General features: G+C 50.2%; 1 protein-coding gene across 1 annotated transcript; it reads left to right on the top strand.

Moving 5' to 3' along the window:
- The first annotated feature begins 33,458 nt into the window (after window positions 1-33,458).
- Window positions 33,459-130,538, top strand: LOC146863616 (papilin-like). The gene is made up of 6 exons (XM_085627645.1): window positions 33,459-34,551; window positions 49,944-50,141; window positions 57,331-57,507; window positions 84,081-84,143; window positions 117,231-117,309; window positions 130,255-130,538. Exons 1-6 carry the CDS (start codon window positions 34,482-34,484, stop codon window positions 130,310-130,312), a joined length of 645 nt encoding a protein of 214 aa, XP_085483771.1. The 5' UTR covers window positions 33,459-34,481; the 3' UTR covers window positions 130,313-130,538.
- Window positions 130,539-144,179: the final 13,641 nt, after the last annotated feature.

Here is a 144,179-nt window from a genome sequence, read left to right as displayed (position 1 = left end):
CTGCTGGATATCGCCGTTCTTGTAATACTCTTTTACCACATCCTTGGGGATGTGGACTTTGGCTTCTACGGTGGGAGCGGATGGTAGATTCCCGGAAGGTTGTGACTTTTCGCTTGTAGCCCTCCACTCGATCTCTTTCAGGCTGTGTTCATGTTTCAGCTGGAGGTTTTTTTCGTCGTGCTCTCTTTGGCGTCTCTTTTCCTCGAGTTCCCCTTGTAGCCGTAACTGCTCGACGGCTAACTTTTTCTCGGCCAGTTTTATTTCTCCCTCGATTTTTAGCTTTGCCAGTTCAAGTTCGTGGTTGCGGCTTCTCTCTCGGTCTGCTAGTTCCTCGGGGGACAGGTTCCCCTCTGGCCCGTTGTTTCTCACCGGGATGCTTTGTGGTTCATGGGCAGAGTTTCCTTCCGTTTGGGTCGGGGGCACCCCTGTCTCGACCCAGGTCTTCAATACTTTCTGGAAGTCTTCTTTTGTGCTTAATCCGGTGGTAGCGATGCCAAGGTCTTTGCAAAACTGTTTTAATTCTCTATGCGTGTAATAGTCCAATTGATCCTCTCGGAACGGTGAGCTTATTTCGGTACCTGCGGCACCCAGGGAGGTTTCTCCTTCCATCTCTGTTTGGTAGTGCGTCAGTCGTTCACTGCACGCTCTCTTTCGGTGTCGGCTCGGATCCCGTCGTCTGCCACCAAATGTTGGAAAGGCGTTCGCCGGAGGGGGGTTCGATACACGTCTTGCCCACCCCTTTGACCCACCTCTCCCAAGTAGGCCGAACCAGGCGCGCACACCCTGAGCTTACACTACGAACAGAGTGAAACCACACGTATTCTTTGCAGGACGATAGGTTCTTTTATCGATGGTTTCAAGGGATCTTTATGATCTAAGGTGCAAGCAGTACAGCAGCGGCACAAGGTACTACAATTGGTGGTAGGGGAATGGGGGTAGCGGGACAGTCTTTGAAGGTAGTGTCTCTGCGAAGTACCCTACGGATAGCTCACAATCCTCGAGCTGGAGGGTGTCGTGTCTCTGGGCGATCTCTGGCCGAGTCGTCCTCGAGGGGAGCGCCGCGAGTCACTCAGCAGGCACAGGTAGTCGGAGTTCGGGAGCCGCGATCTCGTCAGCAGGGCTTGGATGGTTCAATGGCTGGGGGCCGCGAGTCACTCAGCAGGCCCAGGTGGTTCGGAGTTCGGTAGCCGCGACCGCGTCAGCAGGGCTCAGATGGTTCAATGGCTGGAGGCCGCGAGTCACTCAGCAGGCCCAGGTGGTTCAGCATTCGGGAGCCGCGACAGCGTCAGCAGGCTCTGATGGTTCAATGGCTGGAGGCCGCGAGTCACTCAGCAGGCCCAGGTGGTTCAGCGTTCGGGAGCCGCGACAGCGTCAGCAGGCTCTGATGGTTCCAGGTCTTCTCTGCCATTCGTTCCTCCGGCACCCCCTATTATACTCCCCCTGCCCTTTGAAGTCCGGAGTCCTCGCAGAGAGGGGCCTTTTGTGACTGCGGGGGTCCGGCGGGATTTCCTGCCGCTCGTTTCTTTGGTCTTTTCAGGTGGGTCTGGGAGGGTCCCCAGACGCTCGGCGGGCGAGGCGCCTGCTCCCCAGGGGCCTGGTGGCCGATCGAGTCCTCCCGGGGGGAAGGCGATCCGAGGTGTGACTGGGCTGGCGCCTCCTGGTCTGGCTCGGGGGTTCCCGCTCCCTCGGTCGGACATGCGTGGTAGGGTGTCGAGTCTGTCGGGGACTCTGGCCGGCCCTCGGGTCTGTGTGGCTGGGGCGGCCGGAGTTGGCGATGCTGTGTCTTGGGGGTGGTTGCAGGTTGGCGGGATGATCGGGAGGCAACGCCATGAGGCCGGTCTCACAGCATGCCCTCATCTTCATGGTAATAATTGAGAGAGCAGAGAGCGACCATACCTCTTGAATTTTGCACTTAAACTTTCTAGTAATGGAAAGGGCTTAACACCTTCTGAAATAAGCATGACCAGAGAGGTGCTGCTCTCCACTGACATTTGACAGGTTAATGGGCAAGGCTAGCGGAAAAGCAAGATGTATTGTCATCATTTAAGGCGGACGTGACCCAGGTATTGGCAAGATAGAGACACTGCCAACTATGAGGATATGAACGAAATCATAACTGGGGCTCACAACAAATTATTTGATAAAATAAGAAGTTTCCTTTCAAGCCACGATGTCGGTGCCACAAATTACCTACAGCACAGCAACACCGGTATAACAAGGACTGTAGGCAAACCTATTAACTCCTTTCAGCAGCAATAAAGTCCAAAAGCTAGCTTCTATTCAACAAGCAAGGAAATTGGGTACGCTGTCCCAGTGGAGAGTAAGAAAATATTGGGACAAACAGCGGGACTAGTATAAGACTCTATCGTCCAATTTAATGTAACTTAATTTGCAAGTAGAAAGGCTAAAACGAGGAGATATTGCTAAGATATGGGTCCGTTTGTAGTAAACAATAGGATAATATGATGTGAAAGGAAGCAAATTTAGATACCCGTGATGTCAGCTTGTGTTTATATACGTAGGTAAGGTGGTTACCTTCACCCTGCTTATTGTGCTGTAGCTGCTGGGAACACTATTCCAAGCCAGGTAGGCACCTAATTTGGCCAATTGAAAAATCTTAATAGGATTGCAGGTCCACAAGCGCCTATTTCACCAACGCCTTGTTACCCATGCCATATTTTCCAGCCTGAGAATCAGATTTAGGTGTTGCTCTTCTCGCCCGGCCTTTCCTTGGAGCCAGGGAGGTGGGAAACGTTCACAGATTTGGGTCCTCGAGCTGAGCGATGTATTCTTCGGCAGCTCAGTCAGTCATATTGGCTTTATCCGGAGTCATGATAAAAGAATACGTCCATTTAGCAGTTACGTTAAAATGTTTTGTCCTGCTAAGAAATCATGCAACCCCCGCAGCAGCAGCAGCTATTCAGGAACCATGACGCTATCTATACATCACCTTTGTAGACAAAGTGGAAATTAAAACCTTCGTGCTAGGATATGAAGGGAATCGATGGATTGACGAATTCAGCTATGGTTCAGTTCTGGCTCCATATGTAGGTGCTAGATCTTACCATAATTACGTTAGGAAGATCTGCAGTGGCATCACTAAGAAAGCTAGGAACACCAGTCACGTCTAAGCTGAACGGCAGTGGGGCCAAAAGACATTCTTTGTTAGTCTGCCCTGGGCTTCTGAGTAATGTTGTAAATTAATGCCGTATATTTACGGGTTACAGAACAGGACCCATAATTTAGCCCACTAAAAGCTGGCTCGCAGGGGCAGGGCACCTATAACAGCGAAGGGAGGAAGGGGGGCTCTGGCAGCGACGGTAGCCTCCCCAGAGCTGTGGCGGAGTTACAGGGCGATCTGGAGGCAGACGGGTACAGTAAGGGTACCTCTGCGACAGGCGGTACAGTAAGGGTGCCCGAGCCAAGGTCCAGGAGCCGAAGGGGGTTCTGGGAAGACCGCGACGGCGCCCCGTTAGTCCTTCGGGCGGTTGGGGGGCCTGATCAACCGGGGGTGTGCCACAACACGCTCCGCCCCTGTCAGACGGGGCGGGAGTAGGAGACAGATCACGTGACCCAGTGGATGATCTGAAAATAAATATGTGCCGCACTGCCGGGCATCGACCCACCGTGCGTGCTGGCTCACCAGGCGGGCGGAGCAGCGAGGGGCTGCTTGCCATGGATCGCCCGTAAGATAACCCATTTATCGTCATACTTATGTTGTATGAAATAAACCTGCAGCAGTTCTTCACCCACAATGAAAGTGTCAGCGTAATCCTTGGGTGACGTCTGTGCATGCGTGTTGAATGAAGCGGATGACGGTGTGGTCACTATGCCGCTGCCCGCGTCCCACGCAGTGGGACATCAGCAGGGCAGCTTTCTAGTGGCCGCCCGTCGCAGTCTTCCCCCTCCTTCTGCCTCGCGCGCGAGGCCGCGCCCAGGGAGGTGATCTCCCAATGAGTGTGCAGGTGGAGGCGGGCCGTTAGGGGGGCGAGGCTAGCCCCCCCCCTACATAGGCGACCCTCTCGCCCAGTTCCTCCTCTGCTTCCTGCGCGCCGCTCCTGCCCGGACACGCGTATTCCCACCCATTCCGCTTACCCTGCGTGGCAGAGTCAGCGCGTTATTGGAATGTTTTAATATTTTTCTTTTGCGTTGCAGGCGGAGTTACAGGGCGATCTGGAGGCAGACGGGTACAGTATGGGTACCTCTGCGACAGGCGGTACAGTAAGGGTACCCCTGTCCGGCACAGTAAGGGTGCCCGAGCCAAGGTCCAGGAGCCGAAGGGGGTTCTGGGAAGACCGCGACGGCGCCCCGTTAGTCCTTCGGGCGGTTGGGGGGCCTGACCAACCGGGGGTGTGCCACAACACGCTCCGCCCCTGTCAGAAGGGGCGGGAGTAGGAGACAGATCACGTGACCCAGTGGATGATCTGAAAATAAATATGTGCCGCACTGCCGGGCATCGACCCACCGTGCGTGCTGGCTCACCAGGCGGGCGGAGCAGCGAGGGGCTGCTTGCCCTGGATCGCCCGTAAGATAACCCATTTATCGTCATACTTATGTTGTATGAAATAAACCTGCAGCAGTTCTTCACCCACAATGAAGTGTCAGCGTAATCCTTGGGTGACGTCTGTGCATGCGTGTTGAATGAAGCGGATGACGGTGTGGTCACTATGTGTCTGGCCGTGTGTGAAGGAGCTGCAGCCATCTCTGTGGGGGTGTAAGAGAAGGGTTTTTGTGACTACTTCCCTCTTACATTTCAAGCATGTTTCACCTGCCCCCCAGTGCTCTGCCTGGTGTCATAAATTACAGGAGGAGGCGTAGTTGAAGAACACCTTAAACATAAGTTACACATGCTGTACTTTACGCCACTTTGGAAATCCACCCGTGTTTTTAGATGCGACTGCTACAATAATAGGTTTTGTGTGGAACGTTAGCATGGGGTATGGAAGTGCGCTCGCCCATTATCAGGTTTATGCAGTAAATTAAGTTAAAAGCAGAAGGGCCTGGATTCAGCATTCCTTACAACGCCGGAAGTGGCGGAATGTGTCACAAGGGACATAGGTCACGTGTTATTTATGGCTGATGAGCTCATCCGGGGGTGGGGGGTGGGGGAGATAGAAGGGAGCGGGAGATTCTCTGGCATTACCCTACAGACAAGTTCAAAAAGTTGGGGAAAGTACAAGTGAGGAATTACAATACAGAGGAGGGCGGGGGCGGGATAAGAGCGAGTCTTCACACAGGTGTGCAGAGTTCAGGTGCTGAGACCAGGAAGTTTAGTTAATGATCAGTAACAAGAGTTAATCCTCTGAAACTAGATAAGCCTGCTGGTTACACATTAACCAGAACCAGAACTGTAGGCGGAGGGTTAATGATTGGAGGGGCTCCAGAAACCGACCCACAGCCAGGGCGATGCGGTGCCAGGGAGGGAGAGATAAGGGGGGCAGGGAGGGTGGGGGCAGATCTGTGGGGCAGACTCCTGGTGAGGCATGGAGGGCAGGCCCGGTTCTAGCGGGTGGGCCGGGCGGGCCAGGCCCACCCAAACATGCACCTGACCCACCCAAACAGGGGCCTTGGCCCTCGCAGTGAGGGCTTGAAGGCAGGCGCGCAACGGTATTGGGCTCAAAGGGTCAGATGGCTTCAGTTAAACTAATTAGACTTAAACACATGATGTCGATAATTTGTATGTGACATGCCTAAAGTTGTAAACGTAGTGCTTAATTGATGGGATGTTGAGGGAGATGACCTCCATATCTCACTGGATCCCCATGTTCCGGCACTCCCAAAGTAAGCGGAAGGTGCCTCTTTTATTTTGTTAGACTCTTTAATTCCAAATGCATTTTACACAATTGCAAGTTATCAGGAAAGTACAGTTGACCTGTCTATTAAACACACCGAGGGGCATATTTACAAGCCAGGCGATAAAATTATTGCCGCTTTAGCGGCAGAAAACTGTCGCTAAAACGGCGATAATGGGCTAGATAATATGCTCTATGGAATTCCAATTGAAGCCAAGGTTAGACGTCCTCCGCATCTAACATGGGTTTCAATTGAAATTCCATAGAGCAAATTATCAAGCCCATTATCGCCATTTTAGCGGCAGTTTTCTGCCGCTAAAGCGGCGATAATTTCATTGCCTGGCTTGTAAATATGCCCCTAAGTATTATTAAGTATTGACATGTATACTTGGATCATAGGTACTTTCAGTACACATTTTTTTCGGACACACACATTTACAGACAGGCCTGCTCTCTCCTTGAGCACAGGGAAGTAAAACACCATATACGGCATAATGACAACATTTGGAAGCAAGAAAGAGGGAAGTTTAAAAAAAAATCAGAGGGTTTTATTTTACTTGCTTTGAATTGGAGGCAATCATAGGGAGGAGACAGTAAAAATAAAGCTGTATGTGGTTTAAAAAATCATGAGTCACGTTGCTGAGACAGGTGTGTTGGCACGTATAACATGGGTAGACATGGAAGTGCATGCAAATATTCATCAAGCGCAGAAACACTTTGGCAATGGGGCCTACATGCTTAGGGGTGCTATCTAGCACTGTAAGAGGGATAAAAAAACTTTTAGAGGGTACTCTAATAAGGCATTGGGAGAGAAGTGTAACTAGGAATATTTTATTAGAGGCCCCACCTTAGTAATACGAAACACCCTGTGTATATGATTATAATACCTTCATCAGCCTTATCCCAATTATTTTCAGGGTGAAAAATGCAAGTACTCCCGAGGCCGGGCTTACATCCACCCCACCCTCCAAAAAAAGTAACAGTGGGGAGCCATGGACAATGACCAAAGGGTCAAGGGAGCCACGGGTTGAAAACGTTTGGGAACCACTGCACTAGGCTGTGACACAAAGTATGACTAATGGAGTAGGTAAGAGAATGTGTGACTATTTATTTTTCTTTTAAAAATCTGCACAGGCCCAGCGGGACACATACTTCTGTGCTTCATTTAAACAGTTTTTATCCTTCTCATGGCCGATGCAGGACAACAATAAGACAATACAGAATGCCCAGATAACGCCGGAGAGCAATCGTTTGTCTGTTAGTAGTTTTTAAATGTAGATGAGCTGTATTTTATGTGGATAGCTCAGTGGGTTACTGCCTTTGTCACAGAGATCCCCGTGTTACTTGCAGTTCAGAAGTTACAATCCTAACATAGGACAGTGGCCAATGAACTGTCATCAAAGAGCTGCATGCAACCCTGAATGGTATAGTTAGAACTTCGCTTTCTTTGTTTTGTGATATAGTTAGAACTTCCCCAGTCTTTCATTATTCTAATGTTGCTAAAATGAGTATGTTTGGGCAGATATACATTTTTATCAGTAAAGCCGACCCCATGGAATACTCTTTAAATCCTAAGGTTGTGTTTCCCCAGATCAAACCCTCTCAAAATATCCGGCCCACCAGTATGGAGGACATGTGATTCCTACACCTTGTAATCCTCATTGGCTTATGTGACATTCCCTGTAGACTGATTTACATACTTGTATTATTCACTGTCTCTGTATAATGTGTGCGTGGTGTAAAGTACTGACACACTACACTGATATGAGTAGCGCTGTACAACAAATGAAATGCATATGATAGAGGGGCTACGGAGCGATGAGGGGCACTGTTGGAGGGTGGCAGTGAGGGAATCTGAGGAGGAGGTAGTGGGAGGGGCTGTGGAGCGATGAGGGGCACTGGTGGAGGGTGACAGCAGGGCTCGAGTCGGGGTACCACGCAGGTGGACGGCGTCCCACCACTTATTTTACCGGGAGCTCGATAACTGGAGCAAATGGAGCCACACATTCACTCTTTGGCCTCTCTGGGGCGAGATCGGAGCTCATTCAGAACGCTGCTCACGCGCTGGCTTCTCTGATGCAATGGCATCTAAGGGGTGAGCGAGGGGAGGCAATGAGTCTGATGGTGCAGGCCACCTTCCGTGACGTCACTTCCTGTCGTGACGTCAGCGTCGCATCACTTATTTTTTTAGGACTTGTGCCCTGGGTGACAGTGAGAGAATCCGAGGAAGAGGTCATTGGGTGGAGGGGGAGCTAGGGAGAGATGAGGGGCACTGGTGGAGGGTGGCAGTGAGGGGGTCTGAGGAGGAGGTCATGAGGGGGAGGGGCTCCAGAGAGATGAGGGGCACTGGTGGAGGGTGCCAGTGAGGGAATCCGAGGAGGAGGTCAATAGAGGGGCCATGGAGGGATGAGGGGCACTGGTGGAAGAGGTTATTAGTGTGGCACCAAAAAAGACTTTCGCATCAGTGCTAAACCCGCCCTGTCATGGCCTTTCTGTTTTTGTTTATTTAATTGGCAGTCGGGTCATTAGGGCAACTGTGGAGCATACTTCAAAGTGTGTGCTAATTATATTTACTGCTATATTCAATGTTTTAAGTTTGAAGGTGATTTTACTAATGTTTTTACCGGGAAAAAGGAAAGTGGAGCCCAATGGTGCCTGATATGGGGCTGGGGCCCAGGGTCAGCTGTGAGATAAGGTGCACTGGAGAGGAGTAGTAGAAAAGTGGATAATCGGACCTGTAAGGGAGTGCGCTGCAGAGTCCGGGGTCAGGTGGAGGTAGTAATGAAGAGGGATTCTCCCTGAAGGCTCGCACAGAGGGAGCCTGTAAGGGAGTGCGTTGCAGAGTCCGGGGTCAGGAGGAGGTAGTAATGAAGAGGGATTCTCCCTGAAGGCTCGCACAGAGGGAGCCTGTAAGGGAGCGCGCTGCAGAGTCTGGGTCAGGTGGAGGTAGTAATGAAGAGGGATTCTCCCTGAAGGCTCGCACAGAGGGAGCCTGTAAGGGAGTACGCTGCAGAGTCCGGGGTCAGGTGGAGGTAGTAATGAAGAGGGAGTCTCCCTGAAGGCTTGCACAGAGGGAGCCTGTAAGGGAGTGCGTTGCAGAGTCCGGGGTCAGGTGGAGGTAGTAATGAAGAGGGATTCTCCCTGAAGGCTCGCACAGAGGGAGCCTGTAAGGGAGCGCGTTGCAGAGTCCGGGGTCCGGTGGAGGTAGTAATGAAGAGGGATTCTCCCGGAAGACTCGCACAGAGGGAGCCCGAGAAGTGTCACTTGCCTGATACTCCCACCTCAGAAGCCTTCTCTTCCCAACAAGGGAACATTACATGGAAAAAACACTTTTTAAGAGTGATAATATTTAAAAAGAGATTTGGAAAAGAGTGCGTTTTACTGGGCCTTGTAAGACTAAGAAGAGATAAAGGAGGGCCCGGAAGCAGGCCCGGCTATACATATAAGAGACAAATCAAGCCCACAGTGGGCCACCCAAATGCACCCTTGGCCCACCCAAATAACAATTCTTGGAGCCGGGCCCGATGGAGGGTGAGGGCAGTCCTATGGGTCAGACTACGGTTGGGACAGGGAGGGCGGGGGCAGTCCTGTGGGCAGGGAGGGCGAGGGCAGTCCTGTGGGTCAGACTCCGGGTGGGGCAGGGAGGGAGGGGCAGTCTCCAGGTGGGGGAGGGAGGGCGGGTACAGCCCTGTGGGGCACACTCTGTGGTCACAGGCCTTCTCCAGCCCTGCGCTCCTATGGACTTGTGCAGGGTGCAGGCGCAGGGACAAAGGCAGGCTGAGCATCAGAGAGAGAACAGATTTCCTGACAGGCCTGAGGGTCTGGGTAGAGTCAGTCTCATGTCACCAATGGCCCATCACAACAAGCATTTGCAATGCAATAGGTCTCGCATTATAAAAGTTTGAGCTATTGGCATTGCTAATAATAATGCGACACCAATAGCTCACACATTCAGTAATGCCAGAACTATTGCATTGCAAATGCTTAGTTTGTCTTTAAATGGATTTAATGAATTTGCGAGATGTGTAAAACTGAACTTGTAGCCTATGTAGGGTTTCTGGAATGTATGCCATTTTTATGTGTGATATGCCTATCTTAAAATAAATAAAGAAATTAAAACAAAAATAAACAAAGTCACAATCCAAAGCAGCACACAATGCTCTAATCGCAAAGGATTTCCAGGAATATGAATAATGAGAGACACCAATTTATCCTTCTCTCTTCTCTGAACAAAAAGGAAGGATTCTTCTGCTATTTCCATGGAACTCGTGAATAGCCCATTTCGTACTGTTGTTTCACACATGCATTCTGGTACGTGTGGACCTGTGTTAACAATGGGAGGCAAATCCAATAACAATAATAATATTACGTACTGATACTGAACATAGTGCCCCTGAGATCTCTGCGCACACACGAAGGCAGGTCCTCGCATGGTGCACACCCTTGGATGTACACACTGCAAGGCGGAAGCAGCGACTGCACTGCGATATGTGATTTTAAATGACATTCTGGGTCTCCACTACCATTATTTCTTAGCGCTGCTATGTGATTGTATACAGCTCATCACAGCCACACAGGGCCATCTTTAGGGCAGTACGACAGGTGCGGCCGCACAGGGCGATGACCTTGGGTGGGGAAAGGGGGGGTGCTGTGTTTAACAAGAACTTATGACTGGGGAGATGAGGGGCACTTTTGCCTGGAGGTAGTGAGAGAGCCCGAGCAGGAGGTCCTGGGTGTGAGGGCACTAGAAATGTCGCACCGGGTGCCTACAACGCTAAAGCTGGCCCTCAGCCACACGCCGGATACTGAATACTTTAGGTGGCGCCTAGAAGGCCTCAAGAATGCACAGAAAAAGACATGGAGGCACAGTGGGTTGTGGTGAGTGGCAGCGCTCCTTCCCTAATTTGCAGGTCAAGGGTTTCCATCTCTGCATTTTATTGTCTTCCATTGTTGCAGCAGGTGCAGTGGCACCAGGCCAAAGACCTGGAGGGCCACGGGCACTGAATATTGCTGTATTTTATCATTTAAACAGCAGCTGGGGAGTGGGGGGAGGGGACATTTCCTTCCTTGCATACTGGACACACTAATGATGATAAACTACCCAGTACTGTTATTAAGGGCTGGTCCGGGCAGGCAGCGGGTCAGGACTCTAAGAGCGCTGCACTGGGACGGGTATGGGGTCAGCCCTTACACAAATACACACACACACACACGTACATCAACGAACCAGATTTAGCGCCCTAAAACTTACCTAAAAGGAGCAGCGCTACGTCCCTCGCTGAGAAGCGCATTGTTGCAGTACGGAGACTGGGGCACAGGGCTTCCACCTGCTTTGGTGCAGATCGAGAGATCACTGTTGATCGCGGGCGGACCCAAGAGGCAACCGCTTCACCCGGTGGCCAGCGCGGGGCGGCCCATGCGCATCGGTGCCGGGCACATCTGGCGAGAGTTTCCAGCCTTCGGTACGATCCCAGGGGATCAAAGTTGTGAAAACGATTTTAAATAATCCATATGAAGATCAACCATTATTGAGCGCTGCAAGCACGGGATGCGAAAGCAACAAGCATGCGAGTTTACACATTTCTAAAGTGCCTGCAATTAAAACAAGTGGCGCGCGCGTCACGCCTGTGTCTGGGCATGATCACAGCTCCTCCCATGGCCTATTGGTGTCTATTACGCACTTGGTGCACGTAATAGACACCAAAAGGCCATGGGAGGAGCTATGCGCGTGCCTGGGGCCAATTGCATGCAGTCTTTTAGAAGAAGACGCATGCAAAGGCCAATGGGGGAGCTGAAAAGGAATTGTATTGTATTGTATTGTATTGTAAAATCACTTGTATAGCGCATGGCTACCCGTAAGCATCCCAGCGCTTTTGGTACAAAGTGAGCCTGGGGTTAAATCACATCACATTGTTTTACCGCATTAAATTCTGGGGAATAGAAATGTTTTAAGTTGCTTCCTAAACTTAAGGAAGGTAGGTTCCAGTCTCAGATAATCCGGGAGGGAGTTCCATTCTTTTGCTGCTTGCAAAGAGAAGAGTCGTCCGCCTGAGCGGGCTCGTTTTATCCTCGGGATAGTTGCCAGATTATGTTCGCTCGATCTAAGCTTACGTTGGGGCCTATAAGGACTTATCATGTTTTCCAATATGGAAGGACCTTCTCTATGTAGGATCTTATGTGTAATGCAGAGCGATTTAAATCGCACCCGCTCCTTCACCGGGAGCCAGTGGAGCGATCTCAAGGCTGGCTTCGCCGACATATATCTACTAGTGCCCGTTAAGATCCTAGCAGCATAATTCTGGGCCACTTGCAAGGTTTTAAGAGTGGAAGTTGGGGCCCCAAGATATATAGCATTCCCGTAATCGATTAGTGATAAGACCAACGCCTGGATAACGGTCTTCCTTGCTGTTTCTGGAAGTTGGGGCAAGATTTTGCGTAGGGATTTCAGTATCCCATGACAGACTGCAGATGTCTTTCTGGCTTGATTCTCAAAAGATAAAACATTATCAAGCCAAAAGCCTAGGCTCTTTATTTCTGTCTTAGGTGATGGTATAGCGCCCATACTGGTAGGCCAGGCAAGATGGTCGGGAATATCCTGTCTGCCTAAGAGCATCAGCTCCGTTTTTCCTCCATTGAGTCTCAATTGAGACAGATTCATCCAATTTACCACCGTCTCCAGACAATTTGCCAGGTTGTTCGGCGGGGACTCTATTTGTTGCAGAGAAAACACCAGCTGGGTGTCGTCAGCATAACTTATTAGCTGGATGCCGAACGGAGCAACCAGTTCTGCTAACGGGCCATGTATACGTTGAACAGTGTGGGGCTGAGGGATGAACCCTGTGGTACCCCACACTGTAATGGTAACAGGCGAGAACAGCTATTGCCCTCAAACACCTGGTAGTATCTATCCTCCAGAAAGGATCTAAGCCACTTCCAGGCTTTTCCGGTTATCCCAAGATTCCGGAGTCGAGTCAGCAGCAGATGGTGGTTAACTGTGTCGAAGGCGGCGCTGAGGTCCAGAAGGATAATGGCAGCGCTGCCACCTGCGTCCAAAATCCTTCTGGCCTCTTCCACCACCTTCAACAGTGCTGTTTCAGTGCCTTGTCCCCTTCTGAATCCTGTCTGGGATGGATGGAGGAGATTATGCTTCTCCAGAAATGCCGCTAATTGGATGTTTGTCAGTTTCTCAATTAACTTCCCCATCCCAGGTAACAAAGATACCGGGCGATAATTCGCTAAGTCTTCGGGGTCGAGGTTCGGTTTTTTAATTAGAGATCTGACCATGGCCACTTTCCATACCTTGGGAACCGTAGCCAAATCCAGAGAGGCATTAACCATCACTAATGGCAGGGAGTGCCTGATTGAGAATTTTCATAGGAGCTGGATCTCGTGGCGATCCACTTTTAATACTCCCCATCAGAGAGGGAAGAAGCTCTTCCGTAAGGGGGGCAAACTCTGAGAGTGTTGGACCTTCCCTTCTTTCCTCCCAAGGAGGAACCGGGTGGCATACAGTAGAATCTACTACCGGAATCGTCTCCAGAATCTTATCTATTTTAGTCTGAAAATAGTTTGCCATGTCCTCACATCTTGTATTCAGCTCACCTGCTATTACAGGAGGATCCGGGATTTTATTAAGGAGCTTCACGATCTTAAACATTTCCCTGGGGGCATTGGCGGCGGATTCAATCTTGTTTGCAAAGAAGGCCGTTTTAGTAGCGATAAGAGCATTTTTATATTTCTTCAGTAAGATTTTATAACTGAGCTTCCTGTCAGTACTAAAGTCCTTCCTCCAATGACGTTCTGCCCTTTTGCATTCTTGTTTTAGCAGCCTTAATTCTGAGGTGAACCATGGGTGTTTCAACTCTCCCTTCCTGATAGTTGAGGGTTTTTTAGGAACAAGTTTGTCCAAGGATTGGGTAATCCATTGATTAAAGTTGTTAGCAGCCACCTCCACATTGGAGTTGTCCAGAGGCTTGCTGCCTTCTAATAGTCCCCTCCAGTTGTCCACATCAAGTTTGGACCACGGTCTTATTAACACTCTATCTGAGGAAGTAGAAGTACTCATTCTGGGTATTTTCCAGTGGAAAGGAATCACCGAGTGATCCGACCAAGGGACACGATAAGGCTCCGAGACCTTTATGGTCTCAACATTAGTGAAAATGGGGTCAAGGGTGTTTCCTGACTTGTGCGTGGAGCTCCGCACCCTCAAATTGAGGTCATAACTCTCTAGGTCATTTTCTAGATCTTTCGCTGATCTATCCTCTGGCTTGTTAAAGTGGACGTTAAGATCTCCCAATAGCAGGAAATTCGTGGCCGTACAGACCCCTCCTATCACTGCCTCCAACAGGCTTTCCTGAAATGAGCCAAGAGGGCCTGGTGGTCGATAGATCAGGAGCCCTGTTAGTGAGCTCTCGTCTGAGGGGTGGAGAGTAAAATGAGTGCTCTCACATCCCTGGATATTCGTATTCTGTAGACGGCAACTTATGTTCTCCCTGTAAATAATTGCGATCCCTCCCCCTATTCTTCCTGGTCGGTCTTTATGCTGTACTCTGTATCCTAAGGGTAGTGCCTCGACCAGATCTGGGGCAGAGTGTTCTCCCAGCCAGGTCTCCACCAGAAACAGGACATCAAGGTCACTAAAAGTAATTAGGAGTGAGATTTCCTCCTTGTGTCCAGGCAGGGATCGGCAGTTAAGTAAAGCCATCCTCAGGTTTTCCGACAGTATATTTTCGTCGGGTACCTGTTCCGACGTGAAGAAAGGACACCGATTACATGCATGGTGGCCTTTCGTCAAGTCTAACGAATGTAAACATCGGGGAAAGGTCGTTCCCTTAGATCGTGTGCGATTCCAGAGTCGATTTCTGGACCCCGGACAAAAGGACTCTTGCCTGCGCGAGCACTGCTGCGCAGTGCAACGCAGGTTGCAAGACCTAAAAACCATCTAGTGTCCCCTGCCTGTTGGCAGCGCCCCTCTATCTTCCCGGGACAGTCCAGGTGTGGTGGGCAGTGTTAGGCAGATTCGAAGCAGATCAAGAATTCTAGTGTCGGACTCATGTGCAGCGCCGAGAGCGGAAGTGGGCACCTATGAGGAACATGGCAAAGTAATCCCACCAAACACTCGATCCCAGAGGTTTTAAAGAAACATCACACACTCTATTAATAGGTTCTGCAACACCAGCATGGTGCGATCATGGGTGGGGTCGAATTTGGCAAATCAGGAACAACAACGTATTAATAATAAAAACGTACCTATCTAGCTCCAACTCATCTCTTAGGGTAAGAGAAACTTCCCTCGCTTCACATCTGCGCTCCAGAGGTGGACGGGTCAATTCGGACATTTCCTGAAGAGCGGCTCAGAGAACTGACACGTCTTCAGTGGCACTTCCAGCAGAAGTCCTTGAAAAGGATATTTTCAGGTGCGTCATGGAAGCCTCATTCACAATTCACTCTTTCTAACAAGATATTATTCAATGCTCGCACACTGACGTCAAGGCTCAACGTGCCGCGGAAACATGGTTCTGCAGCGGATACACATTAGTAGAGGCAATGAGCAGGAGAAGTTGAACAGAACACAATAAACTGCGTCCATTAATAAAAAGAGTACCCCGCAGAAATGTGGCATAACAATCCATAGTTTTATGAAGACTTCAAAATGACCCGGTTAACTCATTTCATGTGCAACTTCACCCGTTCATCGGTTACGACTCTGTACATCATTACTACTAAAACATTAAAAAATAATTTCACATTTTATATGCACATTTTTCATATTTCGAAAAACACTATAAGTTAACAACTGCACATACATTGGCTTCAGTCGCTTACATTTCCAAGGGAACACATGACGTCATCTGCTGCGTGGCCATGAGCAGTTTATCGCGGGTTAGCCATGGCAGCATTTCTAACTGGAGAAAATTCGGGGCATATCAGCAAGGCGAGGCGAGGCGATAAGATTATCGCCGCTTTAGCGTCCCTTTTCGGACGAAAAGCGACGATAATTTTATCGCCCTATCAGCATGGATACGCTAACGCGTGAATCCATGCCTTAGCGCCTGTTTACTGAACGCCCAGCTTTGCATCTCTAATGAGATGCAAAGTGGGCGTGCCTTCCCGAAATAACTGCAGAAATGTCGCTAACCGACATTTCTCCAATTATCAATGGAATCGCTAGGAAGCATAGCGATAGGAAAAGTAGCGATAACCTTGGTTATTGCTACTTTCCTTATGCCTGCTTTAAGTCTAACTTAGCCATGTAATCCAATGGGAGGTGGATATCATGGCTAAATCCACCCTGCCCTTTCAGCAAGGTATCGCCGGTCACAGTGCGATTATCGTTGGATTTCCAGCGATAATCACACTGTTTTCCGGCTAATGCATGCATTTCTATCGCTTTGGAGATAAGCGTTGCTGATAGCACGCTATCTCCGCGATAGAAAGCAGCGATAGCCGGTGATAATTATCCTAGCGCTAAGTGCGCTGAGCGATAATTATCACCGGCCCTTGCTGATAGGCCCCTTAGTTTTAATTTTTTTTTAAAGTGATTGTGATAATGTCCCTCCAACTGGCATTTTTTTAAGAACAAGTCTAATTTTTATAACATTTATTTTTTACTTAAATTAGGGCCATATTCACAAGCAGACAACTCCGATTTATCTCCACCTTAACGCAACAAAAGTGGACATAGATTTAACACCCCATTCACAAGCAGGTGCAAACTGCAGACAACGCCTGTATTCCCGTGATAACTGCCCCAAAAACTAACACCACGGCGGACACAACGAACTAACACTAATGAGATGCAGAGTAGGGGTTCCCATGCAAAAACACACCAAAAACAACAACACCACTTTCACAATGAACTGCCAGAACTGCGAAGCGAACCAAAACCAGGCGATAAGCCGCCGTGGTCGCAGGTATTTAACACCTGCCTCAAGCAGGTGTAAAATCGGACGTCTCCCTGCAGTAAGCAATGGAGCCCCACAAACAGCCACACCCGAAGAACAAACAATGCCATGGAGCTACTCATCATGCAGCTCGGAGCCACAACAGGGCCACGACACCCACCGCCACCACCCCCAGGTCCCGGACCCGCTACCCCCGACCACCACAGAGGCAGCGTAGAGTGTGACAGAGGACCTACCGAAAACGCACCATTCTCACGGACCTAACGCCCCCGGAAGTCATTGGACAAAGGAAATGGGTGTAACCACCCCTCTTTCCAAACCCTCCCATAGGTGGGGCCTTAGAGTATGTCCAACCCCCAAACTTAGTATAAGTATGGGGACCCAGTCCTTGCGATTTTAGATTACCCTGGACGAAACTCTGCAATATATATCCTGGACCTTTCACGTTCTACTTTGCTTAGAAGACTGAAGAAATCTCCCTTGGGGTCAAGGAGTGACTCCCCTGCTTGGCAGGCACCAAAGAAGCAACTGACCGGTCTGCAGCGCTAAAGCTACCGCCGGACGCCGAAGTCTTTGCATCACCAGAGGTGGATTTCCAGACTTCGCAGAGGCTACCCTGAGTCCACAGCAAAGCTGAGGCCCGTGGCTATCGTGGGTGACGTGGAACCGTGACCCCTGGACACAGTGAACTTTTGTAGCAACCTCATCTTCCTCGTCTTCCTCAAAGTTGTGCTTTGGGCTCCGAGTAGCCCCAGACTTGAGCATCTCCTGCACTGAAGATTTCTGGCCTCCACTCCACGAGTGACCCGTGGGCCAGTTTCCAGTGCGACCGCTCGAGGCTCCTTCACGATCGCTAGCCCGTTGGCTAGTAGGTCCCCATGAAGGCAACTCCTCTTCTTTTTGGGTTTTCCTGGTTGCTCCAGAGGTGCTCGACTTACCCTCACTGGGTGAGTCTCCCAGACCTTGCTGATCTGCACTGCCGTCCTTTCTCTGATTCCAAGTGACTTGCCATTGCCAAGGCTTGTTGGGTCCTTTCTGGTCGCCGACACCGCAGCACTCGACAGACTTCGTGGGACAGCTCTCGAGTCAGGACCAAACCCTTTTGGACTTAGGAAGTTCTAGGGCTAACACCCACTGGAGCACTCGTGTTACCTCACCCAGGGAAGCCGGGTACATAGGTGTCTTTTGGTGTCGGGTCGCACCGTCGATTTCAATGGCAGCTGGTGAAGAAGTGCTGCTGCCGTGAAGAGGAGAAGTGTCCGAAGAGATCCAAGTCTGGATCTAGGATGGAAGGAACCCAAAAGCAGAGGGGACAGAGTCTGGGTCACTTACCAGTGACCAAGGGCACGATAGACCAATGCCCACAGATGTCGGGTGCTTCAGGTGAGTTGACGGGTGTCTTGATTCTTCAGCCACGAGGTCCAGGAGGCACCGATGACAACCAGGAGCTGGATTCGAGCTGTTCCACAAAGTCTGTCGAGTGAGATCGTGAAGGAGCCTCGAGCAGTCGCACTTGAAACTGGCCCACAGGTCACTCGTGGAGTGGAGGCCAGAAATCGGGGGCTACTCGGAGCCCAAAGCACAACTTTGAGGAAGTCCATGAAGATAGTGTTGCTGCAAAAGTTCACGGTGTCCAGGGGTCACGGTTCCACCTGACCCACGATAGCCACGGGCATCAGCATTGCTGTGGACTCAGGGTAGCCTCGTGGAAGTCTGGAAATCCACCTCAGGTGATGCAAAGACTTCGGCGTCCGGCGGGAGCTTCAGCGATGCAGACCAGTCAGTTGCTTCTTTGGTGCCTGCCAAGCAGCGGAGTCACTCCTTGACCCCAAGGGAGATTTCTTCCGTGTTCTAGTCGAGATAGAAAGTCAAAGGTCCAGGATATATGTTGCAGAGTTTCGTCCAGGGTAATCTAAAATCGCAAGGACTGGGTTCCCATACTTATACTAAGTTTGGGGGTTGGACATACTCTAGGGACCCACCTATGGGAGGGTTTGGAAAGAGGGGTGGTTACACCCATTTCCTTTGTCCAGTTTCACGCCAGAGCAGGGGCAGGTAGCCCCTGCAACCGGTTTGAACTGGACTATGCACGGGGACACCAAGTGTACCTAATGTACATGCAAACTATTTTACAGAGAAAGCAGCTAGGCTGGGGTCCTGATTACCAGGGCCACAGCCAGACTAAGGTCGAAAAACAGTGAAACACCAGCAAAAAGTGGGGGTACCCATGTGAAGCAGATCCCACTCTCCTACAAGGACCATGTGAATTTCTGGGATAAATTGGAGGACACCATATCAGTCCTTCTAAGCCCGCTGATAACCACGTTATCCTCCATAGAGGAAAGGTTAGTCAATCTGGAAGGGATTGTTAAACGCTCGACAGCTCTACCGCAAGTTCGAGTCTGGTCCTACAGGTAGTAGAGGAGGTCCCGTTTTAAATAATCCACAGGTAAACCTTGTAATGGGAGAGTTGCATCACTTGCAAGCCCTGCCCCCTCGACCTTAGCTAAGTGTTGCGACCTGGGCTGTCAGGTGATACTATCCTGGCTCAACAACAGAATCAACCTGAGCCTCCCGCAGGATGGGAGTAGAGGGGAGGATCGTTCCGATCGCACCTTAAAACAGGTAACTCCAGCCGGGGAGAGTCACAAATCTAACTTGGGGAGGCAGATCCCTAATAGATTAGCTCACTTATACTTGGTGAGGAGTAATCCACCGGAACCCAGACAGTTGAACCTCCCCCCAGAAGCTATACCTTACACAGTGGTTTTAACTAATGTTCCTTTACTCCCTTGCGGTGAACTTGAGCATTGGTCAACCCTGAAAAATAAATCGTTCCACTTTTGAGCACGAAGACAGGTTTAACTAATTTACTGTTGTCTGAGTTTAAGATGGTGCGTTGAATTCCCTGGGTGGGAAGTTCTACCAAGTCGTTGCCCGTGGATTGCGTAGTGATTACATTTAGGTCTCCGAGTTTGGTCAAAAATATATTGGATATGATCGGCCATTCTCCGATTAGTGGCAGGGAGATAAGCGCCGTCCCGCTGGGTTTCTTTTATCAACCTCCCATGGTAATACAGTATTTCCCAAAGGAAGGTAACATCTTGGGTCCATAGCAGCGCAGATCTGATATTCCAGTACACAATTTCTTTGACCCTCTTTACACCTTGGAAGAGGTTGACTGGCTGGTACTCCCTGCTGCAAGGGATGGAGGGTCGGGAGAAGCCAGTGTTGTCAGTCCTTTAGACTCGCCTTCGAACATTGGTGCACACACAACGGAAGAGTCGGCAGGCGTCTTTCCACTGATGTGTACAAAGGAACATGCAGGGAGGGGAGGTCGCCTTGCGAGTCGGACTCCCTTGTTGGAACAACTTGAGCATCCTACGGGACCGCCTGTGCTGTCTAGTTTGGATCCTCCCATTGCCGCCACGCAGACTCCTGGCAGCCTTCTGCCCCTGCCGGCTGCCACTACCTGTTCCGTCATTTCATGGAACATGTCAGGGTGACGTACTAAGTCACAGAACCCAGTCTGGGTCGAATTCATTGGGAACACTGATATTTTATGTCTGCAGTAAACTTGGGCGATTGAACCACTCTACATAAATGGTTTTAAGACCCTCCACACCCAGGCAGTGGAGAGTGTGGGGGGAGACCAAAGGGTGGTACCTGCACCCATATCTCTAATAGGTTGACTATAAACAAAATCAATTTCTATCCGGGGGAATGTTGCTACCATTTACTTGAACTAACATTAAATGCAACCCACCGCATTATACTGACACATTTCTACAATAATGCTCCCCATGATGGTCTTGGATTAGTGGTAAAGACTTTAATGGAGGCTCTGAAGGCCTTATGCGTTGGGGATGCCAAAGACACCATCCAATGCTGGTGGGGGATTGTAACTGTGCTTTGTGCAATTATATTGATAAGAGAACGTGTGGCCTGCCCAACGAAGAAGAGAATAGTGTCCATTTTGCCATAAAAGGGCGGGGGATTTGTTTAATGAGCTTATTTTTACATTAGATCTTGGTGATGCTAATGAATTACTGGCTAACCCATCTTGTCTGCCACACACCTTCAATGGGAGGGGACTTGCAACCACTATTGATTTTATATTAGTTTCACGCACTCATGCATGCATGGTCCTCTCCTCCGGGGTAGGGGACACTAGTAGAAGTGATCACTTCCCCATTTGTTTATCACTCAAGTTACCTACTTGTAGACTTCAGAAGTCTAACTTGCCTACTCAAGTGGTGGGGAATATTGTATTGAATAAAACAAATGGTTTCACCTTAAGGTGGACAAACATGGACCCTGACTTAGTGACCAAAAAACTGATATCGAATTGTAAATCCGCAAATGAAATATGTTTGAGTGATTCAGCGTCTTATGCCGGTATTGAGCACGCTTTTAAAGATATTTTCAGGGAGGTCAAAAACTTGCTGACGGTGCAGTACCGTAATCAATCGAAAACTTCTGGGTGGTTCAACAAGAAATGTACAAGTGCCTATACTAATTAAAAAAAAGAACTGCATAGGCAGCCCAGATCTCCAACCAAAATCAGACAGGCCAGAGCGGAATATAGAGGGGCTGGTAAAGAGAGAAAGTACACTGTCCGAAACGAAGCTTGGGAGGCCTTTCACTGTGCGGCCCAGCAGAAAGATAGCACCGCGTTTGGAAGGTCTTGAGGACTCCCTACCTATCGTCTGGTGATGGCCCCTCTGTTGAAATAGCAATTTCAGAAGAAACGTGGATTAGCCACTTCTCTAAGATATATAGTGATCAAGGAAACCCGGGGTGGCGATTGGCTGATATTTTTACCAAATAATAGTGATCGGGTTGATCTGCAAATGACTTTAGAAGAGGTGAATAGGGCACTGGCACTCAGCTTGGGTGGCGATGCCCCATGACCCGATGGGGTTCCAGTTGATATGTTCAAATTCAATGTTCCTCTGTGGGGGCCTATTTTAACTCAAGTCATTAATGCCAGCATTAAATCAACATTTCCTAAGACCTGGGTGCAATCAACAATTATTCCAATCTTTAAAAAGGGGGATCGTCAGGATCCAGGGTGCTATAGACCGATCTCCTTTCTGGACTCCATGGTCAAAGTGGCAGGGCGGGTCATCCTGAGCGCCTACAAGATTGGGCAGAAGATACCGAGATTTTATCAGACTTACAGTACGGCTTGGCAAAATAGAACAGAGTTTGAATTTGTCCATTCTGGTAGGCAAGCATACTAGAGCAAAAAAAGGGAGTCTTTATCTGGCTTTCGTGGACCTCACCGCGGCCTTTGATTTTGAAAGACACAACAGGCTGAGGGAGGTCCTTGAGGCAGTAGGGGTTGATCCCCAAATTATTGCTTTTTTAAGACAATTGTATAGCGGAGCTTCCGCAAGTGTCCGGTAAGGTCTGGGAGGGAATGTACCCAGGTCTTTCCCATTAGGACAGGTGTCAGACAAGGCTGTGTGCTGGCCCCTTTTCTTTTTAATCTTTATATCAACGGACGAGGAGAAGTGTTAGTATTGAAGGGCAAAGACTTTACCCATGCCGGAGGCCGGAGCATACCTGCACTTCTCTATGTGGATGATGCCGTGCTAATGGCACGCACCAAAACGGCCTCCAGAGAGCAATGGATAGTTTCAGCGATTTTATGAAGGATTTAGGTCTTAACACTAATATCTCTAAGACCTACGTCATGAGATGCAGACAAGGGACACAGAGGACACGAGAAATGTTCATAGACGGGAAGTAGCTACTTTCAACCAGAAGTTTTTCCTACCTAGGTATTTTATTCGATCGAAATGATTCATGGTTTCAAACCATTTCTGTAAATAAACTGGCATTTACTAGATCAACATCGGCCCTAGTAACTTTTGCCAAAAAACTAGGCAGGAAACCACCCCTAGAACTCCTGCAAATATACAAAGCCAAATGTATTACAATGGCAGCCTCTGGGGCAGGGGTGTGGGGTTTTGCAAACACCATTCCGCTACAAGGGGTATAGTCTTTCTGTACCCCCAGTACCTCTTCGTACATCTGTCATGAGGAGCTGGGTCTCCATTGTATAGCCGATCTTATAAGAATAGAGCCAATACTCTTGTGGCATAGAGTTTGGTGTAAAGATATGACTAAGTTATACAGGGAGATCCTGCAAGACACCCCGAGGTTGGAGGGGGCCTTAATGATACCTTGGATTAGATTTGTCCATGACTTCATGAACGATCTGGGTCATCCAGAATATTTTTCAAACCCAACCTCCATGCTGGAGATTCCTAGAAAGACACTAAAAAAAGAGGGCCTCCAGTTACTGGAATCTATCAGAATGGTAGGGGAAATTTCTAAACTTAGTGTGAGGCAACATCAGTTGCTACATACAACACTGGGGGTGGAGCCTTACCTATCTTTCGTACCTGGAACGTTCGACAGATTTCTTTTAACTAGGTTCAGATTGGGAAATGTACATAGACTAGTGTCATTACCGAAAATGAATGATTGGTCCCACGATTTGTTACCGTGTCCCTGTGACAACATCTCTGAACAATCCACTATGCACCTAGTCTTGTTCTGTAAATTTTATACTGAGCCAAGGAAAGTATGGATTATTCAAGTTTTTTTTAAATCAGGGGCTTAGGCAGTGTCGCCCAGCCATGTTTTTACTCCAGCGATTGGAAAATGAGCATATAGCGTACAGATTAGCAATGTTTTTAAAGAAGGTGCTTCAATACAGGAAATGTTGCCTATTTACTGAGTTGTAATTGGAGTATCTCGTATGAGATGAGCTGAGTTTTAACTGTTATACTGCTGTGAATATTATGAAATGATAATGTTTTTTGTTCTGTGCTCTTATGTCTGTTTTAAACAGCAGTTGAATAAAGCTTTCCTTGACTCGGCTTGACTTGACCACTCTAATATAAAAGACCTTCACTCCCCCGACAAATTAGAGGAGAATTCCTTCCAAGCTGAGACGGGGTCCTGCACGCTGAATCTTCGACACGCAGCGGTCTGACATCCCTTGCGGGGTGTCATCCTCGACGCAGAGACGGGGGTCCTTCGTTCTAAACCATCCGGTGAGGTGGCTGGTTCTTCCCTATGGGTTTCTTGGCTACAGATGCACATAGCTATACAAATACACACCTACACATCCCGGCTAGGTACATTTGAGCAAATTACTTAGGGTGCACATTTTAGGAATATGCAAGTCAAACCGTTTTTTTCTGAACTGCTTATGTTCATCTTGTTAGCACTATGTAGAAATGGATCTACTATTTACTATATTGGTACTAGCAATCTCTTTCGTACGCTTCTGTCTCCTGACTGTCGCAGCACATATGTTTTACACAAGACTGTCGCTGGACCAATAAATACTTATTGAAACTTCCTAATCGCCATGCTGTGTGTTTTCTGACAGTAAGCAAGCACGAGTGTCTGAGTGAAAAGTATTGAACTGTTTTACACGATCCCTGAGGAATCAGGCTTGTCATGTTCAGGGGTTGCCAGAGTCTACCTGCACCACTGTAGAATACAGGGGGGTGGTAGTGGCACGGTAGAGCTAGCTGGTCTAGCATTTGACATATCCTGTGGGGGTGTCCGGAAGCGGTTGGGACACCAAGCCCTCAGTTTAGGTCACTCAAAACAGCAGGTCCTGGGGGACTCCTAGGAAGTACACGACAGCGGAAGAGAATTGCCAGGTTGCACACTCTGAAATACAGCAGAAGATGGCGACCCCTTCATGCTCCTCTTGTCTCTGTTTTACAGCGTTCAACTCCCTGGTCTGCTATTCATGTAGGATTTTCACCAAGTTAGAAGCACCGAACGAGTACCTTTTCCAGTTCCCCTGCTGGATTCTTTCTGACACAATTTACGTGTCGTCAGTTCGGCTGAGGTCCGGGGATGGATCGACAAATGATCCCTTCAGCAGAGGTCCTTGGCGGCTGCTCCTGATCCGGAGGCTCGTGACGTGGTCTCTGGTCTCCACCAGAAGCCATCTTATCTACATTTCAGAGCTGAATGCCACACAAAAGCGAAAGAATTCTCAGAAAAGAGGTAGGAATGTGCCCAAGATGTGGATACCCTCCAGTCCAACCACTAATCAGATTATACTACTTCAAAATGCATCAATGCAATCACATCAGCCAATCAGATGTGGTTTTACTGTGAGTCACAGGTACCGCTGTACAACTTTTAGGAATGGCAGTACTGGGACACCTAAAATAAAATGATCCCTTCATAGTAAACAAAACCTGTTTTTTAAATTCCGGGTCCAGTGGGTCTGCCGCAGGATCCTGAACAGGAAGTGAAGGCCTCACAGGAGGGGCGTGGCGCACTATCTTTGGCTCTACCGGTCCTGTAGGATAGAGCAATACCAAGGGGACACAAAAAAACAAAAAAACAAAATGAAAGCAACCCTCTAATTGACCACTCAAGGGGACACTACTAAAATGATAAGCTCTCAAATGAATTTCCGGTAGCCCTTTAGGGTTTCACAGCAGCGGATTGGGGAGCATTTAATAGGAGTCCATCAGGGCCTCAGAGAAAAGTCCACTGCAGCCGCCGCCAACCACGCCGACCACACCACAGTCATCTTTAAGACGCTACAAGCTCCTCGTGGAAACAGGTGCTCCGTAAGGGTGAAAAAATAAAATAAAAGTACTCTATGGGCACCAGCGGTGAGTGGAAGCAGCGGCGGGCTATGCATTCCCACCCCATAGGTTGAGCAGCGTGTGAGGGAACCCAGTGGATGGAGGATAAACAACTCCACCAGAAGTGCATCACCGGCACCAAGAGAAGACCAACGACAAGCAGACACTGTCAATACGTTGTGACTTCTGGGGGAGACCAATAAAAGTTTTTTTTCTAAAGGCTTGGAATGCCATCTAAAAAACGAACGCAAAAATGTTTCCAAAAAAACTAAAAAAAAGTAACGATTTACATCACATAAATATAACAAAAAAATAATTACAAAGTCAAAAATACAGTACTGGAGCAGTGTTATAAAGAAAGGTTTAAAAAACAGGAAAGCTTCAAATCAAAAAACATCTTTTTAAAAACCTTAAACAAACAGCACATAAAATAAAGAAAATAGTTTTGAGGCAAAGCTCTAGTTCCAATCCCCTCTGCACACAACGAGAAGTTGTGTGTCGACTGGTCAGGTTGTACGCTTGGTGAGGGATCCAAGATCTGGACAGAGGCCAGGTCTTGAGCCCAACCCCGCAGTGCCTGGCCTATGCGCAGTGGGGTTGGCCAGCCGCAGAAGGTGCGGCTCATGCTACATTTAGAACATGATCAAAATACCCCAGAAATTCACTGGAAAAAACGAAAATTAAAGTGACGTTACAGTATGGTATGTGAATGTAATGACCATCTTTTACATGATGTTTTCCGAGACGTCTGCCCTGTTGTTTTTGGTGGCTATGGAACTCTGTTCAGTTTTCTCCTGCTAACCTGCTCCTCTTTTAAACATGGTTCAATTGCCATGAACTTAATTGGCATTCTATAAGTCCTTGGTATATGGCACAAGATGTAAATTAACTGTCACTAGTGGACTGCAGCACATGTTATGCCCCCCACTACAGTGGCAGCGCAAAAATGGCCTCAGGCCTATCACCGTATCCTTACTAAAGCAGCTTTTAAAATGCAGTTTGACCTCTCAAAATAAACTCATTTGACAGGCCAGATTATAAGACAGGCCACATTATATGACAGGCCAGATTATATGACAGGACAGATTATATGACAGGACAGATTTGAAAAATGAATAAGTCACTCATAATTAGGCCTTACAGTCCACAAGGTAGAGAGCATTGTATTTAAAAATAGGGCATGTGGAAAGTCAATCTTAAACATGTCCTTACAGTGACTAGCACTCTAAAGCTATTTTTAATGTTGCAAGAATGGCTGTTCAATAGAAAAACACTGGGATTTATTATAGAATGTAATGCTATTATAGGCTAGGAAAAACACATAGAAATATAATTCTTGGACTACTTAATGAAAGCCCAATTAACTGGTGAAGTCTGATGTTTAATAAATATTGAGGAAAAATCACTTTTAGAAAGTTATCTTTTCCCTGCCTAATGTTTCTGGAGTCTAAATTGCCGTGAATGAGGTGTGAAAACCGCCCCCAGCGAAGAAACAAAAATCTGGCTGTGGAGGTGTTTTTTGTTCTGCTGGTAGAATGACCCTTTGGGCTGTGCCCAGGAACGTAATTCACTTCACAGTGGCCTCCTCTGTCACAGGCAGGTGTCAGATGACACAGGGAAAGGCCCTTTCCTTTGTTCCCACGGTCAGGCATGTACCAATCCCAGTGGAGGGGAGCTCTCACCGATTGTTTTGAAGTGACCACCGAGGAGGAGTTGCTCATTTTCCTTTCGACACCTCTGGAGGTGGCACACAGGTTCTTCACAAGGAGAGAAAGGTTTCAACAGCTTGGATTTAGGAAGAAAGGGGCACTGTGGGATTCTTTTGTATGAGGGCATACAAAATCTGCTGCAGAGTGGATAGGGTAACTTTTGCCCTATTTGATAGAGAGGGTACAGGAGTCATGCACACCCACAAGCTGGTGCCAGGCATACATATGGCCTCCTGAGTACTCTCTGCAGAATAATACTGGGTAAGAGAGAGTTAAGAAAATAAATGAACCTGCTGTCTGTGACCTGAGAATAGCCTTTAAGGACTGGCCCTGCTCCCTCTTGTACCCAGGACATTGAAGTGAACTTCGAGGGTCATAAGGCTACTGGGTCACAACAAGCTATAAGAGGCCTTTCCTGAAGGTTTTCAGCTGGTCTGGTTCAAATGGACATGCCTGACTCTGCTGTGGTGACCTCTGCTGAATTAGTTCCTAACCCAAATTCATGTTCCTGTGCTCATAAAATCCATGGCAGGGTCTGGGAGGACATCTCCTACCACCCTGGAAAACGTGAGTCTTAGAAACATTTTAGCTCCAAAGACCTCCAAAGTATGGGGACAACACTGCCAATCCAATCCAACCAAGGTGCGTTGCCGGTGGGTTGAAGATCCAGGTTTCTACTGCTTGGAGCTTTTCCGTAGCAGTATTTCTGGTCCAGTGAACCTTGCTGAGATGGTATCCGGCCTCTTGGAGTCCTCTTCAGCAACAACCTGCAGCCTTTCCCTGTGGAGGAGATCGAGATTGAAAAAAGTGCGAATGAAAAAATCTTGACAAGGAAAAGTATCTGATTTTCCTACCTGCAAGATGCCAATTTCATCTGCGTAGAGCTTTTCCACTAAAAATCAACAGCTTCACCGAGACTTTGTCCGACGGCTATCCGACCGCATGGAGCCCTTCTCACCTACAGTCTGGCCCTGCTGACGATTATGGACTTTTGTCTTTGAATCAATGATCCGGATTGATCATAGGACGGCGTTGCCTTCGTGCCACGCAGGGGGACACAAGGGTAACGCAATCCTTAACTCCCATTTATCAAGCCACCCAAAGCCACCTTGCGTGGCCCTGCATTGCTTCCTAAATCTGGAGTGACGCGAGGCAGTGCAAGTCTCTGCCTTGCGTCGCTGAGTGTCAGAAAGGCGTTACATGGGTGGAGAGTGGATCTTCCCAGGATTCCACCCATGTGTTTCGGCGCTTTCTCAGATTTACAAAGAGAGCTAAACCTAGGAATGCTTTAAAATGTTGCGCCTTCCTGATAGAGGTGCATTAAGGAGAAATATCTGCATTTCAGTTCGCTTTTTCCTTGTTCTAAGTGTGTTGTATTCTGCCACACAATTAGAAAAAGGGAAGCGCCTCTAAGGATTGTGATCCTTCCTACACAAAAACAATCCTGCCTACAACACAAGCCCCCTTGCCCCATGGAGCAGGCCGCCTGTGTTGGCGCCGGGCAGCACACAGTGCACCACTGCACAGAGAGAGCAGGAAGGGGCTCTCTGGTAAACATTCCAGCCCTCTCCGCGACAAAGTCCTGAGCACCAGGGGGTCTGGAAAGCCTATTGCCAGCTCTGATCTGTAGAAAGAAGCTAACAGGGAGATTCCAGGTTTTTGCAGGGCCAGGGGGGTTAAAGCGTCAAGTCCAGTGTGTAAATATTGGAGTGCTGGCTCTCCTTCAACATTAGGGAGGGGCCTTTCTTTGATGGGGAACTGTTTCTTCTTAGAGAGGACGAATGAGATGCGACTACATGAGGGCAGTGCTGAATTTATACAAAAGAATAAGTGCCAGATCTCTCGTCAAGAGGCCGCTGCAGCTGGCACTGCCCACGGCCCCTGCCAGCGCTGCCAATGGCAGTAACAACACAACTGCCAGCGATCACACTCCCACAGGTGCGACAATTCTGACTATCCCAGGCCCCAAAGCGACAAGAATGGCTTGTGCAGCTGGTAATTGTCATTTTTAATGTATATTAAGTTAATCACTGACTGTTGTTAAGGTCCTATCTACATTAGCCAGACAGTGCCACCTTAAGGCAGACTGTCGCAAGCGCCGGTGTTGACAATTAACTGCTAGTGCCGAGCACGGGAAATCACCGGTTCAAATTAAGTACTGCCTGAGGGGGATAGAAATATCTTCTCAGAGGGTTTGCCGGGAGGCATGTGGGTAGGGAAAAAATGGAGAAAATTTTAAGCAGGAGAAAAAGAGAACAGAGAAAGCAGAGAAAGAGAGAAGAAGAAGGAATACATGAGGTGGGTCTTGTCCAAGTTCAGGCAGGAGACACCTTCAAGTAAATGGATTGACAGAAAGGAGGACACATGAATATATTATGCCATAACAATGGGGGGTTCTTGTTATTGTTTAGGGGATCGGGTGGAAGAATGTTTGAGAGGGAGTAAAATAGGGGTGATAGGTCGGGGGAGTAGCAAATGTTAGAATATTGTTTAGGGCATATCAACAAGGAGATCACGTCAGATCTTTGTTGCGCATTAAGAAGAATCGGTGGCCATGGTGGCCGCTTCGGACACTGATTGAGCATTTTCTGGTTGAATTGAGGTCCCTAAGAGTGGGGTCTGCAACTTGTTTTTTAATAAAGTTCTTTACTCTTCCCTAAGGTACCTGACAGATTTCAGAGTCTTCTTGGAAGGATTGTGTGATCTACAGTGACCTCTGGTATTATCTTATACTGATCACTAGATCACCTCTCCGCATCCTCCAGCAGCCAGTGCCTGAAGCTCTCTCTTCTTCTGCCTGAAGCTGGGTCTAGGCCAGGGTTGCCTTTTCTTCCTGGCGTGTTGGATTCGCCGAAGCTGGTTACGCGTCATGCTAGGACTGCTTGCAGTACACTGCTCCAGACTGGTGTCTATGGTACTGGCTGATGGTGGTCACGCTTCCCACAACTATTGAAGGTTTGTGAACAGTGGAGATGGAGCCACTGGTGAAAGACATTGTGTGGCAAGTAACACCAGCGTGGGCATGTCAGAGCAGCCACTGACCACTCTTGATGGCCAGGACTCCCCTGGACAGTGCCCGCTTCTGCAGGAAAGGAGGAATTGGTGCCCTGCCGTAGGTCTGGAGAAGTTTCTTGGTGGTCTGTGTGGTTCTGTGTGTGACGAGTGGCACATCAGGTTTGGATTCATTCCATTCATATGGTTGGTTATATTGAAAGGAAAAGATTGTGTGTCGCTGTTGAGCTCTGTGTGTGATTTGGCTGCCTGCTGATGGGTGGTGGAGTTGACCAAGAGATGCCTGGGGTTCTTCAGGAGTTTCACATGTTTCTTTTTCACAAGAGTCAGTTGGCCAATAAGCTTTGCAAAACTTTTTGCCTATGTAATTTAAATTCTGCATTTTTTATTGCATGTTATGCAGTTGTGTGTAGTGGAGCTTCACAGGCAACCTGCGCTGCCAATGCGTCCCTTTTTTGACGCAAGCCTCCCAATCATGTCTATGGTGCGACGCAAAGTCAACCCGTGTGGGTTCACATGTCCTCATAGATGTGAAGTTAGACAAAGCAGAGAAGGCCTCTGCCTTGCCGTACTCTGCGTCAAGAAGGCGTTCCATGGGTGTTACGGTGGGTGTTCCACACAACACCTCTGGACTTGTATACTGCCCCAGATATACAACATCACATACACCTGGAGCAGCGCCAACACCTGGCTCCTCCCCAGAGCAGGCGTAATGAGGCAGAATGTTTTTATTTCTCCTGGCTTGTTTCTCTTTCCATGTGTGCTGCATTCTGCAGAACACACAGACAGAGCAAAACATCTCTCCAGTTTGTTTTTTGTGCAGGAAGGTGTCCCTTCTGCACAAAAACAATCCTGCCTGCAACTGAGGCACCCATGGTGCAAGGGTGCATACGTTGGTGCTAGGCTGCCAAAACGGCGCCAGCGCGAGGGAAAGGGAGAGGAATGCAGCATACTGGATACATACGGCGCATTCCTTCCCTTTCACTGTGGCGTAGGGCAGCGCAGCAAGAAGACTTGCTGTGCTGCCCTGTGGCAATTCCTCATAAATGAGGCCCTGAGTTTGCCCTGTGCTTGAAATGCTGCAGCTCTCTCTGGGTGTGATGTGGCTGCCTGGAGGTGGGTGGTGGAGGTGGCCTCTCTCTCTGGGAGGTGGCCTCTCTCTCTGGGTGAGATTTGACTGCCAGAAGGTGAGTGGTGGAGGTGGCCTCTCTCTCCGGGAGGTGGCCTCTCTCTCTCTGTGATTTGGCTGCCTGAAGGTGGGTGGTGGAGGTGGCCTCTCTCTCTAGGAGGTGGCCTCTCTCTCTGGGTGTGATTTGGCTGCCTGAAGGTGAGTGGTGGAGGTGACCTCTCTCTTTGGGAGGTGGCCTCTATCTCTTGGTGTGATTTGGCTGCCTGAAGGTGAGTGGTGGAGGTGGCCTCTCTCTCTGGGAGGTGGCCTCTCTCGCTTGGTGTGATTTGGCTGGCAGAAAGTGAGTGGTGGAGATGGCCTCTCTCTACGGGAGGTGGCCTCTCTCTCTCTGCATGATTTGGCTGCCAGAAGGTGGGTGGTGGAGGTGGCCTCTCTCTCCGGGAGGTGGCCTCTCTCTCTGGGTGTGATTTGGCTGCCTGAAGGTGGGTGGTGGAGGTGGCCTCTCTCTCTGGGAGGTGGCCTCTCTCCCTGGGTGTGATTTGGCTGCCTGAAGGTGGGTGGTGGCCAAGAGAGACCTGGAGCTCTTCAGGAATGTCACATGTTTGTTTGGAAGAGTTAGTCGGTGAATAAACTTTGCAACACTTTTGCCTCCTCAGTTGAAGTTCTGCATTTTTGATTGCATGTTCAACAGTTGTGTTTAGTGGAGTTGGAATGTGTACTGTGCTTGAGATGTTTCAGCTCTCTCTGTGGGGCATATTTACAAGTGGTGGAGTGCGGCGTTAGAATCCATGGCTTATAGCCAAGCTCGGCCTCTTTTGAGACCCCATATTTATGCCATCCTTGTAAATTGAGAGCAAAGTCAAAATCAATGGGTGTTGCGACAGAACGCCCACTGCAACACCCGTCGCCCACCCCTTTCACACTAAGTATATCGTGAAAGTGTGCCTTATTCACAAGGCTGAGTTTAGCAACGTTAAGTGGCTTATCTACGCCTTGTGAATGAGGCAAAGCCCCTAACGCCACCACAGCGTCGAGAAAAGTGACTTTGTGGTGGCGATAGGGGCTTGTGAATATGTCCCTGTATGTTTCAAGGATCCTGAGTTCTGCGTGAATCACTGACGAAGGCTGTTGGCTGTTTCTGTGGTTGCGTTTCTGTGGAGAACCCCCCGTTTGTGGCTTTATCAAGTGAGCTGTTCTTTGGTTACCTCACCTCGTCAATGTTGAATGTCTCCTATCTTGTGGGAGCACCTCGGACACTGCGGAGGCTAGTCTGGTGATGTTACGGGGTGCACTTTGTTTGGTCACCTAACATGCCCTACTACAGCCATAAACTGCCCCCTATAGGCGGTGGCTTGCCAGTGCATTCTTTCCTCTGTTGTGTGACTGACAGGCGGAGTTTCACAAGGTTCCATTGCTTGGGTCAAGTCTTGGGGGTGCAGAGATGTTGAGTGGTCTCACCTCAGGGCAGGAGTGTTCTGGTGCGAGGACACACGTCCACCACGGAGGTCATCTTCGACATATGAAATCTAGGGGACTTTGAAACGTAAGTGATTGGGTCTCATATCTCTCATAAAGTGGGGGGATTGGTGGGTTACAGAGAAGGGTACAGTCTCTGACACACACATGTATTGAATAGCAGCAGTGGCGGGGACAGGTGGGGCGGCGACGTTTAAAGCCATGAGCAAAGTGGGCTCTGGCCCAGGCCTTTCAGGGCCCCCCTGAAAGAGCTCACTCCGTCCTGCAGAGTCTTGCTCTGATGACCTTGAATAGTTCTTAAAAAGATTGCTCTAAAAAGCGTTTTCCGCTAATTTATTTTTAAAGTGGGTGATGTGTCAGTGTATTACAGAAAGTTTGTTGACACGTGTTTATGTTTTACGTGTGTCACAGAGATTGTTTGCAGAGATATTTATGAGTGCTGCTGTGTTACGATATTGAAAACACACGTCACTATCCCTGAATATTAGATGTAAACACATTTAGAATTTGGACCAGTGTGTCTGTGCAGTGTCAGTGACCTGCCAGAGAGGGCATGAAAGAGCTGAAACTGGATCATAAACTCAAAGCTGTTCCGAACAGGGGCCCCCAAAATTAGTTTGGCCCAGGGCCCCCAAAATCCTGAAGATGTCCCTGGGTGGGTGTGCGTGCCACATACACACCAATGCACACCAGCGTGTGCTCTGTTTGTGTAGATATTGAGTTATACGAGTGGCAGCAGGCGGACCCTCCCTGCCTCCTGGAGGAAGAGCTCTCTTGATACTCCATGGTTCAGTCACCCGGAGCCTCTGGGACCATGGACTGTCTCCACAGAGCTCCTGGCAGTAAACACCAGGGGGCAAAGTCTAGCAACGCACCCGGTGAATGGCGCCGGCTCTCAGCCTCATAGGGAGTTGCTGGGATATTATCAGCAATTACTTATCAATTGATCCATTTTACTGCATTCCATAAAGCTCTTCCTGTCCCAAAGGTTGTCATCCCCACTCCTCCCTCACAGTTTATAAAATACTCTTTAGCAGCCCAGGGCCAGCTGCTTCGGATCCACACACCATCAACTGTGTCTGCGTGGATCTGTGACCTGGTACCTCCTTCCTCCGTGGCTGAGTCTGCCTGGATCTGTGACCTGGTACCTCCTTCCTCCGTGGTTGAGTCTGCCTGGATCTGTGACCTGGTACCTCCTTCCTCCGTGGCTGAGTCTGCCTGGATCTGTGACCTGGTACCTCCTTCCTCCGTGGTTGAGTCTGCCTGGATCTGTGACCTGGTACCTCCTTCCTCCGTGGTTGAGTCTGCGTGGATCCTCTACCTCTGTGGTTGAGTCTGCGTGGATCCTGTACCTCCGTGGTTGAGTCTCCGTGGATCCTCTACCTCCGTGGTTGAGTCTGCGTGGATCCTTTCCCTTTGTGGTTGAGTCTGCGTGAATCCTCTACCTCTGTAGATGAGCTCCTCATCACCTTCTGAGCCTATCTAAAACTTTACCTCAGGATTGCGACCACCCTACCTGTGGAGTCTTTTTGGAAATTCTACCTCAGTGTGTGAAGTCCACATAAACTCCCCCATTGTGGATGTTCTTGCCTTGAGAGTCTGTGACTGAAGAGCTTGTGTTTGTCCCTACCAGTGGCTACCGGGCTCTTCTAGAACCTCTATTTCTGTGGCTGTGCTCACCGTGACCATCTGAGTCCACGTAAACCCAACCTCCGCGGTCAACGTGTGCGCAAGCTCTTGGGTCTCTGTGGAAGCTTTCCCTTGGTGGACCTGAAGTGTTGGACTCTGCCCCCTCTGCTTAGCTCAGCTGCAGGATGTTGGCTTTGGTGGCCCTGTGGATTCCCCTGCTAGGACTCACCCTGTGCTCTTCTGCAAGCGCCACAGGTAAGTAACAGAGCTCACCGCACACTGCGGGCTCACCAAGGAGGCAGGGTCAGCAGCAGTGTTTACCAATGTTCCTGGTGACCTGGGGTCGTGGGAGTGTGATTAAAGTATTACAAGATGATGCAGCAGTGCCCCTGTGGCAACAACTGTGCCACCTGTAAATGTGATTTTATGGGACAATGTGTGATGGGGTGGGCAGCTACTGAAATATTGACAGCATCAAAGGGAAGGAAACTGACGCACATTCATATACACATGTATGTACACATGTATTCCTTTATTGACACATACATACATGCACACATAGATACATATACACACATTCATATACACAGATGTATACAGACATGTGTACACTCAAAGACATACATATATGCACAGATAGATAAATATACATTCATCCATACACACTTGTATGCATATATGAATACCTTCATAGACACATACATACATGCATACATAAACAAATACATACATCTTCACGCATTCATATGCACATAGTGTGCATTCCAAAGAAAATAGTGTATTTTTTACCATTGTTGAGTGTGGGGAGGGGATATGACTCATGTGATGTGAAACTTTGAGTGACTGATGATGGCCCGCGCCTCCATCTTATACTCTTGGATTGACTGATGATGGCCCGCGCCTCCATCTTATACTCTGAGTGACTGATGATGGCCCGCGCCTCCATCTTATACTCTGAGTGACTGATGATATCCCGCGCCTCCATCTTATACTCTTGGATTGACTGATGATGGCCCGCGCCTCCATCTTATACTCTTGGAGTGACTGATGATGGCCCGCGCCTCCATCTTATACTCTGAGTGACAGATGATGGCCCGCGCCTCCATCTTATACTCTGAGTGACTGATGATGGCCCGCGCCTCCATCTTATACTCTGAGTGACTGATGATGGCCCGCGCCTCCATCTTATACTCTGAGTGACTGATGATGGCCCGCGCCTCCATCTTATACTCTGAGTGACTGATGATGGCCCGCGCCTCCATCTTATACTCTGAGTGACTGATGATGGCCCGCGCCTCCATCTTATACTCTGAGTGACTGATGATGGCCCGCTCCTCCATCTTATACTCTGAGTGACTGATGATGGCCCACGCCTCCATGTTGTACTCTGAGTGACTGATGATGGCCCACGCCTCCATCTTGTACTCTGAGTGACTGATGATGGCCCGCGCCTCCATCTTATACTCTGAGTGACTGATGATGGTCCGCTCCTCCATCTTTTACTCTGAGTGACTGATGATGGCCCGCGCCTCCATCTTATACTCTTGGAGTGACTGATGATGGCCCGCGCCTCCATCTTATACTCTTGGATTGACTGATGATGGCCCGCGCCTCCATCTTATACTCTGAGTGACTGATGATGGTCCGCTCCTCCATCTTATACTCTGAGTGACTGATGATGGCCCGCACCTCCATCTTATACTCTGAGTGACTGATGATGGCCCGCGCCTCCATCTTATACTCTTGGAGTGACTGATGATGGCCCGCGCCTCCATCTTATACTCTGAGTGACTGATGATGGTCCGCTCCTCCATCTTATACTCTGAGTGACTGATGATGGCCCGCACCTCCATCTTATACTCTGAGTGACTGATGATGGCCCGCGCCTCCATCTTATACTCTTGGAGTGACTGATGATGGCCCGCGCCTCCATCTTATACTCTGAGTGACTGATGATGGTCCGCTCCTCCATCTTATACTCTGAGTGACTGATGATGGCCCGCGCCTCCATTTTATACTCTTGGAGTGACTGATGATGGCCCGCGCCTCCATCTTATACTCTTGGAGTGACTGATGATGGCCCGCGCCTCCATCTTATACTCTGAGTGACTGATGATCGTCCGCTCCTCCATCTTATACTCTGAGTGACTGATGATGGCCCGCGCCTCCATCTTATACTCCACACATCCGTGTGCAAGGCTTATGCCACAGCATTTCCACATATGTATTTGTTTTAACAAAAAGTGTTTTAACTAAAGTCAGGAGGCAGGTTGCATTTGTGCATGAATATTAATCCCATTGCAAAGATTGCTTGACTATCAGGAGAGTCGCTTCCCAGTGTAAAGTAACTGATACAGGCATCCGCGAGGCAGCTACAAGGGGGTTTCTCACATTGACTTTGCTCTACTGTGGTACGTGAGTTTCCCCATTGCACTGTCATGATACATGCGTGAAAGCATGTGTATCAGCACAGTTGCTCTAAATAACAACTTATTGGGTCACATTTATTTTCTCTGGCATGGCATAAATCAGCATGTTTATACACACCGAGATAAACAGATCTATCCATCCATACACATACATACACATATATACACATACATACACATATATACACACACACACACACACATATATACACACACACACATATACCAGCATTACTGTTATTATTATGATTATATTCCAATTGTCAAGGGCTGGGAGAAGCAGGGGGAGTGCTGGGCAGTCATCGAAGCTCACATAAAAGCTGCATGGCTGACCTGGAATCTAATCCTTCATGCACGCCTATTCCAACCTTTGGGTACCAGGTGGTGGAAGGAGTGGTGGCCAAGGCAGGCTTCATCACGACAGGCTCATCGAACAGGAGGAGATGTGCTGCTCGGAGGGAGCGGCAGGGGGTGTTAGGCACTGTGGGGGTCTTTAAATGAGATCTCTTTGGGCCTTAGAATTTTCTAAAGATCAGGTCAGAGAACCCTACATTGCCCTCTTTCCCAGTTGTTAACCAGTGGCGCGCCTGCGAGGCCCCTGAACATGGCAACATTAGTGTACATTGCAAATATTCTTCATGGCTAAGTTCTAACTTCACTGCTGTTTATTACTCAAGCAGCCAGAATACCCAAATACAGGCTGCTGGGACGGAAAAGTCCTCCGCATGGTGATGGACGTGCACTGCTGGCCGGAGCTCCCACTGCACTGATGTCTGGACCCTAAGGCTGATTGTAGTGTCAGAGGCAAACACGGATCATGCACGTGTGCCATGACAAAGGCGTGTCCAATGGACTGGCGCCTAAACTGCTAACTTCATAATGGTGGAAGGTTAGTGCCATCACCAGGACTTAAGAGAAATGAGCGCGGCGGAGGCAGCGTACCATGGAGTGCCTGTAGAAGTGAACAGGACCTTTATAACCTGTGTCACAGGAGCGAGGCCTACAGGCTCTTAAACTTCTGCTGCTGTGTGCTTAACTCACCCTTGGCCTACGTTGGTTTGGTGTGTAGTGCTCTGTAGTGCATGAGTAGTGCATCTGCGCTGGGTGTTGTGTTCCTGGGAAGGGTACAATACAGGGATAATGCGGTACTGAGCAGTGTGTGCACGGTGAGTGCGTGTGCTGGTGTATGTGTGCCTATGAGTGGTACACTTCATGGAGGGTACGGTTCTGGCCAGTGCCTGAGTGGTGTATCTGCGCTGGGTGTACGTGTTCCTGGGAAGGGTACAATACAGGGATAATACAGTACTGAGCAGTGCGTGCACGGTGAGTGCATGTGCTGGTGTATGTGTACCTATGAGTGGTACAGTTCATGGAGGGTACGGTTCTGGGCAGTGCCTGAGTGGTGTATCTGTGCTGGGTGTACGTGTTCCTGGGAAGGGTACAATACATTGAGGTCCCTGGCTTCCATTTTGGGAGACCCAGGCCTGCATGGTAAAAGCATCAGGAGGTGGAGGAATCCCCAGAGAAAATGTGTGTGTTGCTGCAGTCCCATATGCTGGATGGAGCTCACACTGAAGAGGGGACAACCATGCTCCACTGTACACTTCAAAGGGCGCTCTTTCATTCAGTGAGAGGTCACAAGAAAGGAGCCTGGACTCATCTCAGGGGTTGATAAGAGAAACATAGAGATGGGCTGTGGCCTTGGGCTAACCTGTTGATGGGCACATCACTGTGGCTGACATCCAGGTGTGAACTTTAGTAACTGCCATGTCCTGTGTTGTGAGGCTGTCAGCGTTGGAGTCACTCCTGCTGTGACAGCGGACGGGAGGGCAGAGACGTGAGCAGTTCAAAAGAGGTGTGAGGAGATGGCTGCTGAATCAATGAGGTGGTTGTCCATGTGCTGGTTAAAGATGGCCGGGGTCGACCGGGACAGAGAATAGGCCGGGCAGAAGAATAAAAGTGCTCCCATTATGAATTAAATATCTTAAAAAGAGGCTCATGTTCCTGCAGTTTTTAACTTGTAAAGAAATGCTGTACAAGTACTTTTCATGCTATGGAAGACTGCGTGAAATTGAGCTTGCAGCAGACAATGCTTGTATTATAAGGGAAAGAAGCAGTAAAAACCAGCCCAGCAGAGCATAAAACATGCCCTCACACAGCTAAAAAACAGTCCACAAACGGTCCTGTCAGAGCAGTCTTTCGGGCACTGCCTGGTTGCCCTATTGCCCAGTCTGAAACTGATGGTGTGGAAATCATAGCGTTGATATATGTGTCGTACGTCATTAGAATCTTAATACTTACTGTTGGAATTGGCACTTTCTGGTTGGTCGAGGTGGTGCCCTAGCCAAGCAGAACCAACCTCTCCCATCAGGGGTGGGTAATTGCTCTCACTGTATAACCTGTGCTCACCCTTGGGTAGCTTGGCACTGTGAAGTCCGGCTTAATTCAGAGGCAATGGGTAAAGTATTGGCACTTCACTCACTCACGATGAATACACTGAGTGTCACCAAAGATATGTCACACGTGGTGTGTGTAAATAAAGATTGTATTCAACAACACAATAATTAACATAACACGAACATTATGTATTTGTGGGTATAAATCACATTTGGAAACATTACTAGCAGTACCAGGCCCCCCGTGTTAAAACGACACTGGTAATATGCACACTTGGGAAGAATCCTACTTTAACCCCAGCACCCTTATGCAAGGCCAAATGTTGTCAGAACGAAGCCCACCCTGGCAATTATTATGAATCCACACCACGCAGTTATAAGGTGCACCGCAGATCACAATGATATCAAAACACTGTATACACAAAGAATTGCTACACTTTTAAGCAGCACCATGGGCTGAGGCCACACGGGTATAACCAATGTCAAACGTAGCGTTCTTTTGGCAAGGAATCAATGTGTGAAGCAACACCAATGGGCGAGTCACTGGCGGCCCAAAGACAGTCACTCCCACACATTCACATTCACATTCACTCAGCACCGATACGTGGTGCAACGCATATCAGGCAGGTCCGTATGGAACGCACACGCACACAGCACCTTAATGGGGTGCACTGATATCCGGCAGGTAACTGATAGCACAATGCAGACCCCGCGCCCAAACCACCCTCCACCCTTCAACTAACCCTGACTACCCTACACCCATGGACTGGAGATAAACAGCCCTCCCCTGATACTAGACCGATCGCAGCCGGAGTCACACTTAGTCAGGGTGCCAGGGAAAAAGGTGGGGATAGGTAGCAGGACTCATTAGGAGCCAGTCGACGAATGAGGGTTTTTCCACCACTGGGGAAGTTCCTACACATGATGTGGAGCAGAAATGGGCTGAGAGTGAAAGTTGTTTACCCAGACGGTTCCACAATATGCCTTCCAGCACCAGCTCAGTTCTGTGAAGCACGCTGGGGGTCACGTAGTCTCTTGACCCACTTTCAATTGCTCTCAAAAGCATTCCTTTGGTCCAGTCATTCACTTTCACTACCCAGGCCCGATCTGGGCGATTCTACAGGGCAACACCAAGTCATCGGGCGGGGTCAGGAGAGGGCGGTTGGTCCAATGCACTGAGGGCACAAAAAGAAAAATTTATGAATTGGGGATGAAGGGGGAGGCCCCTCAGAGGAAGGAGTCACCCTGTCAGACCAACGTTGATCCAAGTAGCATCCAGACACAAAGTCTATTGCACTTTGATATGAGTCGCACCAGACAATTCCCGTACCTCACACGAAGAGTTGTAAACTCCATACCTTCCAGGAAATGAGGCACAACGCCCAGTGTGTGTTGAACTGAGTCGCATCAGACAGCCCTGATCACATGCAATGAAAAGTCGCACTCCACTCTCAGTACCGCCCTTGATATGAGGCACAACATCTGGTGCACGTTGATCTGAGTTGCACCAAATAATTCCAGTCACACACAATGAGGAGATACAAATTACGTACCTTTCTGGAAGTGGAAATAGCTGGTGCGCATTAATACTGGTCACACCAGACAATTCTGGTCACACACACACAGGCGCAAGTTCATGAGGTAGAATGAGGCACTACAACTAGTACGCCCTCACCTCTGAGGGTTGCAATTTGTGAATTGGACACCACTTGCAATAAGCATGCATTCGGCATGTCGTAAGAGAGAAATGCGGTGCGAATGACCAGGCGGGCCACGCTGGATCCAGCAAGATTTGAATCGACTCACAACCAACAATATGCTTATGCGGGTTGAGATCTCCATGGTGCAGGGGCTACACGCCTTTGATGCGTGCCAGACCTGCAGTCTCTGCACAGGGCGATCTGGTCTCCAGGCACAATTCTTAGTTCCATGCTCATGCCGCACTACGATGTTGGGACTTTATTAGGGCAACGCTCTCAAGGTGTCACAAGTATATGGTGTGGATCCCTCGCAAGAGATCCTAAATGTATCTGAGATCCTGAAGAGCAGGGGGACACCTACGTGCCCTTGGAGAGCACACTTGAAGGTGCCGCACAGCAGCAGGTAGTCAGCCCAGGCCACCCACTATTCAGTGAGGTGGCCGGTCCCTTCCAATGGCAGTAATCGTCCTTGTACACAACAGATTCCTCTGGCAGTGTGCACCACGCAGGTCTAGGCTCTCTGGTCCCCCGTCCCCACCATCCCCACAAGTGAATCTGTGCACTGCCGAAGCATGGCACCAATAGTTATACTGTAGTGTGCCTTTGAAGTTGGAGGTGGTTTAGGCGACTTCTCTTTGAAACACAGATGTGTCCCCTAATCTTCAGTCCTATATGCATGAGGCCGTGGAAAGTAAGATCTTAATTTTTAGTGGGGTCATGATCTGGCTCCAGAGGCCAATTGTCAAACTCTCTCGTTCCAAACTAAGCACCCAGGCCCTCAAATAGCAGAGTTCCAGTCGCCTGTCCAATGTTTATGGCTGTTGCTGGGGAATGCCCAGATGTGCTCCCTTAAATTCCAGCATGGACTCAAACTAAAGGGCAGAGAAAGAGTTTTAGAGCAAAGAAATGCCCACTGTCTAGAAGTGAATAAGAAAACCAGGACAACAAGTCTTAGGAGTGTGCACTACTCATGCGTGTCTAGAAGTGGCATTTCTACGCTATTAATGACAAAACCATATTTACCACAAGAGAGGGTTTGTTATTTTGAATCCCATGATAGGAAATGTTCAGAGGCTGCTCCACTGTGAACCATCACTTCAGCTTAAAGTAATCTCAGCCATTCCCCCATGCTTACCCATGGAAAGAGCCAACCTCATCGGTGGTGAAAACACACATGGGCAGTCTTTACTGTCTGGGCAGGGAACACATATGTGTCCCTGCCCTGCGTTTCATCTAAACTTGCTTCACCCCTTAAAGCTTACCCCAGGGGTGCTCTAGTGGTAGTGAAAGGAGCCCTCAGCATTAGATAAGTGAGTTAGAAAGGCCAACCTGAGCATACGTGCAAGTGTGCACAGGCAGGCCGGCAACGGCAGGCTCGACACGTCTAAAACCATCATGGGTGCAAGTGTGCACACACCGGCCTGCAATTGCAAGACTGCTACACTAATAGCCAGTGGCGGGCCTGCCCTGGGTATGTGGTATACCTTTTTACAAGGTAGTCACAGGTACAGCACCTCAACCGAGCAAGTAAGCTCTCCTTCCTAAAGTGTGTAGGAAGGGAGCGCACACTTTCACACTGCATTACAGTGGGAAAGTGCCCAGAGCCCTAAGGCAACCAAAAAGGCAATCAGCAAAAATCAGGAGGAAAAAAAACAAACTATTTTAGGGAAATCCCCTAGGACGGGCCATTTCTAACACTTACGAAGAATATTCTTTTTAGGTGGAGCCTAGAGTCAGTGCGCATGCGCTGCTCTGCGAGACTTTCTGTACTAGAGTATGCAATAAAAGCCCCGTCACTCTCTGCCCATATTTGTCATTGGCTTGTGTAATTTTCCTTCGTAAATGCTGGCTTCCGATTCCTTAAAAGGCTTGTGAGTCCCTCCTTAGTACGGCCAGGTCTTCATTTGTAACCTACTGTGAGAACTGGCCCCTTTACTTAGGTTGTTACACGGTACGCCTTCTTTAGTTTTGTACAAAGCAATGAGCATATGTCTCTTGGACCATCGATGCTTCAATCAATCAATCAATCAGGGTACTTGTAAAGCGCGCTACTTACCCGTGAGGGTCTCAAGGCGCTGAGGGCTGGGGGGGGTGCCGCTACTGCTCGAAGAGCCAGGTCTTGAGGAGTCTTCTGAAGGCGAGTAGATCTTGGGTCTGTCGTAGGCGGGTTGGGAGGGTGTTCCAGGTCTTGACGGCGAGGTAAGAGAAGGATCTGCCGCCGCCGGTCGTACGTTGGATGCGGGGGACATCTGCGAGGGTGAGGCTGGCGTAGCGGAGCTGGCGGGTGGGGGTGTAAAAGCTGAGTCTGCTGTTCAGGTAGGCTGGTCCGGCGTTGTGGAGTGCTTTGTGTGCGTGGGTGAGGAGCTTGAAGGTGATCTTCTTGTCGATGGGGAGCCAGTGCAGGTCTCTCAGGAGGGGGGTGATGTGGCTGCGGCGGGGGGCGTTAATGATCAGTCGGGCGGAGGCGTTTTGGATGCGTTGTAGCCGCCATTGGTGTTTGGCTGGGATTCCTGCGTAGAGTGCGTTGCCGTAGTCCAGTCTGCTGCTGACGAGGGCCTGTGTCACTGTTCTTCTTGTTTCGGTCGTGATCCATTTGTAGATTCGGTGGAGCGTGCGTAGGGTGTTGTAGCAGGAGGAGGAGACGGCGTTGACCTGCTTGGACATGGAGAGGGAGGAGTCGAGGATGAATCCTAGGTTGCGTGCATGGTCGGTTGGTGTCGGTGCTGTCCCCAGAGCAGTTGGCCACCAGGAGTCGTCCTAGGCTGAGGGGGTGGGTCCGAGGATGAGGAACTCCGTCTTGTCCGAGTTCAGTTTCAGACGGCTGCTCCTCATCCAGTCGGCGATGGCCTTCATGCCCTCATGAATGTTGGTTTTGGCGGTGTGAGGGTCCTTGGTGAGGGAGAGGATGAGCTGGGTGTCGTCGGCGTAGGAGATGATGTTGAGGTTGTGTTCGCGGGCCACTTGTGCGAGGGGGGCCATGTAGATGTTGAACAGCGTCGGGCTGAGGGATGAATCCTGGGGGACGCCGCAGATGATGTTAGTGGCTTCTGACCGGAAAGGTGGGAGGCGGACGCTTTGGGTTCTGCCGGAGAGGAAGGACGTGGTCCAGTCAAGGGCCTTCTCTTGGATTCCGGCTTCTTGGAGGCGTGTCTTTAGGGTGCGGTGGCAGACCGTGTAGAATGCGGCTGACAGGTCCAGGAGGATGAGGGCCGTTGTCCAGTTGGCGTCTGATGTCGTCTGTGGCGGCGATGAGGGCTGTCTCGGTGCTGTGGTTTCGTCTGAATCCGGATTGGGACGGGTCCAGGATGTTGTTGTCTTCGAGGTGGCGGGTGAGTTGAATGTTGATGATTTTCTCGATGACCTTTGCCGGGAACGGGAGCAGGGAGATGGGTCGGAAGTTCTTGAGGTCCTTGGGGTCCGCCTTGGGCTTTTTGAGAAGGGCGTTGATATCGGCGTGCTTCCAGCTTTCCGGAAATGTCGCTTTTTCAAAGGAGATGTTGATGACCTTCCGTAGTTGGGGTGCGATGGCCGCGTCTGCTTTGTTGAATACGTGGTGTGGGCATGGGTCTGACGGAGATCCTGAGTGGGTGGAGTTCATGATCTTGCGTGTCTCGTTGTCGTTGGTGTTGGCCCAGGAGGTCAGGAGGTTGGCGCTGTTTGTGATCGCGGGGGGTGGAGTCATGTATCGTTGGTGCGGTCGTGGAGTTGAAGCTGTCGTGGATGTCAGCGATCTTGCGGTGGAAGAAGATGGCCAGTGAGTCGCACAGTTCTTGTGAGGGCGGGATGTCGTTGGCGCTAGCGTTGGGATTGGAGTGTTCTTTCACGATGCGGAAGAGCTCTTTGCTGTTGTGTGCGTTGTTATCCAGGCGGTCTTTGAAGGAGGATCTCTTGGCTAGTCTGATGAGGTGGTGATGTCTGTGGGTGGCGTCCTTGTGGGCTGCGTGGTTTTCTGGCATTCGTTTGTGGAGCCATTTCTTCTCCAGCTTACGACAGGCGCCTTTGGAGGTCAGGAGCTCGTCGGTGAACCAGGTGGCTCTCTTGCTGGCGTGGCTGTTGGATGGTCTCTTGAGTGGGGCGAGGGTGTTGGCGCAGTCGTCGATCTACTGTCTGAGGTTGCGGGCTGCGGCGTCAGGGCAGGTGGGGTTGATCGGGTGGTGGTCAGCTGGTCTTCGGTGACTTTGTTCCAGCAGCGGCGCGACAGTTGTTGGGTGCGATGGTGCGTGGTTGGTTTTTTGAAGGTGAAGTGGATGCAGTGGTGGTCGGTCCAGTGGGGTTCGGAGGTGTGGTCGAAGGCGACGTGGGTGCTTGTGGAGAAGACGGCGTCCAGCGTGTGGCCTGCGGCGTGAGTGGGTGCGGTGACGAGATGCTTAGCTTGTCATTGTATGTAGAGTTTCATGTAAATCGTCTGGAAAAAAATTCTTCTATATGTTTGTATAATTGTTTTTTGTCACTAAAAAGAATAATCAAAAAGATATATTTCTTTTGATAAAATGGATCATGTGTTTTGGTTCCCTAAAACTTGTGCATGTATGATGGCTCTAATTTTTGCGCACTAAACCAAAATGTATTAAATGAAGTTCATTCATTGAAATGCCCCTGCAGGTGAAAAGAGACTCCCTGAGGTACTAAAAGAATATAGTATCGATGATCCAAGAGGCGTGCTCATTGCTTTGTCTAAATCGATTCCAGCCTCCTTGGTCCTTAACAGAATCACTCCCCTTTTTGTAAACTGTTCTTTAGTCTTGTAGGCACTATTTTCTTTACTGAGTTTCTCCTACTTCGAGCATGATGCCGTGCTTCCTTACATTCAGCTCATGCCCGCTTTCACTTTCCAAGCAGCCGGGGCAAGGGCGGCCCGTTGTTTGCAATGCCACAGGTCTGCATTTAAATGCAACACCTATGGCTTTGGAAATATTTTTTGAAATACATTTAGAGACTGAGAATAACCTCCGCGATGGATGATTGATTGATGGCTGAGTTTAGTGTCTATGAGATGAATTCTAAAGGCTTTGGTTCATGCCTTGGTGGGTTGTGTGTGCCTTGTGGCAGCCTGATTGGGTTGTGTGTGCCTCATGGCAGCCTGGGCTCGTGGCAGCCTGGGTGGGTTGTATGTGCCTCGTGGCAGCAGCCTGGGGGGGGTTGTGTGTGTCTCGTGGCAGCCTGGGTGGGTTGTGTGTGCCTCGTGGCAGCAGCCTGGGTGGGTTGTGTGTGCCTCGTGGCAGCCTGCAGTGAATTTTGTGTGCCTTGTGGCAGCCTGCAGTGGGTTGTGTGTGCCTCGTGGCAGCCTGGGTGCGTTTCCTTAGAGTATTTGCCTTTTTGTCCAGATGCGTTTCCGTAGTTTTCTTCATGCAGCATGTTACTCTTCTGTGGCTCATACTTTCAACTGAGTCACTGTTGTGTTGTGGGCCCGGGGCCAACATGCTGCGAATGAATGACATGGACACTCAGCAGTGGGGGTACTGGAACTGGCCACGAGCACGTGCACCCAGGCCATTTTAATAACAGGTTTACGTCACTCGTGACACCTGTGATGGATGCGTGTGGGGTGCATGTGGGCCCACTCCCCCAAGGGAGTGGTTAACAACTCTGTGTCTGCTGAGACACAAGAACGTGTCCAGAAGGACACAACATTCCTCCCAAATTTTAATGAAGACTAAACAATCATAGTCCAACCTGTAGGGGTAAACAACAATTAGCCACACACCACAGGGTCCATCACCTTCTCGTGTCAGGCAGCAGGAACACAACAGGCAAGGACTGGTGACTCTGACGGCAGCAGGACGATTTCGGCGGGCACTCATAATTTAACCTGAGTAGTTCAGGACACGAACGCTGGCTTGGAGACGTCAGCTGCACTCTCGTACCATGCCGGTGGAAACATGTCTTTTGGACTGAGGTGACTCCCCTTCGCTGACGTAGAGGATGGTATGTGGTGGGTACTAACAGTTCATTAAACAGGGTGAGCCGAGAACATGGTTGGAGTCCATGGTGAAAGTTCAAGAAACTGTTGTTGGATTGCCTGAAGTCTCTGTTAGACTATTGTACTGCATCCGGTAACCTGTCAGTGGGGCAATGTCTCGTCCAACTCTCCCGCCTGGGGAGGACCTTTGTCGGGTTTGCCACGGGACTGCTTGTGAGCTGCGCTGGGCTACGTGTGTGCCGACTGGGGGCAGCTGAAAGACCACAGAGGAGCCAGCACCTAGTCGCTCGCACGATCCTCAGGGATGGATGAGTCTTGTGCAAGACATGCTCTCGCTGCCACAGTTCAGGTGTAAGCCAGGTTAGCAGGTGGCCTCTGGGTCTTCTTGTCGGCTGGTTTAACAACGGTGTAGGACTCCAGTCCATTGGTACTCTTGAGATGGTAACATTTGACGCACTTGACAAGGACCGGCGTGACGGCATTGCCAGCCTTGTGGTGAATCTGGACAACAGGTGGTGATGACTTGCCAGGATGGATGCAGGCCTTCGTTCTAGAGTCGATCACCAAGAGTGGGGGTGGCCAGGTGCTTCGATTTCCTTTGGGGAGACACTTACAACCATGCACTTGGACTTTTTGGGCTACTATGACGTTGGTGACAGTGGGGTGATGGACACGCGAAGAAATGCGAGACATGAGACTCTGTTCGCAAAGGCCTTGCGGCTTACTCTCAGTCTCCCGCTGGATAGTCGCCAGTTCGTTCTCTGGTTTTCACCCCTTCACTTGCCGCTGGTGTGTTGGGACTCGCTCTTTTTGCAGCTTGGGTTCTCTTCATCATCCGGCCCGGCCCATCATGACGTCCCCTTCTGAACTTGGTCGTTTGTCCGATTCTTAGTGTGAACCCTCAAGTAACACTTCCACATTTCTTGCTGAATGAGGTGATTTGCACATGGCAACTTCACAGCTACATGTTTCTGCCTTGCTGAGGCTGTTCCTTCACCTCTGGCATCTGCAGTCAGGAGCCGGGATGCCGTCCGACTTCGACTGCCGACGCTCGGGGATGGACGGTCGCACTGGTAAGCGTTGGGGAAAGACGCAGTTCGTGCTTGCTGCAGCTTATGTTTGGTTCTCCCAAGGGGCTGTCTCCAGGGAAGTCGGTCTGCCTTGGTGGCTGTCTGGTGTCTCTGGGTGTGCTCTTGGCTTGTGGTGCTACAAGTACTTGTGCTTCTCTGCATGTTTTCCTTAGCACACCTCTGTCTGTCCAGCTCTACCTGGTGACAGGATGGTCACTCTTCTTTGCAATTCTTTTTCCGAATGCAGTCACATGCACCTTGTTCCAAAAAGGCCAATAGGGCCTATCAACTTCAATGGTCTCTGAACCATGCGGGCAAGACTTCTGTCACTCTTCTCTGCTGGGTGGCGAACAGCCACTTGTCTCGTGTGCTCCTTCTTCAGGCAGCTTCTTTAAGCTCCTACTCTGGGCGTTCCCTCTTCTGGGAATGACTTCCACAGGCAGTAGGGAGTTGTGGTAGTGGCTGGCCACTTGGAGTGTGCGACTCTCCTCTTGCCTGTCTTGGGTCACCGGCGTCTGCGTCTTGAGGCAGGGTGAGGGAGGACACTCTGCAGTCTTCGGCATTGCTTCTTTTCTTTGGAGAGGTCTCTCTCTCCTGGGCATTTACCCGTGCTGACGCGCTTCTGGGTGCATGTGTCATGCACCTCGGACTGCGCATGCTTCGTCTTCTTTTTGGGCGCTGGGTGTTCGGACCGGAGTCCCATGTTGGGGCCTCAGTGAGACTATCCCCAGGGGACAGTTCTGATGACCTCCTGACTTTTGAAACCCACCCTTCACGTGGCACACATATAGGATTGAATGGGCGACCCACAGAAAGCTGAGTTTTTTAAGTGTCTTATATGTATATCACTCACGTTATTTTTCACAGTTTGTTCACTTTTTGATACGTGAGAACTTTTTCACTGTCTACTCACAAGGGTGCAAGATGCACAAAACACAGAGCTACAGTAAGGCTGCGGATTGTTTTAATCCTTTCTTCCCGTCAGATCCTTGTAGATGGCAAAGGAGCAGATCGACTCGGTGCCCTATTCATTTATATGTATATATTTTTTTTATATATCTCTATATTAGTCTGAAAGCAAGGTATCTCGACGACTGAAGGGGGGTAACAGGGAGGAACCCCCTGAGCTCCAGCTGAAAAGCCTTGGGGTAGGGCTTGAAACTAGCTGACCAGAGAAACGTGGGGACATCAGCCCAGAAGTCACTCACCAACCCCATTTTTTAACCATATCGACTAAGGGAACCAATAAACAAAAACTTTCCCACTAGCCAGATATTTAGACTCTTCCTTCAACATATTTTTTCATTCTGGATAGGAATAGATACTACCAGTGCTCCCATGTATCCGTCGGTCGTAGAAGGCCCCTTTCCGTAGCAGGTTATGATGAAGCATGCCACCAAGGGGTAACCCTGGTGGATGAGGGTTATTCTTTTTTTATTTTTTATTTTTTTTAATATATTTTTATTAAAGGCTTTTTATATACATACAGACATTGTCTATCGGGTTCCCCGCCCTTGGGTTACCAAGTGTAGAGAATAGTATAAAAGTACGTTTTCTTTTGGGGGGTCCCCCATTGCTGGCTATATTCTTATGAGGAGAAGAAAGGTCTTAAGGTAGGAGTGTACAGGACAGCTTGGAATAAGTCGAGGAGGATGATAGGACAGAAATAAACTGTATATACTCTCTTGGGTAGGTTCTTCGTTCTAGTTCTTGGATTGTCTCTTGGTCATCGTTATTTCTTATGGTGGGTCATACGGGACGAACGCCATGTCCAGAGCTGCCTATAGATCTCTAGAGGTCACCTTCCACAGGGAGTATTGCATTGCCAGGTTGTGTGCTCCCCTCAGGTAGGTGACCCAGTTTCTTTCCCATTAAGAGGTTGACAAAATATATCTTTGATAAAAGAGTGACTCCTTTCGGCTACTAGCATGTATACGTTTCTAAGGATGAGTCCTCTTTGTTTTCCATCTACTTCCCCTTTTTGATTTTTTCTGATTAGCTGTGCTACACAAATTGATGAATTGATGGTTGATTGATCGCCAGTTCCAGGCCCTCAAGTTCTCTTGATGGAATGTGATCCGCTGAGGTTGTTCTGTCTGTTCTCATCTTCTCTTCATCTCTTCTTCTTGCAGGTCAAGCCTGTAGTGATGCCGTGATTGACACAAGCTCCGGTACAGGCGGTCAGATCCAGTGGTCATACCACAGTGCTGCCGATGTCTGCAAAGCCTTCCTGTACCATGGCAACGAAAAGAGTGCGAATATCTTCCCAACAGAACAGGCATGCATGATGGAGTGTTCTTCCCAATACTTCCGGCTCTACCCAGAAGGAGGTAACTGGTGCCTTGGCACCCTTAAATTACCTATTCTACCAGCATTCAAGTCTTAGAACATTACAGGTTTGTCGAGAACCCCAACTGGGTGACTCCACTCATGAGCCTTCTTCCTACTCACAGCTTAGGGCCTGATTGTGATCTCGGCGGACGGGTTACTCCGTCACAACGGTGATAGATATCCCGTCCAAAGAATTATAAACCCAACAGGATATATTGGGATTTATATTTCCGCGGACGGGATATCTGTCACCGTTTTGACAGAGTAACCCGTCCGCCGTCATCTACATCCGGCCCGTAAGCTGATATATGCCTGTTATTTATCTGGGTTCATTAAGTGCCTCCCTAGCATGGAGTTTGTCAATAAGTTTACTTTTCAAAATGTTATTGTTCGTCTTTCATAGCTTCACAATGTAGACACCACGCTACAGCAATGGCAGCATTGAAGTTCATTGAGCAGAATGGGTTAAACCGTAGCGCAAATTGCTGCGTTGCTTTACTCTACCCTGGGTAGGTGTTCCATGGGCTTTGGATGGGTGATCCACACAACTCCTATGGATTTTGATGTATCCTCATATTTACAACAACTTGTGAACCTGGGGATGCGTCAAACGTTTACACCTTCCCAGGGGAGTCGTAACAAGGAGAAATATCTCGATTTCTCCCCGTTTCATCCTCTTTCTGCAGCACATATAGAAAGGGGAATGTGACTCTCGGGATCCATTATATGTAAAAAGGTGCCCTTTTCTGCACAAAAATAATCCATCATGCGACACAGTCACCCTTGCATGACGGTGCAAGGGTGCCTGCATTGAGACCAGGCTGTTAGAGGGCGCTGGAGCGGATGAAAAGAACAGGAAGACACTGTATTACCTTAAATACGGCACATTCCTGCCCGTTCCCTGTCATGCAGTACAGCGCAGCAAGGGGATTTGCTATGTTGCGCTGTGTGACTTCCTCAGAAATGAAACCCCAGGATTGTACAAAATGTATGCAATTATGCAAAATGTGGGCATAATTATATGAAATTATGTGTAAATATGCAAAAAGAAAATCCATCATTTAGCGCTACATCTTAGTGTAAAATGCATCCTTGCGTCAACCTTCGACGCAAGGCTGCACCAGACAATGCTTCTTGAAATGCCATCCTTTGCGATGGCTCAAGCCACGAGTAATCCTTCTCGCGCTTTGACGCAAGGCTGCACCAGACAATGCTTCTTGAAATGCCATCCTTTACGATGGCTCAAGCCATGAGTAATCCTTCTCCTGCTTTGCACCTCGGTGCAGTATTCTGTTCCACCATCCATTAGCACAACGCCGCAAAGGCTGAAGAGCTTATTTCAGCATCACACCCTCACATGGATGGCCTGTCATCTCCTTGTGGAGCCACTGTTAATATTTTTGTAAATATTATTTTCGTCGTAATTGATAGTCCGTTTTCTCTTCCTCTGTATTTCATATATTATTGCAGGACAGTATTTGAAGGGTTTTCACTCAAACAGTACAATACATTTTGCTGCTATTGTTAAAACCACTTCTATGACAAGCAAACGTGGAGGGACTGCTCTCTCTTCCAGCCCTGTTTAAACCACTCCAGTGAAGTGCACACCCCTCGGTGCCCTTACATGCTTATGTACGGCCACCGAGGGGTGTGCACTGCACTGCACAAGTATGTGCGGCTACCGAGGGGTATCCACTCCAGTGCTTTGCATACCCCTTGGCGCCATTGCATATTTATGTACAGCCACCGAGCTGTGTGCACTGCATTGCACTACACAAGCATGTACAGCCACCAAGGGGTGTGCACTGCATTGCACTGCAAGTATGTACAGCCACTGAGGTGTGTGCACTGCATTGCACTACACAAGTATGTGCGGCTACCGAGGGGTATCCACTCCAGTGCGTTGCATACCCCTTGGCGCCATTGCATATTTATGTACAGCCACCGAGCTGTGTGCACTGCATTGCACTACACAAGTATGTACGGCCACCCAGGGGCGTGCACTGCATTGCACTAAACAAGTATGTACGGCCACCGAGGGGTATCCACTCCACGGAAATGCATACCCCTCGGTGCCCGTACATACTTATGTAACTGAAGTGCAGCACTTAGCCCTCGTTGACCTTACATAAGTATGTAAGGACGTCAAGGGTATGCACTGCAGTGGCGTGGAAACCTGCGTCCCCATACATGCTTATGTATGGCCACCGAGGGGTATGCACTGTACCGCACTATGCAAGTATGTGAGAGCACTGAGGGGTATGCACTGCAGGGGAGTTAATACCCCTATGCCCCCATACATACTTAGGTAACTGCAGTGCAGCGCTTACCACTCATTGACCTTACATAATTATGTAAGGGCACCGAGGAGTATCCGCTGCACTGCGATATTTAAGCATGCAAGGACACTTAGGGGTATGTACTGCAGTGGAGTCGACACCCCTCAGCGCCCTTACGCACTTATGTGACTGGAGTGCAGCACTTATCCCTCGTTGACCTTACACACTTCTATAAGGGCACCAAGGGGTATGTGCTACACCTCACTGGAGTGCATACCCCTGGCACCCTTACATACTTATGTAACCGTAGTGCAGCGCTTTCCCCCTCGTTGACCTCACATAAGTATGTACGACCATGAGGAGTATGCACTGCACCGCACTACACATTATGTAAGGGCACTGAGGGGTAGGCACGGCATTGGAGTGGATACCTCTCGGTGCCCTTACATACATATGTAAGGGCACCGAGGGGTATGTGCTGCACTGCGCTGGAGTGGATACCTCAGGCGTACTTACATTCTCATGTAACTGGAGTGCACCCCCTCGTTGATCTTACATAAGTATGTTAGGGCACAGAGGGGTATGCACTACACCGCACTACACAAGTATGTAAGGGCACAGAGGGGTAGGCACTGCAGTGGAGTGGATACCCCTCGTTCCCTAACATACACATTAAAGGGCACCAAGGGGTGTGCACTGCACTGAACTACACAAGTATGTACAGCCACCGAGGAGTGTGCACTGCACTGAACTACACAAGTATGTACGGCCACTGAGGGGTATCCACTCCATGGCAGTGCATACCCCTCAATGCCCTTGCATACTTATGTGACTGGAGTGGAGCACGTAGCCCTTTTTGACCTTACATAAGTATGTAAGGGCACCAAGCGTATGCACTGCAGTGGAGTGGATACCCCCGGTGCCCTCACATATGCATTAAAGGGCACCAAGGGGTGTGCACTGCACATTGAGGTGCCCACTCTGCCCCTTGCGGACTCATTGAATCACATGGAATTTCAATGTAATTCTGAGGAATTCTGCTGAATGAAACTCCTCCAGTTTCGCCCACCCCTAAAAAATGAGAGTCAACCACTGCCGAGCATGTTAGAGAAACTCAACAGTCAAGGAGGATACAAGGCCAATGGTGTTAACCTGAGACACTTCCACCTTGACTAGATCAAAGAACTAGGCCCAGATTTATCAAGGCTTTGCATCTCCCTTGTGCCATGCAAGGGGACACAGGGCAACGCAAAACCTAGAATGAGATTTACCAAGTCACGCAAGCCCGCCTGGCCCTGCATGGCTTGGTAGATCTGGAGTCACATGCGGTAGCGCGAGGAAGGCATCCCATGGGTGCTCCGTGGGTCTTCCCGCGCATCCACCCATGGATTGTAACGCATTCCTAGATTAATCAGGACTGGTAAACCTGGTAATGTGTCACAATCCTACACCTCCCCATGGGAGGTGCAATGAGGAGAAGTGTCTTTATTTTGTCTTTCCTCTTTCTAAGTGTACATTTTGCAGCTCACTCAGAAAGGGGAGGACGCCCTTGAGAAATAAAGTCAAAGTTAGATCCTAGTTTATGTTTGCAATGGGGTTTATTTGAGTATTTCCAAGGAAGGTTTCATGTGTCGTGTTACTTCTATGTGGGTGGCAAGCCTGTTTCGTGGTGTGCATAACTCGGAAACACTCAATGAGCTCAGTGTGCAGCTCCGTGCTGTAGGAAAGGGCCCCTTTTTTCATGGTACCCCCCATATTTTGCCTGATATCCGATGCACTTTGACCGAGTGTGCCCTGGGACCCTGACAACCGGGTTCCAAGGGCCTGTGTTCTTTCCCAAAACTACACCTTTGTTTCCATAATTGGCATACCTCTGGCTCACCTGCAAGTCCCTTGTAAAAGGTACCACTGGTGCCAAGGGTCTTGTGACCAGAGAGGGCATTTAAGGGCTGCAGCATGTATTGTGCCTCCCTGAGACACCCCTCACCAAACACATACACAGTGCCATTGCAGACGGTGTGTTTTGATGCAGATAAAACCTAAGAGTTGACGTGGCTCACATCCCTGTGTGCCATGTCCACCAGCCCTGCCTGAGGCATAGGTATGTTACCCCTCTAGCAGACCTCACAGCCCTAAGGCAGGGTGCACTATTCTACAGGTGAGGGCATAGCTGCATGAGCAATCTTTCCCTACTGCATCTAAGTCCATTCTTAGACATTGTAAGTGCAGTGAAGCCATATTGAGTACATGGGCTGGGAGGTTGTCATGACGAACTCCCCAGCTCCTTGATGGCTTTACTGAATACTGGGAAGTTTGATACCAAACTTCTCAGCACAATAAACCCACACTGATGCCAGTGTGGGATTTATAGTAACATACACTCAGAGGGCATCTTAGAGATGACCTTGAAAAATGACCACACCCTTGTGTTCAGCCGACTGGTCTGCACCAGCCTGCCACACAGACATGTTTCTGACCCCCTGAGGTGGGAGCCCTTGTGCTCTTGTGGGTCAGGGACAAAGGCTGCTTGGGGTGGAGATGCTGCAGACCTACCCCCATACAGGAACGGCATTGAGGGCAGTGAGCCTCAAAGGCTGCTTGGGGTGGAGATGCTGCAGACCTACCCCCATACAGGAACGGCATTGAGGGCAGTGAGCCTCAAAGGCTGCTTGGGGTGGAGGTGCTGCAGACCTACCCCCATACAGGAACAGCATTGAGGGCAGTGAGCCTCAAAGGCTGCTTGGGGTGGAGGTGCTTCTCACCTACCCCCATACAGGAACAGCATTGAGGGCAGTGAGCCTCAAAGGCTGCTTGGGGTGGAGGTGCTTCTCACCTACCCCCATACAGGAACGGCATTGAGGGCAGTGAGCCTCAAAGGCTGCTTGGGGTGGAGGTGCTGCAGACCTACCCCCATACAGGAACAGCATTGAGGGCAGTGAGCCTCAAAGGCTGCTTGGGGTGGAGATGCTGCAGACCTACCCCCATACAGGAACGGCATTGAGGGCAGTGAGCCTCAAAGGCTGCTTGGGGTGGAGATGCTTCTCACCTACCCCCATACAGGAACAGCATTGAGGGCAGTGAGCCTCAAAGGCTGCTTGGGGTGGAGATGCTGCAGACCTACCCCCATACAGGAACGGCATTGAGGGCAGTGAGCCTCAAAGGCTGCTTGGGGTGGAGGTGCTTCTCACCTACCCCCATACAGGAACGGCATTGAGGGCAGTGAGCCTCAAAGGCTGCTTGGGGTGGAGATGCTTCTCACCTACCCCCATACAGGAACGGCATTGAGGGCAGTGAGCCTCAAAGGCTGCTTGGGGTGGAGGTGCTGCAGACCTACCCCCATACAGGAACGGCATTGAGGGCAGTGAGCCTCAAAGGCTGCTTGGGGTGGAGATGCTGCAGACCTACCCCCATACAGGAACGGCATTGAGGGCAGTGAGCCTCAAAGGCTGCTTGGGGTGGAGGTGCTGCAGACCTACCCCCATACAGGAACGGCATTGAGGGCAGTGAGCCTCAAAGGCTGCTTGGGGTGGAGGTGCTGCAGACCTACCCCCATACAGGAACGGCATTGAGGGCAGTGAGCCTCAAAGGCTGCTTGGGGTGGAGGTGCTTCTCACCTACCCCCATACAGGAACAGCATTGAGGGCAGTGAGCCTCAAAGGCTGCTTGGGGTGGAGGTGCTGCAGACCTACCCCCATACAGGAACGGCATTGAGGGCAGTGAGCCTCAAAGGCTGCTTGGGGTGGAGGTGCTTCTCACCTACCCCCATACAGGAACAGCATTGAGGGCAGTGAGCCTCAAAGGCTTCCTGCCCTAAGATCTGCTAGCCAGGGCCTCGAGCCAGTGAAGACACCTGCCCGCTGGCCCATGCCCTACTTTTGGTGGCAAGTTGGCTGTAAAATTAGTAGTCAGTAAAGGTGAACCTCCTCTCAGCCAGGACCCCCCCTAAGGTGCCCTTTGACCGATGTGACCCCTTTCCTTAGAAAATCCTTCATCTTGAATGGAAGGATTCTACCCAATCAGGTTAGGGGAATGCCCCCTCCCCAAAGGGAGGGGACATTCTAAGGGTGTAGTCACCCTAAAGGCAAGGAGCTCATTAGCTACCATCTGCCAGTGCATGTAATGCCCCTAAATTATAATAACAGTGTCCCCTACCGGCACTCCTGTGGGACGATGTCCCTTTCATTAATATGTTCAATAAACTGTAAACACTTTTCTCTTGTATTTTAATTCATCTTCATTGTTGCATCGCAATGTTTTCATCAAATGTAGTATTTCATCAATGTTCCTTATTGTTTAAAGTTCAATCACATTCGTACGTCTGAAATTCATGTACGACTTGTGAATGGCAATTCTCTATGCATTTCGGGACTGAGCCCTTCATCAGGGGAGTCTTTCAATCGCATTCCGAAAGGAGTTACTCGTGTAGTCTTCAGCTCTCATAAACAATAGTGGTGCATGTTAATATTCATGCTGGTTTAATAAAGGAAATGCAGAGATGGGGGAGTCCACAAGGCCTGTTGGGATCACCGGACCCGAACTAGAGCCCAAACCAGGACTCCATCCAAGACAAGACGCCTCAGATTCTCGCACACTCCCACGGGGCCAGATCCACAAAGCAGTATTTCCTCGAAGAAACTCCTCTAACTCTTGGAAATCCAAGAGTAAGAAACACACGTCAGAAGCAAGATATGATTCTTTATGACTGTAAAGAGTATACCAGTTTTTCCTTATTTGTCTATAGGACGCTGCAGGTCACCATAGCACTCTCCACAGGTGGGCCAAGAGTTAATGTATCGCATGGACCCCAAAAGTTAACAATGTGAATTTTTTTCCTTACAGGAAACTGCTATAGAAACTACAAAGATTTCCGCAAATGTGGAGTGACATGTTTTTCTTTCCCCCCATGCAGCTGAGGTGTGCAGTTTGCCGCTGGATAACGGGCCCTGCATGGCCCTCTTGGTGATGTGGTACTACAACAGCGAGAAGAAGGAGTGTGACAGCTTCTTCTACGGTGGCTGTCAGGGCAACGGAAACCGTTTCAGCAGTAAGAAGAACTGCACGAGCACGTGTGTGAGCTCCAAGAAAGGTACAGGCATCGCAGGGTGCTTCCGGGTTGTTGGAAAGTGGGTTATTGGTAGTGGTAAATATGCATCTACCCCTGGCAATAAGGCCACGGACCCAGTCTACGGCTCAGAACACGTCTCAATAAATTATTCCCACGCTCAGCCCTGGGTAGCTTGGCTGTGAGCAGGGAGGCGTAAATTCAGAGACAGATATGTAAAGCATTTAAAACACAAATTCAGTGACGAATTAAGACACAACACACAATAAAAATCCAACACCAATTTATAAAAATAGGAAATAGTTTTATCTTTCAACTGACACAAAAACAAAAAAAATCCAATATAGGGAACCTGAGATATGAATGTTTAAAGAATAAACACTAAGTTTTTTCCCCCCAAAGTTGCTCCAAACTTTTTGAACCTCTGGAACTTCTTCCTGAAGTTTCTCTTGAGGGTCCAAAGGGTCCAAAACACAATCAAAGGGTCTAGAAGCTCCAAGATGGTCCTAGAAAGTTTAGGACCACAATTCCCACGGTGCATCTGGCCAAAACACTTAAAGGTCCACTGGATGCACTCCAGGCAGGATGTCAGTGTAGTTCATGCAAGTGAGCTCTGTTAACCCACAGCTTGCAGGGAGACCACTCTTTATTCCTCTTGAAGCAAGTCACCTCCACTGCTCTGTAGTTCCAGATAGTGCAGCAGGTGCAGTCAGTCAGAATTCAGGGCCTGATGGTGCAAATCAAGTTTCCAGCTTGGCAATCCTTCTTCTCTCAGTTTCAGGCATCAAAGCTGAGAGGCACTGCCTCTCTAAGATACTTATTCAGCGTCCTCTGGGGTCACGCAGGAGGGCACTCCTGTCCAATGTGGTGCAGGACAACACGCCAGAGCATGACCACTTCCTCCAGTGTGTGGCACAATGGGCTCCCAGAAGAACTATTTCTCCAAAATTCAATATGGCTGAAGTCTCAGCAGAGAGGCAAGAGCTGTCTAAACCAAACTCCAGGATGGGTCATATCCATATTCTGCCTCCCGTGGCATCTGCACATTCCTTCCTTAAGCTGGTCACCTGGCTGGGCTCAGAGACAGTGGGCAACGTTGGACCCGGCTTTCTTTGCCTGCCGCCGTAGCCCTTTGAAGCTTATGGTTTACAACCCCTCCCCCTAGCTCTGGCTTTCCTATGCAGCAGAACTCTCTACTCCGAGAACGGCTCTTCATACCAGGGGCCACTTATCACTTCATCAAAGCAGACTGGCTAATCCACTTAACTCCGACCAATCAGGACAGATCACTGGAAGGCTGAATTTTGGCTTAAAGACAAGACAGTCTTATGGCTTCTTTTCTGTACATTTCAGGATAAATTCAACCACAGAATATTGTTTGATTCATCATTCCTTTTCTCCCAGGTCCTTGAATGATATTTTCGGTTCCTCCTGGCGGTAGTTATCAACTCTTAACTTTTTGCCATGTTAACCTACGGGGCTGGGGATCTAAAATAGGGAAAAAGAACTGGACAATTTCTCCAACACCATGGCTTATAAAAAATATTTTGTAGGTACCCTGCCTATATCTATAGGACCCCCGCCCCTGGGACATCTAGGGGAAGCTTTAGGGGTTCTGAACATGTCAATAAAGTGCAGTTCCTCACTCCACAGTCCCCCTAGCACAAAAGTCAGTTTTGGGAAGGACCTTACAACAATGGGGGGAGTAAAATGTGCAATTTCACTATCCCTAGGGAATGTAAAACCTATTTTATAAGGGTCTTCCTAATAATTACCTGACCCCCCCCCTACCCTTGGGACACCTAGGGGAGACCCTGTTTTGCAGCAGTCCTGCAACCCAGGGCTGCTTTTAAACTGACCCCAGGCCTCAGCAGTGCAGAAAGGGCTTCTGGCCTCTAAACTGCCCTGCCCTAGTATACACTAGGGCCTTTTAGGGCAGGTCATCGCAATCAAAGGGGTACCCTAACCCGTAGTGTACCCTAGTGTATGCACGTGTTTTCACTGTATTCTAAGTGTGTTTTCAGAATCGCACTCGCCCTGCTTAGGCAGAGCCCTGGGAAAGTCAGAGTCGGTTACCACCAGTCGGCAAACCATGGGGGGGACCAGATGGGGGTGTCCAGGGTACAAGGATGACTTTGCAACACAGGTTGTCACCTGCAAGAGCACCTGTGTCAGATCCGAGAAAGGCACAGGCATCTCAGGGTGCTTTAGAGTTGTAAACTCCACCTAGGAAGGCTGTGGGCTGCTCAAACTTGTCATTTCAATACAAATATTAAGGTACAAAAGGACTTTGGGCTACACGTGTGCCTTTGTTGTGGCCGAATGGGTGATGGGACTGGGACAAACAGAGCAAACAGATGACGCACACATGTTACGACGACCCAGAGGGTTGTCGATGTATCGATGGATACGGTCTGAAAGCAAAGGTGGGCAGAATTTCAGGTGCCTGTTGCACCCAGAGATTAATTTGTAAAAAATACGTGCAAGGGCACTCGTCAGGAGCCCACTGCAGCTTCCACCACACACTGCCCCTGCCAGGGCCCGAGGTATGAGAGCACTGCAGCCTGCGCAACCCATGGCCCCTGCCAGGGCCCGAGGTATGAGAGCACTGCAGCCTGCGCAACCCATGGCCCCTGCCAGGGCCCGAGGTAGGAGCCCACTGCAGCCTGCTCCACCCATGACCCCTGCCAGGGCCCGAGGTAGGAGGCCAGTGCAGCCTGCTCCACCCATGGCCCCTGCCAGGGCCCGAGGTAGGAGGGCAGTGCAGCTTGCTCCACCCATGGCCCCTGCCAGGGCCCGAGGTATGAGAGCACTGCAGCCTGCGCAACCCATGGCCCCTGCCAGGGCCCGAGGTAGGAGCCCACTGCAGCCTGCTCCACCCATGACCCCTGCCAGGGCCCGAGGTAGGAGGCCAGTGCAGCCTGCTCCACCCATGGCCCCTGCCAGGGCCCGAGGTAGGAGGGCAGTGCAGCTTGCTCCACCCATGGCCCCTGCCAGGGCCCGAGGTAGGAGCCCACTGCAGCTTGCTCCACCCATGGCCCCTGCCAGGGCCCGAGGTAGGAGCCTACTGCAGCCTGCTCCACCCATGGCCCCTGCCAGGGCCTGAGGTAGGAGAGCACTGCAGCCTGCTCCACCCAGGGCCCCTGCCAGGGCTCGAGGTAGGAGGTCAGTGCACCCTGCTCCACCTATGGCCCCTGCCAGGGCCCGAAGTAGGAGGGCAGTGCAGCCTGCTCCACCCATGGCCCCTGCCAGGACTCGAGGTAGGAGGGCAGTGCAGCTTGCACCACCCATGGCCCCTGCCAGGGCTCGAGGTAGGAGGGCAGTGGAGCTTGCACCACCCATGGTCCCTGCCAGGGCTCGAGGTAGGAGGGCAGTGGAGCTTGCACCACCCATGGCCCCTGCCAGGGCTCGAGGTAGGAGGGCAGTGGAGCTTGCACCACCCATGGCCCCTGCCAGGGCTCGAGGTAGGAGGCCACTGCAGCCTGCTCCACCCATGGCCCCTGCCAGGGCCCGAGGTAGGAGAGCACTGAAGCCTGCTCCACCCATGGCCCCTGCCAGGGCCCGAGGTAGGAGGCCACTGCAGCCTGCTCCACCCATGGCCCCTGCCAGGGCCCGAGGTAGGAGAGCACTGAAGCCTGCTCCACCCATGGCCCCTGCCAGGGCCCGAGGTAGGAGAGCACTGAAGCCTGCTCCACCCATGGCCCCTGCCAGGGCTCGAGGTAGGAGGGCAGTGGAGCTTGCACCACCCATGGCCCCTGCCAGGGCCCGAGGTACGAGAGCACTGAAGCCTGCTCCACCCATGGCCCCTGCCAGGGCCCGAGGTAGGAGAGCACTGCAGCCTGCTCCACCCATGGCCCCTGCCAGGGCCCGAGGTAGGAGGCCACTGCAGCCTGCTCCACCCATGGCCCCTGCCAGGGCCCGAGGTAGGAGGCCACTGCAGCCTGCTCCACACACTGCCCCTGCCAAGGCCCGAGGTAGGAGAGCACTGAAGCCTGCTCCACCCATGGCCCCTGCCAGGGCCCGAGGTAGGAGGCCACTGCAGCCTGCTCCACCCATGGCCCCTGCCAGGGCCCGAGGTAGGAGAGCACTGAAGCCTGCTCCACCCATGGCCCCTGCCAGGGCCCGAGGTAGGAGAGCACTGAAGCCTGCTCCACCCATGGCCCCTGCCAGGGCTCGAGGTAGGAGGGCAGTGGAGCTTGCACCACCCATGGCCCCTGCCAGGGCCCGAGGTACGAGAGCACTGAAGCATGCCCCACCCATGGCCCCTGCCAGGGCCCGAGGTAGGAGAGCACTGCAGCCTGCTCCACCCATGGCCCCTGCCAGGGCCCGAGGTAGGAGGCCACTGCAGCCTGCTCCACCCATGGCCCCTGCCAGGGCCCGAGGTAGGAGGCCACTGCAGCCTGCTCCACACACTGCCCCTGCCAAGGCCCGAGGTAGGAGGGCAGTGCTGCTTGCACCACCCGTGGCCCCAGCCAGGGCCCGAGGTAGGAGGCCAGTGCAGCCTGCTCCACCCTTGGCCCCTGCCAGGGCCCGAGGTAGGAGGCCACTGCAGCCTGCTCCACCCATGGCCCCTGCCAGGGCCCGAGGTAGGAGCCCACTGCAGCCTGCTCCACCCATGGCCCCTGCCAGGGCCCGAGGTAGGAGAGCACTGAAGCCTGCTCCACCCATGGCCCCTGCCAGGGCCCGAGGTAGGAGCCCACTGCAGCTTGCACCACCCATGGCCCCTGCCAGGGCTCGAGGTAGGAGGGCACTGCAGCCTGCTCCACCCATGGCCCCTGCCAGTGCTGCCAATGATACTGACAACACAACGACTAACAATCACACTCCATGAGTGTGACAAGTCGGATTGTTCCAGGCCCCCAAAGCTTTAAGAATGGCTTAGGCGGCAACTGATAGTCATTTTCAATGTATATGAAATTAATAGTTACCTGTTGTTGAGGTCATATCTAAATTAGTTAGACAGCGCCACCATGTGGCAGATTTTTTTTAAGGACCTGTCATGACAATTAAGGTGCACATGCATCAAAATAGGCACTTGCGATTCCTTAATTGCGATTTTGAAAGAATCGTAAAGTTTATGCATGTAGGAATCGCAAAAAAAAATTGCGATGCCTAAACATTCCTTAATTGAGACTCGCAAATTGCGAGTCGCAATGAAGGAATGCTACCCATTCATTTCTATGGGCCTATAGGAATCAATGGAAATTGCATGCGCAATTTGTGAGTACCAAATAGGTCAAAAGGACACCCTGTTGCACCCCTGAAATTACTAAATCACATCAAGTACTCCCCTGATACCTTACTCGTATTCCACTAGATGGATCCTGATCAAACAGAAATGCGAGATCCCTAGATGAATCTACAAACAGTACGCCACTGGGATGATGTATTGTATTGTAATTGCATTTATATAGCGCTTACTACCCCTGACGAGGCGTCGAATCGTTTTTTTTGGTGAGTAGTGTTGAATTAGTATAGTGAAACATGCAAGTACATTGTAAGTGGTGGATAGGTTAGTCAGTTATTTGGATTCGGAAGGATAGCAGAAGGATAGAAGAGTGAAAATAAAAATGGTTTGTATGTATATAGCGCTTGTTACCCCTGATGGGGTGTTGAAGCACGCTACTCCGGAAACCCATAAAGGATTAGTGCTGAATTAGTTTGGTGAAATGTGAAAGTAATTTGAGTGGTGGATATTAGTCAGTTATTTGGAGTGAGAAGGATAGCAGAGGGATAGACGGGGAATAAAGGTTTGCATTCATGTAGCACCTGTTACCCCCGATGGGTGTTGAAGCGCTTTTCTGGACAGTAGGACGCTACTCCGGTACCCATAAAGGATTAGTGTTAAAAATTAGTATAGTGAAGTATGAAGTAATTTGAGTGGTGGATAGGTTAGTCAGTTATTTGGATAGAGAAGGGTAGGTTGCGGGATAGAAGAGGGAAAGAGGTTTGTATTTATATAGCGCTTGCTACCCCTTGATGGGGTTTTGAAGCGCTTTATTGGCGAGTAGCACGCTACTCTGGAACCCATAAGGATTACTGTTGAATTAGTATGATGAAACATGAAAGTAATTTTAGTGGTGGATATGTTAGTCAGTTATTTGGATTGAGAAGGGTCGGGGAGGGGTAGAAAAGGGAAAAGGTTTGCATTTATATAGCGCTGGTAACCCTGATGGAGTGTTGAAACGCTTCATTGGCGAGTAGCACGCTACTCTGGAACCCATAAAAGATTAGTGGTGAATTAATATAGTGGAATGTGGAAATTGACAAGTGAACACGTTAGTCTGTTGTTTTGATTGAAAGGGATCGTGGAGGGACAGAAGAGGGAGATTCTTTTTTTTAGGTCATTGCAGTAGGAGGAGGCTTTTGGGTGAGTAAAAAGGGTTTTTGAGAGGAAGAGTCAGAGAGGAGAGTTTATATAGGTTTGTTTTGTCAGATCGGTATAGTAAAAGAGGTGTCAGATGATGCAAGGAGGGGAAGAGTGGGAGAGAGTCTAGAAAGGGTTATTTTGGGGATCATAGCAGTGGTATGGGGTTTGGGATAAATCAGAGCGTGGATGTAGAGGATATATTGATAGATGTATAGGGTGAGAGATAGGGTAGTGCATTGGAAAGAGTAGTGGAAAGAGGTTTGAGATGAGTCAGAGAGTTGGGCCAGAAGATATATTGAGAGAAGTATGGGGTGAGAGATAGGGTAGTGCATTGGAAATGCCAAATTAGAAGAAAGTGATAAATATATAGATCCATAAGTACATTGAAAGTATATAGATACATAAAGGAGGTACGTATATGTAGATTAAAGATATTGATAGAGGTACAGGATGAGAAATAGGGGAGTGCATAGGATATGCTTTTTTAGGAGAAAGGTAACAAACACACAGATCCAAGTACATGGAAGGTACATAGATGCACAATGGAAGTAAGTACATGTAGACCAAAGATGATTTTTATTTATTTATTTACAAAAACATAATTATTCCACATGTTTATAAAAAGCAATACACAAAGATGGGTCCATATATATAGTGAAAATAAATGCTTATATACAGAGGGATATGCTGTACATTTCTGTATGCGTATGGTGCTTATTTAGGGAAGAGCCAATTCCTGAGTAGCTTTCTGAAGATAAGGTGGTTGTCGGTGGACCTTATGTTGGGGGGTAAAGAGTTCCATAGTTTGGCTGCTTGAACAGAGAAGGATGTGCCACCCGTGTTTTTTTTACTTGTATCTTGGTATTTTGAGGCGAGGTGCCACTCCTTTGTTGAACGTGTTTGGTGATTTAATTCCTGATGAAGAGCGGTCCCATTCCATGTATTGCTTTGTGGGTGATACACAGCAACTTGAACGTGGATCTTCTGGCAACCGGTAACCAATGCAGGGCTTTCAAGGCAGGTGAGATGTGGTCTCACGGTTTGATATACAAGAGTAGTCTGGCAGCCAAGTTCTGAATCTGTTGTAGTCTTTTCATGCTCGTTAAAGGTAATAAGTGGTAGAGGCTATTGGTGTAATCGAGTTTGGACAGAACAAGAGAGACGGTAGCTTGGAACTTGTGTGCAAATCCCAAATGAGGGAAAATTCGTTGCAGCGTTTTTATAGTGACAAAGCTTGATTTTGCTAGTTTGTCCACTTGGGAATTCATCGACAGCTTGGAGTCCATGATTATTCCAAGGTTTCTTACTTCCTTCGATAATTTAGGTGGTGATCCCAGATCATCAGGCCAGGTGGCGAGCGGGTCGTAATGTTTCCAATCGCCACACGTGAGTATTTCCATTTTTGAAGCATTCAATTTGAGGTGGCTCCTAGTCATCCACTGATCCACGGCTCTGAGACAACTGAAAATTGGGGATTTTTCAATGTCTTTGGGGCTTTCCAGTTGAAGGAGTATTTTCGTGTCATCTGCATAGTTATAGCATGTGAGGTGAAATTGATTGATCATTACTGGTAATGACTCCATGTAGATGTTTGAAAGCATGGGCGAGATGATAAGAGCCTTGAGGGAGCCCTGCTTTTGTGGAGTACGGTTTGGATGAGAAAGGTGGGGTATGGATGACATTTGTTCTGTTGTGGAGGTAGGACGCGATCCAGTCTAGAGCAGTTCCCTCTATGCCGGCTTTGTTTCAGAGTGTCATGGTCAACCGTGTCAAAGGCAGCCGAGAGGTCCAAGAGGAGTCGCGCAGCAACCCCGCTGCGGTCAACTGTATTCTTCAGGTCATCCCAGATGGCAAGGAGGGCAGATTCAGTGCCTCTTCCCGGACGGAATCCTGTTTGGAAGTCTGAGAGTATGTCATTCTCTTCAATGAATTGTGACATCTGGGCGAACGCTGCTCTTTCTATCAGTTTGCCCAGGAAAGATCTATTTGTAATGGGTCTGTAGATGTCAGGGTTCAGCGGGTCCAAGTTTGTTTTCTTCAGTAAAGGGCGGATGTGTGATTTTTTTAGTTCTTCTGGAAATATTCCGGTAGTTAAGGAATCGTTGATGATTCTTCTTACTGGAGTGGCAGCAGAGGTTGTTAAATGAGTTGTCTTGAAAGTTTGTGGTGGACACGGGTCAGAAGGGCAGCCGGCAGGCCTGCTTGCTTTGACCAGGTCCATAAATTAATCGTGTGTGATGTGTCGGAAGGAACGGAGAGGCTGGGTTAGAGTTTTCTTGGATTGTTGTTTTGTACAGGGGTTAGTGCTGGTGCTTTGTTTCTGTTTTAAGTATGAGTCCAACGTGTCTGTTTTGTCCGTGTAATGATTTGCCAGTTTGTCTGTGAAATCTTGAGTAACAGGATGAGTTCCTTCTCGGCAATTTGGTTTGCAAAAGTATTTTATAGAATTCTTTCTTTGCACATTTAGCATTTTGAATTCTGTCTGAATAGTACCTTTTCTTAGCTTTTATCATAGCCGACTTGTATAATCTGTTAATTGTTTGTAGGTGAAGTTTGTCTTGTTTGGTGTTTGTTTTGAGCCAGGTACGTTGCAGCTTTCTAATTTGTTGTTTTATGTCTTTTATTTCTAAGTTTCTCCAAGGCGCTTTTTTCTTTTGTGCTGTTGTGTGGTTTTGAGTGGTATCAGGATGTCAAAAGCTTCCTGTAGCCACTCATAGATTTTGAACCGAAGTTATTGTTTCCAGATTTGTACTTGATGCTAGTTGTGTTCCAAATTGAGTTGGTTCCATGGCCAATAGGTGGATGGATGTAAGCTAGTTTTAGGTGAGTCCCTTAGTGTTTTATGTTGGAAAGCAAGCGAGAGATGGTCTGTGAGGTATGGATGCCATTAGTTCTGTCTGCAGTTCCGTACAAATTAATGTACGGAACTGCGGGGCATAACCAGGGATCTAATTCATTAAACCATCATGATGAAGCATATATTAAAAGAACAACTACCAACTAAGTGTGTGTTTCTCCTTAACGGGTGCTTTTTTGCCTTAGACATAATGTGACTTGTAAGGGCGAGTGGTACACATTACAACCAGTAACTACATTTCCCATCTATCCCAGGACCGCCATACGTCATTAGGACGCATCCCCGGTCTAATTCACAATATCATCGTGATTGAGCATATTTTTGCAGCCCAACTACCCACTAAGTGTAGACGCCTCCATAACTGGTCCTAGTCTGCCTTAGACATAGCATAACCTGTTCAGGTGAGTAGTACACTTTACAGCCAGTAATTACATTTCCCATCCGTTCCAGGCCACCATACGTCATCTTGACCGACCCCGTAAAGGGGCATGCCTCACTACGCGAGTCCGGCGCGAACATAGCCCGTCTTAAACAGCGCACTCCGGTCCTTCTATCCACAGAGCCGGTGGGACCCACACCGAATAGGTCTGCTACAGGGCAGGACCCTTGGAGGTGTGAGTAACAGAAATTGGGTTGGTTGATTAGAGGTACGATTATGTGGCTCTTCAAACGCGAGGAGAAATATCGCTAACATCAACTTATTGTTTTTCCTTTTTTTCTCTCTCACTTATAACAATGTGACAAATCATTAGAGTGTGACTACAGGGCTACCCCAACCAAAACGTGAGGTCCCAGGTGGAATATAACCTCTCTCTAATCGGGGTAGGCAGTGTTGGGTGAATGGTGAGTATGTATGAATTACACGGCGAATGATAAGAGCAGCTGCTGTCTTAGGGTGGATGACACGGATGGCACAGCGTGATTCAAACGCGCAAGTATGTGGAAACTGACAGCATGCGACTAATGGTCGCCACTTCATACATTTTTAACCACGAAATTGAGTGCGTTGAAATTAAAGACACATGTCCTGACACACACCAATAGGGTTGTTGAACTTCGTGTCTTTCACCTTCCTGACAAGTCGACATGGGGTGACTGGCACGTACGACAACAAGAATCTGCAAGTGTTATGAGAATAATACACAATGTCTTTTTCCGTTTTTTATCTTTTCACAGATGGAGTGATCAAAAAACGAAAACAAGCTTTGTCGATAGAAAAAGGAGCAGCGATCTGCCCTTATTGTAAATAGTGAAGGGAAATTCCCTCCAATACTATTTTTCCAGCGAGTTCTACATCATCACCCTGAAGAAAGTCCAGCACCCGGAAGGGGCTTCACCGGACTGAAACATGTTTGCACTGCGGTCTTAGGACCATGTCCCAAAGAGACCCTATTTGTTATTTTCAATTTTAATATCCCCGGCAGATCCAAGAATAAAGGGAAGCTGGGATCTGTCTGTGATTTTTAAATCTTTATTGCCCCTGGCCAAACATCTCATAAGAGCTCCCTGAAATATGGTCGAGCCCACCCTGACTTTTAGGCGTTAGTGTGAAACGATGACGAAGCATGACACCACTGGGGTGTGTGAGGGTATATAAAACAAAAAGGACTTACTTCCTTTCCCACTTCCCAGTGGCGTACTGTTTGTAGATTCATCTAGGGATCTCGCATTTCTGTTTGATCACGATCCATCTAGTGGAATACGAGTAAGGTATCAGGGGAGTACTTGATGTGGTTTAGGGCTTTAACACGGGGGTGTACACCCTCTTGAGAGTTCCTCTTGTCCCTTTTGGTAACGATGGTTACCTTAGTGTATCACGCACCCCTGAAATTGCCATATGACCACATGCATGTGTGTGCATTTTTCAAAGTTTTCTCAAATTACCGTCCAGTTTCATTTGACGGTAATTTGCGACCTCTTATAGCAAAATCGCTATTTCAATTCACATCATGCATTGCATTTAAGGAATCACAATTTGCGATTCCTTAAGTGCAATCGTAATTTAAGTAATCGCAAATTTTGCAATTATTTAAATTACGATTTTTGCATTTGGGATGATGCATCCCAAATGCAAAAATACCGGTCGCAAAGGGGCAGAGTCTGAGAATCTGCCCGTTTGCGACAATTTTTTTCATTGATGCATGGGGCCCTATGTGCCGGTGCCAAGCAGGGGAAACCACTGGTTCAAATTAAGCCCTGATTCAAAGTCAGCTCACCTGAGATGTCATGAGTGATGTCATGAGTGATGTCACTGACCATGCATGAGTGATGTAATATGTGACGTCATCAGCAGTGCATTGCGGGCGCGCGAGTTATAGTTAGCTGAACTAACTATAACGGGGGAATTTCAATGGTTTTGTACAAGTGAAAAGTCCAGCTAACTATAACACCCCTGAAACCTATGGTTTTTTCAGTGAATTTCTGAGGTTTTTTAAATGCTAATTCCTAACTATAACGTGCCTGAAACCTATGTTTTTTTCTGTGAATTTCAAAGGTTTTTTAAATGCTAATTTCTAACTATGCCTACAGAGATAGGACATGTGAAGAAAGAAGAAAAAATGCACAGAAAGAAAAAACAGAAGTGCAGAAAGAAGCAACAGAAGTCCCCAAAGACGAAGAAAAGTGCAGGAAGAAGGATAACGTGCAGAAAGAACAAAAAGAAGAGCAGAAAGAAGCCTTGTTGCAAAATCATCCTGTACCCTCAACTTTTTCAGACGGATACTGGTGGTAACTGAGTCTGACTAACCAGTCCTAGAGCCAGTGCTATGTTAAAAGACACTCAGAATACAGTGAAAACACCTACATACACTAGGGAACATTATGCGTTGGGGTCCTCCTGTGATTAGCATGACCTCCTCTGTAAGCCCCTAGTATATAATAGGGCAGGGGGATTAAAACTACCTCTTAAAACAGGCCACAGGGCGTTTTTGCACACGTTAACTCAGGCCCCGTCCCCTCCCTTCACCACTGTGTAAACACGCCCTGTGTCCGTTTTTAGTTGGGAGATTAAGTTCATTTGAATCCTGAGGGTCCCTAGGGTCCAACTAGCCCACTAGGTACCTCCAGTAAGTGCCACAGAGTTGCGTTGCAGAGAGGTGTAAAAAGTGGCACAGCCTGGACCACCTCTCTGCAATGCAGCTCATTGGCGCTTACTGGAAGCACTTGGTGGGCTAGTTAGCCCCCAGGGGCCCTCAGTATTGAAGGGAAATTATATCCCCAATTTAAAACGTGCCATAGTGCGTGTTTGCACACGTCACCTCAGGCCCCGTCCCCTCCCTTCACCACTGTGTAAACGCGCCCTGTGGCTGTTCTAAGTTGAGAGATTAAGTCCCCTTGAATCCTAAGGGTCCCTAGGGTCAAACTAGACCACTAGGTACCCCCAGTAAGCACCACAGAGCTGTGTTGCAGAGAGGTGTAAAAAGGGGCTTGGCCTCAGAACACCTGTCTGCAGCGCAGCTCCCTGGCGCATACTGGAGATGCCTGTTGGGCTAGTTGGCCCTCAGGGACCCTCAGTATTGAAGAGGAACGATGCCAGTCTTTTATTTATTTTAATTTTTTAAGAAGGGGGGCTGTGTGGTTCCCCTTCTTATTCTAATTTATTGGCCCTGATGACCCCATCCCCCAGGGCCTGACTCCTAATTATATTTTTTTGACCCCAATCCCCAGGGCCGGCCACTGTTTTTTATTATTTAAAAAAATATATATTTATAGACACACCTAGGACATGCTGGACAAACCGTACGTACCTAGCACCATGACGATTTGTGCGATATTCATTAAAAGGCGACTATGCATACAATGAATCCACGTGGAATGTATTTACACCACTAGTGAAGCTCTGACATGTGTGATGCCCTACCGTGCCTAATCCCGGTAGACACCCTTGTCGTTTATTTATACAAACATGGGTAGCTATTGACGGGCACATTTAATACACATGCACACCAAGCCATTCAAAGGGGATTCGACAAAAATTCGACCAAAACTATGCAAGAAACCCCCCTCACGGTTAATAAAACACACATCCACTGCCGGATGTGTAATACTTTTTATTTTACTCTCTGGAAAGGGGACGAACATCACTTGAGAGTCACAGCGCACTCCTGGCAGAACCCAATGCTGTGTTACACCCACCATTGCCTGCCGAGTGCCACACACCTCTGTGTTGTATTCCACCAGCTAGTGCATATGCTATGACACTCTCTAGCCCATGTGCACTGTAACACCACCCCGTGAATATGTCATGCCACACTTGTCTTTGCACTGGTTATATTGCCCCATCTAACGTGCCTTCCTCGATGCCTATGTTATAACGCACAGTGCTATGCCATACATATTACAATCTGGGATCCATATCTTTGTCACAGTGCATATGCAACGTTACACTCCCCAGCACATATTTTATATTACAACTTTAGATACTAGTTAGGTTACACAACACTGCCCTGTTCATATTACACTCCAAGGCGCATATCGCATAGCACGCGCTAGTGCCTGTGCTATCTCGCGCTCTCCAATGAATCTGTCATTGCGCACAATGTATTGCATATTATATTTCACGCCCGGTTCATCTTATATCACACATTTTGGTGCATAGTTTATACCATACACTATATCTAGTTTTCATTTTCAATCGTGCTCTCAGGACTATGTTCTATATAACACTGCGTCCACCTACCATTTTCGCGGGCATTACATTTTGCGATAGGGGGTGGAGGGTCAGGGGGTGTTTCTGCCAAGTGAGCCCGGAGTCACAGTCACAAACGTCCTCTTCTTCCTGAATAAAAGTGAGATTATGCTGCATACTTGTTCATATTTTAAGTAGTTCGCACAGACACACGTTTTAAAAACAATAAAGTTCCTAATACCCGCCTTCTCTGAACAGTTAGCTTGCTGCCCCATCCCCCTCCTCCCTATCCTCTGTTGTGTGAATCCATGGACTAGCCTCCTCCCTCCTGCCATGCATGGTCTGATGTGCTGCCACTGCCCTCAATTTAGTATGATGTACCAGTCCCCTCCTCCTGCCCTCCATTGCCCAATTCTATGCCCCATCTTTGACCTCCTGCTTAAACTCTGTGCTTAGCTTGCTGCCCCTATTCTCCTTCCCCCTGCCCTCCGATGTCTTTGTGCATGCCCCTGCTCCATCCTTTTTGCCCACCATGTTCCATGGACCTGCCACTCCTATCTACTCTGAGTGTTCTGTTGAGCTGCCACTCCCCTCCCACCTGCCTAGCATTGTCAGATGACTGTAACCTGTCCCTGCCACCTCCACCCTGCCTGTCCACATGCCATGCCCCTATCCTCTTCCTCCTGTCCTACATGGTCCATTTTACTGCCACACCCTTCTGCCCTCCCTGGTCTGTTGTGCTGCAACTGCTCCTCCTGCCTGCCCCGTGCGGTCTGTTGTGAGGCCCCTTCCCCTGAACTTTCTTGTCTGTGCACAGGTCCTGACCCTCCCTTCTATCCTCCATCGTCCTTTGTGCATGCCCCTGCACCCTCCTTCTTGCCCATCATAGCCATTGTGCTGCCACTAACCCTCCCACTTGCCATGCATGGTCTTCTGTGCTGCCAAGGCCCCTCCCACCTTCCCTGTGTGGTCAGTTAGCTGCCCCTGACCCCCTCCCACCTTCCCTCCATGGTCTGTGTGTATGCCATCACAGTCTCACTGTTGCTCTTCATGGTGTGTCTTGCTTCTAGTGCCCATCCTGCCTGACCTCCATGGCTATCTTGCTGCTCCTGCCCTGCCCCATTGCCCCCAGCCCTCTGTTTACATGTGCAGACCCCTACTCCCTCCCTCCTGGCTTGTCTGTTCCATTGTAATGCCCCTGATCCGTCCCTCCTGCCCTTTATGGTCTGTTATGCTGCAGCTTTCTCTCCTGTCTGTCCATTATGGTCAGCTAGCTACCATTGCCTCTTGCCCCTCTGTTGTCCATGTGCATGGTCCTGTCCCCTCCCTCGTGCTTTCTATGGATTGTTGTGCTGCACTCCCGTCCTGCATGCCCTGTGTAGTGTATTGTGCTGCTGCAAACCCTGATGCCTGCCCTGCAGGGTCAGTTTGGTGCACCTCTCCATGTCCCTCCTGTCCTCTGTTATCCAAGTCCATGTCCCTACCCTATTTCCTTCCATGATCCAATGTACCATACTTGCGAACATTTTGAACTTGGTAAGAGGGAGATTTTGAAAATAAACTGGGGTATTGATTTTCCCCTTTGAGTTACATTGAAAAAGAGGAGATTGTAGACAGGAGACAGATCAAATAAAGCCCATTTGAGCTTTAAAACATTGGACGTTTCCTGGCTGAATCGGGTCTGTTGGCATGTATGGTTGTACTACCATTGCCTCTTCCTTCTGCCCACAATGGTCTATTACATTGCCACAGCCTCTCTTGCCAGTCCTGTATTGTTGGTTTGTTGCCCCTGCCCCCCTTTCCACTGCCCTCCATAGTCTGTTGTGCTGCCACGGCCCTTCCTGCCTGCTCAGTGTGGTTAAATTGTTGCCTTTGCACCCTCCTACCTGCCTTCAATTTTCAGAGTCCGTGCCCCTGGCCTCTGCCTCTCAACAGTATCCTAATGAACAACTAGATTGCTAACATTCTATATTTATTACAAAAGTGTGGAACGCCTGACGTCATCTTGATGTAATCAAAACTGTAATACCTAGAGCATTTCCTTTAGAAATTACATATATGAGAGGGTCTTATTGGCATCAAAATTATGGTTAGTGCTCTAAAAGACTAAAATAAGGACATATTTTCTGAGTTTTCAAATAGCGACAAAGCACTTTTAAATTATTTGTTATCTTTATGTTTACTTGATTAAATGTTGCACTTAGGGGAGAGGATGTGGTGTTACTTCCAGAACTGTAGACTTTGCAACTGGGGAACCAGGTTGGAGTTTCTGCTTCAGCTCGACATTCTGTGATTTTTGTCAAATCACTTAGTCTCCCCATGTCTACAACCAAAATGAATTTGTTCTTGTGTGATGTAACCAATGCTCATGTAAAGCACTCCAATACCTGACAAGTCTGCACTATATAACACTGCAAAAACACAAAATAATAAGTGTTTTGCACAATTCTGTCATTGGGCTATATTTGGGCTACATCTGGGTGATTTTGGGCTACATTTGGGCTCTTTTGTCTCCGGTGGCCATCTTGGGAGATTTATTTGTTATGAAGTTACCTAATTTCCTCATGTACTGCAGTCTCCTCAGTAGGAAATGCTTTCAGTTTTTTACTTTGATTCCATCATGAAGGTATTCAGATATGTCACACATTTGCCATAAATTCTGAAAGTTAGCACTCTAGTTGCTCATTAGATCACTGTAGTAAAACTACTGTTCACCATGGAAGTCTGCTCCTGGTATTAAAAGTGCATGTTTCAGTCTGCATGTCAGAAGTTTTTTAATGAAATAGAAGAGGATTTGAGAAGTCACTCAAAATGTGCCCTCATTTTCTTTCTTCAGCATTAATCATAATTTCTATGGCAAAATGAACCCCCTCATTGTGTTCCTTTTTAAATTAAATGTTTTAAGTGTTACCAGTTTATTCCAATCAAGATGGCTTCAGGTGTACCATACTTTTGTCATAATGAAGACAGTAAGCGCTCTAGTTGTTTTTAAGAACACTCTGGGACATTCTGTCATTGGGCTATACTTGGGCTACATCTGGGTGATATTTGGGCTACATTTGGGCTCTTTTGTCTCTGGTGGCCATCTTGGGAGACTTATTTGTTATGAAGTTTCCTAATTTCTTCATTTACTGCAGTCTCCTCAGTAGGAAATACTTTCAGTTTTTTACTTTGATTCCATCAAGAAGGCATTCAGATGTGTCACACATTTGCCATAAATTCAGAATGTTAGCACTCTTTTTGCTCATTAGATCACTGTAGTAAAGCTACTGCTCACCAGGGAAAACTGCTGCTGGTATTGAAAGTGCATGTTTCAGTCTGCATGTCAGAATTTTTTAATGAAATAAAAGAGGATTTCAGAAGTCAAAATGTGCCCTAGTTTTTCTTTCTGCAGCACTAATCATACTTGTTATGGGAAAATGAACCCCCTCATTTTGTTCCTTTTTAAATTAAATGTTTTAAGACTTACCACTTTAATCCAAGCAAGATGGCTTCAGGTGTGCCATACGTTTATCATAAGTAGAACTGTCAGCAATCCTCTGCTGATGCTAATACTGTATTTAGACACTTATTTGCCCATGTCTTCTTCCATACATTTTTAGCTATACATATATTACAAATATTTTTTTTTCATAAAGACACATATGTCATCAGCAGAAGATTGCGGTCGCGTGAGTTATAGTTGCCTGCACTAACTATAACGGGGGAATTTCATTGGTTTTTTATCAGTAAAATTTCCGCTAACTATAACATGTGTGAAACCTATGGTTTTTGCAGTGAATTTGCAAGGTTTTTTAAATGCTAATTCCTAACTATAACGTGTGTGAAACCTATGGTTTTTTCTGTGAATTTGTACGGTTTTTTAAATGCTAAGTTACTTTACGCCATTCGTGGCGTGCGCGCCCACTTAACGCAGTTCGTTCCGTGCGCGCACGGTGCGCTTCGCGCACCGCGCGCCCACTTTACGCAGTTAGTGCCGTGCATGCACGGTGGGCACGCGGTGCGCTACGCGCACCGCGTGCCCACGTTACGCTAGATGGTCCATGTACGCACGATGCGCTTCACGCACCGTGCGCACATGGAGGACATATGATGCACTTCGTTTTGAAAGGTAATATTTTAATTTTTCACACCTGTTATAAGGGGTGGGGAGAGTGTGGATAATTTTTTTTTTTTTAATATTTTTTTACCGTACACGTATGGTAAGCGTAATCGGCGAAATTAGCGAAAAAAAAAAAATTCCGTTTTTGGCCTTGGGGGATGTTTGGGGACTCCCTCAACATGGCTAGGTGCTTTGGAGCTGTCCAAACAGCCCCTTTACATGTTTTTGTCCTTTGTTTTTTAATCCACACTCTCAGTGCGAGAGAGAAAATGGCGGCCGCCGCTTCCTGGTTTCGGCCGATTCGAATGTTTACTAAGATCTAAGAGCCAATCAGAATCGCGCTCGCGCACGCCACCGTACGCGTACGGTAAGCGTACCGTAAGCGCACCGTAAGCTGGCTCAGATATATATATTGATTTAAAGGCTATTTTCTCAGAATCTACTGAACAGATTTACACCAAACCTACAAAAGGCACTTCCTTGACCTGAGGACTACCTCTCTGCCAAATTTCTAGTAATTCTGTTCAGCCGTTCGGGCTGTAGCTGTGTCTAAAGGTCCTATGGAAAAATGCATGGGAAAAACGCGTTTTGGGACCCCCCTTTTATCTCAGCCCCCGCTTGACGAATCCCCCCGAGACTTTCAGGGTAGGAGCGGAGCGTAGCGCCCCACCTATTTTGAAAAATTCGCGAGGATTCGTCGACCGGCGCAAAAGTTATTCAAAATAGAATGTTGCGGATTTCCTATGGAAACGTGGTCCTAACTATAACTACCTACTGGCGACCGCCAGTAGGTAATATATATATATATATATATATATATATATATATTATAAAATAAGAAGACAACCAACCAAGGAGCTCACATTGCTGGAAGTGGAATCGCCATGAAGGCTGAATGTGCAAACTTAATACAGAGTACTAAAATATTTGAAATAATTGTATGTCCAAATGACCAACAAAATCAAGAAATACTCGCGAAATGTTAAATTCTTCTGTAAACTCTGGCTCCCCCTAAATCAACGGGTTCTTATACATAATTTTTGCATTGAACATTTCCCAGAAGCACAGATTATGGCATGATGCCAAGTACTCTTTCCTTGGTAAATCCGCGTAATTCATGTCTGACATATAAATGCCTTTGGACGAACCCCTTTCTACACAGACATTGCGGCTGCCCACGGCCCCCGCAGGCGGCCACCTCAGAGGGCGGCCCTCCTTAGTTCCATTTGGGCACTTCCCCACCCCCATTCACTACTGCAGGGCTCCAAGAGGAGTCCCCTTACAGGGCGCGCCAGACACGTAATTTCCAGTGCTACATGGGGTGGGGAGGGTATTTAGGCCTCCCCCCTCCATTTTGGGTCCTCTTTGTTGCCTGGCACGCCGTCTGGTCTTGCATTGGTTGGCGTGGTTGCGGTCTTCTTTGGCCCCGCTGGACACGCTGTGTCTGCAGCGTGCCTCGGGTGTTGTGTACCCAGGACCAAGTGGTGGTCGTCACGCACGGTGAGTTGGGGGGGCAGGGTGTACCTTTTGGGCCTTCCTTCGCCCCAGAGCATTTTTGCCAGGGGTGAGGCAGACCTGCCAGTCGTGAGCTGGGCTCCGAGCCTCGGGCTTGGTGGCAGTGAAGGGGGTTTGAGGTGATGCGAAAGTCCAGTTGCTCAGCCCTTGGTCTGGCGGCGCTTGGAGTGGGCATTGAGGTTCTGCGCCGTCTGGTTAGGCCTTCTAGTACCACTCACGCGTCGGGTCAATGGTTGCCTTCGGCGGTGATTCCCCCCTCCCCTTTGTGGGTGTCATTGACCGTGGAACACGCTGGCATGTCCCCTGTCTGGTGCTGGTTTGTTGCGGTGAGTGCTCGGGCATTGCCCCCCTCCCCTACAGTCCCCGCCTAGATCGGAGGGTGGGGTTTTGTTGCATGGGGGGCTGCATGGAAAGGACCCGCGATGTGGTCCTGCATGGCCTGGGGTCATGGTTGCTCGCTGTGGCACTCGTTTTAAAGCTGCTGTCTGCCTTGTTTCCACCTCCTTTTGAGTTGCAAACTGGGTTGGTGGTCGCATCGCATGGTACTGAGATGCAGTTGGCGTCGGGTTAGCTGCGGTAAGTGCGGACTATTATTCCCCCTGTTGTGTACTCCGTGGCTCCGATCCGGTGGTTGCCCGGGGGAAGGGTCTTTGGGTTGTCCTGCGTGCCCTGGGGCCCCTGACTGTGATGCCATGGGGGTTATATCTTCAGGCCGAGTGGGACGGCTTGGGCCACCCCATAGTGGACTGCTTTGTCCGGTGGGCAGAGGCAAAAAGAGCAATGCATGTGGAAGGTCCGCGGCATGATGAGCCCAGGCCCCAAAGGGAGGAGACCGATTAATAAATTCAACTATGCTACGGGCTTTAATGAGGGCGCTGGTGATTTATAATGGTACTGCATTGCAGTATGCATGCTGGTTTTCTTTTCTGTTCGGGCACTTACGTAGATTCTAGCGAGTATGTAAGTTGTCCTGTGCGTGTATTAGGGGGGCGCAGGTTGTCCCTTTCCTGGTTTCCTCACCCATCAGCGCGCTCCCGGTGTGGGGCGGCACTGGGGGACGTTGGCCGGTGGGCAGGAGGAGGCAGTGCTTGGCCGGCGGGGGCGGGCAGTCTGCTGTCAACCCTTAGTACTGCACAGATGTGTTCATTGCTAGTAATCTTGCCCAGGGGGGCCACCAATGTAACCCTGTTTGATGTGGTTCTTATTATAGCATTAATAAGGTTGTGGCTCGGGACAAGCTTCATTGGGCACAAGTAGCTCCCATGATTGAAATGGTTGAGATCCCATTGAACACAGGCGTGTTAATACTGTACCGTAACTTGATGTGATTCACCACCCTGTGGGATTTGCGTGTTATTAGGATACTTTCTGGCATGTTATCGCGGTGGCCTTACTTGTAAACGCAGTCCATTGCGTCGATTGATTACCCAGAGCATGATCAGTGTTGCGATCACCTAGGCATGCGCACATTTTCGACTCTTTTGTGCATTTAGTCGGCAGTGTAGTGTTTACGCTCTGACTACATGTTAGTGTTGCCGGGCCATTTCGTTCCACTGCACGCAGTTTCTACGCACATTGTGTAATTGGTTCATCTCTGGATGTGATGTCCACATTACACGCCAGTGGATGCACCATGAGCTCTGCATGTCACAGATCACAGGACTCTGCACCCCGTTGTCTCTCTGCATTGTTCCCTTGGGAAGAGATAGCTTTAATGCTGCTTCACGTCGATGTCATGCTCAGATGTATGCAATCAATCCAACAGGGGTTGAGATACCACTTTTGATACGTGTTCAAGGGAGAGTTTTGTTCTTGTGGCTCTTGTATACCTTAAACAGACGTGGCCTTCCTATTCTCTAGATTCCCCTGCTTTGCGGCGCTCGATGGAAGCATGGCGTGTAGTTGGGGGGTACAGAGCAGCGGAGCCTGGTGGCACGCAGGTTGTCGACAGGAAGAATGGAGTGCCCTGTCTGGGTGGAGGTGCCACTGAGCATGTGGCAGCCTGCAGAGGCGGTGGTCGCGGTTCGCCGGCTGGCACTGACCACGAGTGCGAAGGCTTGCTGTGGTGTCCCGACGCACTTTCTAAATGTTTTGCCAATTGTATAAATGTGTGTGATGTTCTTGTTGTGTTTCAGGGACTTTGTAGTGCGAAGTTGGACAGGGGGCCGTGACGGTGCAAGGGGGGCAGGTAATTAAGTGAATGGTCATGCTCCAAGTTGGCAGTCGCCGCGCACGGGGACCGCAGGTGACCGGTCAAGGGCCAATATAGTGCCGGGAGCACAGGGCCAGCTGGTTTGTACAGTTTAAAGTCCATGGGGATGGCGACATTGTCGCAGAAGGGCCAAGGGGACCGAAAGTTTTGGGGGTAGGAAAGAGCCCGGGTCAACCGGGGGCCATCCTTCATGAATGGTTGAGTTGCGAGCGAGCCTTCAGAGGGTTTTGCTCAAAGTCACGCTGGGCAAGGGCTATTGTTGGCGGTGGATCGTCAAGCCTGTCCAAGTCTCGGGTGTGTTAAGTTGAACTGAGAACAAACACGTAAAGCAGAAAACGCGCAGTTGATTCAGTAGTTAGGAGGGCACCAGTGCCTCAATTCCATCACGAGTTCATTTATGACTGCGGACTAGTGCAATGCAAATGCTGCAGTGCAGGGCTTACACAGCGCTAATATTGAAAACGCATGTTCAATTTTATAAAGTTTATGCAATCTGCTTGCGAATTTTGCGTTTCTTGGCTCACTTCCGCGGTGCCTCCCGCCACGCGGTGCACGTTGCGGGGACACCCCACTAGGAGCATACGGGCGCATTGCTCTTCGGGTATCCCTGTGTCCCTGGGCGGGCCCGACGAGTTGAAGCCACGCTGGGGTGGGTGCACGCCCCTGCGATTTGCCCTCCATGCTTCCAGGGGGCGGGGGCCTAGTGCTCTGCACCATGAGCTCAATAGTGCTTCCCGAGCCTAAGCATCAGCTCATGCTCCCCTGACCTCTTGTGTAGGGGGCGCCGGCATCTCTGTAACTGCCTAAGCCCGGACAACTGCATCTATTCTTAGCGGTTGTCCCTGACGGGACAGTGTACTATCTGCAATATAGGCATAAAATAAAGAGTGCTTCCGAGCGTGTTTAACACACCACGTGATAGAGACCCCCACTTCTTTAAACTAATTTCTGGAAGTGCATCCTCTGGAAACAATGTAATGGCACGCGCAAATGTGGTACATACGTTTGGTACAAGATGTGTTTACTTGACTGGAGAGTGCTGGGATACCAGTTAGGCAGCATTTGGGTTTTACTCGTGTGGAGTCGGGGCCCGTTGGGTGTTTGTTCATTCTCCTGGCGCCGCTCTAAAACACTCAGGGTTGGTATGAAGGCAGCAGTCCAGCACAGACATTAAAAACAAAAATAACCTTCATTTGTCCCTTAAAGTCAGAAACATTTTAATGCAAGGGAAATGTGGGCGCTGGACACAGGCCCTAGCCTTTCTGGGGGCCACCTGATGGAGCCTGCTCTGATATGCAAAGTCCTGCCCGATGACCGTGAATATATCTTAAAGGGATGGTTGTAAATACCATTGTCCTTTACGTTAATTTCGTGTCAGTGGTAAAGAGTCTGTGGCAGTCACAGGTTGTGTTTGTGTTTCATGCAACGGCCAGAAAAACATGTTTCTTGTAGATCAAAACGGGACCTCACTTATGAGAAATGGGGGAGTGTCCGATTATTTTCAGTAATACTAATGAGCCGCTGCTTTGCTACAATGTTTAACCCCTTCAATGCGAGTGATGGAGCGGTTCCGTCATGCGTGTCGGTTGCTCTGTGCGCATGACGGAACCGCTCCGTCATGGCCGCGCACGGAACCTTCAGCACGGAGCGGGAAATCCGCGCCGCGCTGAAGGGGTTAAAGAACATCAATATCTGATGAATTTTAGATATAAACACATATCAGAGACTATTGGCAGTAATATTACTGAGCTGCTGCTGTGTCAAATTGCGGCAAGCAAGATAGTTTATCCTGCAGCTCGAGTGTTCTGGAACATTTAGAAATGTTCATGGCAATCATTCAGATATCCGGGAATATAAATCAAGCTACCGCCCCAAAACACCAGCTTTAAAGGCTCCTGAAAGGTCAGATTAAAAAGTCAAGAGACCCACTCGGTGGGAGGCCGCATGTTCTAACCTCTCCGAAGCGGGGCCCTCACAGTGAGGTAGCTCCCAGCTCAGTTACGGCTAGGTCCTACTGGGCTTCAGCCAGACAACCACTGGCTCATGTTGGTCAAATGTGGTTTTGAAAAGGGGCATACGTGGGTGTGATGGGTTAGGTTCTGCCCAGATAGATCGAAGGTCTGCCTAGGGGAACCGTTGACCAGGACATTGGCAGGGCAGGTCACAGTAATTCCCCAGACGCACCCTGGCACGGGTATCAAGCAGCTGCCCTATTACGAGAATGGAAATCCAGATTAACATTGTGCCATACGGGTCAACCTAGAAAGCCTGCAGATTCCAATGTATTGCTCTTATATGCTGTCAGAATTTAGTGGCTGGTGCCCTGACGGGCGCAGTCGGTGCGTCTTACACCTGCAGAGCAGAGAAGTCATCCACATCTGGGGCCATGGGCCCCGTCCAAGTCAAGGGTTCAGATGGCTTTAACAGAGTAGGACATGCAGCAGAATTTGTGGCAGACAGCCAACAAGAGATGGGTCTTTCTATACATCTATACCTGGTTGAGTATCCTGGCCAAGGGGTGGCTGGGTGACACTCTGGTGTGGGAAGTGGTCAGCCGGCTGGCAGGCCGTCTAGATGAAGGTTTCTAGCTCGGGCCTGTACAAGTAAGGGTTCAAGTGCCAGAAGCCGGCACTTGGACACAATTTCACAGGTCTGTGGAGAGGCAGAACAGAAGGGGGCTTGTGTTTGACCCCTGGTCACAGGTTCAGAGCCCGGCAGGTCCACTTAGCATTTCATCCTTCAGAAGTCGATAAAACAAGTACCAGTGAGGGGTAACAATAACCATGTCAGTCAGCGCCAAGATGCCATGGGGTGAAGGTATTCACAATTAGTCAGAAATGGAAAGTTGAAAGGTTTTGTTCTCACCATCCCAGGAGCTTTATGAACGGGTGCCGTCTTTCAGCAGTCTGGGAAGATGTGGTTGGAGCATAATTGCCGAGAATTACCCGTACAGTTGGCATTTCTATTTCTGAAGCGGCAGGTATAGTTGCTTATGTTTTACTCCCTGTCCTCAGATCCTAATACATTGGCTAACCCTGTGGCACGCTGGGATACCGTAGCTAAAGTTGTTATGGGATACATATGCTGGGTGAGGGACGCCACCATGGCGTCACAGCAACTTCGTACAGATGACAAAGGGGGTTTGCAGACAATAAGGACATGGTGATCCAACCTTGTCTTGTTTAGGCGAGGTGGGCACCGAGCGGCCTTGTAGGGCATGAGATAGCGGAAATGGGGGCGAATACCACTCCATGTCTACATGTTTGACTGGCACAGTACTGGGTCATGTGTCTGTACCCTCGTACTGGGGATCATCCAGGTAAGGGGGCACAATAGGGTTTGGTCACCACAAAAGGATATGCACAAACTGGCACAGGGTGCTTAGGGTTTGTATCACACAGAACTGGGAGTGTCTCATTGGGCACACTCACCGCTTGTGGGTTGTGCTTTGGCCTAATTGCTCACAGCATGGCACATTAAGGTGGGCGCAAACCAGGTTGTTACTCATTTTATGTTTGATAATAAATACTTTGGGGCACCTGCAGCAGTGAGGGAGGCTTCCGGATTGCCTAGGATTTGAGTGTTAGGAGCACTCCCCTCCCCTAGGCCCACAGGGCTTTCAGCAGAATGGCCACAGGCTCGAGCAGGTCCAAGGGGGATTTCTACGCAGTGCTTGTAGAATGTCACCATTAAGGGCATGTTGCTACTAAAGTTGTCCCAATGTTTTGTGGTCAAACTGTGTGGGGGCAATAAGTTAAGGCACAAATAGGCCACAATGTGTTGAAGAACATTTGGCGTCCCCAGTATTCTAGAAAGGGCCGGTATCGATACATATCGTCCCCCTCCTGTTCCCGCTGTCTTGTCTGCTCCCTGGGATACTAGCAGAAGTTTTGGAAGGCAAGACCTCACTAGGGGGGTGACTGGCTTAACGCGATGGACAAATCCAATATGTTTCACATTTACTAACGTGTGAAAGTTTTCATTAAATTTGTTTCCACTGCATACATATTATTTCATCATTTGCGTATTGAGTCCAACATAAAAACCATTCATACTCCACACTGTCGCCCAAAGTTATGAATTTCAATAAATCTCTCAAATGAAGCCTGGTACCTCCCACGTCCTGCACCGTTCCACCTGGGGCACCTGTCTCACTCTGGACACCTCAGAGGTGCTCTTCCCAAGCCCCCCCCCCCAGTTAATGTGCAGTGTGAGGATATCACTCCCGCTGTGCAGAGTGATAGATACAAACTCACTCATCCAGATATTTCATACCGTAACAGTATCATAAAGGCATGTCTGGCGCCAGCATCGACTTTCCATTCCCAGATGCCATCAGCCTAGAGCTGGAACTGAGACATCATGGCCTGGTCATCCATATGCCACAGGTTGGCACTCACATGAATCATTGCCTGTCACTCCCATGCCACAGACTGACACTCACACATCATCACCTGGCACTCTCATGCCACAGGCTGGCACTCACGCCCGCCATAGGCTGCTCATCTCCATGCCACAGGCTGGAAATCGCACACGTCAGCGCCTTGTCACTCCAATGCCATAGGCTGGCACCAACACTGGCCATCGCTTGCTCATTCCCATGCCACAGTCTGGCCCTCACACCCCTCATAGGCTGCTCACTCCCATGCCACAGGCTGGCACTCACACCCACAATAGGCTGCTCACTCCCATGCCACAGGCTGGCCCTTACACCCCTCATAGGCTGGTCACTCCTATGCCACAGGTTGGCCCTTACACCCCTCATAGACTGCTCATTCCCAAGCGACAGGCTGGCACTCACACACGCCATAGGCTTCTCAATCCCATGCCACAGTCTGGCACTCACACCCGCCATAGGCTGCTCACTCTCATGTCATAGCGGTCACTCACTGATGTGCTGTCTCTTCCTTACAGGGAAGTCGGGTAGTGGTCAGGCAGCCGAAGAAGAGGACCCAGCCCAGAGCTCCACCGATGAAGGTAAGTCCACCTCTCATGGTCAGATCAATCAATCAATCAATCAATCATGGAACTTATATCGCGCACTACTCACCCGTAAGGGTCTCAAGGCGCTTGGGGAAGGGGGTCTGCTACTGCTCGAACAGCCAGGTCTTGAGCTGTTTCCTGAAGGCCAGGTGGTCCTGGGTCATCCGCAGGTGGACGGGTAGGGAGTTCCAAGTCTTAGCTGCCAGGTAGGAGAATGACCTTCCTCCAGCGGTGGCTCTCTGGATGCGAGGGACGACGGCGAGGGCGAGGTTAGCGGAACGTAGCCGGCGGGTGGGCGTGTAGAAGGTGAGGCGGCTGTTGAGGTACCCTGGGCCTAGGTCGTGGAGGGACTTGTGTGCGTGGGTGAGGAGTCTGAGCGTGATCCTCTTGTTGACCGGGAGCCAGTGCAGGTCTCTCAGGTGGCACGAGATGTGGCTGCGTCGGGGGACGTCCAGGATGAGTCGGGCGGAGGCGTTCTGAATTCGCTGAAGTCTTTTCTGAAGCTTGGCCGTAGTACCGGCGTAGAGGGTGTTTCCGTAGTCTAGTCTGCTGGTGACGAGAGCGTGGGTGACCGTCTTCCTGGTCTCGGTTGGGATCCATCGGAAGATCTTTCGGAGCATGCGGAGGTTGTGGAAGCAGGCTGAGGAGACGGCGTTGACTTGTCTGGTCATCGATAGGGAGGAGTCCAGTATGACGCCCAAGTTGCGTGCGTGGTCCGTCGGTTCAGGTGCGGTGCCTAGTGCCGGGGGCCACCAGGAGTCGTCCCATGCGGAGGGTGATGGTCCCAGGATGAGGACTTCTGTCTTGTCCGTGTTCAGTTTCAGGCGGCTGATGTTCATCCATTCAGCGACGTCTGTCATCCCTTCGTGCAGGCTGGCTTTGGCGGTGTCGGGGTCTCTGGTGAGGGAGAGAATTAGCTGGGTGTCATCGGCGTAGGAAATGATGTTGAGGTTGTGTTTGCGTGCGATGGCAGCGAGGGGTTTCATGTAGATGTTGAAGAGAGTGGGGCTGAGCGACGATCCTTGCGGGACGCCGCAGATGACTTCGGTGGCCTCGGAGCGGAACGGAGGGAGGCGTACTCTCTGTGTTCTGCCTGAGAGGTATGAGATGATCCATTCCAGAGCCCTCCCTTGGATGCCGGTGTCGTTGAGGCGTTGGACTAGTGTGCGGTGGCAGACAGTGTCAAATGCTGCGGAGAGGTCTAGGAGGATGAGTGCCGCTGTTTCGCCGTTGTCGAGCAGGGCTCGGATGTCGTCGGTGGCTGCGATGAGGGCGGTCTCGGTGCTGTGGTTGGCTCTGAATCCGGACTGTGATGGGTCGAGGGATCCGTTCGTCTCGAGGAAGGCGGCCAGTTGCTTGTTGACGACCTTCTCGATGACTTTGGCGGGGAAAGGAAGGAGCGAGATGGGGCGGAAGTTCTTGAGGTCGGTCGGGTCCGCTGTTGGTTTCTTCAGCAGAGCGCTGAGTTCGGCGTGCTTCCAGCTCTCCGGGAAAGTTGCTGTGTTGAAGGAGGTGTTGATGATGTCTCGGAGGTGGGGTGCGATGGTAGAGGCTGCCTTGTTGAAAACATGATGGGGGCACGGGTCGGTCGGAGATCCGGAGTGGATGGTGTTCATCATGCGTGACGTGTCTTCGGGGGTCACCTCGGTCCATGTCTGGAGGGTGGCGGCGGGGTGCGAAGGTACGGCCGATGGGTGCGGGGGTGAAATGTCGAAGCTGTTGTGGATGTTGGCGATCTTGCGGTGGAAGTACGAGGCGAGGGAGTCGCAGAGGTCCTGTGAGGGAGTGATGTCGTTGTTGCCGGTGCTGGGGTTGGAGAACTCCTTGACGATGTTGAAGAGCTCCTTGCTGTCGTGGGCGTTCTTGTCCAGTCGTTCCCGCAGAGATTTCTTCTTGGTGGTGCGGATGAGCTGGTGATGTCTGCGAGTGGCGAGTTTCAGTGCTGTTCTGTTGTCGGCGGTCTTGTTGAGGAGCCAGGCCTTCTCGAGGGTGCGGCAGGCCTTCTTGGAGTCCTTAAGTTCGTCGGTGAACCAGGGGGCCTTCTTGCTTCTGGGCCTGGTGAGGGGGTTCTTCAGTGGCGCGAGGTCGTCGGCACAGGAGGTCAGCCACTGCGTGAGGTCGAGGGCAGCTGTGTTAGGGTCCGTGGTCCTGACAGGTGGGCTCTGGCTGAGGGAGGTGGCGAGCTGGTCGGCGGTGATCTTGCTCCAGTTTCTGTACTTTCCTTCCTCTGAGGCCCCATACATGGACGTCCACCTGGCTGTCCACCTCTCATGGTCAGACCGTACTTTCCTTCCTCTGCGGCCCCATATATGAATGTCCACCAGGCTGTCCACCTTTCATGGTCAGACTGTACTTTCCTTCCTCTGAGGCCCCATACATGGACGTCCACCTGGCTGTCCACCTCTCATGGTCAGACTGTACTTTCCTTCCTCTGAGGCCAGAGACATGGGCGTCCATCTGGCTGTCCACCTCTCATGGTCAGACTGTACTTTCCTTCCTCTGAGGCCCCATACATGGACGTCCACCTGGCTGTCCACCTCTCATGGTCAGACTGTACTTTCCTTCCTTTGAGGCCAGAGACATGGGCGTCCACCTGGCTGTCCACCTCTCATGGTCAGACTGTACTTTCCTTCCTCTGAGGCCCCATACATGGACGTCCACCTGGCTGTCCACCTCCCATGGTCAGACTGTACTTTCCTTCCTCTGAAGCCCCATACATGGACGTCCACCTGGCTGTCCACCTCCTATGGTCAGACTGTACTTTCCTTCCTCTGAGGCCAGAGACATGGACGTCCACCTGGCTGTCCACCTCTCATGGTCAGACTATACTTTCCTTCCTCTGAGGCCCCATACATGGACGTCCACCTGGCTGTCCACCTCTCATGGTCAGACTGTACTTGCCTTCCTCTGAGGCCCCATACATGGGCGTCCACCTGGCTGTCCACCTATCATGGTCAGACTGCACTTTCCTTCCTCTGAAGCCCCATACATGGACGTCCACCTGGCTGTCCACCACCCATGGTCAGACTGTACTTTCATTCCTCTGAGGCCAGAGACATGGACGTCCACCTGGCTGTCCACATCTCATGGTCAGACTGTACTTTCCTTCCTCTGAGGTCCCATACATGGACGTCCACCTGGCTGTCCACCTCTCATGGTCAGACTGTACTTTCCTTCCTCTGAAGCCCCATACATGGACGTCCACCTGGCTGTCCACCTCCCATGGTCAGACTGTACTTTCCTTCCTCTGAGGCCAGAGACATGGACGTCCACCTGGCTGTCCACCTCCCATGGTCAGACTGTACTTTCCTTCCTCTGAGGCCCCATACATGGACGTCCACCTGGCTGTCCACCTCTCATGGTCAGACTGTACTTTCCTTCCTCTGAGGCCAGAGACATGGGCGTCCACCTGGCTGTCCACCTCTCATGGTCAGACTGTACTTTCCTTCCTCTGAGGCCCCATATATGGATGTCCACCTCTCATGGTCAGACTGTACTTTCCTTCCTCTGAGGCCCCATATATGGATGTCCACCTGGCTGTCCACCTCTCATGGTCAGACTGTACTTTCCTTCCTCTGAGGCCCCATATATGGATGTCCACCTGGCTGTCCACCTCTCATGGTCAGACTGTACTTTCCTTCCTCTGAGGCCCCATACATGGACGCCCACCTGGCTGTTCACCTCCCATGATCAGACTGTACTTTCCTTCCTCTGAGGCCCCATATATGGATGTCCACCTGGCTGTCCACCTCTCATGGTCAGACTGTACTTTCTTTCCTCTGAGGCCCCATACATGGACGTCCACCTGGCTGTCCACCTCCCATGGTCAGACTGCACTTTCCTTCCTCTGAGGCCAGAGACATGGACGTCCACCTGGCTGTCCACCTCCCATGGTCAGACTGTACTTTCCTTTCTCTGGGGCCCCATACATGGACGTCCACCTGGCTGTCCACCTCTCATGGTCAGACTATAGTTTCCTTCCTCTGAGGCCCCATACATGGACGTCCACCTGGCTGTCCACCTCCCATGGTCAGACTGTACTTTCCTTCCTCTGAAGCCCCATACATGGACGTCCACCTGGCTGTCCACCTCTCATGGTCAGACTGTACTTTCCTTCCTCTGAGGCCCCGTACATGGACGTCCACCTGGCTGTCCACCTCTCATGGTCAGACTGTGCTTTCCTTCCTCTGAGGCCAGAGACATGGGCGTCCTCCTGGCTGTCCACCTCTCATGGTCAGACTGTACTTTCCTTCCTCTGAGGCCCCATACATGGACGTCCACCTGGCTGTCCACCTCCCATGGTCAGACTGTACTTTCCTTCCTCTGAGGCCCCATACATGGACGTCCACCTGGCTGTCCACCTCTCATGGTCAGACTGTACTTTCCTTCCTCTGAGGCCAGATACATGTACGTCCACCTGGCTGTCCACCTCTCATGGTCAGACTGTACTTTCCTTCCTCTGAGGCCAGAGACATGGGCGTCCACCTGGCTGTCCACCTCTCATGGTCAGACTGTACTTTCCTTCCTCTGAGGCCCCATACATGGACGTCCACCTGGCTGTCCACCTCTCATGGTCAGACTGTACTTTCCTTCCTCTGAGGCCCCATACATGGACGTCCACCTGGCTGTCCACCTCTCATGGTCAGACTGTACTTTCCTTCCTCTGAGGCCAGATACATGTACGTCCACCTGGCTGTCCACCTCTCATGGTCAGACTGTACTTTCCTTCCTCTGAGGCCAGAGACATGAGCGTCCACCTGGCTGTCCACCTCTCATGGTCAGACTGTACTTTCCTTCCTCTGAGGCCCCATACATGGACGTCCACCTGGCTGTCCACCTCTCATGGTCAGACTGTACTTTCCTTCCTCTGAGGCCCCATACATGGACGTCCACCTGGCTGTCCACCTCTCATGGTCAGACTGTATATTCCTTCCTCTGAGGCCAGAACATGGGCGTCCACCTGGCTGTCCACCTCTCATGGTCAGACTGTACTTTCCTTCCTCTGAGGCCCCATACATGGACGTCCACCTGGCTGTCCACCTCCCATGGTCAGATTGTACTTTCCTTCCTCTGAAGCCCCATACATGGACCTCCACCTGGCTGTCCACCTCTCATGGTCAGACTGTACTTTCCTTCCTCTGAGGCCAGAGACATGGACGTCCACCTGGCTGTCCACCTCTCATGGTCAGACTGTACTTTCCTTCCTCTGAGGCCCCATACATGGACGTCCACCTGGCTGTCCACCTCTCATGGTCAGACTGTACTTTCCTTCCTCTGAGGCCAGAGACATGGGAGTCCATCTGGCTGTCCACCTCTCATGGTCAGACTGTACTTTCCTTCCTCTGAGGCCCCATACATGGACGTCCACCTGGCTGTCCACCTCTCATGGTCAGACTGTACTTTCCTTCCTCTGAGGCCAGAGACATGGGCTTCCACCTGGCTGTCCACCTCTCATGGTCAGACTGTACTTTCCTTCCTCTGAGGCCCCATACATGGACGTCCACCTGGCTGTCCACCTCCCATGGTCAGACTGTACTTTCCTTCCTCTGAAGCCCCATACATGGACGTCCACCTGGCTGTCCACCTATGGTCAGACTGTACTTTCCTTCCTCTGAGGCCAGAGACATGGACGTCCACCTGGCTGTCCACCTCTCATGGTCAGACTATACTTTCCTTCCTCTGAGGCCCCATACATGGACGTCCACCTGGCTGTCCACCTCTCATGGTCAGACTGTACTTGCCTTCCTCTGAGGCCCCATACATGGGCATCCACCTGGCTGTCCACCTCTCATGGTCAGACTGCACTTTCCTTCCTCTGAAGCCCCATACATGGACGTCCACCTGGCTGTCCACCACCCATGGTCAGACTGTACTTTCCTTCCTCTGAGGCCAGAGACATGGACGTCCACCTGGCTGTCCACCTCTCATGGTCAGACTGTACTTTCCTTCCTCTGAGGCCCCATACATGGACGTCCACCTGGCTGTCCACCTCTCATGGTCAGACTGTACTTTCCTTCCTCTGAGGCCCCATACATGGACGTCCACCTGGCTGTCCACCTCTCATGGTCAGACTGTACTTTCCTTCCTCTGAAGCCCCATACATGGACGTCCACCTGACTGTCCACCTCCCATGGTCAGACTGTACTTTCCTTCCTCTGGCCAGAGACATGGATGTCCACCTGGCTGTCAACCTCTCATGGTCAGACTGTACTTTCCTTCCTCTGAGGCCCCATACATGGATGTCCACCTGGCTGTCCACCTCTCATGGTCAGACTGTACATTCCTTCCTCTGAGGCCAGAGACATGGGCGTCCACCTGGCTGTCCACCTCTCATGGTCAAACTGTACTTTCCTTCCTCTGAGGCCCCATACATGGATGTCCACCTGGCTGTCCACCTCTCATGGTCAGACTGTACTTTCCTTCCTCTGAGGCCAGAGACATGGGCGTCCACCTGGCTGTCCACCTCTCCTGGTCAGACTGTATTTTCCTTCCTCTGAGGCCCCGTACATGGACGTCCACCTGGCTGTCCACCTCTCATGGTCAGACTGTACTTTCCTTCCTCTGAGGCCCCATACATGGACGTCCACCTGGCTGTCCACCACCCATGGTCAGACTGTACTTTCCTTCCTCTGAGGCCAGAGACATGGACGTCCACCTGGCTGTCCACCTCTCATGGTCAGACTGTACATTCCTTCCTCTGAGGCCAGAGACATGGGCGTCCACCTGGCTGTCCACCTCTCATGGTCAGACTGTACTTTCCTTCCTCTGAGGCCCCATACATGGACGTCCACCTGGCTGTCCACCTCTCATGGTCAGACTGTACTTTCCTTCCTCTGAGGCCAGAGACATGGGCGTCCACCTGGCTGTCCACCTCTCATGGTCAGACTGTATTTTCCTTCCTCTGAGGCCCCATACATGGACGTCCACCTGGCTGTCCACCTCTCATGGTCAGACTGTACTTTCCTTCCTCTGAGGCCCCATACATGGACGTCCACCTGGCTGTCCACCTCCTATGGTCAGACTGTACTTTCCTTCCTCTGAGGCCAGAGACATGGACGTCCACCTGGCTGTCCACCTCTCATGGTCAGACTATACTTTCCTTCCTCTGAGGCCCCATACATGGACGTCCACCTGGCTGTCCACCTCTCATGGTCAGACTGTACTTGCCTTCCTCTGAGGCCCCATACATGGGCGTCCACCTGGCTGTCCACCTATCATGGTCAGACTGCACTTTCCTTCCTCTGAAGCCCCATACATGGACGTCCACCTGGCTGTCCACCACCCATGGTCAGACTGTACTTTCATTCCTCTGAGGCCAGAGACATGGATGTCCACCTGGCTGTCCACCTCTCATGATCAGACTGTACTTTCCTTCCTCTGAGGTCCCATACATGGACGTCCACCTGGCTGTCCACCTCCCATGGTCAGACTGTACTTTCCTTCCTCTGAGGCCAGAGACATGGACGTCCACCTGGCTGTCCACCTCCCATGGTCAGACTGTACTTTCCTTCCTCTGAGGCCCCATACATGGACGTCCACCTGGCTGTCCACCTCTCATGGTCAGACTGTACTTTCCTTCCTCTGAGGCCAGAGACATGGGCGTCCACCTGGCTGTCCACCTCTCATGGTCAGACTGTACTTTCCTTCCTCTGAGGCCCCATATATGGATGTCCACCTCTCATGGTCAGACTGTACTTTCCTTCCTCTGAGGCCCCATATATGGATGTCCACCTGGCTGTCCACCTCCCATGGTCAGACTGTACTTTCCTTCCTCTGAGGCCCCATATATGGACGTCCACCTGGCTGTCCACCTCCCATGGTCAGACTGTACTTTCCTTCCTCTGAGGCCCCATACATGGACGCCCACCTGGCTGTTCACCTCCCATGATCAGACTGTACTTTCCTTCCTCTGAGGCCCCATATATGGATGTCCACCTGGCTGTCCACCTCTCATGGTCAGACTGTACTTTCTTTCCTCTGAGGCCCCATACATGGACGTCCACCTGGCTGTCCACCTCCCATGGTCAGACTGCACTTTCCTTCCTCTGAGGCCAGAGACATGAACGTCCACCTGGCTGTCCACCACTCATGGTCAGACTGTAGTTTCCTTCCTCTGAGGCCCCATACATGGACGTCCACCTGGCTGTCCACCTCCCATGGTCAGACTGTACTTTCCTTCCTCTGAAGCCCCATACATGGACGTCCACCTGGCTGTCCACCTCCCATGGTCAGACTGTACTTTCCTTCCTCTGAGGCCCCGTACATGGACGTCCACCTGGCTGTCCACCTCTCATGGTCAGACTGTGCTTTCCTTCCTCTGAGGCCAGAGACATGGGCGTCCTCCTGGCTGTCCACCTCTCATGGTCAGACTGTACTTTCCTTCCTCTGAGGCCCCATACATGGACATCCACCTGGCTGTCCACCTCCCATGGTCAGACTGTACTTTCCTTCCTCTGAGGCCCCATACATGGACGTCCACCTGGCTGTCCACCTCTCATGGTCAGACTGTACTTTCCTTCCTCTGAGGCCAGATACATGTACGTCCACCTGGCTGTCCACCTCTCATGGTCAGACTGTACTTTCCTTCCTCTGAGGCCAGAGACATGGGCGTCCACCTGGCTGTCCACCTCTCATGGTCAGACTGTACTTTCCTTCCTCTGAGGCCCCATACATGGACGTCCACCTGGCTGTCCACCTCTCATGGTCAGACTGTACTTTCCTTCCTCTGAGGCCCCATACATGGACGTCCACCTGGCTGTCCACCTCTCATGGTCAGACTGTACTTTCCTTCCTCTGAGGCCAGATACATGTACGTCCACCTGGCTGTCCACCTCTCATGGTCAGACTGTACTTTCCTTCCTCTGAGGCCCCATACATGGACGTCCACCTGGCTGTCCACCTCTCATGGTCAGACTGTACTTTCCTTCCTCTGAGGCCCCATACATGGACGTCCACCTGGCTGTCCACCTCTCATGGTCAGACTGTATATTCCTTCCTCTGAGGCCAGAACATGGGCGTCCACCTGGCTGTCCACCTCTCATGGTCAGACTGTACTTTCCTTCCTCTGAGGCCCCATACATGGACGTCCACCTGGCTGTCCACCTCCCATGGTCAGATTGTACTTTCCTTCCTCTGAAGCCCCATACATGGACCTCCACCTGGCTGTCCACCTCTCATGGTCAGACTGTACTTTCCTTCCTCTGAGGCCAGAGACATGGACGTCCACCTGGCTGTCCACCTCTCATGGTCAGACTGTACTTTCCTTCCTCTGAGGCCCCATACATGGACGTCCACCTGGCTGTCCACCTCTCATGGTCAGACTGTACTTTCCTTCCTCTGAGGCCAGAGACATGGGCGTCCATCTGGCTGTCCACCTCTCATGGTCAGACTGTACTTTCCTTCCTCTGAGGCCCCATACATGGACGTCCACCTGGCTGTCCACCTATGGTCAGACTGTACTTTCCTTCCTCTGAGGCCAGAGACATGGATGTCCACCTGGCTGTCCACCTCTCATGGTCAGACTATACTTTCCTTCCTCTGAGGCCCCATACATGGACGTCCACCTGGCTGTCCACCTCTCATGGTCAGACTGTACTTGCCTTCCTCTGAGGCCCCATACATGGGCGTCCACCTGGCTGTCCACCTCTCATGGTCAGACTGCACTTTCCTTCCTCTGAAGCCCCATACATGGACGTCCACCTGGCTGTCCACCACCCATGGTCAGACTGTACTTTCCTTCCTCTGAGGCCAGAGACATGGACGTCCACCTGGCTGTCCACCTCTCATGGTCAGACTGTACTTTCCTTCCTCTGAGGCCCCATACATGGACGTCCACCTGGCTGTCCACCTCTCATGGTCAGACTGTACTTTCCTTCCTCTGAGGCCCATACATGGGCGTCCACCTGGCTGTTCACCTCTCATGGTCAGACTATACTTTCCTTCCTCTGAAGCCCCATACATGGACGTCCACCTGGCTGTCCACCTCCCATGGTCAGACTGTACTTTCCTTCCTCTGGCCAGAGACTTGGATGTCCACCTGGCTGTCAACCTCTCATGGTCAGACTGTACTTTCCTTCCTCTGAGGCCCCATACATGGATGTCCACCTGGCTGTCCACCTCTCATGGTCAGACTGTACATTCCTTCCTCTGAGGCCAGAGACATGGGCGTCCACCTGGCTGTCCACCTCTCATGGTCAGACTGTACTTTCCTTCCTCTGAGGCCCCATACATGGACGTCCACCTGGCTGTCCACCTCTCATGGTCAGACTGTACTTTCCTTCCTCTGAGGCCAGAGACATGGGCGTCCACCTGGCTGTCCACCTCTCCTGGTCAGACCGTATTTTCCTTCCTCTGAGGCCCCATACATGGACGTCCACCTGGCTGTCCACCTCTCATGGTCAGACTGTACTTTCCTTCCTCTGAGGCCCCATACATGGACGTCCACCTGGCTGTCCACCACCCATGGTCAGACTGTACTTTCCTTCCTGTGAGGCCAGAGACATGGACGTCCACCTGGCTGTCCACCTCTCATGGTCAGACTGTACATTCCTTCCTCTGAGGCCAGAGACATGGGCGTCCACCTGGCTGTCCACCTCTCATGGTCAGACTGTACTTTCCTTCCTCTGAGGCCCCATACATGGACGTCCACCTGGCTGTCCACCTCTCATGGTCAGACTGTACTTTCCTTCCTCTGAGGCCAGAGACATGGGCGTCCACCTGGCTGTCCACCTCTCATGGTCAGACTGTATTTTCCTTCCTCTGAGGCCCCATACATGGACGTCCACCTGGCTGTCCACCTCTCATGGTCAGACTGTACTTTCCTTCCTCTGAGGCCCCATACATGGACGTCCACCTGGCTGTCCACCTCTCATGGTCAGACTGCACTTTCCTTCCTCTGAGGCCAGAGTCATGGACGTCCACCTGGCTGTCCACCTCTCATGGTCAGACTGTACATTCCTTCCTCTGAGGCCAGAGACATGGGCGTCCACCTGGCTGTCCACCTCTCATGGTCAGACTGTACTTTCCTTCCTCTGAGGCCCCATACATGGACGTCCACCTGGCTGTCCACCTCTCATGGTCAGACTGTACTTTCCTTCCTCTGAGGCCAGAGACATGGGCGTCCACCTGGCTGTCCACCTCTCATGGTCAGACTGTATTTTCCTTCCTCTGAGGCCCCATACATGGACGTCCACCTGGCTGTCCACCTCTCATGGTCAGACTGTACTTTCCTTCCTCTGAGGCCCCATACATGGACGTCCACCTGGCTGTCCACCTCTCATGGTCAGACTGTTCTTTCCTTCCTCTGAGGCCAGAACATGGGCGTCCACCTGGCTGTCCAGCTCTCATGGTCAGACTGTACTTTCCTTCCTCTGAGGCCCCATACATGGGCGTCCACCTGGCTGTCCACCTCTCATGTTTAGACTGTACTTTCCTTCCTCTGAGGCCCCATACATGGACGTCCACCTGGCTGTCCACCTCTCATGGTCAGACTGTACTTTCCTTCCTCTGAGGCCAGATACATGGACGTCCACCTGGCTGTCCACCTCTCTTGTGGACGAAGAAGGATGTTTGTATTTCCTGAAGTAGAGTCTTGTGTCTGACACTTTTCGCTGCTCTTTGAGTTGTGAGTAGGGGTGCCTGGACCCCCGAGGGCAGTGCGGTGTGCACACACAGCAGAGTAACGGCAGTGCTGGGGACAGGTATGTGTGTCTCCCCCACAGCTGCCCTCGCTCACAGAGGGATTTCCACAGGAGAGGGTACGCATTGTCCTGGGTCTTTCTCTGGGATCCTGAGATGCAGAGAGGACGCAGGGTGCTCTGGGCTCGGCTGAGAGAGGACACAGGGTACCCTGGGCACGGCTTAGAGAGAGCACAGGGTGCTCTGGGCACGGCTGAGAGAGGGCACAGGGTGCTCTGGGCACGGCTGAGAGAGGACACAGGGTGCTCAGGGCACGGCTGAGAGAGGACACAGGGTACCCTGGGCGCGGCTGAGAGAGGGCACAGGGTGCTCTGGGCACGGCTGAGAGAGGACACATGGTGCTCTGGGCACGGCTGAGAGAGGGCACAGGGTACTGTGGTTACGGCTGAGAGAGGGCACAGGGTACCCTGGGCACGGCTGAGAGAGCGCACAGGGTACCCTGGGCACGGCTGAGAGAGGGCACAGGGTACCCTGGGCGCGGCTGAGAGAGGGCACAGGGTGCTCTGGGCACGGCTGAGAGAGGACACATGGTGCTCTGGGCACGGCTGAGAGAGGGCACAGGGTACTGTGGTTACGGCTGAGAGAGGGCACAGGGTACCCTGGGCACGGCTGAGAGAGCGCACAGGGTACCCTGGGCACGGCTGAGAGAGGGCACAGGGTACCCTGGGCACGGCTGAGAGAGGACACAGGGTGCTCAGGGCACGGCTGAGAGAGGACACAGGGTGCCCTGGGCGCGACTGAGAGAGGGCACAGGGTGCTCTGGGCACGGCTGAGAGAGGACACATGGTGCTCTGGGCACGGCTGAGAGAGGACACAGGGTACTGTGGTTACGGCTGAGAGAGGGCACAGGGTACCCTGGGCACGGCTGAGAGAGCGCACAGGGTACCCTGGGCGCGGCTGAGAGAGGGCACAGGGTACCCTGGGCGCGGCTGAGAGAGGGCACAGGGTACCCTGGGCGCGGCTGAGAGAGGGCCTTTGTGTTGATAAGTTATTGCACGCGCCGTCATGGGTGGAATGAAGAGCTGGAGGTCTTATTGCAAAATATATTGTCCTCAAAGAGGTTCACGTTGCTGAGGGATTGTTGTTGGGCTGATGACGCCCGTAAAGCTGCTGCACGATTCCCGACCTGATCCTGAAAAGGAAGAGTCCTCGCCTTGAGGAGCACCCACACCCAAGAGCGACTTGACAAGACCCCTGGGGGAAGCACCTCTTAATGAGCAAAAAAAAACACCACTGCCAACTCTTAAACAAATGAACACGCAAAGTATAAAGGTTGTCACGTTTGTTTTAAGGTAAACGGGCTGCATTTAAGAAACAAGCATTTACAATGCAATGGTCTCGGCAATATTATAGGTAGAGCTATTGGTATTGCTCATTATTTTTTTATCATTTTTGTATCCCTAAATAAATGGCATTGTCATTTCTATTGGCATTAGCTTTTTTTGCATATGTGATACCTATTGCATTAGCAGAGAGAGAGTGAGGTAGTGAGATAGAGAGAGAGAGTGAGGTATTGAAATAGAGAGTGAGGTAGTGAGAGAGAGTGAGGTAGATAGAGAGTGAGGTAGTGAGATAGAGAGTGAGGTAGATAGAGAGTGAGGTAGTGAGATAGAGAGAGTGAGGTAGTGAGGGAGAGGGATGTTGTGAGGTAGTGATATATAAGCATAGAGTGATGTTGTGATGTAGTGAGATAGAGAGAGAGGTAGTGAAAGAGAGAGTGAAAGTGAGTTAGTGAGATAGAAAGAGTGAGGTAGTGAGATAGAGAGTGATTGAGGTAGTGAGTGAGAGAGTGAAGTTGTGAGGGTGTGAGCTAGAGAGTGAGGTAGTGATGTTTTGAGAGAGAGAAGTTGTGAGATAGTGAGGTAGTGAGATAGAGTGGAGTAGTGAGGTAGAGAGAGTTATGTAGTGAGAGAGAGTGAGGTAGTGAAACAGTGATGTAGTGAGGGAGAGGGATGTTGTGAGGTAGTGAGATGTAAGCAGAGTGGTGTTGTGATGTAGTGAGATAGAGAGAGGTAGTGAAAGAGACAGTGAAAGTGAGTTAGTGAGATAGAAAGAGTGAGGTAGAGAGATAGAGAGTGAGTGAGTGATGTAGTGAGTTAGAGAGAGAGTGAAGTTGTGATATAGAGAGTGAGGGAGTGAGAGAGTGAGGTAGTGATCTTTTTAGAGAGAGAAGTAGTTGAAAGTGCATTTGCTCTGAGCTCATTCACGAATACAAATAAGTGTTACAGTACTTACATTTACTTTTTAATTGTGTTCTAAAGTGGAGAACATGGACTTCATTATATTTGTGCTGAAGAATCGCAGGGCTGTGGCTACGAGAATTGGCCGGGAATGCGGTCACTGGTTCGAATACAAAGATTGGCAGGGTACAGAGACTGGCTGGGTACAGAGACTGGTAGCGCTGAGATTGGCTGAGGGTGCAGGGACGTGCTGACTGGCTGGGTACTGCATCTACAGAGGCTGGCTGGGGGTACAGAGACTCTCTGGGGAGCAGAGGCTGACGCACGTCATCCTTCCAATGGCCAGGCGGCCACTCCCTCACCGGAGAGGTAAAATAGTGACTCTTCACTCCACAAGTATGGTGATCCGAACCATATAATAGTCGTCGATCTCGTGGGGGTCAATACATGTCTATATTATTAGCCTCGGTGTTCTGACATACCGCCAAAGCGCCGAGAAACAATGCTGAACTCGATTTTTTTTCTCCAAAATGTGCCTCTTGCTAGTTTTAAGATGTTGGCATGTATGTTCTAGTATCACCGAAAGGGCAAGAAAGCGACCCAAAACTGCGCGCACTCATTGAGAGTTTTAGTTAATGCATGCAAGGGAGTTTTTTCTTCAGTTTTATATAGCGCGAACTCGATCCGGAGGTATTGGAGCGCTTTACACGAGCAGCAATCTCATTACACACAGATACATTCATTTTTGGTAGGCACGGGGAGATTAAATAATTTGCCCAAAATCACAGGATGTGGAGTCATCGCCGAGACTCGAACCTTATCAACTACACCAACCAAATCTTTCATGTCTCTGCTACCCAACAGGTTAACACAGCCCACCGCCATTTGTACCGAGCAAACAACGTCCATGGTAGTTTAAAAACACATACGATAATTAAAAACAACTAAAAGGAGAGAGAGAGAACCACATTCCTACTGAATGGAATAAACCACGCCAAGCACTGAGAACGCAAAACATCCTAACAGCGTGGCTGTACAGGTCCGAATACATGTGCAATTATTAAGAGCCCCGGGCGCGAGTGTCCTTACCTCTGTGTGGTCCCGAAGAGGGGTTTCTACCCGAAAACAACCTTTGTTCCGGATTGAGAGCCGGACTCGGCTTTCGTGCTCTCTGGTTTCAAACTCAGCAGTTCAACAGGTTCACCAGCCCCCTCCCTCCTCAAGCCAGCCCCCACCCCTCCCCCCTGGCCTTGGGTAGCTAAAACACATAGCAAGGATACGCACGCCTCGAAACTTTTGTCTATATCCCTAGATGAATTTAGAGGCCAGATATTTTTGTCATAATGACGGCGATTCCCCGGTGCGAGCCTCCGTTAAAGCCAACGGGGCTATTAAAACAACTAATGCTCCAAGCGTGACACTTCGGTGAAACAATCGGTGCAGACCATTGTGTGTGCTTCAAGGCTGTTCACAGGGTGAGTCTCCAATCGAACCAATGAGTTAATTCGGATTCGCGACCTTTTTGCGCAAAGCTGCAAGGCACCGCTCAGTCAGTGGTGCTGTCCGAGTGACATGGTGTTCGCACACGCTATGTCTCATGTCGGGAGTGATTACTAGCTGTAAGGGGCCCCACCTACAGAGAGAGTCTAACAAGGGGGAAAGGCGTCCAAGGCACGGTGCGGATCCCTGCTCATCGAAGGGCAGCGCCGCCAACTATACTCACAACAGCACGAAGATCCTCACGGCCAGAGGACAGCAAAACAATGGCGGATGGAAGCTCCGAAACTTTTTCGGATTCGGGGGCGTGTTCCTGCTGTTCTAAAAGGGCGTGGCTAAAAAGTGGAAAGAACAGCAAGGAACACGCCCCCGAATCTGAAAAAGACGGAGCCTATTTGGAGGGACGGCTCTCTCCTCCAATGGCGGGCCTCCGTTTAGGAAGCCAGCCAATGGAGGAGAGGCAAAAAGAGAGGCGGGCTAAGGAGCCACTCTAGGAAACATTAAATCTCGACTTCCGGTTCTGCCTTCGGCAGACCGGTAGTCCTCGACCTAAAAAAGGGTTTAATTCACTAAAAGGCAATCACAGACATGGAGCTCCGCTGCCCCTGAAGGATACTAGCCGTGTGATTACCTCCAACTGCAGTGAGGCGCAACTGACACCTACCTCATTAATAAATGTGTGTAGGTGGGACTGTGAACCAGTGTCGTGGGGGGGGGGGGGGAGCGTCCGCCCAGGGCGGCACTGGTTTCAGGGTGTCTGCCGACTACCACCGTCCCCGAAGACAAGTCCTTCATTGGCCGTTCTCCCTAACCCCGTACCCCCCACCCTGGAACACGTTGGCAGTCGGACGCCACTGCCCCCCCCACCCCCCCCCCCCCTCCCCTCATCCACAGTGCCACCTCCCCTCCTCCCCCTTCACAGCTCTTACCTGCACCGGGCGGAAAACTTGGGCCCTCAAAAGTCTGGGCCTCGTTGTCAGAAGAAAAAAATCTGTGCTGATTTCAGTATGTAGACACTGCCCCCTGGTGGTAGAACTAAAGGTTGCTGACACACCGGACCCAGTGTATACAGTATTACTGAGCTCCGAGGTGAAATTGAAATCATTCTATCTTGATCCATTGTGTGGAACTCGTGGAGTTTCATGCAGGGTTTAGGGGTTTCTTTATTGGGGTTCATGGGTCTAACGCCTACTGTTGGTTCATGTCTAGTAATGTAGGAATCCGAGTACCCAATCAAAGGGTCATGCAGAAGGGCACCCTTCCGCCCACACATGACGTCAGACGTGGGGGTCACAGATGCTGACGTCATGTTTAGCCTTGCAACTTATTGGGCGCCTAATAAACCCTAATTGTGCGCCTATTCCTGGCCCCGCCCACTCCTCAGGGTTAACAGGTACGAATCAATCGGTTCAGGCAGCTCCTTTCTGCAGGCAGAGGTTCAAGAGGTGAGATACCGGAGTGCACATGTGTGAGAAGAGGCGAGCTCCTGGTGTGCACGCATGTGAGAGGTGTGCAAGAAGACAGGAGCTACCGGTGAGCACATGTGCGAGAAGAGGTAAGCTTCTGGTGTGCACGCATGTGAGAAGAGGTGAGCTTACGATGTGCATACATGTGAGAAAAGGTGAGCCTCCAATGCACATATGTGTGAGAAAAGGCGAGCTTCCGATGTGCATGCATGTCAGAGGTGTGCAAGAAGAGAGGAGCTACCGGTGTGCATGCGTGTGGTCACCGGAGGCATAACCGGACGAAATAGGGGCACGTAAAATAGCCCCTACCAAGGGTAGGACCCCGGAAGTGCGAGGCCCCGAAGCCCGTGTAAATGCATGCAGGCAATTGGCCGTGTGATTTGAAGCGCCATAGTGCCAATATCGGCCACACTCTCCACCCTCCCGCAGCAACATACAGGTAGCAAAAATAAGCAGACAAGACAACTTTTGGTGGAGAAAATTGCTGCAGGTTTATTAGCATACCAAATATGCCAACATGGTGGGTTATGTTACAGGCGATCCAAAGGCAAGCCACCCCTCGCGGCCTACCACCTGATGGGCCAACTTGCATCGTGATGCAGAAAATACTGGGACCCCCTTTATACGAGATAATTTTCCAATAGGTCAGGGAGACAAGGGGAAAATGAAGCCAAATGCGTGTATCTACTTCTACTCCTCCCTCCGTAATCAAGATTGTCAAAGCCGTATCATCAGCATTCAAAACATCTAAGTCCTTCAGCCACACGTAGGCGTCCTCAGATCGTCCTGCCGTCAAGAAGTGACGGCAGGACGGTGTAGGCTCACTTCCTGACAGCAGGATGATCTGAGGATGCTTACGTGTGACTGAAGGACTTAGATGTTTTGAGCGCTGATACATGGAGTACTACGGAATCATTGTTGGATATCTCCTAGCCGCATACTACATTTAGTGGGATTTAGAGTCTAACCACTATCGGACATCTACAGATAGACAAATAAGAGGAAGAATTTCCACTGTGATTACGTCTTACAGTACAAACAGCAGGCTTTGTAGGGTGATATTGTCCCCCTAAATAATACCCCAGGTATTGAGAACTTGCGCTAAGAGAAGTAGCTGGTCCTGAAGAAGGTGGTTTCCACGTTTGCTTATACCACCGAAACGCGTTGACCAAATCTTCTTGTAGATCCTACAAAAAATTCTTGTAGCAGCTCCCTTTTTGGGGGCTATTAGGACTACCTTACCACTCATTATGTGTTAAGTGGTAAAGCTACTGAGATATATGTGTACGGAATGTCTGATATGTGTCTGCATGAATGAAGAGTTTGTATGTGCAGTGTTCTTTCTCCCTGGGTTTTGTTTTCCTTTTTTTGTCATGAATCAAAAGAATATCTTTGTCTTATCAAATTGACATGAACAATGTGTAAAGTATAAGTGAAAACGTTCATTTATGAAAAATTGATTTATCTGTTCAAAATTGATTATATTTTTATACAGAAAAAATGAAAATATAAAAATACGAAATATAAAAAAAATATTAAGAATACACTTTTGTGCTTCGTGTGCTAGTTTATATATAAATAACTGTTGTTTAGGTCAAGAGGGAGTATTATTAGATAGACCAACTTGCATCGTGGCCTTAGCCAATCGGTGCTTAGCGGTTGTGGTGAGGGGATAGCCCCTCCCACTTCCGGTGAAACATTGGTCCACCATATAACTCACACCCCCCCCCCTACGAGGGGCGGAGCGTTCAAGCGACCCCCGGTTGTACAGGTTTCCAACCGCCCGTAGGACAGATGGGGCGCCGTCGCACCCCAGGGTCCACCGCACAGACTTCCTGGGGATATTCGGCCTCAGCACCCTTTGTGCTCCTGAAGAGGGTACCCCCTGAGTACCTTTCCGCCCCTGGATCACCATGTAACTCCGCCACAGCCCTGTGTGTGGCGACCGTCACAGCCAGGGCCCCCCACCAAGGCCTGCGCTCCTACTTACATCCCGCTATTTCCAGGGCCTCCCCTAGGTCCAGGAGGAACAAGTCCAGGCCTATTCTGGAGAGGAGTACCCCCTCGTCCTCGAAACACCCTGCGGATTTAGCATGAAGCAAACCATGTCTTATGAATCCAAACCCCATTTGTTTGGTGAATATAAGCATCGCGCAACTGACTCTCCTGCGCGCAGCCTCCATTGCCTCCCCAGATCGGGCTCCCTGCCACAGGAGCTGGGGAGTGATCTCGGACCACCACAGTTCACAAGTCCCTAACTGGTTGCTTAATTTGCAAATTGTGGACTTCATGTTTGAAGCAGTATCCTGTTGCCTAAAGCATCAGCCTTATCTTTAGCTATTTCTGGTGCCTCTCCCCCAATCCAGCAAGAACAGGTCCGTGCTAAGCTGGACAGATGTTCCCCATTGTCCTCAAAGCACCCTGTGAATTTGGCGTGTAGCAACCCTTGTCTAAGGAACCAAATCCCCTCTGCTCAGTGAATTAACGCAGAGCGCAGATGACCCTCCTGCGCGCAGGCTCCATCGCCTCCCCCAACCGAGCTCCCTGCCACGGGAGCGGAGGGTGATATCAGAACACAAAAGTTCACCTGTCCCCAACTGGTTGCTAATTTGCACATTGTGGTCTTCGTGGTCTCCTTCTAGGGTGCATTACTTCGCCCCACTGACCCGGACAATTTTACAGTTCTTTTGATTGCTCCCTGGTGAACATAGTAATGGTGTCAAAACAGGTTTGAGGGAATATGTGAATGGTGCCCGTTATTAGACACTGCACCCATTCGTGGACTGACAACTTACTCAGCACAACCTGCTTGCTGAACCTTCAACCGGTCACAGATGCCCCGTCCCTGCTATCCACCTGTGACCCTTGATACTTACACCAGTAGTGGTGTCGGACTACCAGATTCTGTGTCACGTGCTTCGCTGGAGTCCCTTTGGTGGATCCGCTAGGACCCTTCTGCATCCCTGCAAATGCCTAGTCACGAGCTAATGCCCTTTAATGCCCTTGCCCATCCCTCAGAGACACCTGACAGCATGATGCCTCTCGCAACTTTGGTGAGGGGTTTATGGGCCCAGCGCACCCCAGTCTTTGTTTCCAACATTTATCCTCCCTAGAGGCTCCAGATAGTGTCAGTGGCTATCCCTGTCCTGGCAGGGCATGCCAATGGCCTGTCCCCCCCCCTTGGTGACTATCCTGCCATGGGATAGGCGACATTAATCACTGGTGTCCTCGTGTACCTGATGTATAGGAGGGGGAACAACATGGCGAATACCTGCCCTTTCTTGAGCAGTGGGAACGCCAAAACAATAATTCCTCAATCATTGTAGACAAATTATGCTATGACCCCAAGTTCCCCCCAGCTTATTGCACCGCAACCCACTAGTTAAATGGCAACTTCTGCAAATGCCTGACTCACTGGCTGTAGTGCGGGTGTTTTTGTCTCCCCTGAGCAACTGGTGGCATGCCCTTGTATACAGAGTGCACCTGCTCTGCTGCATCGACCAGACATTTGCGCAGCCAATTCTGTTGTTGAAATGTGTCGAACAACTGAAAGGTGTCCCTCTTGTTTGTGTGACTGTATGTCTATTGTGCCTCCCCCATGTGTGCCCTGCCATGATTTGTGTGTCAAGCCACAACCGCTGTCCGACTACTCTGCTCCCTATCCGTGCTACTTTATCAGATCAAGAAGAGTAAAAATTAATTATATGACTTCGATTGATGAGGGCTTCAAAGAATGCCTGCTCTCTTGAGGGAGAATGATGCACAGATGAGCTGGTGGCCATTGTCCAGATGTATCCACCAAATACATAAACCTGTAAGCTAGTACTACTGGCTTCGATGCCTCTGGTTACTGGCCGAAGACCACGAAGGCCCCCATATGGCATTATTGCCTGGCATCTTGGGTGTAACTTTGCCCACTATTTTGACAGGGTACAAATTAAGCAAGGGATTCTGAAGGAATGGTCGCCTTCCCTCAGTTTGTGATAGGGGTGTGGTATGAAACCCCCGGGCCTGGGGACCCCTCCAACAATCCACCGTCATCTAAATGGAATAAGGAAACCGTCCCCCTGAAGGGCCACTTGGCAACATACCAGGGGAAGTGTACAACTGTACTCCTCCCTCCCTTGGGCTGGTAAACGACGGCAAGGAAAGACAAAACCTGGTCATAAGATCCCCGTTTCCCGTTTGTACACTGCCCGAGCTTAAGATAATAATGGTACGGAAGGACCCATCCCTGAGCGTATGCTTGCGACACTATCCACTGCCTTACCCTGGTCAGTAACCGCTGCGGGCAGCATGCAAAGCTAGGCCCACGCATAAATCCCCTGCCAATGCAAGCGGACAAAGCATTCGCTGCTCCCTAGGCCATCTGAACTGTCCATGGTGTGCACTTTTCCTCCCTTATCACAAAAAGAGGACCTCAAAACAAATGACCTAGTACCCTACCTGCTCCGGTGTTTAATTTAATAAACTATAATGTTGTTCATTTATAATAGGAACCCAGGTCACCCAAAGAGTGCACATATCAACTGATTTACCTCTTGCTCCCCCTTGGTATTATTGTCAGGGAGGAGGGAAGAATAATGTTTGTAAATTAACCAAATGCCTCGGTGCGTGAACGTCCGCTGGTCGCCTGTGTGTACCTATTTTCTAAATTCGTACAAAAGATGAACCGTGATGTTATCACCGAAGAGACTGAGATGTCAAAGTCGCTCCCTCTGGCGTATTCTCATAAATAGCCATATATGACTGATACCGCACTCTCATCCTATGCTTTGTGTGATCTTGGCCCACTTTAGTGTGAGCAGATCCCCGCGATGCATACTTGGCTCCATGAGCTATAAGGCACACATCAACTACCCTAGCTGCCCCTTGCCGCTGGGTCATCCAACCCTTTCGGAGCCCCTCAGAAAGACCAGGGAACATTATACCACCCTCAACACTTAAGCATAAATCTTTGCTTAGCATAGGTGCTGAAGGCGATGTGTACACCTTCCACCTGGTCCCGGACACAGCGGTGAAGAGTTCCAGGAGGATCTGGCCAATATAAAAGACACCAACAGGTCTGAGGGAGCCCTGAGCAAGCGTCAAGGATTGTTTAAGAGTTAAAACTAATCTGCAGGGCTACCCCGCTTGCTCAGGCAATGACTATGGCATTCCGACCGGCCCCCAGCACACCGGTGCCATACAAACGTAACGTGTATGTGAATACAAAGGTATAAAAAACGCTGTACATGAACACCAGTCACATTACATATTCAGCACAACTATCCTATTGTGCCCCTGACCGCTTAAAGGTCCATAGTACAGCCACACAAGGCCTAATTATCCGGGGCCGCACCACGGACCAAGGTTTACTCGTTCAGTCATCCAACCCTTATTGCCCCCCAGTAAGGCGTACCAAGCGGACTGCACGAGGGAGACCCACCCTTGGTTTGCCGTCCCAAACTAGACACTGCCCCTTTGGCATGGACAGCACCTGCCCTACTTACTGCTTTTACCGTTTGCGTTAACCGGCGGCGCGAGTTGGTCCTGGCAGGTCCGGTGCGACTGAAAACTTGCTGAATTACTTCAGCGGAGAGAACAACATGTAAATATCTCTGGTGCGGCACCCAAATTAATGGTCCGTGTCGTCCGCAACTTTCCTAACCAGAGCACCCCGCTCTGGTGCACGCCCATTGTCCCGTGATGCCACCTTTGCAAAGATACCTTAGGGTTACACATTTGGCGCGACAAGGGGGAACAGGCACGATGAATTCTTCCCTCTGAGCTGGGTGCTGTTTTTTAAGAGCACTGGGCCAGCTCCGAACAGCAGGGGGCATCAGCCTGACTGATGCCGCCATGGAAGGGGATAACCTGGCAAGGTCCATCAAGAGGTCATCTGTCTGATCCCCCAGGCTGCTTACTATTGGCATGTTTAAAAGCGCAAACGCTGTCAAGCCGATTGGAGCACTTTAATAATAAGTCCCGGTTGCAATGCAAATCGGATCAGGCGCACTGCCCGATACGATTCGAATTTGCTAGGAGAAATAAGTGATTTACGCCGAATCACTAGATGTAGAGCCGGGATTCAATAAAGGTTTTGCCGTTCCAAACTCACCTGTTAGGGTGTTAGTGCCCCCATCTTGTCTCCAAAACAAGCGTAGCTGCTGCACCGGTGGGCACGCACCGCCAGCAGCGGCAGCATCCGATATTACTGCTGCCTGGTCGCTTGCTTAAGATTGCATAGTAAATTAGGGCTGGCTCCCTGCCCACGTGGAAATCGAAGGTGCTTGGGAAGGGGATCTCTGCGGGGGTCACACTCGGTCGGAGACAAGGACCTTGGTCCCCAACTCATGCGGCGTGGGTCGGCTGGAGCGGGCCACCGATGCCAAGCACGCACACCCGAGCTTCCAAATCCCCCCACTGCGGTGACCCTGCACCCCCGCTGTCACACCGGGAGGCGCGAAAACTGCCGCTGAATCTCCCTGCTCAATGCTCCCCCATGCCCTCTCACCAAAGCTGCACCCACCAAGGTAACCAGGTGCCAGAGGTACCGGGACACAGGACCATGACACGGAGACGGCCCAACCTGCTGGAGGGCCAGGTCTGTGAACTGCGCAGAGCAGGTCCTAGAAAAGCGGGAGGATCGTAGTCTGGATTGGGACATGAGGCGGCAAAACCCCCGAGACGGTTGGCTGCTAGCGGGGCCAACCCCCCTGCATTCGTCGGCAATGATGCCTCAGACCCCCGCTAGTGGCAACACCTGGCCCGCTACCCTAACTAGGCGCATTGTCCCCCGTGCCCGGGTAGTTTGTTCGCAATAGATGCAAGAGGAGGGGGGCAGCGGAGTACTCTGCTAACGCGATTGCACCCTGGGAAATTTTATTTTATTTTTATTAAAAGAAATATATAGCGCTAACTCGCCCCGACTGGATCGGAGCACTTCGCACGAGCACACATTGAATTGTTTTTGGGCGCGTGGGGTGGGTGATTTGAACTCGGTTCTTCTGCTTCAAGGACTGCAGCTCTGGCCGTTACTCCACGTCCTCTACCCGTTGTGGGAACCTAAGAAGCAAAACAACTGCCCTCGAACAAGCACATGACATAGCGTTTCTAAAATAATTTTTCTTTTTTATAAATTGCGCTAAAATAGCAAAATCGCAATATCGGGGAGAGCCCAAGGTCCGGCGCTGCCTGCTATAAGATCTTAATTTGCCCGCATAAAATGGACCTAAACTCATAGCAAGGCTCCAGCATCCTGTAGATCCCATTCCGGCCACCCATCCAAGTGCTAACCTGTCCCGACCCTGCTTAACTTCCCAAACGGACCCAGAACGTCCGAATTCCTGAGGATACGGTGGCGTGTGCAAAGCTGCACAAATGAATCTAAAACACAATCCACCGCACACGCCGAGGGCCTGAAGGGCAGCACAGGAGGTTGCTGCACAAACGCAGCAAAACTCGCTCCGCTGCGCCTCATGCCTGCTGTGCGGAGAGTCGGGTGATCGAACCTGAGGCCTCATGCACTAATCAATGCTCTAATAATGTATACTTTGCAGTGTGTATGCCGGTCCAGATGAAAGGCAATAGCTCACTAATCCATATCAGGACTCCAAGTTACAAAATGCGAGTAACAAGAGGAAGTCTCTTTTGAAAGCAGCAACCCGCCGATCTGCTCACAACATATGCACTCCGTAACCCACCTGGCACCCGCTCCCCGCAGCAGGCACGTCAACCCTCTGCACTACACCGAAGTCAAAACTTCAACATACCAAATGCCGATCTCGCTCTCCAGGAAGATAAATAATCAGCCGAGTTATCTTGACATATATGTGAGGCCTGGTAATTGCCGGGGAAAGAAACGCTGAGTCCGATGCAGGCTGAGGGCCGCCTCCTGGAAAGTGGGCAGAGCCTGCCTCCGCACTAGCAATGGCTGCGCAGAACAACCCGTGGCACTAAAGGGGCCGCCCTCTTATGAGGGTCCCCTGCGGGGACTGTGTCGGTCAGCCCGCAATACAGAGACGAGGGGCGTGGTGGTCAGGTGGTCAAATGCCAGGGCGCTAGACCCTCGCCACTGACTGACCTCGACGCAAGTTATGAATGAAGGGGGGCGATCGACCATGGGGCGGTGGACAGGTCCTGGCATAAACTAAACATACCCGTGGCTAAAGTGTGCCAGGTGAACGAAGGGGGGGGGGGAGGGTGTCGCCAGACACGGGCTGATGAATCTTAGGACACCGGGGTACTACTGGGCAGACAGTGTCCACTTAACTGCGGTGGGCATGTTCCTACTAAGCATAGTAGGGGTACTCGAGCAGCTAGGTTTCTCTTAGACCAAGGCTGAAAGCGGAAGCTGACGCTGGTCAGGGAGCCACCAGCAGCATGGCAGAGACAGCACATGAGACATCTTGAAGGAACAATAGCAGCTCACAATGTGTCCTTGGGATGCCTCCGGCAGGGGCTCAGGGAGCAGGCGATTGGCCAGCAAGGGCCAGCTGCAGGCGGACCGGGCCACATGGCCGCCCACATAGATATCGGTAGCAAGGGGAGCCTAGAGGCCGCAATCACTAGACACCTGCAGAAGGGGCGGTCGTGCATAGTATCGCCATTGGCACCCCTTACTCCCCCCTCCAACCAAAATACATTACCCAAAAATAATCACACAACACAGACTGTTTGATTGGGTACAAATGCTGCAGGTTTATTACATACACCGTTATGTAATAGGTGGGTTATCTTACGGGCGATCCAAGGGCAGGCAACCAACTGGGCCACGTGCCCGCCTGATGAGTCGGGCAGCACTGAGGCAAACCCCGGCTTTGCTGCAGTCCAAGTGATTCTCTTACAGGATCACGTGACCGTTGGTAACTTCTGCTCACGCCCCATCCCGGGGCGGAGCGTCTCAAAGCAAACCCCCGGTTGTTCAGGCCCACAACCGCCCAAAGGACTAGCGGGGCACCGACACGTCTTCCAGGACCCTCCCATGAGGCTCCTCGGATTTGGCTCTGGCACCCCCTATTGTGCCGCGCAGAGGTACCCCTGGTACCGGCCTGCTTCCAGATCGCCCTGTAACTCCGCCTGCAACGAAAAAGGAAACATTACAATATTCTCAGCCCCACCTGCCGTCACCACGCCGGGTAAGCGGTAGGGAGCGATGCGGCGTGCGAGGGGAACAAGAGGTCGCCAGCATGGTGGGGGATGGCTATATAGCCTCCCCCTTCGCACAAAGGAGCCCCGGAAGTGACGCCCCTCGCGTCACTTCCAGGCAGGAAAGAGGAGGGGGACACCGGCCGGAGTCCCTGCCCCCAGGAAGGGGGGGGGGGGGGGGGGCGGGGAGGGGTGACCGGTGCCCAGGAAACACTAGGGCGCCGACCGGTCTAGTGGCCCCCTGCGGGGGCCGCGGTCAGCGGCAGAGGGCTGTGCCAGAAGTGCTGCCCATAAGTGATATGGACCAACAAACAGGAACCGATTCATTAACAATAACAGTTGTGTACAAGGTATCCTGTATAACCTTCGGAGAGTACGTCTGACCAATAAATGGTGACGTTTGTGATCATTGTCTTATGTGATATAAATAAACTGCTCGTGCTACATACCAAAGTGGCTCCCCATTGTGGTTACTAAAGCAAGGAGGGAGGGGCAGCACTTTTTTGTCGCTGTGCCTCATGTGTTTTGTTGGTGTTGGCTGCTCAGAGCACTGTGCCATTGCCAACCAGGGCCACAGTGCAAGTGCTCCCTATATAAAATGTATATGTTGGTTCGATTCCATGATTGGCTTATTTAGTTTACTATCAGACCCTAGTACAGTGCACCAGGAGTGCCAGGGCTTGTAAATACAAATGCTGCTGGTGGGCTTGCAGCACTGGTTGTGCCACCCACAGAAGCGGCCTACTAAAATGTATCTAAGGTCTGCCATTGCAGAGCCTGCGTGCAGTCTGGTACTGTCATGCTGACTGGGCAAGTGCACCCACTTGCCAGTCCCTCAAACCTTCCCTTTACTTCATGTGAGTCACCCCTATGGTAGGCCCAAGGGCAGGATGCATTGTAAGCATAAGGTAGGACAAGCCCTGATGTGTGTGGCATGTCCTAATAGTGAATTACAGCCATTTTTGTTTTTCACTATTATAAGGCTACCAGTTCCCATAGCCCAGAATGGGCTGTTAAGGTTGTTACATCCTATGATCCTAACAGACCCCGGAACTTGGTAGAAAATCCAGTTTAGTATGCCTGAGCTCAGAATAATAAAATATATTTTTTAGAAAAGTTTATTTTAATGTTCTGTGTTTGCAAATGCCACTTTTAGAAAGTTGGCATTTGCTTGCCTAACCATTTCAGCCCGCCTCTGCGCTGATGTGTATCTGCTGTCTGGTTTGTGTGAGTGACAGGGCTGGGGAATTCCCAAGGGGCAGGGCTAGGCAGCCGGTGGTGAATAGGAAGATTACACCAGGATGGGTGAGAGGAGTACACCTGGACTCTGAATAGGGCTGTGCTCTGCCACCACAATGCTGGCTCCACCTTCTGTGGAGCGTCTGATGACTCTGCCCTGCACGCTGAAAGCAGAAGCCTGCATCGCATCAACAAAGTGCTCCAGAACTGGACCGAACCAGGCAAGGGCCCCCCTGGCCTGCAAGAACAAAAGAATCGCACTGTAAGTATTGGGACCCTGCTCCCAAGAAAGTAGATCCTGCTACAAGACGAACCTCTGCCTGAGGGGAAGGAACCAGGAAAGCTGTAGGAGGAGTACTGTCCCTGACCTGGGGGATTGGCCTGCAGTGGTGGCCTTGCTGCTGAAGGAGAGGAGAAAGATTGCTGTCAAACTTTATTTCCACTTGACCTGTTTAAGATCTCCAAGGGCTTGTGCTTGAGCTTGCCCCCTGAACGAAGTCCCAGGACCAGTGGACTTCAAATCCCTTGAGAAACCGCCTCCAAGAACCGCCGTTCTCCCCGTGAAGCCGAGGCCGAGAGAAGTGTGCGCTGCCTAGATCGGCGCGTACATGGGAAAGACTGTGCCCAGCTGTCCGGCCCAAACAACGCGACTAAGACCCCTACGAGCCGTAGCTCGCACCGTGAAGGAAGGACTTCGTGCCGCCCTTTTATTTGCCCCCTCTCCGCATCGTACTGCTCAGAGGGCCCCCCCACCCCTGTTGTGGGCAGGCTGTGGCGCGTAGAGTGGTTGGTACGTCGCGCCCCATCGGAGCGTACTGCCTGCTTCGAACCGCGCTTCAAGAAAAGGTGCCGATCTCAAGGTACGGCTCGTACGCCGCAACGAAGAGCCAGCGCACCGTACCTCCGCACCGTCCCCTCGAACATCGTGACTGAGGCCCCCTACGTCCGTAGCTCGCACCGCAACTGGAGGACATCACACCGTACGACGCGCTGGGATTCAACGCATCGTCCGTGATGAACTTTCAAAGATAAGGTACTGTGCCCGCTTCGCACCGTAAGGTGTACGCATCGCCCGGAGCGTCTGCAATGCTTGTGAGCCCCGCTCGTGAGCACCGCAGGGTGTACGCTTCGCCCGGAGCATCTGCAACGCTTGTGAGCCTCACTCATAAGCATCTTTCCAGCCCCGTACGAACCGTACGAAGAGAGCGGAGCACACAGAACTATTGAAATACGCTTGAAACAAGAACTGCTTTATACCAATAAGTATTGTGGGCCCGTTTAACGTTATTGGGTCTTGTGATAAGTCTGCTTATATAAAAGACATTTATTTTTGATAAACCAGTGTGGAGTCCATTTGTGGGGGTATCACTGAATTACTGTATGTGGTCACAAATGCTCAACCATTGCGCCCTGAGATAAGCCTTGTCTGCTCGCGCCAAGCTACCTAGAGGGTGAGCAGGGGTTATTGTTGGAGTGTAACCCCTTACCCTGACTAGAGGAGAGGATCCCTGCTTGACACAAGTACCTACCTGTGCCAACCAGAGATCCCCAATTCTAACATTGGTGGTCAGCGATGAGGATTCTGAATTTGCATTTGTGATTCATGTACAGTGATTTTGTGAACACCACTTAGTGAGTTCAGACCCATAACTTAGCCACATACTTCTTTGATTTTTGGTTACCAAGGAATATCCATTTGTGAAGAATCATGCCTGGTTCAGTCATTGTTGAGAAAGTGGCATCTGTAGTCTCTGAAAGCGAAGAAGTGGAATGGGAAGAAGAGAGACTAGAGAGCTACACCAAGGCCCAGCTGAAGGGCTTCGGCAAAAAGTTCAAAGTTCCCCATGCTGGATGCAAGGTCAAAGCAGACCTACTCAAGGCGCTGAGGGCCTGGATTGAGTCAAGATCGCATGAGGAGGCAGAAATAATCGAACCAGCAGAAAGCGTCCGTAGCTTTGGCAGAGGCCTGTCGCCAGAAGAGTTGGCAGATAGAAAAGAAACCAGGATGCATGAAATGGAGATGGCAAAACTTAAATTGAATGGGCAACTGGAGCTGGAAAGCTAAAAGCTGGCTCTGGAAGAGAGAAGAATCCAAATAGAGCATGACCTGAGATTGAGGGAATTAGATCTAAAGGCTAAGAGTTTAGAGTCTACTCCCTCTGGTGGCAGCACACCGCCAGTGCAGGCGGAATCAAGGGTTTACATACCCAAGGATGTGGAAAATGATTTTTTTTTAAATGATGACATAGGGCAGTGGTTCAAGGCCTATGAGGTAGCCATGTCTTCCCACCGGGTCTCTGAGAAAGATTGGGGAGCGGGGTTGTGGGGACGGTTCCTTAGTGAGGGGCGGGACACACTGCTAGACTTGCCTTCAGATGATTATAATTCTTATCCCCATATGAAGGCAGCGTGAATGACTAGGTATGGGTTGACCCCTGAGTTGTATAGGCAAAGGTCCAGGGGTTGCACAAAGATTCCAAACAGTACGTATGTTGAGTATGTAACTTTTTTTGCAGAGCACTGGATGGTTGGGTGAAGGGTAGCAAGGTTGATGATTTTCAAGGGCTTCTTGATTTAATGGCATGGGAGCACTTGTCCAGTAATTGTTTTCCTGAGCTACGCCAGCAGCTGATTGATAGTAGGCTGACTAACCCTAGGAAGCTTGCTGAGGAGGCGGACCGCTGGGTCAGTACCAGGGTCCACAAGGGTCCAGTGGGAGACTCCGCCAAAGGTGGGCAGGGTCCCCAGCAGAAGAGTGGGGGGGGACAGGGGTAACCAGAGGGAGTTCCCAAGAAGGCCCCAAAGTGATCCCCAAGGGAACCAAGGGAAAGGTTCTCAGCCTCCCCCACATCAGAAACCGACCGGGGCCCCGACAGGTCCTCCTGTTCAGAAGGGGCCCATTAAATGTTACAAGTGTGGTAACATGGGGCATTATGCCTCTGATTTAAAATGTCCTTTGTATGGTAAACCAGCACCCACTGGTGCTCCACCCCGGCAGATGGCTAGTGTAGCCTTGGGGGAGGAGAGGGCAGTCCAAGGTGGGTGGGGTCCCGCAGAGATGTCCCTTGTCTCATTAGGAGACTGTGAGATGGTCCCCCAAACCCAGCTGCCTGATAACACTAAGAAATACAGGCAGTGGGTGACCGTCAATGGCCGTAGGGTGGAAGCTCTGAGAGATACAGGAGCCAGTGTGACAGCTGTCAAGTGTCACCTGGTGTCTCAAGAGCAGGTGGACCCAGGAGCATTCTATCCGGTTGTTGCTGCAGACAACACAGAGAGTCACTGCAAGGTGGCTCAGGTCCCCTTTGAGTGGGGGGGGGGTTCTCTGGTACTCTTCTGGTAGCTGTGAGACCCGCCATGCCTGTAGACAGTCTGTTAGGGAACGATTTGGAGAGCTCACCTTGGACTAAGGTGGAGCGGAGTGCTCACCTGGAGATTTTGGGTATGCCGGATTGGGCGTGTGTCACCACCCGGTCCATGGCAGCAAGTAGAGGTGCTCAAGAGGTCCTGGAGCCTGAGAGGGAGGCCCAGGGACCGGCCTTAGAGAGAAGAGGCAGGGGGCGCGGGAAACCGGCCCCTGAAGTTCCCACGGCCCAGGAGGAAGCAGACCTTGAGGGGGATGCCCTGGAGCCTACCGGGGAGCAGATAGCTGAACTGGGGGACCTGCCTGTGCTGACCCATTGGCAGCAGGAAGGAGGCCCCTCCAGGGAGGACTTTTGTAAGGCACACAAAGAGTGCCCTTCTCTCGTGGGTATGCGGCAGCAGGCTGCAGCCCAGGCCGCAGGTGATCAGTCTGGGTCACATTTCATTTACTGGGAGCACAACGTCCTGTATACAGAGCTTAAGGTTGCTGAGCCTGGGTCAGCCCGTGTGCTGGTGGTACCCCAGGAATTCAGAGCCTTCCTACTGGGGCTGGCTCACGATGTGCCATTGGCAGGGCATTTGGGGCAGGACAAGACCGTTGAAAGGCTTGTCACCCACTTTTATTGGCCTCAAATGCGCAGGAGTTCAGACACTCACTGCAGGACCTGCAAGACTTGCCAGGTAAGTGGAAAGAGTGGGAGGAAGCAGAAGGCTCCTCTCCAGCCATTCCCTGTGGTCAGTACCCCATTCCAGCGAGTGGGGATTGACATTGTGGGGCCACTGGACCCCAGGACAGCCATGGGCAACAGGTTTATCCTGGTCCTGGTGGACCATGCCACCCGGTACCCGGAAGCCATCCCTCTGAGGACAGTGACGGCCCCCGTGGTGGGACGTGCACTGATGGGAATTTTCTCCAGAGTGGGAATCCCTCTAGAGGTGGTGTCTGACCGGGGTACCAATTTCATATCCAAGTATATGAAATCCCTTTGGCAAGAGTGTGGTGTAACCTACAAGTTCACCACACCTTACCACCCCCAAGGAAATGGGTTAGTTGAGAGATTCAACCGTACCCTCAAAGGCATGCTAATGGGTCTGGAAGAACCCATGAGGCGTAAGTGGGACGTCCTCTTACCATGCCTTCTGTTTGCTTACCGTGAGGTGCCACAGAAGTCTCTAGGGTTCAGCCCCTTTGAGCTCCTGTATGGCAACCCAGTGAGAGGACCTCTAAGTCTGGTCAAGGAAGGGTGGGAGCAATCTCCCAGGAAACCTCCCCAGAATGTATATAGCTACATGCTGGCCTTCAGGAATCAGACTAGGCGATTCAGGCAACTTGCTGAGGCAAATCTGGAAGCCAGCCAGGAGGAGATGAAGCGGTGGTACGACCAGAATGCCACTCTGGTGGAGCTTCAGCCTGGACAGAAAGTGTGGGTCTTGGCCCCCGTGGAGCCGTGTGCGCTCCAGGATAAGTGGACCGGTCCCTTTGAGGTTGTGGAGCGCAAGAGTCCTGTTACCTACGTGGTGGATTTGCTGTCTCCAAGGAACCCCTTAAGGGTCCTTCATGTCAACCACCTCCAGCCCCACTTGGAGAAGTCCCAAGTGGGCATGCTCTTGGCAACAGATGCTGGGATGGAAGAGGAGACTGAGCCTCTTCCGGACCTCCTGTCAGCCCAGGAGCAAGATGGGTCAGTGGATGGTGTCATCCTCTCTTCCACCCTGACCCCTAAACAACAGAATGATGTCGCCAACTGCAGGGGTTATTGTTGGAGTGTAACCCCTTATCCTGACTAGAGGAGTGGATCCCTGCTTGACACAAGTACCTACCTGTGCCAACCAGAGATCCCCAATTCTATCAGCAAACATATGAGTATAGGCGAGCTTCCAGTGTGCACACATGTGAGAAAAAGCACACTGCTGGTACACATACTTCTGAGAAGAGGTGAGCTTCTGGTGTGCATGTGTGAGAAAAGAGGCAAGGTACCGGTGTGGGAAAACGTGAGAAGACGGGAGCTACCAATGTGCATTCCTGTGAGAAGACGGGAGCTACCAATGTGCTCCCCTATGAGAAGAGGCGAGCTACCGGTGTGCACGTGTGACATGGAGTCTCAGCGTATGATGCAAAGAGACCAGGAAACACATGAAACAAAAGGAGACGCCAAACCCACCAGCAGTGGAATAACCACAGCAAGAGAGGACATCTTTTGGTCTGGAAACAAAGGGTGGGGGTGGAGCTCACAGAGTGAGTCATATGGAGCAGCCTCCAGAGGCTGCAGCTGAAGGATACAACTCACAGTGGCCCCAGAAATGCACAAATCCATTTAAAAATCTTATCCTAGGATTTGGGGCCAATAGGAGAGCGAGCGAGGGTCCAGCAGGAGGCAAGGGGGGGGGGCTGCATGGTCATGGGCAACCATTTCTCTGGAGTTGGGGTGGGCTGTTGGTTAGTACCTTTGTGCTTAAGAAGTCGCACTGTGCCCCTTATAGGACGCCTCAGACTGTGTTTGTCCTTCCAGGTACCATCGTGGCCATCGTCTTCAGCGTCCTCTTCGCCATCGCCTTTGTCATCAGCCTGACACTGTTTCTACGCCAGAGGTGAGGCCTGAACCCATCATTCAGGGGTTGGAGGTGGTCTGGGGCCTTCATTCAGGGGTTGGAGGTGGCCTGTGGGAGTGCCCTTCGTTCAGAGGTGGTTTGTGGCCTTCATTCAGGGGTTGGAGGTGGCCTGTGGGAGTGCCCTTCGTTCAGAGGTGGTTTGTGGCCTTCATTCAGGGGTTGGAGGTGGCCTGTGGGAGTGCCCTTCGTTCAGAGGTGGTTTGTGGCCTTCATTCAGGGGTTGGAGGTGGCCTGTGGGAGTGCCCTTCGTTCAGAGGTGCTTTGTGGCATTCATTCAGGGGTTGGAGGTGGTCTGTGCCCTTCATTCAGGGCTTGGAGATGGTCTGTGCCCTTCATTCAGGGGTTGAAGGTGGTTTGTGGCCTTCATTCAGGGGTTGGAGGTGGTCTGTGGGATTGCCCTTCGTTCACAGGTTGGAGGTGGTTTGTGGCATTCATTCAGGGGTTGCAGGTGGGCTTTGGTATTGCCCTTCATTCAGGGGTTGGAGGTGGTCGGTGCCCTTCTTTCAGGGGTTGCAGTTGGTCTGTGGTATTGTGCTTCATTCAGGGGTGGGAGGTGGTCGGTGCTCTTCATTCAGGGGTTGCAGTTGGTCTGTGGTATTGTGCTGCATTCCGGGGTGGGAGGTGGTCTGTGCCCTTCATTCCGGGGTGGGAGGTGGTCTGTGGCCTTTATTCAAGCATTGGAGGTGATCTGTGGCACCGCCCTTGATTGGTTGGTTGGAGGTGGTCTGTGGCATTGCCCTGGTTCATTGTAAGAGCAGAGGCTTAATGTGGGTAAGTGAATGTCAGTCAGTAAACATATTAAAGTAGGCGGACGCGTGCTTTCAATAAAACATTGAACACTTACAAAGAAAAGCATTTTCTGGAAGATTTTGTAATGCAAGCTCAGTCTCTGTGGGAACTGGACTCCATTTCTCACACTGTGCATTTGTTAACTCAGCCACCGACTGAAAATGAAGTAATCTACACAGTAGGTGGCCAGTGAGAGTTGTGTCATCACTACTCTGCAGTGCACACCTCATGGATGGATGAATAGTTAAGTGAATGGACACATGGGCGGGTAAGGGCATTGAAGATTGAATGAACAGCAGCAGTGAGAAGGGAGAACAGCCTTCGGTCAGTCACATGCCTCTGGCCATCCATGCCCACACTCATTGTCTTAGTCATCCATCGCTGCACTCACCCATTCATCCATCCATGAACTCATCACGGCAGCTGTCCACGTATTCACTCACCCATTTATTCTCCCATGCAATAATTCACCCATTCATATACGCACATCTTTATATATGCGCCAAAACCCATTCGTCCATCCATACGCTTCCTTAGCCATACATTCGTCCATCCATGTGAGAAGTTGGTCTGGCATATGCTGGTCACTAGTTATAGTGGCCACCTTGCACCACTACAATTCAACTGTTATGGTGGATAGGTTTAAGACCACCTTTTAAAGAAAGCTATCCTAGTGGTAGCTATGGAGAGCAGCCTTCAGGCTAAGTCTCAGAGGAATGTAAAGCAGCTTGTTTTACCTTATTATCTCTTGAATGATCAAATGAAAGGACACCACACAGGTATATATATCAAATATATATGTATTTATTACTAGACACATTCTACTAATCTCTTTATGAGATTAGAAGCCAGGTACACATTCAAATGTCAACGTTTCACAATAAATTAAGCACAAATATGGCTGTAGCCCTAGGGGCATACCAGACCATATACTAAAAAAGAGGTATAAGAAGAACGACTTGAAAAGGGAGAAGGCCTAAGGTCTTCAGAAGCGCTGGGGCCTCACTAATCTACCCCAAGGCAGGTAAGTAAAGGACCCACGGGAGACGCATGCAGTGTGAGAACACAGCCGCGGATTCCATTAGACTTCAATGTCTTTTGGTATCGGGTCGCGGCGTCATTTTCAATGGGAGCCAAAGAAGACTTGCTGCTTGTGAAGACAGGAGAAGTGTCCGGTGGAATCCAAGGTTGGATTCTGAAGAAAGAAGACCTGAAAGCAGAGGAGACAGTGTTCAAAGTCACTTGGCAGTGACCCGGGGCAAGGAAGCTGGATGCCCACAGTCGTCGGGTGATTTCAGTTGATCACAGGTGTCTTGACTCTTCAGCCACGAGGTCCAGGAGGCATCGACGACAACCAGGAGCTCGATTCGGAGTGTCCCACGATATCTGCAGCTTACTGAGGTGTCGGCAACCGGATTGGAGCCAACAAGCCTTGGCAACAGCAAGTCTTGTGGAATGTGAAGAAACTCAGTGGTGCAGACCAGAAAGGTCTGAGAGACTCACCCAGCAAGGGTAAGTCAGGGCAGGCCTGGAGCAACCAGGGGAGCCCTTTGGTTCTGTAGAAAAGTCTTCAGAGGACCCAGAAGCCAACGGGCAAGGGATCGCGAAGACGCCTCGGGAGGATTCACTTCACAGGAGCCCACAGTCACTCGGGATGAGGTAGGCCTCTGATCTTCAGTGGGGTCCAATGCACAGGTTAGTAGAACGTCGTGAAGGGATTGCACTCGAAAATAGTGCACGGTAACCGGATATTGCTGTTCCTCGTCACTCGTGGGGTCCACTCGCCTCATCTTTGCGGGGGACTCACGATGGCCATCGAGAAGTCAGAAAATCCACTTCCGGGGCTGCAGAGACTTCGGACTCCGGCGGGAGCTGGAAAGTTTGCGACCGTTGATTAGAGTTTCTGGTGCCTGCCAAGCAGGGGAGTCACTCCTTGACTCCAAGGGAGATTCTTCCGTCTTCCAAAGGTAGTGGAACGTCGAAGGGCCAGGATTCTTCCTGTAAAGCATCATCCAAGGATATCTAGTTTGCAATGGCAAGGGTTCCCTATCATATACTAAAAGAAAGGGAGGGACTAGCTTTATGACAACTCCTCTGGGAGGGTCAGGGTAGGGGGTGGTTACACCCACTTCCCTTTGTCCAGTTTCGCACCAGAGCAGAGACAGGTAGCCCCTGCACCGGTTTGAGCTGGCATATGCACTGAGGAGCCTACTGCTCCCCCAGTGCAGGACTTCAAAGCACTCTAGGAGTGCACCAACCCAGCCCCAATACACTAAATCCTGTATGGAAGGTGGTGACACCTCCCTGTGACAGGATGCCTTTTGTTGGGCCTCCTCCACTGCGAGTTTCAGTCAGCAGCAGGAGGGCAGCCCAGTGTCTGTGCTGGTGGCATCCATTTTGTGATGCCAGGGCTCTTTCAGATTTCTACCGTGTTTCCACAGTCGGTACATGTCGTCCCCTCTAGAAGGGTGGGATCTTACTCCAACACCAGTTACTGGTGTGGGGGTATGATTCCAAGTTGTTTGACACCAAACACGACATGTTTGATGCAGCCATTCCAAAGTTAGCATTTACCTGTGGGTCATAATGCACTTAGAAGTATATGGTTTAACGGCATTCACAAACAGCCACATAGAATAGACTCTGCCAGCTACAGAGGGGTCCTGCTCATGCAGAGGCACCCCCTCACATTGTAAACCAAGCACCCTGCCCTCAGGATTGATAGGGCCTGCCTTAGGGGTGACTGATAGGTTTATATGTGTGTAAGGTGAGATATAGGGAACCTATACCTCAGTGAGGAGTGCTAACACTACATCACCCAGGCTGCAGTAGCAGGCCTGTGGTGTCAGATGTAGTCTGCTTCCCAGGGGTGGCATAATACATGCTTCAGCCCCTGGTAGGCCTGTGAAGTACCTATGCCCTTGGTACCTAAGGTACCATATACTAGGGGCTCATAAGGTACCACAGTATCCAATCACTAGTGCATATAGTATGCACTCCAAGTTGTTTAGAGAGAACAGAGAGGCTGGGGCCCTGATTAGCAGGGACCCAGCCAGACTATAGCCAGAAACCAGTGTATACATCAGAAAGAAAGTGGGGGCAACATAAGTGCAGATCCTACTCTCCTACAATCCATCCATAATTTTACTCATTTTCAAAGATGTTCATCAAACCACACACATTAACTCTCCAATCAATGAAGAAGAGATATGAATAAATAAAAAATAAAACTAGAGGGATTGGCTTTGTCAATGGTTGTTTATAACTGAAAATGCTTCTTCAGTGATTTTGGGTGGTAAGGTGGATGGGTGTGTGTGGGTGGTCTGTGTGTTCACACATGCACTGGTGAGAAGGAGAAAAACCGAATGGGTGGATGGCAGCATCGGTAGTCCAAGGCTGCGGTGAGGGACAGGGAGGTGCATTGTGTAACATATGAGCGGTGCCCTCAGGCCACGGTGCAGGCAGCAGCGTTGATGTTGGCGTGGAGCAACATTGTTGGGGATACCAGGGCGATGACGAGAAGTGAGGCAGTGTGAGTTGCGGTACCCTCAGGTCAAGGCAGTGTGAGTTGCGGTACAGTCACGGTGCAAGCAGCGGCTTGGTGATGACATTGGTCGGTGTCATCAGTGAAACCAGGGTTGCGGTGTTAAGCAGGGCAGTGCTCTCTGTGGTGACAACAGGTCACGGAGATGGGTTTTCCTCTGTGGCTACTGAAACACTAAGTTCCAGAAGCGGGTACCCAGAGGATGGTGATGTTTTTTGCTGTTCGTGAGACTTCTTGAACAGGGGGCAAGCTCTACATCAAATCCTTGGAGAAACTTTGGAATAGAAGTTGCAGAAAGTTCAATCCAGTCCTTTCACTGCCCAAGACAGAAGCAGCCACTGTAGGCTAACACAGCATGGCCCACAGCAAAGTGGTAGTTCCTCCTCACAGCTTCTCCAGCTGTTCTTCTTGGCAGTCTTCTTAGTCCAAAAGAGTTCTAAAGTTCGGGGGTCTGGGCCCCAATATTTATACTTCTTTTTCCTTTGAAGTTTTAGGCAGAAGGTCTCCAAATTCAGTAGAAACCAGTTCTGTCCTCTCTAGTCCAGCCTCACTACAGGAGGTGGAGACAGTATTGTGCAGAGCAGACACAGCTTATTCAGGCGCTAGTGAAAACTTCTTCCACCACTCTAAATGCAGACAGGTCTATTCAGCCTGGCTATGAGTCACCCACGAAAGGCAGGACACATCTAAACCCCCCTTGTGACTGTCTGGTGTGAATGCACATCCCCAGCTCCTGTCAAACCAAAACCAGATGGTGAATACAAAAACAGACAGATGCACATAGGATGGTTAAACAAGAAAATTACTACTTAACACACCATTTAAAAACCACCTTTACTAAACGGTGTGGTATGAAATTCTGAGTTGAGAAAGCCGAAACTAAATTTCTCTATCTTGTCCCAATTTGAAGTCACACATGTAAAATGTTACAGTGCAGCTCCAATGATAGCCTATGGAGCAGACGGTCTTTCAACAGTGAAAAACGAAATACACAGTATTTCACTATCAGGACATGTAAAGCACACTGGTACATGTCCTACCTTTCACATACACTGCACCCTGCCCATGGGGGTACCTTGGGCCTACATTAGGGGTGCCCTACATGTAGTCAGAGGGTAGGTAAGGGGCTGGCAAGAGGGTGCACTTGCCAGGTCTACATAACAGAAAAGCTGCATGCATGCAGGGATTCTATCTTTCTCCCCAACCAAGCCTTCATCGACAACCTCGCGGTCTTCTTCCAGTCCAAGGTCAACCTGGTCTATGAAGAACTTCTGAATCTACCTCAGGTCAACACCATTCCCTCCTTGGAGGTGTGGGACTCTTAGCCCCACCATGGCAGCTTAACCAACTTTTCTAAGCTGGAAATGAAGCAAGTAGTTGACCTGCTCGCCCAGACCAAATCAGGATCCCCGCTTGACCCTTGCCCCCCATATATCTTGCATCTAGCTGCGGAAGAGGTAGGCAGAGCACTGACCCCGCTGCTCAATTTAGTAATTGGAACAGGGATTTTCCCGACCAAATGGAAACTGGCCTGTATTAGACCTATATTGAAAAAACCCTCCCTTGATCCCTTGGAGACGAAAAATTACCGGCCCATCTCATGTCTACCCATAACCTCCAAAATCCTGGAAAAATCCATTAATCAGGATCTCATGTCTTATCTGGAGGGTAACAACCTTCTAGACTCCACGCAGCATGGGTTTAGATCCCAACACTCGACGGAATCTGCCTTGATCATGGCAACTGAAGGAATTAGAAGGGTGCTGGACGATGGAGGAAGAGCGGCCCTAATACTACTTGACCTCATGGCAGCCTTTGATACTGTAAATCACACAGTATTGCTAACTAGGCTGCAAACCGTGGGGGTCAATGGTAAAGCCCTAACCCTTCTCACTTCCTTCCTCGACGCCAGGGAACAACTCATCCACTGGGACGGTATGCAATAGGAACGGTTCACCCTCCCGGGCGGAGTTCCACAGGGCTCCGCCCTCTCGCCCACCCTTTTCAACATTTATGTCACCCCACTGGCCAGACTGATCAAGAGTCATGGCCTAGCGCTCGTCTCCTATGCTGATGACACACAAATATTGGTGTCAATCACCCAAAATGACAACCAACCAGCTGAGCGATTCCGCGACTGTCTCTCCTCTGTCATGTCCTGGATGAGGGTTAACTTCTTAAAGCTAAATGCCCAAAAAACCGAGGTGCTTGAGTTCGGAAATAAACCCTCCATATGGAACCACCACTGGTGGCCCCCGGAGGCCGGTCTGTGCCCCTCCAGTAGCCAAGGCTAGAAACCTTGGTTTTCTCCTCGACGAGGGGCTTACCTGTGCCCCCCAAATCAACCAAGTGGTTTCCGCCTGTTTCTTCACACTTAAACTTCTCTACAAAATTCTCCCATTCATCCCGCCTTCCCTCAGGAAAACTGTAGTCGGTGCTCTCATTCTATCTAGGATAGATTACTGTAACGCACTCTATCTGGGCTCAGGGGCCAAACAGCTTACAAAACTTAAATCTCTTCAAAACGCTGCTGCCCGAGTCTTATGTGACCTTCCGAAACACCATCCTACCTCCGCAAGCATCAAAGCTCTTCACTGGCTCCCGGTAAGATGCAGGATTGACTTCAAGGCCCTATGCCTTGTGCACAAAGCGCTTTATGGAGGCGGGGCCGAAGATGTTCAATCCCTTTTTCCTCGCTACACTCCAACTCGCTGCCTACGATCTTCTGACGTCGGGCTGGTCCTTCCTCCTAAAATCAAAAGGGCAAGATTGGGTGGTAAACGCTTTTCATTCCTGGCGGCCAAACTATGGAACGCCCTCCCTATCTCACTACGCCTTCAGCCCTCCCGCTCTATTTTCAGAAAGGCCATAAAAACCAGGCTTTTCTTACAAAACTATAATCCGTGTTTCCCAGATGTGGCTACCTAGCGCCAAGACGCCTCAGCATAAGTGCGCTTTACAAATACATTCAGTCAGTCAGTCAGTCAGTCAGACACTGCAGTGGTAGGTCTGAGACACCTTTGAAAGGCTACTTAAGTGGGTGGCACAACCAGTGCCACGGGCACCCTGTTAGCATTTGATTTACAGGCCCTGGGCACGCACGGTGCACTGTACTAGGAACTTACTAGTAAATCAAATGGGCCAACAATGGAAAAACAATCACTTCCCTATTTACAGTAGGAGCGCATGCACTTTAGCCCTGAATGACAGTGAAAAAGTGTGCAGAGACCCTAAACCAGCAAAAACGAAGTCCAGCATACCATCAAAACAGGAGGTCCGAAAGTAAAAATACATGGGAAGCACGCCTAAAGATGCCAGATCTAACGACCGCCTACTTCACGTTGGTGGTAAGCCAGTCGCAGACAGGAAGCAGTCCTCAAGGTGCCCCTTCCCCTTTGCGAATGGTCCCAGTGGTCCCACTTCTGATGTCCGCTGGTGGTTTGTTCAGCTGATTTCTGATAGTGTTGTACTTCTCATGTCCGCTGGTGGTTTGTTCCGCTGATTTCGAATTGTGTTGTACTTCTGATGTCCGCTGGTGGTTTGCTCAGCTGATTTCTGATAGCGTTGTACTTCTCATGTCCGCTGGTGGTTTGTTCTGCTGATTTCTAATAGTGTTGTACTTCTGATGTCTGCTGGTGGCTTGTTCTACTGATTTTTAATAGTGTTGTACTTCTGATGTCCGCTGTTGGTTTGTTCTGCTGATTTCTGATAGTGTTGTACTTTTGATGTCTGCTGGTGGTTTGTTCTGCTGATTTTTAACAGTGTTGTACTTCTGATGTCCGCTGGTGGTTTGTTCTGCTGATTTCTAATAGTGTTGTACTTCTGATGTCTGCTGGTGGTTTGTTCAGCTGCTTCCTAATAGTGTAGTACTTCTGATGTCCGCTGGTGGTGTGGTCTGTTCTGCTGATTTCTGATAGTGTTGTACTTCTGATGTCCGCTGGTGGTTTGTTCAGCTGATTTCTGATAGTGTTGTACTTCTCATGTCCGCTGGTGGTTTGTTCAGCTGATTTCGAATTGTGTTGTACTTCTGATGTCCGCTGGTGGTTTGCTCAGCTGATTTCTGATAGTGTTGTACTTCTCATGTCCGCTGGTGGTTTGTTCTGCTGATTTCTAATAGTGTTGTACTTCTGATGTCTGCTGGTGGCTTGTTCTACTGATTTTTAATAGTGTTGTACTTCTGATGTCCGCTGTTGGTTTGTTCTGCTGATTTCTGATAGTGTTGTACTTTTGATGTCTGCTGGTGGTTTGTTCTGCTGATTTTTAACAGTGTTGTACTTCTGATGTCCGCTGGTGGTTTGTTCTGCTGATTTCTAATAGTGTTGTACTTCTGATGTCTGCTGGTGGTTTGTTCAGCTGCTTCCTAATAGTGTAGTACTTCTGATGTCCGCTGGTGGTGTGGTCTGTTCTGCTGATTTCTGATAGTGTTGTACTTCTGATGTCCGCTGGTGGTTTGTTCAGCTGATTTCTGATAGTGTTGTACTTCTCATGTCCGCTGGTGGTTTGTTCAGCTGATTTCGAATAGTGTTGTACTTCTGATGTCCGCTGGTGGTTTGCTCAGCTGATTTCTGATAGTGTTGTACTTCTCATGTCCGCTGGTGGTTTGTTCTGCTGATTTCTAATAGTGTTGTACTTCTGATGTCTGCTGGTGGCTTGTTCTACTGATTTTTAATAGTGTTGTACTTCTGATGTCCGCTGTTGGTTTGTTCTGCTGATTTCTGATAGTGTTGTACTTTTGATGTCTGCTGGTGGTTTGTTCTGCTGATTTTTAACAGTGTTGTACTTCTGATGTCCGCTGGTGGTTTGTTCTGCTGATTTCTAATAGTGTTGTACTTCTGATGTCTGCTGGTGGTTTGTTCAGCTGCTTCCTAATAGTGTAGTACTTCTGATGTCCGCTGGTGGTGTGGTCTGTTCTGCTGATTTCTGATAGTGTTGTACTTCTGATGTCCGCTGGTGGTTTGTTCAGCTGATTTCTGATAGTGTTGTACTTCTCATGTCCGCTGGTGGTTTGTTCAGCTGATTTCGAATAGTGTTGTACTTCTGATGTCCGCTGGTGGTTTGCTCAGCTGATTTCTGATAGTGTTGTACTTCTCATGTCCGCTGGTGGTTTGTTCAGCTGATTTCGAATAGTGTTGTACTTCTGATGTCCGCTGGTGGTTTGCTCAGCTGATTTCTGATAGTGTTGTACTTCTCATGTCCGCTGGTGGTTTGTTCAGCTGATTTCGAATAGTGTTGTACTTCTGATGTCCGCTGGTGGTTTGTTCAGCTGATTTCGAATAGTGTTGTACTTCTGATGTCCGCTGGTGGTTTGTTCTGCTGATTTCGAATAGTGTTGTACTTCTGATGTCCGCTGGTGGTTTATTCTGCTGATTTCTAATAGTGTTGTACTTTTCATGTCCGCTGGTGGTTTGTTCTGCTGAATTCTAATAGTGTTGTACTTCTGATGTACGCTGGTGGTTTGTTCAGCTGATTTCTAATAGTGTTGTACTTCTGATGTCCGCTGGTGGTTTGTTCAGCTGATTTCTAACAGTGTTGTACTTCTGATGACTGCTGGTGGTTTGTTCTGCTGATTTCTAATAGTGTTGTACCTTCGATGTCCACTGGTGGTTTGTTCTGCTGATTTCCAATAGCGTTGTACTTCTGATGTCCGCTGGTGGTTTGTTCTGCTGATTTCTAAAAGCGTTGTACTTCTGATGTCCACAGGTGGTTTGTTCTGCTGATTTCTTATTGTGAGGCACGTCTAACATCCTCTGTTGGCTTGCCCAGCTGCTTCCTAATAGTGTAGTACTTCTGATGTCTGCTGGTGGTTTGTTCTGCTGATTTCTGATAGTGTTGTACTTCTGATGTCCGCTGGTGGTTTGTTCCGCTGATTTCTAATAGTGTTGTACTTCTGATGTCCGCTGGTGGTTTGTTCTGCTGATTTCTGATAGTGTTGTACTTCTGATGTCCGCTGGTGGTTTGTTCCGCTGATTTCTAATAGTGTTGTACTTCTGATGTCCGTTGGTGGTTTTTTCTGCTGATTTCTAATAGTGTTGTACTTCTGATGTCCGTTGGTGGTTTGCTTAGCTGAGTTCTAATAGTGTTGTACTTCTGATGTCCGCTGGTGGTTTGTTCCGCTGATTTCTAACAGTGTTGTACTTCTGATGTCCGTTGGTGGTTTGCTCAGCTGAGTTCTAAAAGCGTTGTACTTCTGATGTCCGCTGGTGGTTTGTTCAGCTGATTTCTAAAAGCGTTCTACTTCTGATGTCCGCTGGTGGTTTGTTCTGCTGATTTCTAATAGTTTTGTACTTCTGATGTCCGCTAGTGGTTTGTTCAGCTGATTTCTAACAGTGTTGTACTTCTGATGTCTGCTGTTGGTTTGTTCTGCTGATTTCTAATAATGTTGTACTTCTGATGTCTGCTGGTGGTTTGTTCTGCTGATTTCTGATAGTGTTGTACTTCTGATGTCCGCTGGTGGTTTGTTCTTCTCATTTCTAACAGTGTTGTACTTCTGATGTCCGCTGGTGGTCTGTTCTGCTGATTTCTAATAGTGTTGTACTTCTGATGTCTGCTGGTGGCTTGTTCTGCTGATTTTTAATAGTGTTGTACTTCTGATGTTCGCTGGTGGTTTGTTCTGCTGATTTCTAATAGTGTTGTACTTCTGATGTCCGCTGTTGGTTTGTTCTGCTGATTTCTAATAGTGTTGTACTTCTGATGTCTGCTGGTGGTTTGTTCTGCTGATTTTAATAGTGTTGTACTTCTGATGTCCGCTGTTGGTTTGTTCTGCTGATTTCTAATAGTGTTGTACTTCTGATGTCTGCTGGTGGCTTGTTCTACTGATTTTTAATAGTGTTGTACTTCTGATGTCCGCTGTTGGTTTGTTCTGCTGATTTCTGATAGTGTTGTACTTTTGATGTCTGCTGGTGGTTTGTTCTGCTGATTTTTAACAGTGTTGTACTTCTGATGTCCGCTGGTGGTTTGTTCTGCTGATTTCTAATAGTGTTGTACTTCTGATGTCTGCTGGTGGTTTGTTCAGCTGCTTCCTAATAGTGTAGTACTTCTGATGTCCGCTGGTGGTGTGGTCTGTTCTGCTGATTTCTGATAGTGTTGTACTTCTGATCTCCGCTGGTTGTTTTTTCTGCTGATTTCTAATAGTGTTGTACCTTCGATGTCCGCTGGTGGTTTGTTCTGCTGATTTCTAATAGTGTTGTACTTCTGATGTCCGCTGTTGGCTTGCTCCTCTGCTTCCTAATAGTGTGGGACTTCTTGCGTCTGGTGGTTTGTTCAGCTGATTTGTAATGGTCAGACAGAAAGGGGAATTATGTAGATATTTGTGAACTCCTTGAGAGGTACCGCATATGATTGTGCTGTCCTTATCGTTCCATAAAATCAAGACCATCATATTCCAGCTTGTCTTTTTCAGTTTAAATTACTATAATCTAGAGTGCTAACCCCTGATGGTACCTTGCTGTGAATAAGGACTTCAGCTCCCAGAATCCAACGTGCTAGTAAAAGAAAGCACAAGTCTTAAAGATTGCTGCCCAATGACAGTGTCATCCAATAACCTTACTTATGCAGCAAAAGTAGCCCCCGGCAGCTAGACGATTCATATAAGGGAGAGATTTCCCAAACTATGCACATAAACACACACCTGCGCTGTCATTAATGCAGGCGAGACAAGTCAAGGACAGAGACCTCTGCTTCGACTGATGCGATCATGCACACTTGTGTACCCCCTAACCTAGGCACACAACCACAGGCACGTGGACCTTATGGTGACTCTTAACAGGCGACGGGGACTGTCCCACAAACATAGACCTGCAGGACACCCACAGGGCTATTCACAAAGGTAACTTACACTTGTGAGTAGTCCTCGAGTGCCAGTTTACTCTTATACTTTTGAGTAATTTTACTTGTAGCTATTCACAGAGTAAGAGTGTAAAGTTACTCAAATATGTAGACTTTCACAGATCCAGTCCCTGGAAATGGGGGTGTAAGCAAATTTACGAGTGGACGTTATTACGATGTCAAGTCCCTACTTCCATTATTTTCTATGGGAGGGTGTTGCAGTACCAGTGGTTGCCCCTGTGTGGTGCTGGACTTACTCCAGCTCTGAGCTGGAGAAACGTACTACTGTTTGGGTTTTCTTTGGGCAGCACTAGCTTTAGAAGTCCAGTTTGTGAATAGCAATGGGTTTACATTTGGTGGATGTCCCTGCCTAAACCCCTCCCTAACCCTATCTGAACTCATCCTTCCTAAACCCTCTCATGTAGTAGTAGGTAGGCCCCTTTTTCTAGCCACTTCCCCTGGTCCCTCCCTCATTTACTACGAAAATTACATGTGTGAGGCTCTCCCCTCAGAAATTATAGGTGAGATAGAGATTTACACGCCTAGGATTGTGACTTGCTTTTTGCAGTACTTTAGAGGTACTGGTACAGAACTATTGACACTACACCATCTCTCTAGGGCCCCTCCCCTACAACCCCGTTACCCTTTATGAAATTGATGCCTCTTGCACTTCAGCCCACAGCACCTTCTCCACCGTCTGCTTCCCCACACGACACAGCTCTCCGGCACGGTGTACTAACATGTCTCTTTCTCACCTCGTCACTCAGGAAAGCGATGAAGAATAAGGAGAAGAAGCACAAGTTTGTGGCGGTTGAGATGAGTTAACCGTGGATGGAAGCGGAAGGAGTTCAACTGGGATTCATAGCGTGTGCGCCAGACCTTCCACCAGCTCCCGGAGCCCAGCCGCAGAGTTCCATCCACTCTACACTCGAGGATAAGATCCTAATCCAGTGAACAACTTACCTGGAAGAGTTTGTGAAGGGCTTCCTGGTGTCCTCCTGTGATATATTTTTTTTACTATTAAAAAATAAAGGGAAATGAATGAACAAAACACCCCTGTGCTGCTTAATCAATGGCCAAATGCGGAGGACCTGTCTGACTGATGGGTTTTGTACCTTGCTTAAAGTTCAGACAGCTCACAGGCTGGGCTGTAATACACAGTTCTGCTCAGTGTTTTGCAGTCGCCTTGCACTCTCCGTAATCATACAGCAGTGCCTTCTGGCTCTGGAAGATGGGACATGGGCAGCCGCCCCTATGGCGTTATGATGCTGCTTCATGTAGTTTGGCAAAGGAATCAGGCAGGGAGGTCTTTGGAAACATCTCTCAGCTTATATGGCCACCTGGTGCACTCCCACGCACAACTTCATCAGGGTGTCCCCCACACTTGGAACACAGCTTGGCTTCTCTTCTAGATCAGTCTCTTTGGCAGGGACAAGTTCACTCCTTCCCTCTCTGTGCGTGGAGGCAGTCTGTCCGTCTTCTGGGCGCTAGGCAGATCCACAGCTTCTCCTGTCAGTTGTGCAGACTTCAAGTGACATCTTCTCTCTCCTGGTAGACTGACTGTCGCACAGACACCAGCCCTGGATACACAGCAGCTCTTTGGGTTCTCTGCGGAGAACTCCCTTCCTTGGTGGGGAATAACACAGTACTGGAACAGGGAGGGATGGTTTGAGTCCCACTTTTATACTAATTTCCTCATTTCCCAGTGTTAGGACTGGGGGTCCTCTAGTTCGCAATGGTATACACCTTTGACCAAATAGGGACCCTTGCTTCTAGTCAGGGAAAGGGGATTACACTACTGGATAACCCCTGCTCACCCCCTTGGTAGCTTGGCAAGAGCAGACAGGCTTATCTATGAGGCAGTGTGTGAAGCATTTGTGACCATACACAGTAACCCAGTGAAAAAACTACAAATGGACACTACACAGGTTGTATAAAAATAAGTTTTATTTATATGGACTTAACACAAGACCACAAACAACAAAAATCCACAATACTGTACTCAAAATAGACTTAAAGATGGTAGAAGTAACTTAGTTGAAGTGGATGATAAATGCGACACAGTTCTCACAAAAGTACCTCGATGCACAACGCAAAACAAACAAAAAGGTTGGCAGGGAGGGTGATGTGTTGGTTCCTTGCTTCGGGGGAGGCGACGCGCCGCTCCTCAAAGCTTCCGCAGAGTTGGGGATGCATCGGTTCCTTGCTTCGGGGGAGACGACGCGTCGCTCCTCAATGCTTCCGCAGCGTTGGAGATGCATCGGTTCCTTGCTTCGGGGGAGGCGACGCGTCGCTCCTCAATGCTTCCGCAGCGTTGGAGATGCATCGGTTCCTTGCTTCGGGGGAGGCGACGCGTCGCTCCTCAATGCTTCCGCAGAGTTGGGGATGCATCTTGTTCCTTCCCGGAGAGGAGGTGATGTGTTGATTCTTGTACGGTTTCCTTCTCCTCTCCTTGGCAATGAAGAAACCACTGCAGGCCAACCCAGCAAACAGCACACTGGCAGGGGGCAGAGGGGCCGTCCAAACTCCTGCAGCTTCCTTGGTTCTTCTCCTTGGCAAAGGTTGGTCTTGTTTTCCCAGAAGTGATCTAAATTTGGGGCCCATATTTGTACTACTATTGTCTTTGAAGGCAAAGGGTCCGGTACCCAGTCCAAACCAGTTCTGGGTGCCATCTGCCAGTGCACACCCTCTTCCTTTGTCAGTGTGCGCCAGGGTCATCAGGCACACCACAGGAGGTGGAGCCAGCATTGGGGAAGGCAGGTGTGGGAGAGTAGGATCTGCTTCACATGGGTACTGTGAGAAGTTGGCCTGGCATATGCTGGTCACTAGTTATAGTGGCCACCTTGCACCAGTCCAATTCGACTCTTGGTAGATAGGTTTAAGACAACCTTTTAAAGAAAGCTATCCTAGTGGTAGCTGTGGAGAGCAGCCTTCAGGCTAAGTCTCATAGGAATGTAAAGCAGCTTGTTTTACCTTATAATCTCTTGAATTACCAAATGAAAGGGCACCACACAGGTATATATATCGAATATACGTGTATTTATTACTAGACACACTCTACTAATCTCTTTATGAGATTAGAATCCAGGTACACATTCAAATGTCAACAGTTCTCAATAAATTAAGCACAAATATGGCTGGAGCCCTAGGGGCGTACCAGACCATATACTAAAAAAATGGTATAACAATGTCGACTTGCAAAATGACAAGGCCTAGGGCCTGGGGAATCGCTGGGGCTTCACTACTGCAGTTTTAGCAGGTAAGTAACAAGCCCACGGGAGACGCGTGCAGTGTGTGAACACAGCTGCGGGTTCCCTATTGATTACAATGGAGCAAGTCTTGGTTTGATTTTTAAAGTTCTAGGGTACTTCGAGGAAGTCTACAAGCAAGCCACTTACAAGGGAAGTACTTCGAGGGCCAACACACACTAGGGCACCGGAGTGCACGAGTTACCTCACCCAGGAAAGCCAGGTGCATAGGTGTCTTTCGGAGTCGGGTTGCGTCGCTGTTTTCTATGGAGACCAAAGAAGACTTGCTGCTTGCGTCGACTGAAGAAGTGTCGGGTGGAATCCGAAGGTGGATTCAAGATGCAGAAGACCTGAAAATGGAAGGGACAATGTTCAGAGTCACTTGCCAGTGACCGGTGGCCAGGAAGATGGATGACCACAGATGTTGCGTGATTTCAGGTCATCGATGGTGTTTTGACTCTTCGCTCACGAGGTCCAGGAAGGATCAACAATGACCAGCAGCTGGATTCAAAGTGCCCCACAACGTCTGCAGCGGATGGCGGTGTCAGCAACCAGATTGGAGCCAACAAGCCTTGGCAACTGCAAGTAGTGTGTAGACTGAAGAAAGTTGATGGTGCAGACCAGCAAGGTCTGAGGGACTCATCCAGCAAGGGTGGGTGAGGGCAGGCCTGGAGCAAATAGGGGAGCCCTTTTAGTTGATGAGAAAGTCTTCGGGGGACCCACTAGTCAACGGGCAAGTGATCGCGAAGATGCCTCCTAAGGAAATGCTTCACAGGAGCCCACGGTCACTCGGGACGAGGTAGGCTGCTGATTTTTGATGCAAGACCTGCTGGAGGCTTGGGCCACAAATGGACTAATGCACAAGTGCATAGAACATTGTTTAGGGTTTGCACTCGACCATAGTGCACAGTCCCCGGGTATTGCTGTTCCTCGTCACTCGTGGGGTCCACTCACCACAGCTTTGCTAGGGTCTCACAATGGCCATCGAGAACTCAGGAAATCCACTTCTGGGGTAGCAGGGACTTCGAACTCTGGCGTTAGTGGGAAAGTTTGCAACCGTTGATTAAGGTTTTTGGTACCTGCCAAGCAGGGGAGTTACTCCTTGACTCCAAGGGAGATTCTTCTGTCTTCCAAAGGTAGTGGAACGTCGAAGGGCCAGGATTTTTCTTTTTAGAGCGTTGTCCAGGGTTATCTGATTTGCGGGGGCAAAGCTTGCTATCTTATAGTGAAGATAGGGGAGGGACTAGCTCTATGACCACTCCTCTAGGAGGGTCAGGGTAGGGGGTGGTTACACCCACTTCCCTTTGCCCATTTTCTCGCCAGAGCAGGGAAAGGTAGCCCCTGAACCGGTTTGAGCTGGCATATGCACAGAGGATCCTACTGCTCCCCCAGTGCAGGACTTCAAAGCCCTCTAGGAGTGCACCCACCCAGCTCCAATACACTAAATCCTGTCTGGAAGGTGGCGACACCTCCCTGTGACAGGATGCCTTTTGTTGGGCCTCCTCCACTGCGAGTTTCAGTCAGCAGCAGGAGGGCAGCCCAGTGTCTGCTGGTGGCATCCATTTTGTGTTGCCAGGGCTCTTTCAGATTTCTGTCGTTTAAGTACAGTGGGTACATGTCATCCCCTCTAGAAGGGTGGGATCATACTCCCACACCAGTTACTGGTGTGGGGGTAAGATTCCAAGTTGTTTGACACCAAACACGACATGTTTTGATGCAGTCATTCCAAAGTTAGCATTTACCGCGAGATTATAATGCACTTAAGAGTATATGGTTTAACCGCATCCACAAACAGCCACAGAGAATAGACTCTGTCAGCTGCAGAAGGGTCCTGCTCATGCAGAAGCACCCCCTCACATAGTAAACCAAGCACCCTGCCCTCAGGATTGATAGGGCCTGCCATAGGGGTGGCTGATAAGTTTATATGTGTGTGTATGGTGAGATACAGGAACCTATACCTCAGTGAGGAGTGCTAACACCACCTCACACAGGCTGCAGTAGCAGGCCTGTGGTGTCTGATTGTGAATGCTTCCCAGGGGTGGCACAATACATGCTGCAGCCCCTGGTAGGCCTGTGAAGTACCAATGCCCTAGGTACCTAAGGTACCATATACTAGGGGCTCATAAGGTACCACAGTATCCAATCACTAGTGCATCTAATATGCACACCAAGTCGTTTAGCGAGAACAGAGAGACTGGGGCCCTGATTAGCAGCGACCCAGCCAGACTAGGCCAGAAACCAGTCTATACATCAGAAAAGTGGGGGCAACATAAGTGCAGATCCTACTCTCCTACAGGTACCCCCACTTTTTGCTGGTGTTTCACTGTTTTTCGACCTTTGTCTGGCTGTGGCCCTGCTAATCAGGACCCCAGCCTAGCTGCTTCCTCTCTAAAATGGTTTCCATGTACATTAGGTACATATCTAATTGGATTCTGGAGTGCCTTATAAGCCCCTAGTATATGGTATACTATGTACCTAGGGCATAGGTACCTCAGAGGCCTACCAGGGGCTGCAGCATGTATTATGCCACCCCTGGGAAGCACTCTAAAATGACACCACAGGTCTGCTACTGCATCCTGGGTAAGGGTGTGCTTGAACCCCTTACAGTGGTATAGGCTATTTATATCACTACCATATACAGACACATATAAACCTATAAGTCACTCCTATGGCAGGCCGTGACAATCTTGATGGCAGAGTGCTTGGTTTTATGTGAGCGGATTTTGTATCTTCTGCTTGCACAGATCGCGAGGCAGAGGGGGCGGGCTGGCCATTATATATAGAGATATTTTGACATGTAGGGCCGCTGAAGGGTCTATCCTGGATGCGGAAAGTTGTAGCTTTAAGATTCAATTGTCCCCCAACGACTCACTGTCAGGGTTGCTGATTTACCGGCCTCCGGGCAACATCAAGCAGTTCGCGAACTCTCTGCTTGAAGAGGCCCCATTGCTAATAGCGTCGGCACCCAATTTTCTCCTGCTTGGAGATTTAAACCTACATTTCGACTCAGCGGAGGATAAAGCTGCAAACGACCTTAGATCTGAACTTGGGTTGGGGAACATCACCCTCCATAATCAGGAGCCCACCCACGTCAAGGGCCATTTATTGGATACGGTGTTTTCTAATCTTCCCCTTCTTTCCATGTCACCGTCCTTGCCTCTCCCTTGGACGGATCACTTCCTGATCCCCTTTCAACTGGGTTTTGTTACAGCTCCCCCATCTCCCCCGGCAGCCACAGCACAAGTACCAGTAAGGGCATGGTCGAAACTCCCGGTCGGCGATCTTACACGCAAGCTGACACATACCATCCCGGTGCTTAATAGGGATCCTATAGAGGCAGATGAGGCTTTCTGCGAATGGCTCAGCACAGCTTTAGATGCGGTACTTCCCCTGAAAATAGCCAACAGGAAGACGGGGGGCCCCAAATCCTTATGGTTCACCCCAGAGCTGGGTCTTCTGAGAAAAATTTGTAAAAAGAAAGAACGTGACTGGCGGAAAAACTGGGCAGGAAACTCCAAAGAAGAGTACAGGGCAGCCATGAGAACTTATAAAGTGGCACGCAATGCCACCAAAGCGGCCTACCTTGAAAATAGGATAAAATCATCAACCAATTCTTCAAGGGAAACCTATAAAATTCTCAAAGAGCTGCTCAAAGTTCCAGTATCTCCAGAACCCTAAGAGGGGAGTACGGACCGTTGTAACCTTCTGGCCCAGTACTTTGACCAGAAAATTCAAAACATCATAGCCGGCCTCCCCTTGCCCCGTCAGAGCCCGCCCTTGGGGGAGAGCCGTCTGGCCACTGATAGAGCCGTGCTGGACAAGTTTGCCCCGATCACCAGGGAAGCTTTCTGTAAAGAGCTGGCCGCGCAAAAAAGTGGCTCTCCGACGGATCCCATGCCTATGTACATCCTAAAGCAGTTTATGGATGTCATAGCGGGACCGGCAGTAGATCTACTCAATGCTTCCTTCGCCGCCGCCAAGGTCCCCCCCAGTTGGAAGCAGGCTATAGTAAAAGCCCTGCTAAAAAAAGCGGGGCTTGACCCCACCGATTTGTCCAACTTTCGGCCAATCTCCTTACTGCCAGGGATGGGAAAGATTGCTGAGAAATGGGTTAACCGGCAACTCTCGTCCTTTTTGGAATCTAACGAGTTGTTACGGCACACCCAGACTGGCTTTCGGCCCGGTCAAGGCACTGACTCGGCGCTGATCACCATGGTAGAAGAGGGCAGGTGCATCTTAGATTCAGGAGGATCAGCAGCCCTGGTCCTCCTGGATCTGAGCGCGGCATTTGACACGGTGGATCACAAGATCTTGATCCACCGGTTGGAGGAGCTGGGAGTAAGAGGCCTGGCGCTCACCTGGCTAATGTCATTCTTGAGTGATCGAACATATCAAGTGTGCGAGGGCAACAATAGATCAGTGCCCACCCCCCTTCAGTGTGGTGTCCCGCAGGGCTCTTCACTGAGCCCTACGCTTTTTAACGTCTACATGGCCCCACTGGAGGGGGAGGTCGCACCCTTTGGAGTGAAACTCGCAACGTACGCGGATGACACCCAATTGATTGTTTCGCTCTCGCTCGCAGAAAGCCATGGTGAGAAGTTTGCCGCCTGCCTTACCAACATCATGGCATGGATGGCCGACTCAAGACTCAAGCTTAATGCCTCCAAAACCGAGGTGATGTTGCTGGGAAATCTCTGCACCTCCCTCCCCAAATGTATGTGGCCGACTTGTTTAGGAGATCCTCCGACCCCGAAGGGATCCATAAAAAGTCTCGGCGTCTGGCTTGAACCGGAGCTGTCGATGCACACTCAGGCGAAAAAAACTGCAGGGTGTTGCTATGGGCTGCTCCGCTCAATACGGAAAGTTATGCCCTTACTCCCATTAGACTCTAGGAAATTGCTGGTACAGGGCCTTATTCTGTCAAGACTGGATTATAACAACGCCCTTTTCCTGGCTGCACCGGAATACACCTTGAACGTGCTCCAGAGGGCACAGAATGCAGCTGCAAGACTGCTGACGAACACACCCAGAAGAACGTCAGCAAAACCGGCCTTGAAAGCGCTCCATTGGCTGCCCATAAGAGCGAGAGTGAAATTCAAAGCGCTCTGTACAGTGTTCAGAGTCCTCCAAGGCACAGGCCCTCCGATCCTTAGAGATCTGATCCGCCCTTACAAATCAGCACGAACGCTCCGCTCTGGCGAGGAAAACCTGGTAGCTATCCCGAGAGCAAAAAGAACAAGGACCGGAGGACGCCGCTTTTCAATAAACGCGGGTCAGCTATGGAACTCCCTCCCAACATCAATGAGGAAAGAACCTAGCTTGACCAGATTCCGAAAATCCCTTAAAACGTTCCTTTTCCCCCAGAATGACTAACATCTCTGGATGCGGCTCAGAGGAGGTCTGTCTGTGTGTACACGTAGCGCTGGGACGCTCAAGGGCAGCCATGTGCTTTAGAAATTCTTTTTCATTCATTCATTTCATTTCATTCATTTCATGCCCAAACATGAGATGAGCCCCCCTGCAGCCTTCGGAAATACTTCCTTATAGCTGTTCTGTGATACAGCCATACCATATACTCTTAAGTGCATTATAACCTCGCGGTAAATGCCAACTTTGGAATGGCTGCATCAAAACATGTCGTATTTGGTTTCAAACGCTTTGGAATACTAACCCCCCTCCCCCCCCCCCCCAAGTTCTAGCGGCAGGGGTAGCATTCCACCCTTCTAGAGGGAGAGACATGTTCACACTGGCTAAACCCGGTAGAACTTCCCTGAGCCCTGGCATCACAAAATGGATGCCTCTGCCACAGACACGGGTCTGGCCTCCTGCTGCTGACCAAAACTCCAGCAGGGGAGGCCTGAGCAATAGGTTTCCTGTCGAAGGGAGGTGTGACCACCTCCCCAGACAGGCAGATGTGTATTGGGGCTGGGAGGGAGCATGATCTGGTGCTTTGAAGTCCTGCACTTGGGGCACATTTGCTGTCCCTCTGCATAGCCCAGTTCAAACCGGTTGCAGGGGCTACTTGCCCCTGCTCTGGCGCGAAACTGGACAAAGGAAATGAGTGTAACCACCCCTCTTTCCAGGCCCACCCATAGGTGGGGCCTTAGAGTTAGTCCATCCCCTAAACTTACCATAAGTATAGGAACCCAGTCCCTAGGACTTTAGATTACCCTGGACGAAACTCTGCAACATTTAAGGTCGCTTCGTCGATTTCAATGGGAGCTGGCGAAGAAGTACTGCTGCCGTGAAGAGGAGAAGTGTCCAGAGAGATCAAAGCCTGTATCTAGGATGGAAGGAACCTGAAAGCAGAGGGGACAGAGTCTGGTTCATTTACCAGTGACCAAGGGCACGATAGACCAATGCCCACAGATGTCGGGTGCTTCAGGTGAGTTGACGGGTGCCTTGACTCTTCAGCCACGAGGTCCAGGAGGCGCCGATTATAACCAGGAGCTGGATTCGAGCTGTCCCACAAAGTCTGTCGAGTGCTGCAGTGTCAGCGACCAGATTGGACCCAACAAGCCTTGGCAACGGCAAGTTACTGTAAATCAGAGAAAGGACTGCGGTGCAGACCAGCAAGGTCTGTGGGACTCACCCAGCAAGGTTACATCGGGGGACATGTGGAGCAAACAGGAAAGCCCAATTAGAAGTGGAGTTGCCTTCGTGGGGACCTACTAGCCAACGGGCTAGTGATCGCGAAGGAGACTCGAGCGGTCGCACTTGAAACTGGCCCACGGGTCACTCGTGGAGTGGAGGTCAGCAATGTTCGGTGCAGGAGGTGCTCAAGGCTGGGGCTACTCAGAGCCCAAAGCACAACTTCGAGGAAGACCAAGGAAGATAGTGTTGCTGCAAAAGTTCACGGTGTCCAGGGGTCACAGTTCCACATCACCCACGATAGCCACGGACCTCAGCATTGCTGTGGACTCAGGGTAGCCACGGGGAAGTCTGAAAATCCATATCTGGTGATGCAAAGACTTTGGCGTCCGGCGGGAGCTTCATCGATGCAGACCGGTCAGTTGCTTCTTTGGTGCCTGCCAAGCAGGGGAGTCACTCCTTGACCCCAAGGGAGATTTCTTCAGTCTTCTAGTCAGGATAGAATGTCGAAGATCCAAGATATATGTTGTAGAGTTTCGTCCAGGGTAATCTAAAGTCGCAAGGACTGGGTTCCCATACTTATACTAAGTTTGGGGGTTGAACATAGTCTAGGGACCCACCTATGGGAGAGTTTGGAAAGAGGGGTGGTTACACCAATTTCCTTTGTCCAGTTTCATTCCAGAGAAGGGACAGATAGCAGGGGCACACGTGTGGGAAGATGGACGGCTGTCTCCTGGTCTGAGGCCGGAGAGTATTGTATGGTGATGCATGGTGTCTGCGGTGTAAACATGTGTGGGAAGTTGGACAGCCGTCTGCTGGTCGGAGGCCGGAGAGGATTGTATAGTGATGCATGGTGCCTGCGGTGTAAACATGTGTGGGATGATGGACGGCTGCCTGCTGGTCTGAGGCCGGAGAGGATTGTATGGTGATGCATGGTGTCTGCGGTTTAAACATGTGTGGGATGATGGACGGCTGTCTGCTGGTCTGAGGCAGGAGAGGATTGTATGGTGATGTATGGTGTCTGCGGTGTAAACACGTGTGGGAAGATGAAAGGCTGTCTGCTGGTCAGCAGGCAGGAGAGGATTGTATGGTGATGCATGGTGTCGGCGGTGTAAACACGTGTGGGAAGATGGACAGCTGTCTGCTGGACTGAGGCCGCAGAGGATTTTATGGCGATGCATAGTGTCTGTGGTGTAAACATGTGGAAAAATGGACAGCTGTCTGCTGGTCTGAGGCAGGAGAGGATTGTATGGTGATGCATGGTGTCTGCGGTGTAAACATGTGTGGGATGATGGACGGCTGTCTGTTGGTCTCAGGCTGCAGAGGATTGTATGGTGTATGCGGTGTAAACACAGGTGGGAAGATGGAAGGCTGTCTGCTGGTCTGCAGGCAGGAGAGGATTGTATGGTGATGCATGGTGTCTGCAGTGTAAACACGTGTGGGATGATGCAGGCAGGAGAGGATTGTGGGGTGATGCATGGTGTCAGCAGTGTAAACACGTGTGGAATGACTGACGGCTGTCTGCTGGTCTGCAGGCAGGAGAGGATTGTGTGGTGATGCATGGTGTCAGCTGTGTAAACACGTATGGGAAGATGGACTGTTGTCTGCTGGTCTGAGGCAGGAGAGGATTGTATGGTGATGCATTGTGTCTGCGGTGTAAACACGTGTGGGAAGATGGACGGCTGTCTGCTGGTCTGAGGCAGGAGAGGATTGTATGGTGATGCATGGTGTCTGCGGTGTAAACACGTGTGGGAAGATGGACGGCTGTCTGCTGGTCTGCAGGCTGCAGAGGATTGTATGGTGATGCATGGTGTCTGCGGTGTAAACACGTGTGGGAAAATGGACGGCTATCTGCTGGTCAGCAGGCAGGAGAGGATTGTAGGGTGATGCATGGTGTCAGTGGTGTAAACATGTGTGGGAAGATGGACAGCTGTCTGCTGGTCTGCAGGCGGGAGAGGATTGTATGGTAATGCATGGTGTCTGCGGTGTAAACAGGAGTGGGAAGACGGACGGCTGTCTGCTGCTCTGAGGCAGGAGAGGATTGTGAGAAGGTGGCCTGATATATGCTGTCCACTAGTTCTAGTGGGCACCTTGTATCAGTCCAAATAACCCCTTATGGTGAATGGTTAAAGACAACCTTGAAAGCTATTCTAGTAGCTATGGAGAGCAGTCTTCAGGCTAAGTCTTGAAGGAATGTAAAGCAGCTTGTTTTACCAGTCTCTAATCTCTTATATGATCAAATGAAAAGACAACCACACTAGGTATATATTCAAAATATATGGATTTAAGGTTAAACACACCCCTCTAGTTTCTTTATGAGACTGGAGTTCGAAGTACCAAAGTTACAAGTGATTAAGCATCAGTAAAAGCACAAATACACGTTTGAGCCCTAGGGGCGTACCAAACCATATACTAAAAAAGTGGTATAAGAACCACGACTGTAATAGGCACTAGGCCTATTGCCTCTAAAATCGCTGGGACCCCAAGGAACCACCCAAGGTAGGAACACAGGGGACCCACGGGAACTGTATGCAGTGTGGAAACACAACCGGGGGTTCCTATTACTTTCTATGGGGAATGTCGCGGTTGGACTTTTAAAGATTAGGGACACTTCTAATTGAATCAGGACCAAACCCTCTTGAACTTACGAAGTTCTAGGGCTAGCACCCACGAGAGCACCGGAGTACTCGAGTTACCTCACCCAGGGAAGCCGGGTGCATAGGTGTCTTTTGGTGTCGGGTCACGTCATCGATTTCAATGGAAGCCTGCAAAGAACTGATGCTGCCGTGAAGAGGAGAAGTGTCCAGAGAGATCCAAGCCTGGATCTAGGATGTAAGGAACCTGAAAGCAGTGGGGATAGATTCTGGGTCACTTGCCAGTGACCTAGGGCAGGATGGACCAATGCCCACAGATGTCGGGTGCTTCAGGTGAGTTGATGGGTGTCTTGACTCTTCAGCCGCGAGGTCCAGAAGGTGTCGACAAACTCCACAAGCCGGATTCGAGCTGTACCACGAAGTCTGTCGAGTGATGCAGTGTCGGTGACCAGATTGGACCCAACAAGCCTAGGCAACGGCAAGTCTCAGGAAATCAGAGAAAGGACTGCGGTGCAGACCAGCAAGGTCTAATGGACTCACCCAGTGAAGGTAAGTAAGGGCTAGTCTGGAGCAACCAGAAAATCCCCAACAGAAGTGGAGTTGCCTTCGTGGGGACCTGCTAGCCAACGGGCTAGTGGTCGCGAAGGAGCCTCGAGCGGTCGCACTGGAAGCTGGCCCACGGGTCACTCGTGGAGTGGTGGCCAACAATCTTCGGTGCAGGAAGTGTTCAAGGTTGGCGCTACTCAGAACCCAAAGCACAACTTCGAGGATGACCAGGAAGGGGTTGTTGCTGCAAAAGTTCTCGGTGTTCAGGGGTCAAGGTTCCACGTTATCCACGATAGCCACGGGCCTCAGCTTTGCTGTGAACTCAGGGTAGCCTCGGGGAAGTCTGGAAATCCTCCTCTGGTGATGCAGAGACTTCAGCGTCCGGCAGGAGCTTCAGTAATGCAGACCGGTCAGTTGCTTCTTTGGTGCCTGCCAAGCAGGGGAGTCACTCCTTGACCCCAAGGGAGATTTCTTCTGTCTTCTAGTCGTGATAGAAAGTCGACGGTCCAGGATATATGTTTCAGAGGTTCGTCCAGGGTAATCTAAAGTCCTAGGGACTGTATTCCTATACTTATACTAAGTTTAGGGGATGGACTAACTCTAAGGTTCCACCTATGGGTGGGCCTGGGGTGGGGATGGTTACACCCCTTGCCCTTTGTCCAGTTTCTCACCAGAGCAGGGGCTGAGTGCCCCTGCAACCGGTTTGAACTGGGCTATGCACAGGGACACCTTGTGTGCCCCAGGCAGTGTCTCCAAAGCATTCTCTGAATGCACCCACCCTGCCCCAATACACATCTGCATGTCTGGGGAGGGTGTTACACCTCCCTGTGACAGGAAACATATGGTCCAGGCCCATGTCTGTGGCAGTGGCATCCATTTTGTGATGCCAGGGCTTTGAAAGGATTTGACCGGGTTTAGCCAGTGTGAACATGTCTCTCCCTCTAGAAGGGTGGAATGCTACCCCCGCCTCCAGGACTGGCAGGGGGGGGGGGTAGTATTCCAAAGCGTTTGACACCAAACACGACATGTTTGATGCAGCCATCCCAAAGTTAGCATTTACCGCAAGGTTATAATGCACTTAAGAGTATATGGTGTGGCTGTATCACAGAACAGCCATAAGGAAGTATTTCCGAATGCTGCAGAGGGGTTCAGCTCATGCTTGGGCACCCTCTCACATAAAACCAATCACTCTGCCTTCAGAATTGTCAAGGCCTGCCATAGGAGTGGCTTATAGGTGTCTGTATAATGTAGTGATATAGGTAGCCTATACCACTGTAAGTGGTGCAAGCAAACCCTTACCCAGGTTACAGAAGCAGACCTGTGGTGTCATTTTGGAGTGCTTCCCAGGGGTGGTATAATACATGCTGCAGCCCCTGGTAGGCATCTGAGGTACCTATGCCCTAGGTACATGGTATACATGCCCTAGGTACATGGTATACCATATACTAGGGGCTTATAAGGCACTCCAGAAACCAATTAGATATGTACCTAATGTACATGGAAACCATGTTAGAGAGGAAGCAGCTAGGCTGTGGGCCTGATTAGCAGGGCCACAGCCAGACCAAAGTCGAAAAACAGTGAAACACCAGCAAAAAGTGGGGGTACCCATGTGAAGCAGATCCTACTCTCCTACACAACCCCCCCCCACCCCCCAAACGCAGGAACATTAAACAAACCTTTACCAGTTGAGTCTTCTTGTTCTAAGTGGAAATA

This window comes from Triturus cristatus, chromosome 2_1, assembly GCF_964204655.1.
Source record: "Triturus cristatus chromosome 2_1, aTriCri1.1, whole genome shotgun sequence".
Taxonomy (NCBI): Eukaryota; Metazoa; Chordata; class Amphibia; order Caudata; family Salamandridae; genus Triturus; species Triturus cristatus.
This window is presented reverse-complemented; position numbering and strand designations above follow the sequence as displayed.

Coding starts and splice junctions, on each gene's coding strand:
- LOC146863616 (XM_085627645.1), top strand. CDS start 34,482: ATGTTGGCTTTGGTGGCCCTGTGGATTCCCCTGCTAGGACTCACCCTG. Junction 57,508..84,080: donor GTGTGTGAGCTCCAAGAAAG/GTACAGGCATCG, acceptor TCTTCCTTACAG/GGAAGTCGGGTAGTGGTCAG. Junction 117,310..130,254: donor ACACTGTTTCTACGCCAGAG/GTGAGGCCTGAA, acceptor CTCGTCACTCAG/GAAAGCGATGAAGAATAAGG.